Source organism: Heteronotia binoei, chromosome 5 (assembly GCF_032191835.1).
Source record: "Heteronotia binoei isolate CCM8104 ecotype False Entrance Well chromosome 5, APGP_CSIRO_Hbin_v1, whole genome shotgun sequence".
Classification (NCBI taxonomy): Eukaryota; Metazoa; Chordata; class Lepidosauria; order Squamata; family Gekkonidae; genus Heteronotia; species Heteronotia binoei.
Window position 1 is genome coordinate 15,341,163 of NC_083227.1, and position 142,593 is coordinate 15,483,755.

Here is a 142,593-nt window from a genome sequence, read left to right on the forward strand (position 1 = left end):
CAGGAAGTTCCCAGGCAGGCTTTGGGGGTACTGCCCAGCAATGCCCTGGGGCCAAAGGTAATGTTTTTCCTGGAAAGGAAGCAGAGGTTTTGGAATGCCGAGGAAGAAACGTCTTTTTGAATGCAGCTTCATATAGAGAAGACCTCCTTGCACGGCTGTCCCTAGCGGCAGCCATTTTCTGTCAGACCTTGCTGGCGTCCAGGTAAAATGGACCAACGAGGGAGCAATCTTGCCACTTTGTAAGCTTTAAACGTACCGTGGTCTGAACTCTCTGCTCATGACCTGAGTTCGATTCCAGTGGAAGCTGGATTCAGGTAGCCGGCCCCAAGGTTGACTCAGCCTTCCATCCTTCTGAGGTTGGTAAAATGAGTACCCAGCTTGCTGGGGAGAAAGTGTAAAAGACTGGGGAAGGCAATGGCAAACCACCCCGTAAAAAGTCTGCTGTGAAAACTTGAAAGCAACGTCACCCCAGAGTCGGAAACGACTGGTGCTTTCCTTTCCTAGTCCTTTTAACAGCTAGCTAGGGCATGTGTAGGGACCAGGGAAAGAAGGATGCTGTGAGGTTCAGCCAGGTACCAATCAAACAAATTCGTGCTTATCAAACGTAGGTGGGGTTTATTAGAATTGATACAGCAGCTAGACCTTTGGCCTAGAGCCAGCTTGTTAGGGATGAAACTAACGGTTACAGGCTGTGATAAAATAGATTGTGTGGGCAATTGTGTCTCCTCCACCCTTTCCCATTTGTTTACACATGTTGTATATCACCAAGAGATGCCACATTCCTTTCCTTTTGCACCTTCAAGGACAAGCTTGTGGGGGAGAACCTTTTCCCAGGCTGAAGATGCCTTTCTTCTTGGTAACTAGGTAAGCCATATGGTTACAGACAGCACCAGACATAACTACAAAGCAAAAAAATTGTTTTCTGTGGCCCCAGAAGGTAGGACCAGAACCAACAGGTTGAAATTAAATTAAAAGAGTTTCTGGCTCAAAATTAGGAAGAATTTCCTGACCATTAGAGTGGTTCTTCAGTGGAACAGGCTTCCTCAGGAGATGGTGGGCTCTCTTTCCTTGGAGGTTTTTAAACAGAGGCTAGATGGCCATCTGACAGCAATGATCCTGTGAATTTAGGGGGAGGTGTTTGTGAGTTTGTGCAGGCGGTTGGACTAGATGACCCTGGAGATCCCTTCCAAGTCTGTGATTCTAAAAGAGCATCCTCCCATATTTTATATCACTTGGATGTGTATGGCTGAAACTTCGGGAAACGAAAAATGAAATGTATAACCAAAAAACTAAACAAACAAGGCAGGATCCCATCCTGACAGTTTCTCTCAGATCCCCTGTTTCTCAGCCTAATCTTCCTCACAGGGTTGATGTTTTCAGGATAAAATGGGGAAGGGGAAGTTGATGACGTAAGGTGCTTTGGATTCCCATTGGTGAAGAATAAGAAGACGACTGTAGATTTATACCTCACCCTTCTCTCTGAATCAGAGTCTCAGAGCGGCTTACATTATCTTCTTTCCCCGCAACAGACACCCTGTGAGGTGGGTGGGGCTGAGAGAGCTGTCCCAGAAGCTGCCCTTTCAAGGACAACTCCTGCAAGAGCTATGGCTGACCCATGACCATTCCAGCAGCTGCAAGGGGAGGAGTGGGAAATTAAAGAGAGTAAGTTTGGTGTAGTTGTTAAGTGTGCTGACTCTTATCTGGGAGAACCGGATTTGATTCCCCAATATCCCAGGGCGGGATATAAATTTAATATCATCATCATCAAACCTGGTTCTCCCAGATGTCCACACACTTAACCGCTACACCAAACTGTGACAAAATTTATTTTATTGTTATTTATTTCATTCGATTTATATCCCGCCCTACCCCACCGAAGCGGGGGGGATAAATATCGAAATATGGGGGGCGGGGGATAAATATCGAATGGCAAATTTTTTAAACATGGAAATTGCACCTTTATTGATGTCCCTGAGAAAATTTTTCTTTCTATTACAGGGTTTAATTTAGAAAAAAAATCCACATGTCTCTTGTCCAGTATAATGACTTGAAAGAAGAAGAAGAAGAATTGCAGATTTATACCCCGCCCTTCTCCCTGAATCAGAGACTCAGAGCGGCTTGCAACCTCCTATATCTTCTCCCCCCACAACAGACACCCTGTGAGGTGGGTGGGGCTGGAGAGGGCTCTCACAGCAGCTGCCCTTTCAAGGACAACCTCTGCCAGAGCTATGGCTGACCCAAGGCCATTCCAGCTGCTGCAAGTGGAGGAATGGGGAATCAAACCCGGTTCTCCCAGATAAGAGTCCACACACTTAACCACTACACCAAACTGGCTCTCTAGAAAAGTAAAACTGAGTCAGGGGGAGTCATACACTGTTTGATGATAACGACAGTGGCGACAATGATTTCAGCTTGATGAATCGCCACATCCTGGCCAAAGTTGGGCTCTAGGCGATGTACAATCGTTTAATAATCATTAAAACCAATTACAAAAAATAAGTTACAAATCCGATGACGTCTGTTATGAATTGCTCTCCGATTCTTCTTTTCTAGACACTGCATTGGGGCAGGGAGCCCCTTTGCTGGGAGGAAGGAAAGGGATGCCCGCCTGGCAGCCATCGCTGTCCTCAAACAAAAGCCTGGCGGAACACCTCTGCCTTGTAGGCCTTGCAAAACTGTAAAAGATCCCACAGGGCCCCGGTGTCTTCTACCTTCAGGGCATAATGCTTCCAGGGACACAGTGGAGAAGGTGGTCCTGTAGATACGTCGGTCCCAGACCACTCGACGCCTTAAAAGTCATAACCAAAACCTTGAATCTGACCTTGAAAGGATGAGCGTGTATTAGTAACCTGTGGAAACATGAAGAACAAACACATGACCTCAAATGCAGACAGAAAGCAATTTTTAACAGTATTACTTGAGGGCAGGACAGAGCCCGGATTCCTAGAACAGAGGCTGAATTTGGATACACACACCCCACTTTGCCTTCAAGTGCTTGATGTGTCCTCAGAAATAAATTCTCGGCTAGCTCTTACGAATAAGCTTTCCTCCCTTGGAGTCCACATCCAAGTCTTATGATTCTATGAATTCACAAATACCACACCCCCAGTGATTCCTGCCCCCCAAACCCTCCCAAGATCCCTGGTCAAATTGCCTTGGAGAAAATTGCTTCCTGATACCAAAGTGCCAATTGGCACTTTCCTGAGCATGTAAGAAATGGCTGCAAGAACTAAGTACCGATGCGACCCTTCCTGCCCTCATGGTCTGCCTCGCTGCTTTGGGGCTGGATCCTGAACATCCCTCCTTCCTTGGGGCTGGGGGAATTAAAGATTTTGCAGCCCTATAGAAAGAAGAAAGAGGGAACTCCTTGCCTGGGAGAGGGGGGGGGAAGTGGCTGGCAGGAAAAACGGAGGAGAAGAAGAAGGAGAAGAATGAGTATGAGCTTAACCTTTAAGGTGCTTTTTTGTTGTTCAGTCACACAGTCAAGTCCAACTCTTTGCGACCCCATGGACAAAGTCACACCAGGCCCTCCTGTCTTCCACCATTCTCCTAAGCCTGCTCAAATTCATGTTAGTTACATCAGTAACGCTGTCCAGCCATCTCATCTTTTGCCATCCCCTTCTTCTTTTGCCTTCTGTCATTCCCAGCATCAGGATCTTCTCCAGGGAGTGCTGCCTTCTCATTTGGTGGCCAAAGTATTTGAGCTTCAGCATCTGACTTTCCAGGGAACAGTCAGGATTGATTTCCCTTAGGACTGACTGACTGGATCATCTTGCAGTCCAAGGGACTCTCAAGTTTCTTCTCCAGCATCACAGCTCAAAAGCATCTATTCTTCTGCGCTCAGCCTTCCTTATGGTCCAGCTCTCACAGCCATACAATACTACTGGGAATACCAGCCCTTTGACTATACGGACTTTTGTTGGCAGGGTGACATCTCTACTTTTTATTATACTGCCCAGGTTCGCCATAGCTGTCCTCCCAAGCAGCAACCATCTTTCAATTTCATGGCTACAGTCACCATCTGTAGTGATCTTGGATCCCAGAAATGTGAAGTCTGTCACTGCTTCCATGTCTTCCCCTTCTATTTGCCATGGTGTGTGTCAGACATTGGAGAACATCAATGTGCTTTTATACTGAAATCATTTAGTGACTTGTTTCTTGACATGACTAACCCCATTTTGAATTCCTAATACTAACTATGAAACAGAAGACTTTGCATTTCAAACGATCTCAGAAATGTTACTAACTCATGCTGTGAACTCCTCTGCATAACACTAACAAAGCAATAGGCCTTTGAAGATAGCAAGTCTCAAGGAGAGCCAGCAGGGCTCCTAAGAGAAAAAGCGAACCGCAAGCGATAAGGGCGGGGGGGGGGAAGTGTTACTTCCGACACTAGAGTGTGAGAATGTAGGATTGTTTATGAATGCTTTGATGTGAGGCCTTAAAACCCATGTATGTATCAATACCTGCTATCAGTTCCAATGACTGCCTGTCCAGAACTTTGAGATATCAAATAAACGCTACTACTTTGCAACAAGCGTTTCCTTTAAAGCTCCAACGTCTGACAGTGTGATGGGGCCGGATGCCATGATCTTAGTTTTTTTGATGTTGAGTTTCAAGCCTACTTTGGTGCTCTCCTCTTTTACCTTCAACAAGAGGTTCTTTAGGTCCTCCTCACTTTCTGCCATTAGAGTGGTGTCATCTGCATATCTTTGGTTTAGATAAAAATATGGAGCAGAGGTCCATCAGTGGCTATTAGCCACAGTGTGTGTGTGTGTGTGTGTATATAAATATATATATATAAATTTTGTTGCCACTGTGTGTTGGACTGTATGGGCCATTGGCCTGATCTAACATGGCTTCTCTTATGTTCTTATGATGTTTTTCTCGGCAATCTTAATTCCGGCTTGTGCTTCATCCAGACCAGCATTCCGCATGATGTGCTCTGCATACTGGATTCTTATTCTGTTCTGCTGTTATAAACAGACTAACACAGCTACCCATCTTCATCCGTCTCCATGGAGGGATGTAGAAACAGTGTGGTCCCCCAAGGAACGGTATTAGGGCTGGTCCTATTTAATTTGTTCATCAGTGATCTTGAACGAGGAGTGAGTAGTGTGGTGACCAAATTTGCAAAAATTGCTCAGGAAGGTGTGAAGAGCTCCAGAAGGATCTCCACAAACAGGGTGACTGGGCGACAATGTGGCTAACAAAGTTCAGTGTTAATAAGTGCAAGGTGATGCTCATTGAGACAAAAAAAAAAATCCCAGCTTCAAGAGTGATTGAGAATAAAACAGCCAATGTTCTAATACCCCTGTACAGATCTATGGTGCAGCTTTATTTGGAATACTTGTGTGCAGTTTTGTTCACTTCATTTTTTCAAAAAAGACACTGCAGACCTGGAAAAAATCCATGAAAGTGCAACCAAGATGAGGAGGGGGTTGGAACACCTTCCCTACGAGGAAAATCTGAAAAATAAAGGCCTGGATGGGAGACCTCCTTGGAATACCAGATCCCAAATGCAGGAACAGCCTTTATTCAACCACCTCTCTGCATATCCTTCATGCCTTCCAGATGCACAGGTGTGTGCACACATACATTTTAAAAAGACCAAAAATCTGGAACTTTTCTGGTTAGAATAGACACACTTAAGAGGGGTTTATAATAAACACAATAATAGAGGTTTACAAATTTATGCATGGGGTGGAGAGAGATGACAAACTTTCCTTCCACAATATTAGAAACTCAAGGGTAATCGATGAAATTGATGGGCACTGGATTCAGATCACACTAAAGGAAACACTCCTTTAGAAAGAGAGCGAATAAAATGTGGCTTTTGTTGCCAGAGAGTGTGGTGATAGGCACAGGCAGCATTAAAAGGGGATTAGAAAGATTCATGGAGGATAGGTCTCTCAGTGGTGTCAGAAGGGAACCTCCACATTCAGGTGCAGTCAGTCTCTGAACCACAGTGCCAGGAAGGAGGCAACATTAGAGGAAGGCTTCAGCCTCTCTGCACTGATGGTGGCCCTCCAGAGGCAGGGCCAGATCTAGGGGGGGCAGAGGGGGGTGCTTGCCCCTGGTGCTGTCAGAGGGGGGGCCCAAATTGGGTATGGAGTCCATTGTATTCTATGGGACCATAAGACAGAATGGCCCATAATAGGCTTCCCAACCCTCCCGCCCTGGCGGGGGACCTCAGGATTTCCAGCCTCTTCCCCCGCTCCCCCAAAAAACGGAAGTGGGGGAGGGGGGAAACGGCGCCAAGGAGCATGGCAAGCCGCCCCATCCCGGAGCGGGCGACGCTGCCACGCTGCTGCCGCCCCCTCCCCGCCCACCGCAGCTGCTCCTCCGAGATGGGCCCAGGCTGAGCCCATCTCGGAAGAGCAGCCACGGCGAGCGGAGAAGAGGCGGCAGCTGCGCAGCGGCATTGCCCGCCCCGCCTCCGAGGCAAAACCAGAGAAGGGGAGGGCGGAGGCAGGCCAGGAGCATGGCGAGCCGCGAATCCGGGCCCTTCTAGGACCCGGACTCGCGGCTCACCACGCCCCCGGCCCGCCTCCACCCCCCCCTCCGATTCCACCACAGCTGCTCCTCCGAGATGGGCCCAGCCTGAGCCCATCTCAGAGGAGCAGCCACGGCGAGCGGAGAAGAGGCGGCAGCTGTGCAGTGGTGTCGCCCGCTCCGAGGCAGGGTGGCTCGCCACGCTCCCCGGCGCCGTTTCCCCCCCTAGCTCCACCCCAGTGTCTCCTGGCTCCACCCCCAAAGTCCCCAGATATTTCTGGAGTTGGACTTGGCAACCCTAGCCCATAAGGGGGCGCCATTTTTTAATTCCCCCCCCCCCCTTCAGAAAACATGTAGATCCGGTCCTGTCCAGAGGAACTGGTCGGCTGCTATGTGGGACAGGATGGTGGACTAGATGGACCACTGGTCAGATCCAGCAGGGCTCTTTTTATGTTCTTAAATCTCTAGGAACATCCCAAGTCAGAGATGGCTCCCCTACTGATAGGGAAGAATCATAACAATCTGAAGGAAGTGATAGTGAGTGATCTAGCTGGCATTTTGTTCTGAGAAACAGGGAACACGTTTGTAATGTACCGGGTTCGGACACGTTTAGCGTACATTATTGGCGAGTACATCACAAAGAGAACATGGCAGGGCCGGGTCCCCAATTATATACGGTCCCCCGGAACAACCTGTCAGGTCCAATCCTGACCAGTTAAACTTCTCACTACAGATCTTCATAGGCGGGTTGCGTCTGTGACCTGCAGAACATAGTGTAAGGGCTGTGATGTAATTACAGGGACTTAAATGCAAGACACAACAATGTTATAGACAGTGTTCCCTCTACGTTTGAGTTCGTGTGAGCTAGCTCACAATTTTTTAGCCTCCGCCTCACACATTTTTTGTCTCAGCTCAGGAAAAATGAACCTAAAGCAAATTAATATATGCAGCAGCTCACAAACTTAATGCCAGTGACTCACATCTTTCATGCCAGCAGCTCACAAAGTAGGATTTTTGCTCACATGACTCCACGGCTTAGAGGGAACGTTGCTTATAGGAACACAGAGATTTCCAATGCAGTTCTTTCCAAAGCACTTTCCTGGGAGTAAGCCGCATTGAATAGGCTGAGGAGGGTTCGGATCAGACCTACTTCGGATTGCTTGGTATGAGTTTGCCTGCTATGAGTTTGCCTTAATCTTCTTCCCAAGCGTGGCATTTGCAGAGACGGCAGAAACAGCCTGGGAATGCAACCCTGTGCGGAGTTACTCCAGAGCAATCACACCGAGCTGCATCGGGCACCTCTGACAACAGTCTGGCTGAAGTCCAGTCCAATTAGTCTGGATCTGAGCACTGTTCCTCGCGTGAAGGGCAAGAAGCTCTTTCCCTTTATTTGCAGCGCTGAAGGAGTTAAACAACAGAGCTGTCTGCTGGAGAGGCCGAGCAAGGGAGATGCTCATTTCCGGAGGGGGGTGTGTGTGTGCGGGAGGCTTTGCCATTGAATCGCCGGAGAGAATAGGGAGGGCTTCAGGTGTGCAACTTTTGGCAAAGGCCTTGTAGCCGGATCCTGGGAAGGTTTACTCACAAGTAAGTCATTGGGATAAGCTGTCTGTGTTTTTTTTTTTTTTTTTTGTGGGGAGTTGGTATTAAATAATTTAAAAACATAAGGATCTGGTTCTAAGAAAACCCATCCCTAGAGAAAAAAGGTGTAGCCAGTAACCGCAGGGTGGTCTCTCATCTGCTCTTGTAAGGCAGAGGGACTGAGGTCATTAGCAGGTCACTTCCAGGACTTCTGGTTTAGCTCATCCCTCCCTCTGTGTCACATAAGAACATAAGAAAACACAGAGTGTTGGACTGGATGGGCTACTGGCCTGATCCAACATGGCTTCTCTTATGTTCTTATGTGACACAGAGTGTTGGACTGGATGGGCCACTGGCCTGATCCAACATGGCTTCTCTTATGTTCTTATGTGACACAGAGTGTTGGACTGGATGGGCCACTGGCCTGATCCAACATGGCTTCTCTTATGTTCTTCTGTGACACAGAGTGTTGGACTGGATGGGCCACTGGCCTGATCCAACATGGCTTCTCTTATGTTCTTATGTGACACAGAGTGTTGGACTGGATGGGCCACTGGCCTGATCCAACATGGCTTCTCTTATGTTCTTATGTGACACAGAGTGTTGGACTGGATGGGCCACTGGCCTGATCCAACATGGCTTCTCTTATGTTCTTATGTGACACAGAGTGTTGGACTGGATGGGCCACTGGCCTGATCCAACATGGCTTCTCTTATGTTCTTATGTGACACAGAGTGTTGGACTGGATGGGCCATTGGCCTGATCCAACATGGCTTCTCTTATGTTCTTATGTGACACAGAGTGTTGAACTGGATGGGCCATTGGCCTGATCCAACAGGGCTTCTCTTATGTTCTTATGTGACACAGAGATCTGGTTCTAAGAAAACCCATCCCTAGAGAAAAAAGGTGTAGCCAGTAACCGCAGGGTGGTCTCTCATCTGCTCTTGTAAGGCAGAGGGACTGAGGTCATTAGCAGGTCACTTCCAGGACTTCTGGTTTAGCTCATCCCTCCCTCTGTGTCACATAAGAACATAAGAAAACACAGAGTGTTGGACTGGATGGGCTACTGGCCTGATCCAACATGGCTTCTCTTATGTTCTTATGTGACACAGAGTGTTGGACTGGATGGGCCACTGGCCTGATCCAACATGGCTTCTCTTATGTTCTTATGTGACACAGAGTGTTGGACTGGATGGGCCACTGGCCTGATCCAACAGGGCTTCTCTTATGTTCTTCTGTGACACAGAGTGTTGGACTGGATGGGCCACTGGCCTGATCCAACATGGCTTCTCTTATGTTCTTATGTGACACAGAGTGTTGGACTGGATGGGCCACTGGCCTGATCCAACATGGCTTCTCTTATGTTCTTATGTGACACAGAGTGTTGGACTGGATGGGCCACTGGCCTGATCCAACATGGCTTCTCTTATGTTCTTATGTGACACAGAGTGTTGGACTGGATGGGCCATTGGCCTGATCCAACATGGCTTCTCTTATGTTCTTATGTGACACAGAGTGTTGAACTGGATGGGCCATTGGCCTGATCCAACAGGGCTTCTCTTATGTTCTTATGTGACACAGAGATCTGGTTCTAAGAAAACCCATCCCTAGAGAAAAAAGGTGTAGCCAGTAACCGCAGGGTGGTCTCTCATCTGCTCTTGTAAGGCAGAGGGACTGAGGTCATTAGCAGGTCACTTCCAGGACTTCTGGTTTAGCTCATCCCTCCCTCTGTGTCACATAAGAACATAAGAAAACACAGAGTGTTGGACTGGATGGGCTACTGGCCTGATCCAACATGGCTTCTCTTATGTTCTTATGTGACACAGAGTGTTGGACTGGATGGGCCACTGGCCTGATCCAACATGGCTTCTCTTATGTTCTTATGTGACACAGAGTGTTGGACTGGATGGGCCACTGGCCTGATCCAACATGGCTTCTCTTATGTTCTTATGTGACACAGAGTGTTGGACTGGATGGGCCACTGGCCTGATCCAACATGGCTTCTCTTATGTTCTTATGTGACACAGAGTGTTGGACTGGATGGGCCACTGGCCTGATCCAACATGGCTTCTCTTATGTTCTTATGTGACACAGAGTGTTGGACTGGATGGGCCACTGGCCTGATCCAACATGGCTTCTCTTATGTTCTTATGTGACACAGAGTGTTGGACTGGATGGGCCATTGGCCTGATCCAACATGGCTTCTCTTATGTTCTTATGTGGCACAGAGTGTTGAACTGGATGGGCCATTGGCCTGATCCAACAGGGCTTCTCTTATGTTCTTATGTGACACAGAGATCTGGTTCTAAGAAAACCCATCCCTAGAGAAAAAAAGGTGTAGCCAGTAACCGCAGGGTGGTCTCTCATCTGCTCTTGTAAGGCAGAGGGACTGAGGTCATTAGCAGGTCACTTCCAGGACTTCTGGTTTAGCTCATCCCTCCCTCTGTGTCACATAAGAACATAAGAAAACACAGAGTGTTGGACTGGATGGGCTACTGGCCTGATCCAACATGGCTTCTCTTATGTTCTTATGTGACACAGAGTGTTGGACTGGATGGGCCACTGGCCTGATCCAACATGGCTTCTCTTATGTTCTTATGTGACACAGAGTGTTGGACTGGATGGGCCACTGGCCTGATCCAACATGGCTTCTCTTATGTTCTTATGTGACACAGAGTGTTGGACTGGATGGGCCACTGGCCTGATCCAACATGGCTTCTCTTATGTTCTTATGTGACACAGAGTGTTGGACTGGATGGGCCACTGGCCTGATCCAACATGGCTTCTCTTATGTTCTTATGTGACACAGAGTGTTGGACTGGATGGGCCATTGGCCTGATCCAACATGGCTTCTCTTATGTTCTTATGTGACACAGAGTGTTGAACTGGATGGGCCATTGGCCTGATCCAACAGGGCTTCTCTTATGTTCTTATGTGACACAGAGTGTTGGACTGGATGGGCCACTGGCCTGATCCAACAGGGCTTCTCTTATGTTCTTATGTGACACAGAGTGTTGGACTGGATGGGCTACTGGCCTGATCCAACATGGCTTCTCTTATGTTCTTATGTGACACAGAGTGTTGGACTGGATGGGCCACTGGCCTGATCCAACATGGCTTCTCTTATGTTCTTATGTGACACAGAGTGTTGGGCTGGATGGGCCACTGGCCTGATCCAACATGGCTTCTCTTATGTTCTTATGTGACTCAGAGTGTTGGGCTGGATGGGCCATTGCCCTTATCCAACATGGCTTCTCTTATGCTCTTATGTGACTCAGAGTGTTGGGCTGGATGGGCCATTGGCCTGATCCAACATGGCTTCTCTTATGTTCTTATGTGACACAGAGTGTTGGGCTGGATGGGCCACTGGCCTGATCCAACATGGCTTCTCTTATGTTCTTATGTGACACAGAGTGTTGGACTGGATGGGCCATTGGCCTGATCCAACATGGCTTCTCTTATGTTCTTATGTGACACAGAGTGTTGGACTGGATGGGCTACTGGCCTGATCCAACATGGCTTCTCTTATGTTCTTATGTGACACAGAGTGTTGGACTGGATGGGCCATTGGGGCAGGTTTACTCACAGGTAAGTCATAGGGATAAGCTTTTCAATCCTAGATGAGAGAAATGCTGCTATCTGTCTGTCTGTCTCTCCCTATATATATATATATATATATATATATATATATATATATATATATATATATATATATATATATATATATATATATATATATATATATATATATATATATAGGGAGAGACAGAAGTAACCAATTGGGAGCAATCATAGAAGCTCATTGGCTGCCCCATCTTCCATGCATTTTTGGTGGGTGCTTCCTTCCAATGGGCTGTTCTCATGGTGGTTCACAGCCTCCCCCTGCTGCTGTTCACCCAGGCAGCCCCTCTGCCCTGACCTGGGAAGGCTTCACGCCCCTCTGCCTTTTCCCCTCTGCTAGCTGTTTGGACAGAGTTATGGCTTCATACGTCCACCCTCTGGTGGAGACACCTGCCATGGTTAAGCCATTACTAGTCGCTTTGTCTCACACTCCAGTTCAACCTGGAGTGACCCCCAAAATCTGAGGCCAAGCAAGTTGCACAAGCAATGTTTATATTCCAAACAGGCATCTCTAAAAGTATAACCTAAACATGCAGTATAGCCTAAACCAGGGGTGGCCAATGGTAGCTCTCCAGATGTTTTTTGCCTACAACTCCCATCAACCCCAGCCATTGGCCATGCTGGCTGGGGTGATGGGAGTTGTAGGCAAAAAACATCTGGAGAGCTACTGTTGGCCACTCCTGGCCTAAGCAACAGCAGGCCTGATTTTGGGCAGGAGCTTACAGGAGCAGAGCTCTGGAACTGCTACATTTGATTGTGGTCTTTCTAATATTTTCCTCCCTGCAAAAAAGTGGGAAAATAACCAAAACATATAAAGCAGGCAGTTGTAAGCTGCCCTGAGCCCAATTGTGGGATATAAATCTAAAACATTAAATAAGAAATAAAAAATGGAAATTTTTATCATGCCACTGTGGCCACTGTAGGAGAAAGTAAAAAGTATGATGGGAGTAAGTTTCTGTTAGGACAATTGTAGTGCAAGAAGCATTTCAAGGTAGATGCTGAGCTGATATAATTTAGTCCACCTTGAACATATGAACATATGAAGCTGCCTTATACTGAATCAGACCCTTGGTCCATCAAAGTCAGTATTATCTTCTCAGACTGGCAGTGGCCCTCCAGGGTCTCAAGCTGAGGTTTTTCACACCTATTTGCCTGGACCCTTTTTTGGAGATGCCAGGGATTGAACCTGAGACCTTCTGCTTCCCAAGCAGATGCTCTACCACTGAGCCACCGTCCTCACCTTCCAGTGACCTCAGGGATGTGTGGCATATGCAAATAAGTTGTGATAATGAGCTCCGGCATTTCCTTTTCCACCAAATGACCCTGAACAACATTAATCCTGACCCGCAAACTACAACAAGGACAGTTCTTCTGATCCTTGGGGCAACTCTTTGGTGCCTCTTGACTAGGGTCAGTGATGTAGCATCATTATCTTTTCGTATCTTTCTTCCTCTTTGATATCTTTTCCTCTCCCTCCTTATAGTCGCACAAGTAAGGGTATCTTTCCATTGCTGGAGATGACCCAAAAGAAGGGGAAGGAGATGGAAGAACAGGGCCCAGAAGAACCTGGAATTGGCAAGAGACCAAGCAGAGGTCCTCATCCCATCCCAGCAGGGAGTGGTGCTGAATTCTGGGGGAAAACTGCTCCAGAGATCACGGCTCAGAGCACTATGACAGCAGAAGGACGCAGCCACTGCTTCCAACAGTTCCATTACCATCAGGCTAATGGGCCCCGAGAGGTCTGCAGCCGGCTCCATGAACTTTGCAACCTCTGGCTGGAGCCGGAGAAGCACACCAAGAAGCAGATCCTGGACCTGGTGATCCTGGAGCAGTTCCTGACGATTCTGCCCCAGGGAATGCAGCGCTGGGTCAGAGGATGCGAGCCGGAGACCAGTTCCCAGGCGGTGGCCCTGGCTGAAGGTTTCCTCCTGAGTCAGGCAGAGGAGAAGAGGCAGGCAGAGCAGGTGAAGCAATTTCCTTTGCTCATTTCAAGCAACAACTAGAGCTGGCGCATCCATTAGGTAACATTTGGCAGTTGCCTCAGGAGCTGACTCTCGGGGGGAGGGCGCTTTTTTCTGCATGCTGAGGGGCCGGGAGAGTTCCTCTGACCCCTCGGCACACAGAAACAATGTGGTGCTTTCTGTCCTGGGCACTCTGAAACGCTGCGTTGTTTCTGCATTGTTTCTACACTCTCCTGGTCCCTCAGTGCCCAGAAACAACATACACTGTGTGTGATGTCATCATGTGCATGAGCGCACATTTTGCGCGCACGCTATAATTTTTACGGGGGCGGGAAGGGGTTGGGTGCACCTCAGGGTTCTGCCTCAGACAGCAGAACCCGACGTGCCGGCCCTTGCAACAACCTTACTCTAAGGCTTCCCTGCCAGGTATTTCCACCTCTCGAGAGTTCTCAAGGCGGGGAAGAAAAGTTAACCCTAATTCTTGCCCCTGTAGTTGAAGCATTGGTCTTGTCAGCCACCAGCGAGCCTGCAGCAGACGTGGACTATTGCACCCTTCTTAAATCTCGTTCGCGAAGCCAAGCCGAGAGAGAGAGAGAGAGAGTTGAAGCAGCTGTGGTGGTCGATGCAGGGAGGAAGAGTCTGGGAGGGGGTCAGGATCCGTCTGCTGGGCCTGTTCCACGCCTTGTTTTACGCCTCTTCCATGCCTTGCTGCTCTTTCAGATGTGGGGGCCATCCATGAAGATGGAAGGGACGTTCCCTGAGGCAGAAGGGGCTCCATCCGAGGAAGGGCAGAGGGCTCTGGCCCAGGAGGGTGCCCAAGATGCCCTCTCATGTGGTAAGGCTGTTTTGTGTCTTGATGGGATTGAGGAACACCATGAAGATCTTGGATAGATAAGGGAAATGGTTGTGTAACCAACATAGATTTAATTTGTGTTACTCAGTACCATAGGATGTACTGATAAATTCACTTTAATTGGGGCTTAAACTGATTCCTGGAAGGCAATTGCATTTGGTGTGATGGTTAAGAGCACAGATCTGGGAGAACCAGGTTTGACTCCCCACTCCATGCAGTTGCTGGCAACCTTGGATCAGTGTAATAGAGCAGGGGTGGCCAATGGTAGCTCTCCAGATGTTTTTTGCCTACAACTCCCATCAGCCCCAGCCAGCATGACCAATGGCTGGGACTGATGAGAGTTGTAGGCAAAAAACATCTGGAGAGCTACAGTTGGCCACCCCTGTAATAGAGGGTCTAGCTACCTACATCACAACTCATATAAACATATAACATTTAATATAAAGTATACACAAAAATGAATTTTAAAACATATTGTCTGACTATCAGACTGCATAGATTTGCAAAGCATATACAACTTCACATATACATTTGATCCAATCATCACAATAACCATACATGTTTTGACTCCTATGGGCCTTCCTAGGTGGTCAATATATAAGATGTACAAAGACACACATCCAGGAATAAAAATGATAGAAAGCCATGTGGTGCTTCTAGAATTATCAAATAAAGAGAAAAAAGGGGGGGGGGGACGACAACATTATTTTATGCATGATTTTTAAAAATTTAATTTTAATTATTTTTATTTTTTTATTTTTTTTACTTTATAATTATTGTGTTACCTTATATGATGTGTGGTTACTTAAAATTATATAAAGTAAGCCACAGCTGGATAGTTCTGAAAACGTCATACATGGTGGTCAGTAATTTTTGTGGTACATGTATGTTTCCTTCTCCTACTAGTACCCAAAATATTCCCTTTCCCTTTGCTGGTCTTATGGGGACTGTTATTCCTGTGTCATTCTTAAAAAGGTTTATACTTTCTTTGCTCAGAAAGATAAAAGTACGTACGTATGTACTTGACAACACAAACATGCTAGAAGGAAACTTTTTTTTTAAAAAAAGAAAATCTGTGTGTAATATTTATTCATATTTTGAGGCTCTCAAATCTCTGACATTTATTCTATGTGGCTCTTATGTTGAGCAGTTTAGTGCATAGTGTCAAGTGTAGTGCAAAGTGTCATATTGCTTATATAGGCTGGGGGATGATGCAGTTAGGATGAATGATGCAATCAGTGTGTGTGCGGGCGGGAGGGGACGATATATTGTGAATGTGCCACTCAAGAGTTGCAGGAGAAATAGAGGAAAGGGAAAAAGTGCCAGTGTGATAATGATTATCAATGCAACCCCACAAAAAATACGCAAAGAGCAACAGAATATCAAACACATTCAGTCCACTTCCTCATTCAGGGCGTGTACATGTAACATGTTTAGAGTGTGAATCCAATAGGTCTCTCTCACTCTCAGACATTGCAAAAGTTGTAGGAGCTTGGATCTTTTCCATCACCCAGATGGAAAAGATGTTTCTAAAAATCATTGCAGATTTTCTTGAGTGTACCTAGTGGAAGGTTTAACAGCGCTGGAAACTGGTGTGTGTGAAGCAGGATTCAAGCAAGTAAATGAAATCCGAAGGCTCATCTAACGGTCTTCCTTTGTCTCCTTTGCAGTCAGTGCACAGATGTTCTCAAGCCATTGTCTTTCCACAGATGTGGAAGCAGCTGCTGCACCTCTGGTCCAGGTAGGGGAGATGAGAGGGAGGACGGCCTGGGTCTCCCCTTCCTTCTCAGTGGGGCTTTTGTTCTAGCACTTGCTGTTAAGGTACCTGGATAGGAGAGGCTCTGAACCCTACTCCCTTTACACATGCCAAGCTCTCCATCCTGCATATATTTGGAATTAGCCTTTCCATTGTGCATTCTCTGCCTGGTGTAACCTCTGATGAGGAAACCTGCTTTCTCTTTCAGTGTCCCTTTTCCTTCGAGGAGGTGGCCGTGCATTTCACAGAGGCCGAGTGGACCCTGCTGGATCAGGTCCAAAGAGCCCTCTACAGGGAGGTGATGCTGGAGAACTATTGGAGTGTGGCCTCTCTGGGTAAGGATCTTTCATAGGTGCCGAGGTGCAAATTGCTGCCATTGAGGTGGTGCATAGATCAAAATATTGAACACAAATCATTATCAGGACTGCTCCACTACTTGTCCGCTACTGGGGGTCTTGAGGAGTTGGGTGGCAGTGATAACAATGTTCTTCATAACTGGGTAGACTGGCCCAAAACATGAATGTCAGATGTATTATAAAAAATATTATAAAATACAGGTGCTGTGGTGACAGATTGAATAGCTGAGGGTGGAGAAGCTTGCTCCTTCCTTCCTTCCTTCCTTCCTTCCTTCCTTCCTTCCTTCCTTCCTTCCTTCCTTCCTTCCTTCCTTCCTTCCTTCCTTCCTTCCTTCCTTCCTTCCTTCTTTCCTTCCTTCCCTCCCTCCCTCCCTCCCTCCCTCCTTCCTTCCTTCCTTCCTTCCTTCCCTCCTTCCCTCCTTCCCTCCTTCTTTCCTTCTTTCCTCTCTCCCTCCCTCCCATCCCTCCCTCCCTCCCTCCCTCCCTCCCATCCATCCATCCATCCATCCATCCTGCTGCTCTCAACCATCTGATGTTCATGTCTTGTGGCTCTCAAACATTTGACATTCATTCGATGTGGCTCTTACATTAAGCAATTTTGGCCTCCCTGGTCTCTTGCCATCTGGTATCAGGTGGTCTTCAAAATCCAATCATGGAGCTTGCTTGATGAACCCTCTAGATGATGAGGACTTCATTCTTGCCTCCCTACTCCCATCTTGTTAGAAAACTGAACCCAGGTTCCCATGATGGCCCAATTGCCCCATTCTTGAATCTGACCTTAAAAGAGAGAAGTATTCAAGCAGGCCTCATTATGGACAATTGCAAGGCCTAGTATTCCAATTAACCCCTGGGAGGAAATCAGGGTGCTTTTCCTCACAAAAGGGTATTTCCTTCTCAAATGAGCTGGCTGCGAGTGGGCATCCTTCACAGTTATGTCAAAGAAATGGGCAAGGGATAGGAATGCAGAGGTTCTGTTTTTCTTCTTGCCAACTCTTGGTTCGGTAGAATTATAAAGCCCGCTGGGTTAGGAGCAGTGTTCCCTATAAGCTGAGTTAGCATGAGTTAGCTCACACGTTTTTAGTCTCCAGCTCACACATTTTTAGCCTCCAGCTCACACATTTTTGTCATAGCTCAGGAAGGATGACCCCAGAGCACAAATATGTATGCAGCAGCTCACAACTTTAATGCCAGTAGCACACAAAGCAGAATTTTTGCTCACAAGACTCTGCAGCTTAGAGGGAACATTGGTTAGGAGGGAAGGATGCCTTCTGGGACCTGAAATCTGGAGGCTCAGAAGTTCCTTCTGGGCCTAAGCTCAGTGGTGAGTCTTCAGGGGCTGTGGTGTCCTTCTGTACTGGATATTCTGGGGAAAGATGTCTGTGTGTGTGGAGTGTGTTAGTTAAGATCAGCCAAGCTTGAAGAGGCCAAAGGGCCATCAGTCCTTTCCTACTGCATTCCCAGAGATGCCTTGGGACCTTCCCTGCCCTTCCAGAATGTAATGGGATTTTCTTTTTTATTCCAGCAGGGGATGATCAGAGGAATGAGGAGGTTGAGGAACTGCATCATCTATCCCCAGATGAAGTCAAGAATGAAGACGGGATAGGAAACTTAAGGGATGAAGGCACACCTAAGGGGCAGAAAGGCAGCCACACGGTCAAGAAGAGAGAGAACCCCATTCCTTGCCAAGGTGGGGATGTTTGTGAAGTAACTCACATGGTGGAAGAAACATACAACTGCTTGGAGTGTGGAATGAGCTTCTCAGATAAAACCCAATATAATATCCATCTGCAAAGGCACAGTGGAATGGAGAGCCATCAATTTTTGGAGGATAAAAAGAGCTTCCTTTGTAGGGCAGAGCTCCTTGTACAGCAAGAGACAGATGCAGGAGAGAAACATTACAGGTGCTCAGACCACGGTGAGAGTTTCTCACAGAAATTAGACCTTATTAAACCCCAAAAAATGTGTTCAGGAGACAAGCCATTTTTCTGTTCAGAGACTGGAATGGCGTTCTCTGATGGAAACAGGCGTAATGTGCATTTTCCAAAGCACAGTATAATGAAGACACGTAAATGTTTTTACTGTGGAAAGTGCTTTAAATACAGATCAGAGCTTCTTGTGCACCAAAGAATACACACAGGAGAGAAACCTTTTGAATGCTCAGAGTGTGGAAAAAGATTCAGGAGGAGCTGTTATCTGCAACAACATCTAAGAACCCACACAGGGGAGAAACCTTTCGAATGTTCAGATTGTGGGGTAAAATTCAGGTGGAGCAGCAATTTGCAGCGGCATGTAACAACCCACATGGGGGAAAAGCCTTTTGAATGCTCAGAGTGTGGGAAGAGATTCCTTCAAAACAGCGACCTTCAACGGCACCTAAGAACCCACACAAAGGAGAACCCTTTTGAATGCTCGGTGTGTGGGAAGAAATTCAGTCAGAGTTGCAACCTTCAAAAACATCAAAGAATCCACACAGGGGAGAAGCCTTTTGAATGCTCAGAATGTGGAAAGAGATTCACTGAGAGTGGCAGTCTTCTAAAGCATCAAAGAGCTCACAGTGGGGAGAAACCCTTCGAGTGTTCAGAGTGTGGAAAGAGGTTCGTTGATAGAGGGTCTCTTCATCGGCATCAAAGAAGCCACACTGGGGAGAAACCCTTTGAGTGTTCAGAGTGTGGAAAGAGGTTCGTTGATAGAAGCTCTCTTCAACGGCATCAAAGAATTCACACAGGGGAAAAACCTTTTGAATGCTCAGAATGTGGAAAGAGATTCACTAAGAGTGATAGTCTTCTACTGCATCAAAGAACTCACACAGGGGAGAAACCTTTTGAGCGCTCAGGGTGTGGAAAGAGAATCAATCGGAGTGGCACTCTTCAACAACATCAATAAAGCCATACAGTGGAGAAACCTTTGGACACTCAAGAGTATGGAAAGACTGAATTCAGCTGGAGCATCACTCTTCAACAGCATCTAAGGACTCACACTAAGGAAAAATCATTCGAATGCTCAAGAGTGTGAAAAGAGATCCCTGCATCAGAGCTGTGATCTTCAAAAACGTCTATAAACTCACACAGGGAGAATCCTTCCGAGTTCTCAGAGTATACAAAGGGATTCTGTCAGCCTGGCCACCTTCAACGACATCAGAGAACCCACACCAGGAGAAATCATGGAACTGCTTAAACTTGCGAAAAGAGCTTTTCTCCTATTTCACACCTAAAAGACGACCACAGAAAGAGTTGAAACCAAAATGGCTCAGTTTCCACTTTGTGGGCAAAGTTGGGAAGGGAGAACAGCAACCCAGCTGCATTCCAAGTGAGCTGAGAGCTGCGTGCTTTGCCAAACAACTGGCCCTTTCCTTTCCTCTATCTACACTTCCTGCAGAGACTACTGATTTCAAAGTAGGTGGAAAGTGAACAGAAAGTTCCTAGGTGGGCTTTGGGGTACTTCCCAGCAATGCAGTGGGGTTAATGGTAATGCTTTTCCTGGAAAGGGAGCAGGGTTTTTAAATAGGACTGCCGAGGAAGAATGCAGCTTCGTATAGAGAAAGAGACCTCCCTGCGGGCCTGTCCTCAGCGGCAGCCATTTTCTGTCAGACTGTGCATGCGTCCAGGTAAAATAGACCAACAAGGGAGCAGTCTTGCCATTTTGTAAGAAGAAGAAGAAGATATTGGATTTATATCCCGCCCTCCACTCCGAGGAGTCTCAGAACGGCTCACAATCTCCTTTACCTTCCTCCCCCACAACAGGCACCCTGTGAGGTGGGTGGGGCTGAGAGAGCTCTCACAGCAGCTGCCCTTTTCAAGGACAACCTCTGCCAGAGCTATGGCTGACTCAAGGCCATTCTAGCAGGTGCAAGTGGAGGAGTGGGGAATCAAACCCGGTTCTCCCAGATAAGAGTCTGTGCACTTAACCACTACACCAAACTGGATCTCCAAATTGGCTTTCAATGCTTGCTCTAGTCCTTGTAATATCTAGCTAGGGCATGCGTAGGGACCAGGGAAAGAAGGATGTGTTTCTAACTGAATTTCCTTTACTCTTCTGTTTGCCGTTCTGATGCTTTGCTAAATGTATGCTTGTCAATATTTCCTTTTGAATAAATATTTTAACCTTTTGGTGCAAGTAATGGTTCTCTGTACCACATCATTTGCCCAACCCCTTTGGATACATTATTTTGCAAGAGGGACTCCCAGAGAGGAGGGAAACAGTCAGTGTGGACATGGTCATTTCTCCAGGAGAGCCCCAAACAGCCTTTGGTCCCAAAGGCAACCAGGTGCTTGGCCTCAGAACAAGGAGGGGAAACTGTGAAGTGCTCTTCCTCTCATGGGAACCCCTAAAATGAGCAAGCGGTAGCAGTGAGCACCTTAGTGTGAGGAAGAGGAATAGCTCCCTTGAGGCCTGTTCCATCACAGATAGAAATAGTTGGACTGAGGAAAGATCTCCAATAGATCTGACGGGGAAGGAAGAAAGGAGGTGTTCTGAGGGTGGATTAAAGACCAACCCATATCTCCTTAATCAGCACAGGGGAGGAACCTCATAAATACCGTGTAGCAAGAGTTTGAGGCAGAGACCCAGCCTTCTTTCTCAGATAATCCACACAAAGGTGAACCTTTCCCACAGCTTGTTCTGATGAGGCTCTTCTTTAATGCCCAGCTCAGAAATGCTCCAAAAATACTTATGCAAAGGAGGGCCTTTTTAGTTTTTGCCCTTCTTCAGTGTATCTACCAAGGAAGTTCTTTCTGACCTCTGCAAAACTGGCAGAAACATATCTATTTTCCAAATGCTGTCAAGAAAAACTCTAAGCAGAAAATCAAAGATTTCAGGTTTTCACGGCTGGCATCATTAGGGTTTGTAGAATCTTTCGGGCTCAAGTGCCGTGTTCTACTGGAGAAAGTTTTTCTTCCAGACGTTTCGTTCTCAGCTGCAGAGAACATCCTCAGTGGCGTTACAGCCGGAGCAGGCGCTCTGACCTTCTTGGCTGCTGTGCAAACCCTAATAAGCAGAAAATATGTGGACAAGTAAAGTGCAGGAGAGCCCTATGGCGCAGAGTGGTAAAGCTGCAGTACTGCAACTTGAACTCTTCTCATGATCTGAGTTTGATCCTGGCGGAAGCTGGTTTCAGGTAGCCGGCTCAGGTTGACTCAGCCTTCCATCCTTCTGAGGTCGGTAAAAGGAGTACCCAGCTTGCTGGGGGGAAAGCATAGATGACTGGGGAAGGCAATGGCAAACCACCCCGTAAAAAAGTCTGCCGTGAAAATGTTGTGAAAGCAACGTCACCCCAGAGTCGGAAATGACTGGTGCTTGCACAGGGGACTACCTTTACCTTTTTAAAGTGCAGGAAAACCCCAGGTTCCATGATAAGCCAGCCTCTAATAACAATACAAAATACCAAAGTAAAGCAACTACAAAATATATATTCCAGACACAATAATACCAATCATACACTAAACACAATCCTTAAGAAAAAGGACAGCAATTGATGGGGCGAAAACCCAATGGCAAAAATCTCAAAGTTGCTTAGAAGGACTCAGTCCAATATATTCCAACCCCAAACTGTAGAATAAAAGTCCTCCAAGAGCGCAAAAAGGCACTAGGAATGTAGAATGAAAATCTTCCAGGAGTGCAGCTGAACACTAGTATATTTGAAGTGCAGCAGTACACATTGTATCCTTAGTGCAACTGGTAAATACCATCCCCGTTTCACTGACCCTTCTTCCAGTTTAATTTTAAGACTTCAGAACATGGCAAGAAAGTTTGAGGGCACCTAACACTCTTTGGTGCAATAAAAGATATCTACAGCCTCTCCACTACAGATATAAACATAGTATGAACAGTCTAAACCCTCAATTTACAAATATCTTTATTTGCCAAGGATTTCTGGAGAGGTATTTCTGAGCCCTGCTTCCAAGTCCAGCCTCCTGCAATCTTTTCTGGATCTCGCCACTATGAAACTCTAAGAGTTCTGGCAATAGGGTTGCCAAGTGCAATTCAAGAAATGTCTGGGGACTTTGGGGGTGGAGCCAGGAGACATTGGGGGTGGAGCCAGGAACAAGGGTGTGACAAGCATAAGTGAACTCCAAGGGAGTTCTGGCCATCACATTTAAAGGGACAGCACACCTTTTTAAATGTCTTCCTTCCATAGGAAATAATGAAGGATAGGGGCACCTTCTTTTGGGGCTCATAGAATTGGACCCCCTGGTCCAATCATTTTTAAACTTGGGGGGGTACTTTTGGGAGAGGCACTAGATACCATACTGAAAATTTGGTGCCTCTGTCTCAAAAAACAGCTCCCCCAGAGCCCCCGAAAGAGACCCACTAATGTGTGGGGTGCCTCAGGGGGTGGTTCTCTCCCCAACACTATTTAACATCTACATGCGCCCCCTCGCCCAGATTGTCTGAAGCTATGGGCTGGGATGCCACCAATATGTGGATGACACCCAGTTCTACCTCCTGATGGGCAGCCAGGCTGACTGTGTCCCAGAAAATCTGGATTGGGCATTACAAGCCGCTGTGAAATGGCTCAGACAAAGTCGACTGAAATTGAATCCAGCAAAGATGGAGGTTCTGTACCTAAGCCGAGGCGGCCTGGGAAGAGAGGTCCCTTTACTGACCTTCGATGGGGCGCCTTTAGCGCCAGCTTCGAGGGTCAAGAGTTTACGAGTTCTCCTGGAGCCTTCATTAACTATGGAGGCCCAGGTGGCAGCCACTGCCAGATCTGCATTCTTAGGCAGATAAGACAGTTGGCTCCATACCTGGAACACAGCGACTTGGCTACAGTAATTCATGCAACGGTCACCTCGAGAATAGGCTACTGTAACGCCCTCTACCTGGGGCTGCCCTTGACTCGGAGCCCGAAGCTGCAACCGGTGCAGAATGCTGCAACCAGGTTGGTATTGGAGCTGCCTTTACGGGTCCACATCCAACCTGCACTGAAGCCACTGCACTGGTTGCCTGTAGTGTTCCGAGCCTGGTTCAGAGTGCTGGTTATGACCTTTAAAGCCCTATATGACTTGGGACCTGTCTACCTTCGGGACTGCCTTTCCCCACACAAGCCCCAGAGAGCACTATGGTCAAGTTCGTTAAATCTGTTAAAGATCACCGGACTAAAGGAAGCCCGTTTGACCAGGGCCCTGCGGGACTTGTCACAATTCCGCAGGGCCTGTAAGACATATCTGTTCGGGCAGGCTTTTCATAACTAAATGGAGGTGCTTTAACATCTATGGGGGTGTGTGTACTATCTACCCCACAGTATCATTACAAATTAATCCAAAACAGACAGAACGCCATCTGAACTGTATTCAAACTGTATTAATATTTTAATGTTTTATTGTTATAATGTGAAGCTATCATCGAATTGTGACTGTTGTTAGCCGCCCTGAGCCCGTTTGGGGAGGGCAGGATACAAGTGCAACAAATAAATAAATAAATATTGTATAAATAAATAACAATTCACTTTCCAATCATAGTGCATCCTGTGCGCACAACACAACTACTGTCAGTGCCCATTTTTAAAATATATATGTTTTGTAAATTCATTTAACATATTGAATACCAACGACAATGCTATAGATTCCTAGAAAACAAGATAAATCAAACTCTTAGAATCATAGAATGTTTTGTAAATTCATTTAACATATTGAATACCAACGACAATGCTATAGATTCCTAGAAAACAAGATAAATTAGAATCATAGAATCATAGCGTTGGAAGGGACCTCCAGGGTCATCTAGTCCAACCCCCTCCACAATGTAGGAAACTCACAAATATCTCCCCCCTAAATTCATAGGATCTTCATTGCTGTCAGGTGGCCATCTAACCTCTGTTTAAAAACCTCCAAGGAAGGAGAGCCCACCACCTCCCAAGGAGGAAGCCTGTTCCACTGAGGAACCGCTCTAACGGTCAGGAAGTTCTTCCTAATGTTAAGCTGGAAACTCTTTTGATTTAATTTCAACTCATTGGTTCTGGTCTTGATTAAGCCCCTTGGGCTCTAAAGACTGAAATCGATATGAGTCTGGCTTCTTGTTGTAGTAAAAAATCATTGAATAATATTCATTGTACTGTTCATAGTTGAATAGCTGTTGAATAGAAGTATCTGCCATTTTGGACTAAAAAAAACCTTTGGTCTAATTCCCTTTTAAGTTTGTTCTCAACCTCCAGAATCTCATATTTGAGTCTTTACATATTCCTTGGAAACCTGGAACTGTAATGGAACTTGGTGGTTTGGTTTATGTTATTCTGGCTATTGTATTTATTGGCAACAGTGTGTGTGTTACAATATTTTGATTTTTTCTCTCAATTTCACAGCAGAGCTACTGAGCCAAGCTTCTCTTCCTTCTCTTGGCTGAGGCTCCTCCCCCTCCTGGCCCCCTGGGGAGGGAGGGAAAGAGCCAGAACTTTCTTTGCCCAGTTCCCTGGATCCCATGGGAGAAATACAAAGAAAGCACCGTTAAGACCAATGAATGCTAATGTTTTAATTATATCGTAAGGTTTGTTTTTTGTTTTTTTTTTAAATTGTGTTTGTCTGTGTCCTTTATAAAGTTTAAATCTCTGCTACCTAATCTTAAATAGGTACACACGTGACCTGTCCTGACAAGGTCTCATGTCAGATCTGGCCCTCATAACAAATGAGTTTGACACCCTTGTACTAGAGCAGGGGCGTCAAACATGCAGCCAGGGGTCCGAATCAGACCCCTGGAGGGCTCCTGTCAGGCCCCCAAACTAGCTGTCATCTTCAAAACCTCTATTTTCTCCGTTGGCTGAGGCTCCTCCCTTGGGGAGAAAAAGGGGGAAGGGAAAGCTTGCTTTGCCAGGCTCTCTCAATCGCACAGCAGAGCCACTGAGCCAAGCCTCTCTTTCTTCTACTGGCTGAGGCTCCTCCCCTTCCTGGTCCCTTGGGGAAGGAAGGAAAGAGCCAGAACTTCTTTTGCCCAGTTCCCTGGATCCTATGGAAGAAATACAAGGAAAGCACCTTTAAGACCAATGAGTGCTAATGTTTTAAGCATGTTTTATTTTAAGGGGTTTTTAAAAGAAAAATCTTTAATTGTGTTTGTGTCCTTTATAAAGTTTATACCTGTTCTACCTAATCTTAAATAGGTACACACATGGCCCGGCCTGACATGGCTTGGCCCGACAAGGTCTCATTTATGTCAGATCTGGGCCTCATAACACATGAGTTTGACGCCCCGGCTCTGGAGACCGGACTGCAACCAGAAAGATGTACCTCTCACCTCTCACCTGGCGGTGGCAGCAACGAGTCAGCCCCAGACATGTCGGGGGAGGCTGGAGTCAATCTGAAGTACAGTAGTAGACTCCTCTGCGAGGCCTAGCAGCTTAAAATCTGCAACAGTTAAGTCAAATGCAACACTTATGTGACTGTAAATCCAGTGACTTGGACACTGTTTGTCACTTCTTTATGGATTGCAGAAAGTGTAATTTGGCTTATGACACAGACATATTACATAAGAACATAAGAGAAGCCATGTTGGATCAGACCAATGGCCCCTCCAGTCCAACACTCTGTGTCACATAAGAACATAAGAGAAGCCATGTTGGATCAGGCCAGTGGCCCATCCAGTCCAACACTCTGTGTCACAGAAGAACATAAGAGAAGCCCTGTTGGATCAGACCAATGGCCCCTCCAGTCCAACACTGTGTCACACAGTGGCCAAAAAAGCCTCCAAGTGCCATCAGGAGGTTCACAAGTGGGGCTAGAAGCCCTCCCACTTTGCCCCACCCACCCGCGCAAGCACCAAGAATACAGAGCACCACTGCCCCAGACAGTTCCAACAATACGCTGTGGCTAATAGCCACTGATGGACCTCTGCTCCATATGTTTATCCACTCCCCTCTTGAAGCTGGCTATGCTTGTAGCCGCCGCCACCTCCTGTTGCAGTGAATTCCACATGTTAATCACCCTTTGGGTGAAGAAGTGCTTCCTTTTATCCATTCTAATCTGACTGCTCAGTGATTTCATTGAATGCCCAGGAGTTCTTGTATTGTGAGAAAGGGAGAAAAGGACTTCTTTCTCTACTTTGTCCATCCCATGCATCATCCTGTGAACCTCTCTCATGTAGCAAGACTATTAGCAGATATTGATCCAAACATGACGCGGCCAGTTGCAAGATTTTTGTCTATGACACTTTGTGGTATCATTTCCGACTGTAAAAGTCTATCTGCATCTTTTCCATATCGCATCGTTATGTTTGGATATTGTCTGTATACTAATATAATTCTTTTGTATGCTTCTGACCTGTTGGTCTTCGAGCAGGAATAAAACACTGACTAAATCAATGGCATGTCCCAGTGGTATGAAGGTGGGAGCTGCAGGGCCTGTTTTCAAACATTTCCGAATTCTGTTTAAAAAAAAAAATCCTGATAACGTTAGTATTGACAGTCAACGAGTGATGTTAAGGCATACCAATATTTCAATGAGTGATTTTTTTTTGTAAAAATAAAGCCTTAGTATGGTAGGGATATGGTCAGAATGGCCTTAGTATGGTCAGAATGGCACCTCTCGGGAGGGCACAGGCAAGGAAAAGGGTCCCAATACGTACAAAACCTGAAAAAATGTGCATTTTCTTCCCCATATCACAGTCAAATTGTTGGGGGGGGGGGATATGGAAGGTGTACAGTTTGGGAATGAGGTCAGCTGGATGCTCTGAAAACCCATCTTTGTGGAAGGAGCCTAAAAGCAGCTAGATTCAAGTCCATAGCATTTTACTGACCAACAAGAAAAATTCTGGAATTAAAATCTAGCTGTTCTATTGAAGGCCAACACAGCTGCCCTCTGACACAGCCAATCCCCACATTCTCCGCGGCTGGTTTGTGAAAAGTAGTCCTGCAGTGCCCTCCGCTTTTGCCCTGACAACTTTTTACATTTGCCACTACTCCAAAATGAAATAGACCAAGATGGGTAGCTGTGTTAGTCTGTCTGTAGCAGAAGAAAAGAAGAATGAAAAGAAGCTCTTGGAGCCTGAAGTAGCTAGGTAGAAAAAAGGTTTTGAAAAGTGTGGGATTTAATCAGAACAAGAAAGAAGCAGCAATTCCTACTGTATTTGGACTGTTTGCCCAGATATGTTCCCGACATAAAAGCCATGGGGTAGAATCATAGAGTTGGAAGGGACCTCCAGGGTCATCTAGTCCAACCCCCTGCACAATGAAGGAAACTCACAAACGCTTCCCCCTAAATTCACAGGATCTTCATTGCTGTCAGATGGCCATCCAGCCTCTGTTTAAAAACCTCCAAGGAAGGAGAGCCCACCACCTCCCAAGGAGGAAGCCTGTTCCACTGAGGAATCGCTCTAACGGTCAGGAAGTTCTTCCTAACGTTGAGCCGGAAACTCTTTTGATTTAATTTCAACCCATTGGTTCTGGTCCTACCTTCTGGAGCCACAGAAAACAATTCCACACCATCCTCTAGATGACAGCCCTTCAAGTACTTGAAGATGGTGATCGTATCACCTCTCAGCCGCCTCCTCTCCAGGCTAAACATCCCCAGCTCCTTCAACCTTTCCTCATAGGACTTGGTCTCCAGACCCCTCACCATCTTCATCACCCTCCTCTGGACCTGTTCCAGCTTGTCTATATCCTTCTTAAAATGTGGTGCCCAAAACTGAACACAATACTCCAGGTGAGATCTTACCAGAGCAGAGTAAAGCGATACCATCACATCACGTGATCTGGACACTATCTGGACACTGGGTAATCGTAGCTGTTGGCTGGGAATCAAGCCCAATGGTATGGTCATGATTCTGTTCTGAAAGGTATGTCAACTGAGTGCTGAGAGGGTCAGATTCCTATAGAAAGAAGTCTTACAAGCTGTCTATCAATTGAGGGTCACCACCAGCACCCTGCTTCTGAGAAGTGATCCAGGGGGAATACAGCAAGCAGGTAGATTCTCGCCCTTTTGGCAGGCTTAAGTCCACAAAAGCAGGCTCAGTTTCAACCTGACATTGTACAGGCGGCATCTCCTGCAACAAAACTGTACCTTGTGCATAAGAACCTAAGAACCAGTCTGTTCATTTTTAAAAGTGCTAGTACTGATATGATGTTGCGCTGCGCCCCTCTCATGACTTGGCAGACTCACCACCACCACAAAAAAAGGGCTGGTACTCAGCAGCCATGAGTATCGTCACAGATTCAGAGAAAAGCCCTACCTAAAACTGTCTGCATGTATAAGCAATGATGTAAGGCAGGGGTGTCGAACTCATTTGTTATGAGGGCCGGATCTGGCATAAATGAGACCTTGTTGGGCCTGGCCATGCCGGGCTGGGCCATATGTGTACCTATTTAAGCAAAGATAGAAGCTTTCTAAAGAACGCAAACACAAATATATATATTTTTAAAAACTTAAAACATGCTTAAAATGTTAGCACTCCTTGTTCTTAAAGGTGTTTTCTTTGTATTTCTGCCATGGGATCCAGGGAACTGGGCAAAGGAAGCACTGGTCTCTCCTTCCTTCCCCAGGGGACCAGGATGAGGAGGAGCCTCAGCCAATAGAAGGCTTGGCTCAGTAGCTCTGCTTTGCGATTGAAAGAGCCTGGCAAAGCAAGCTCTTCCTCCCCCCCTTCCTCCTCAAGGGAGGAGCCTCAGCCAATGGAGAAAATAGAGGATTTGCTCTGTAGCTCCTGTGCTATTGAGGAAGCCTTGCAAAACTAGCTATTACACAGAAGGAAGCAAGAGAGAGGGAGAAGGAAGCAGATGGCAGCCATTTGGTTGGGGGCCTGATAGGAGCCCTCCAGGGGCCTGACTTGGCCCCGGGGTCAGATGTTTGACACCCCTGGGGTGCCCTTAGGAGCAGAATTCTAGCAGGGGCTCCTTTGCATATTAGGCCACACCCTACTGATGCAGCCAATCCTCCAAGAGCTGCAGAGAATGTAACTAAATGACCTAAATTCAATGCAGCTGCTGTAGCAGCAGACTGGAGAGTAGGAAATGTGACCCCAGTTTTTATAAAGAGATCCAGAGGGAAACCAGGGAATTACAGTCAAGAAAGCTCAACATCTGTCTCAGGCAAATCAAAGATAGAATTGTTAGGCACATAGAGGAGCTTTGGCTTCTACAAAGGGAAGTTCTGCCTCACCAACCATTAGGAGTTTTTTTGAGAAAGTCAACAAACACATAGGCGGCAGTGATTGGGCTGCAAAGACCAATTCAAGAAATATCTGAGGACTTGGGGGATAGAGCCAGGAGACTTTGGGGGTGAAGCCAGGAAACATTGGAGGCGCAGCCAGGAGCAAAGTTGTGACATCACATTGAAAGGGACCATGCTCTGTTTAAATGCCTTTCCTTCACTGGAAATAATGAAGGACAGGGGCACCTTCTTTTGTGGTTCATAGAATTGGACCCCCTAGTCCAATCTTTCTGAAACTTGGAGGGTGGTTTGAGGAGAGGCACCAGATGCTAAGCCGAAAATTTGGTGCCTCTTCTTCAGAGCTCCATACACCTGCCGATCAATTCTCCATTATACCCTATGGGAATTGGTCTCAATAGGGAATAATGGAGTTGCCAGCAGATATTTCCCCCCCCTGCTTTCTGATGACCCTGAAGTGGGGGGAGGGCTTTCAAACCAGGGGATCACCTGTCCCCATCTGGGTATCATGGTAAAAATGGACAAGGGAAACAAAGCATAAAGCTGCCGTGATATTCAACCTCCAAAAAATTAAACCAAGAGTCCAAAATTATACAAAAGTACCAAATATAATTGTTTTACAGTCAGTGAAGGCAATCATGTTCAATCCCTCCAAGGAACGACATTTCATCAGGAATCCAATTCCTTCTTCTCAAGCAAATGAATGCCAGATACAAGAAAATTGATGGTATAATATTAACCAGTCAGCAATCCATAAGGCAGCAGGATTGTACTATTATTCCTGTTTCGCATTGTTAGCTTCTTCAAGCTTCTCACAATTAATATTTATATACTGGGTAAGAATGCCATGAATTTCAAACACAGAGTAACACTCCAACAGTGACGTTAACAATGCGAAACAACAAGAAGCTAACAACGCGAAACAGGAATAATTGTACAATCCTGTTTCCTTATGGATTGGTGACTGCATAATATTATACCATCAGTTTTCTTGTATCTGGCATTCATTTGCTTGAGAAGAAGGAATTCGATTCCTGATGAAATGTCGTTCCTTGGAGGGATTGAAAGTGATTGCCTTCACTGACTTTAAAACAATTATATTTGGTACTTTTGTATAATTTTGGACTCTTGGTTTAATTTTTTGGAGGTTGAATAATATGGCAGCTTTATGCTTTGTTTCCCCTGCCCATCCGGGGATCGGCAACCCTAGACGGTGACCGGGTAGACATTATAAACTTGGGACTTTCAAAAGGCTTTGAACAAGACACCTCGCCCAAGACTCCTGAGTGAATTTAGCAGTCATGGGATAACAGAACAGGTTCTCCTATGGGTTAAAAACTGGTTAAATGACAGGAAGCAAAGTTTTGGAATAAATGGACAGTCTTCACAATGGAAGGGAGAGTAAGAGTCCAGTAGTACCTTAGAGACTAATAAGATTCATTGTAGGCAATGAGTTTAGCCTTTAAGGTGTTACTGGATTCTTATTCTGTTCAACTACGACAGACAGACTAACACAGCTGCCCATTTTCATCTGTCTCCATGGAGGGAAGTAGAAACAGTGGGGTCCCCCAAGGAACGGTATTAGGGCTGGTCCTATTTAATCTATCCATCAGTGATCTTGAACGAGGAGTGAGTAGTGTGGTGACCAAATTTGCAGGAAGGTGTGATGAGCTCCAGAAGGATCTCCACAAACAGGGCGACAATGTGACTAACAAAGTTCAGTGTTAGTAAGTGCAAGGTGGTGCTCATTGAGACAAAAAAAAAATCCCAGCTTCAAGAGAGTGATTCAGAACAAAACAGTCGCCGCTCTAATGCCTTTGTATAGATCTACGGTGCAGCTTCATTTGCAATTCTTGTGTGCAGCTTTTGATCACTTTATTTTTCAAGAAAGACACCGCAGACCTGTAAAAAGCCCAAAAAAAGGGCAACCAAAAAGAAGGATGGGGTTGGAGCACCTTCCTGATGAGGAAAATCTGAAAAATCTGGGACTTTGGATGGGAGACCTCCTTGGAATCCCAGAGCCCATAGGCAGGAACAGCCTTTATTCAGTCACCTCTCTGAATATCCTCCATGCCTCCAGTAGGGGTCAGTCATCAGAGGTCACCCTGACTTCCAGATGCTCATGTGTGCGCACAAATACGTTTTAAAAAGACCAAAAATCTGGGACTTTTCTGGTTAGAAAACACACGCTTAAGCGGAGTTGATAAGAGAGACAATAATAGAGGTTTATATAATCATTGCTGGGGTGGAGTGAGATGACAGAACTTTTCCTTCCACAATATTAGAACTCAATGGTAATCAATGAAGCTGATGGGCACTAGGTTCAGGTCACACTAAAGGAAATACTCCTTTAGAAAGAGAGTGATTAAAATGTGGAATTTGCTGCCACAGGCTGTAGTGATGGCCACAGGCACAGACATGAAAAGGGGCTTAGAAAGATTAATGGAGGATAGGTTTCTCTGTGGTGTCTGAAGGGAACCTCCACATTCAGACGCAATCAGTCTCTGAACCACAGTGCCAGGAGGCAACATCTGAGGTAGGCTTCAGCCTCTCTGCCCTGTTGTTGGGCCCTCCATAGGAACTGGTTGGCTGCTCTGTGAGACAGGAGGCTGGACTAGATGGACCACTGGTCTTATCCAGCAGGGCTTTTCTTGTGTTCTTATGATAGGGTTGTCAATCCCCAGGTGGGGGCAGGGGATCCCCCGGTTTGGAGGCCCTCCCCCCGCTTCAGGGTCGTCAGAAAGCGGGGGGAGGGGAGGGGAATGTCTGCTGGGAACTCTGTTATTCCCTAGGGAGATTTATTCCCATAGAAAATCATGGAGAATTGATCTGCGGGTATCTGGGGCTCTGGGGGGGGGCTGTTTTTTGAGGTAGAGGTACCAAATGTTCAGTACAGCATCTAGTGCCTCTCCCCAAAATACCCCCCAAGTTTCAAAATGATTGGACCAGGGGGTCTATTTCTATGAGCCCCAAAAGAAGGTGCCCCTATCCTTCATTACTTCCTATGGGAGGAAGGAATTGAAAAGGTGTCCCTTTCAATGTGATGGCCAGAACTCCCTTTGGAGTTCAATGATGCTTGTCACAGCCTTGATCTTGGCTCCGCCCCTAATGTCTCCTGGCTCCACCCCCAAAGTCTCTAGGCTCCACCCCCAAAGTCCCCAGATATTTCTTAAATTGGACTTGGCAACCCTATCTTATGAAGGCCTCAGCCTCTCTGCCCTGTTGATGGCTGTCCAGAGGAACTGGTTGGCCCCTGTGTGAGATAGGATGCTGGACTGGATGGACCACTGGTCTAATTCAGCAGGGCTCTTCTTATGAAGGCCTCAGCCTCCATGCTCTGTTGTTGGGCCCTCCATAGGAACTGGTTGGCTGCTCTGTGAGACAGGAGGCTGGACTAGATGGACCACTGGTCAGATCCAGCAAGGCTCTTCTGATATTCTTAAATATCTCTAGGAATATCCCAAGTCAGAGATGGCTGCCCAATTGATAGAGAAGAATCACAATAGGCTGAAGGAAGTGATAGGGAGTGATCTAGCTGGCATTTAGGTTTGAGAAACAAGGAACATGTTATAGGCAGTGTTCCCTCTAAGCTGAGTTTGTGTGAGCTAGCTCACAATTTTTAGCCTCCACCTCACACATTTTTGTCTCAGCTCAGGAAAAATGGACCTACAGCAAATTAATTTATGCGGCAGCTCACAACTTGTATGGTAGTAACTCACACCTTTAATGCCAGGAGCTCACAAAGTAGAATTTTTGCTCACGAGACTCCACAGCTTAGAGGGAACCTTGGTTATAGGAACACAGATTTCCAATGCAGTTCTAGAACCACCTTCCTGGAAGTAAGCCGCATTCAATAGGCTGAGGAGGGTTTGGACCAGACCCACTTCAGATTGCTTCGTATGAGTTTGCCTGCTATGAGTTTGCCTTAACCTTCTTCCCAACCTTGGCATTTTCAGAGACGGCAGAAACAGCCTGGGATTCCCCAGGAGTTACTCCAGAGCAATCCCACCGAGCTGCATCCTCTCTGGGGACAGTCTGGCTGAAGTCCAGTCCAGTTTGTCTGAATCTGAGCACTGATTCAGAGAGGAGGGCGGGGTATAAATCTGCAGTCTTCTTCTTCTTGACAAGAAGCTCTTTTCCTTTGCAGCACTTAAGGGGTTAAATCACAGAGCTGGCTGCTAGAGAAGCAGAGGAAGGAAGGAGGGGAGGAAAACAGGAGAGGCTCATTTCCTGGTGTATGTGTGTGGGAGAGGAGACTTTGCCACTGAATCGGGAGGGCTTCATGTGTGCAAGATTAAAAGGTAAAGGTAGTCCCCTGTGCAAGCACCAGTCGTTTCCGACTCTGGGGGTGACGTTGATTTCACAACGTTTTCACGGCAGACTTTTTATGGGGTGGTTTGCCATTGCCTTCCCCAGTCATCTACACTTTCCCCCCAGCAAGCTGGGTGCTCCTTTTACCGACCTCGGAAGGATGGAAGGCTGAGTCAACCTGGAGCTGGCTACTTGAACCCAGCTTCCGCCAGGGTTGTGAGCAGAGCTTTGACTGCAGTACTGCAGCTTTGCAACTCTGTGCCACGGGGCTCTTTCTGTGCAACATTAGGCAAAGGCTTTGCTGCTGGATCCTGGGAAGGTTTACTCAAAAGTAAGTCATGGGGGGGGATAAGCTTTTCAATCCTGGAAGAGAGAGACATGCTGCTGTCTGTGTATTTCTGGTGGGGAGTTGGCAAGAGAGCCAGTTTGGTGTAGTGGTTAAGCGTGCAGACTCTTATTTGGGAGAACCAGGTTTGATTCCCCACTCCTCCACTTATAGCTGCTGGAATGGCCTTAGGGTTGCCAAGTCCAATTTAAGAAATATCTGGGGACTTTGGGGGAGGAGCCAGGAGACCTCAGGGTGGAGCCAAGATCAAGGCTGTGACAAGCATAATTGAACTCCAAAGGGAGTTCTGGCCATCACATTTAAGGGGACGGCACACCTTTTCCATGCCTTTCTTCCATAGGAAATAATAAAGGATAGGGGCACCTTCTTTTGGGGCTCATAGAATTGGACCCCCTGGTCCAACCTTTTTGAAATTTGGGGGATATTTTGGGGAGAGGCACTAGATGCTGTACTGAAAATTTGGTGCCTCTACCTCAAAAAACAGCTCCCCCAGAGCCCCAGATACCCGCAATCAATTTTCCATGATTTTCTATGGGAATAAATCTCCATAGGGAATAACAGAGTTCCCAACAGACATTTCCCTCCCCTCCCCCCGCTTTCTGACGATCCTGAAGCGGGGGGAGGGCCTCCAAACCAGGGGATCCCCTGTCCCCACCTGGGGATTGGCAACCCTAAATGGCCTTGGGTCAGCCATAGCTCTGGCAGAGGTTGTCCTTGAAAGGGCAGCTTCTGGGAGAGCTCTCTCAGTCCCACCTACTTCATAAGGTGTCTGTTGTGGTTGGAGGGGAAGGTAAAGGAGATTGTAAGCCGCTCTGAGACTGATTCAGAGAGAAAGGTGGGGTATAAATCTGCAGTCTTCTTCTTCTATTAAATAATTTTAAAACATAAGGATCTGTTTCTAAGAAAGCCCTTCCCTAGAGAAAAAAGGTGGAGCCAGTTACCTCCGGGTGGTCTCTCACTTGCCCTTCCAAGACAAAGGGATTGAGAGATTATTAGCGGATCACATCCAGGGTCACTTCTGGGATAGCTGATCTACCCTATTATGTCTCTGTCTCTCTATATATACACCCCAGGAGTAACCAAATGGGAGCAATCATAGAAGCTGATTGGCCACCTAACCTTTCATTTATTTTTGGTTGATGCTTCCTCCCAGTGGGCTGTTCTCATAGTGGTTCACAGCCTCCTCCTGTTCCTGTTCACCCAGCCAGCCCCTCTGCCCTGACACCCCTCTGCCTTTTCCCCTCCGCTGGCTGTTTGGGCAGAGTTCTGGTCTCATGTGTCCACCCTCTGGTGGAGACACCTGCCATGGTTAAGCCATTACTAGTCACTGTGTCTCACACTCCAGTTCACCCTGGGACAGACCGATCCCCAGAAATCAGTGCCCAAGCTCATAACTTGCACAACAGATTTTTATTTTCCTGAAGGGCCAAACGGGCATATCTAAAAAAAAGCTTGGTATGCAGAGTATAGCCTAAACAACATCAGGCCTCATTTTGGGCAGGAGCTCACAGGAGCAGAGCTCTGGAACCACTAAATTTGATGGTGGTCTTTCTTTCTTTAAACTCCTCCCTCCCCCAATACTTGCTTCTGGCCTCCATTGTTCAAAACCCCTGTGAGAGTTTGGGTGAAGATTTGCCAAACTTTCTAATATCCCCTCCTCACAAAAAAAAAAGTGGGAAAATAACCAAACTGTATAAAGCAGACTGTTGTAAGCTGCCCTGAGCCCCCTTGCAAGATAGGGCGGGATAGAAATCCAAAAAAATTGAAATAAAAATAAAAATGGAAATCTTTCTCATGCCACTGTGGCACATGGAAGAAAGTAAAAAAGTATGATGGGAGTAAGGTTTTATGAGGACGGTTCTAGTTCAAGAAGCATTTCAAGGTAGATGCTGAGTTGATATAATTTTGTACACCTTCCAGTGACGTCAGGGATAGGTGGCATATGCAAATAAGTTGTGTTAATGAGCTCCGGCACCTCTTTTTCTATGAAATGACCCCTGAACATATATATTTTTTTATTTTGCGAATTTAGAGTCCACCCTTTCCCAAGATGGGCTCAGGGAGGATTACAACACAATGACATTAATCCTGACCCGCAAACTACAACAAGGACAATTCTTCTGATCCACTGGAGCATCTCTTGGGTGCCTCTTGACCAGGGTCAGTGAAGTAGCAGCATCATCTTTTTGTATCTTTCTTTCTTTTTGATATCTTTCCCTCTCCCTCTTTATAGTTGCACAAGTAAGAGTATCTTTCCAGTTCTGGAGGTGACCCAAAAGAAAGGAAAAGAGATGGAAGGACATGTCCCAGAAGAACCTGGAAATGACAAGAGACCAAGCAGAGGTCCCCATCCCACCCAAGCAGGAAGCGGTGCTGAATTCTGGGGGAAAGTTGTGCCAGAAATCATGGCTCAGGACACTATGACAGCAGAATTACGCAGCCACTGCTTCCGACAGTTCTGTTACCATCAGGCTGATGGGCCCCGAGAGCTTTGCAGCCGGCTCCATGGACTTTGCAACCACTGGCTGGAGCCAGAGAGGCGCACCAAGAAGCAGATCCTGGACCTGGTGATCCTGGAGCAGTTCCTGACTCTCCTGCCCCAGGAAATGCAGAGCTGGGTCAGAGGATGTGGGCCGGAGACCAGTTCCCAAGCGGTGGCCCTGGCTGAAGGTTTCCTCCTGAGTCAGGCAGAGGAGAAGAGGCAGGCAGAACAGGTGAGGCAATTTCCTCTGCTTGTTTCAAGCAACAACCTTACCCGGAGTCTTCCCTGCCAGATATTTCCACCTCTCAAGAGTTCACTAGGCTGGGAAGAAAACACAACCCTAATTCTTGCCCCTGTGGTCGAAGCAGCTCTGCTGGTCGATGCAGGGAGAAGACTCTGGGAGGGGGGCAGGATCCATCTGCTGTGCCTGTTCCATGCCTTCTCTTACTCTTGCTGCTCTTTCAGGTGTGGGGGCCATCCATGAAGATGGAAGGGACGTTCCCTGAGGCAGAAGGAACTCCATCCGAGGAAGGGCAGAGGGCTCTGGCCCAGGAGGGTGCCCAAGATGCCCTCTCATGTGGTAAGGCTGTTTTGTGGCTTGATGGGATTGAGGCACACCATGAAGATCTTGGGTAGATAAGGGGAATAGTTGTGTAACCAGCTTAGATTTAATTTGCGGGACTCAGTACCATAGGATGTACTGATAAATTCACTTTAACGGGGCTTAAACGGATTCCTGGAATAAAACTGCATTTGGCGTCATGGTTAAGAGCACAGACTCTAATCTGGGAATTCTGGGTTTTACTCCCCACTCCTCTGCATGTGCAGTTGCTGGTGTGACCTTGGATGAGTGTAATAGAGGGTCTAGCTAACTATATCACAATTCATAAAAACGTGTAACATTTAATGTAAAGGATACACAAAAATGAATTTTAAAACATATTGTCTGACTGTCAGACTGCATAAATTTGCAAGCCATGTGCAATTTCACATATACATTTGATGGACTTCCAATCACCACAACAACCGTATGCGTTTCAGGCCCTATGGGCTTTCCTCAGCGGTCAGTATATAAAATGTACAAAGACACACATCCAGGAATAAAAATGATAGAAAGCAGGTGGTGCTTGTAGAATTATCAAATAAAGAGAAAAAAGGGAGAAAAAACAAAATTATTTTATGTATTCATTTTTGAATTTCATTGTTAATTATTTTTTATTTTTTTACCTTGAAATTATTGTAAGTTGTTGCTTTACTTTATATGATGTGTGGTTACTTAAAATTATATAAAGTAAGCCATAGCTAGATAGTCCTGAAAACTTCACACACGCATCAGAATATTCACCTTCATGGTTCTCTAAAAAAATAAAGAAAACACATTTTAAAACACATATACAGTATGGCTTGTGTGCCATTAGTAAGCAACTTTTGATGGTGTTACCTCATATCCTGTGATATTAGATACTCTGCACCAGGTTTGTTGGCTAATAGTATATGCATGTATGTATATGTATTGGGAACTCAGTCAGCCTGTGAGTGTGAAGTGGGGAAGGAGGGGGAAATAGACAAGTTTACAAGCTCTTCTCTGTCAAGGCAAAGAGAGATGTATAATGATGCAAACTGAGGTCTGTGATTTATGTGGTACATGTATATTCCCTTTTCCCACTAGTGCCGAAAAATATTCCCTAACCTTTCCCTGTGCTGGTCTTTTGGGGACTGTTATTCCTGTGTCATTCTTAAAAATCTTAACACTTTCTTTCCACAGAAAGATAAAAGTACATACGTATGCACTTGACAACACAAGCATGGTAGAAGGAAACTTTTTTAAAAAGGAAAAGCTACGTGTAATATTTGTTCATGTCTTGAAGCTCTCAAATCTCTGACATTTATTCTATGTGGCTCTTACATTGAGCAGTTTAGTACAGTGCAAAGTGTCATATTGCTTATATAGGCTGGGGGAAGAAGAAGAAGAAGAAGAAGATATTGGATTTATATCCCGTCCTCCACTTCGAAGAGTCTCAGAGCGGCTCACAATCTCCTTTATCTTCCTCCCCCACAACAGACACCCTGTGAGGTGGGTGGGGCTGGAGAGGGCTCTCACAGCAGCTGCCCTTTCAAGGACAACCTCTGCCAGAGCTATGGCTGACCCAAGGCCATGCTAGCAGGTGCAAGTGGAGGAGTGGGGAATCAAACCCGGTTCTCCCAGATAAGAGTCCGTGCACTTAACCACTACACCAAACTGGCTCTCCATGATGATGCAGTTAGGATGATGCAGTTAGGATGAATGATGCAATCATCGTGTGTGCGGGCGGGTGGGGACCATACATTGTGAACGTGCCACTCAAGAGTTGCAGGAGAAATAGAGGAAAGGGAAAAAGTGCCAGTGTGATAATGATTATCAATGCAACCCCACAAAAAATACGCAAAGAGCAACATAATATCAAACACATTCAGTCCACTTCCTCATTCAGGGCATGTAGATGTAACATGTTTAGAGTGTGAATCCAATAGGTCTCTCTCACTCTCAGACATTGCAAAAGTTGTAGGAGCTTGGATCTTTTCCATCACCCAGAAGCACAGTTGTTTATCCAAGGCTAACTCCCCAAGGCTCAGGTTTATCTAATTCCCCAAGGCTCATGAGGACCTGGTACTTCTCTTCTGCCTCACCCACAATGTTTCTAAAAATCATTGCAGATTTTCTTGAGTGTACCTTGCGAGAGGTTTAACAGTGCTGGAAACTGGTGTGTGTGAAGCAGGATTCAGGTCAGTAAATTAAATGCAAAGGCTCATCTAATGATCTTCCTTTTTCCTTTGTCTCCCTTGCAGTCAGTCCACAGGTGCTCTCAAGCTGTCGTCTTTGGATAGATGTGGAAGCAGCTGCTGCACCTCTGGTCCAGGTAGGGGAGATGAGAGGGAGAGTGGCCTGGGGTCCCCCCTTCCTTTTCAGTGGGGCTTTTGTTCCAGCACTTGTTTTTAAGGTACCTGGACAGGAGAGGCTTTGAACCCCACTCCCTTTACACCTGTCAAGCTCTCCATCCTGCATATATCTGAAATTAGCCTTTCCATTGTGCATTCTCTGCCTGGCGTAATCTCTGACGAGGAAACCTGCTTTCTCTTTCAGTGTCCCTTTTCCTTCGAGGAGGTGGCCGTGTATTTCACAGAGGCCGAGTGGACCCTGCTGGATCAGGTCCAAAGAGCTCTCTACAGGGAGGTGATGCTGGAGAACTATTGGAGCGTGGCCTCTCTGGGTAAGGATCTTTCATAGGTGCCAGAGGTGCAAATTGCTGCCATTGGGGTGGTGCATAGGTCGAAGTATCGAACACAAATCATTATCAGGCAGGCCCTACTACTTGTCCTCTACTGGGGGTCTCGAGGAGTGCTAACAATGTTCTTTGCAGCTGGGTAGACTGGCCTAAGACATGAATGTCAGATGTATTGTAAAAATAATTATAAAATATAGGTGCTGTGGTGACAGATTGAATAGCCGAGGGTGGAGAAGCTTGCTCCTTCCTTCCTTCCGCTCTCATATATCTGATGTTTATTCTATGTGGCTCTTATGTTAAGAAAGCTTGGCCTTTTCTGGTCTCATGCCATCTGGTATCAGGTGGTCTTCCAAATCTAATCATGGAGCTTGCTTGATGAAACCTCTAGAAGATGATAGCTTCACTCTTACCTCCCTCCTCCCATCTTGTTTAAAACAACACAGGTTCCCATGATAGCCCAATTGCCCCATTCTTGAATGTGGCCATAAAAGAGATAAAATAAACACCCAACCTCACGCCGTGTGGAAATCACATAGCAACTTATTACTGATTGTAACAATGATTGTAACAATTCTCTCCTCTGTGCGCCCAACAACTTGTGATTTGGACCCGTGCCCCTCTTGGCTAATTAAATCTTGCCTGAGGGAGCTCAGATGTCTTTTACGGGACATCATAAACAGATCCCTCCTGGAGGGGCGTTTCCCAACGCCCTTAAAAGAGGCCTTGGTCCGTCCCCTCTTGAAAAAAAGTACAGCAGACCTGGCTGAATTGGCAAACTACCGACCAGTCTCGAATTTACCGTTTTTAGATAAAACTATAGAGAGGGAAGTGGCGTTGCAGTTGCAGGGTTTTCTGGATGACGCTTCCATCCTAGACCCTTGCCAGTCCGGCTTTCGCCCAGGCCATGGGACGGAGACGGTGCTGGTTGCCTTGGCAGATGACCTCCAGCGGCATCTGGATCGAGGCGGTGTGGCGGTGCTGATGCTGCTAGACCTGTCGGCCATGTTTGACACAGTCGACCATCGGCTACTGACCCACCGCCTTGCCGATGTTGGGGTTAGGGGGTTGGCCTTACAATGGCTCTCCTCCTTCCTCGAGGATCGGGGACAAAGGGTGGCAATTGGGGGTGAGCTCTCCCAGAGAGGCACACTACATTGTGGGGTGCCTCAGAGAGCAGTTCTCTCACCGATGCTATTTAATATCTATATGCGCCCCCTTGCCCAGATCGCCAGGAGGTATGGGCTCGGGTGTCACCAGTATGCTGATGACACCCAGCTTTATCTGCTAATGGATGGCCGGCCCGGCTGCGTCCCAGAGAACCTGGACCTGGCACTGCAGGCTGTGGCAACTTGGTTAAGGCTGTGTGGGCTGAAACTGAATCCAGCGAAGACAGAGGTCCTTTGCTTGGGTCTGGGCACTCTGGGGGGGGGGGGGAAATATCTCTCCCGGTTTTTGATGGGGCGCCATTGAAAGCGGCGTGCTGAGTCAGGAGCCTGGGAGTTCTTCTGGAGCCTTCATTATCAATGGAGGCCCAGATAGCAGCCACCGCCAAGTCAGCCTTTTTTCATCTGAGGCGGGCAAGGTGGTTGGCTCCCTTCCTAGAGCGTCAGGACCTGGCAACAGTGATCCATGCAACGGTCACCTCGAGATTGGATTACTGTAATGCCCTCTACATGGGGCTGCCTCTGTGCCAAACCCGGAAGCTGCAGCTGGTGCAGAACGCAGCTGCCAGACTGTTGTTGGGGCTCCCAAAATGGGAGCACATACAGCCGGGGCTGTGTGAACTGCACTGGCTGCCAGTTATATACCGGATTCGTTACAAAGTGCTGGTTATCACCTTTAAAGCCCTATATGGCCGAGGACCTGCCTACCTTAGGGACCGTCTCTCCGCGTATGAACCCCAGAGAGCACTGAGGTCAGCAGGGAAGAACCTGCTGACTATTCCCGGGCCAAAAGAGGTAAAGCTACAGAGTACCCGCACTCGGGCCTTCTCTGCTGTGGCTCCATGCCTATGGAACCAGCTTCCGGAGGATATGCAGGCCCTGCAAGACTTTGAACAGTTCCTCAGGGCCTGCAAGACCATCCTTTTCTGAATGGCCTTCACCGACCAAGAGAAAGACTGCTGAGCAAGCTTACCATCTGTATAATAGCACCAACATATTAGTTAATTGTATTGCTTTTAGAATTTTAATAGAGTTTTAATTAAATTGTTGAATTGTATTCTACTGTTAAATATTATACAATGTAAATTATTGACTTGTGTTGTTAGCCGCCCTGAGCCTGCCTCGGCGGGGAGGGCGGGATACAAATAAAAATTGATTGATTGATTGACAATATCTATATCCTGTAAAAAGTCAAAATAGTACAAGATAGTACAAAATATACAAACTACGGGAGAGCATACATAAGGTTCTCCATCCACAATGCACTCTTACGCCTACTGATTCTTCTGTGACCAATGTCCAAATCTATTAATAATAATGAAGTCCGACGACCATGAGAACCGATCCAAAAATCGTTTAGAGCCTCCAAGCCCTTCTTCCAGGGACTGTCTTCTCCAATATTTACGGGAAAAGGTGGAATATAAGCCTATTAAATAAATAAAATATAACATGCAGTAGATAAGCAGTGCCAAAAGCCGACATTTGTATTTCAGTATGTCTCATTCATTCAGTCTTTCTTTCACAATGTTTCCTTATCATTACGGAACGTTTCTGCAAATTCCATTCGTGTCTGCTGCTCTAATGTTAAGAAAGTTTGGCCTCCCCGGTCTCTTGCCATCTGGTATTAGGTGGTCTTCGAGATCCAATCTCAAAGTTCTCTTGATGGACCCTCTAGAAGATGAACCCTTGCTCTTGCCTCCCTCCTCCCATCTTGTTAGAAAACTGAATGCAGGTTCCCATGATGGCCCAATTGCCCCATTCTTGAATCTGGCCTTAAAAGAGATACGTATTCAGGCAGGCCCTATTATGGACACTTGCAAGGCCTAATATTCCCATTAACCCCTGGGAAGAAATCAGGGTGCTTTGCCTAACAAGGGTGTATTTCCTTCTCAAATGAGCTGGCTATGAGTGGGTATCCTTAAGTTATATGCCAAAGAAATGGGCAAGGGATAGGAATGCAGAGGTTCTGCTTTTCTTCTTGCCAACTCTTGGTTCGGTAGAATTATAAAGCTCCCTGGGTTAGGAGCAGTGTTCCCTATAAGCTGATTTAGCGTGAGCTAGTACACGGATTTTTAACCTCCAGCTCACACATTTTTGTCTTAGCTCAGGAAGGATGACCCCAGAGCACACTAATTTATGCAGCTCACACCTTTAATGCCAGTAGCTCACAAAGCAGAATTTTTGCTCACAAGACTCTGCAGCTTAGAGGGAACATTGATTAGGAGGGAAGGATGCCTTCTGGCACCTGAAATCTGGAGGCTCAGATTCTGGTCCTAAGCTCAGTGGTGGGTCTTCAGGGGCTGTAGTGTACTTCTGTACTGGATATTCTGGGGAAAGGTATGTGTGTGGGAGGTAGGTTTTTTTGATAAGATCAGCCAAGCTTGAAGAGGCCAAAGGGGCCATCAGTCCTTTCCTACTGCATTCGCAGAGATGCCTTGAGACCTTCCTTGCCCTCCCAGGATGTAATGGGGTTTCCTTTTTTATTCCAGCAGGGGATGATCAAAGGAATGAGGAGGTTGAGGAACTGCATCATCTATCGCCCGATGAAGTCAAGAATGAAGATGGGAGAGGAAACTTTAGGGATGAAGGTACACCTAAGGGGCAGAAAGGCAGCCGCACGGTCAAGAAGAGAGAGAAACCCATTCCTTGCCAAGGGGGGGATGTTTATGAAGTAATTCACATGGTGGAAGAAACATACAAGTGTGTGGAGTGTGGAATGAGCTTCTCAGATAAAACCCAATATAATCTCCATTTGCAAATGCACGGTGGAATGGAGAGCCATCAATTTTTGGAGGATAAAAAGAGCTTCCTTTGTAGGGCAGAGCTCCTTGTAGATCAAGAGACCGATGCAGGAGAGAGATATTTTAGGTTCTCAGGCCAGGGTGAAGGTTACTCACAGAATTTAGACCTTATTAAACACCAAAAGATTTGTTCAGAGGACAAGCCATTTATCTGTTCAGAGACTGGAATGGCATTCTCTGATGGAAACAGGCGTAATGTGCATTTCCCAAAGCACAGTATAATGAAGATATGTAAATGCTTTTATTGTGGAAAGTACTTTAAATACAGGACAGAGCTTCTTGCGCACCAAAGAATACATATAGGGGAAAAACCTTTTGAATGCTCAGAGTGTGGAACAAGGTTCAGGCGGAGGAGCCATCTGCAGCGGCATCTCAGAGCCCACACAGGGGAAAAACCTTTTGAATGCTCCGAGTGTGGAAAGAGATTCCTTCGAAATAGTGACCTTCAACGGCACCTAAGAACGCACACAGGGGAGAATCCTTTCGAATGCTTAGTGTGTGGGAAGAAATACAGTCAGAGTTGCAACCTTCAAGCACATCTGTCAACACACACTGGAAAGAAACTATTTGAATGTCCAGAGTGTGGAAAGAGATTCAAATGGAGTAGCCGTTTTCAAGAGCATCAAAGAATACACAGTGGGGAGAAACCTTTTGAGTGCTTAGAGTGTGGGAAAAGATTCAGTCAGAATGGCCATCTTCTTGGGCACCAAAGAATGCACACAGGGGATAAACCTTTTGAATGTTCAGAGTGCGGGCTAAGATTCAGTTGGAGTAGCCGTCTGCAGCAGCATCTAAGAACCCACACAGGGGAAAAACCTTTTGAATGCTCAGAGTGTGGAAAGAGATTCCTTCGAAATAGTGACCTTCAACGGCACCTAAGGACCCACACAAAGGAGAACCCTTTTGAATGCTCCGTGTGTGGGAAGAGATTCAAGTCGAGTAGCAGTCTTCAACGGCATCAAAGAATACACAAGGGGGAAAAGCCTTATGTGTGCTCAGAGTGTGGGAAAAGATTCAGTCAGACTGGCAATCTTCTTGTGCATCAAAGAATACACACAGGGGAGAAACCTTTTGAATGCTTAGAGTGTGGAACAAGATTCAGGCGGAGGAGCAATCTGCAGCATCATCTAAGAACCCATACAGGGGAAAAACCTTTCGAATGCTTGGAGTGTGGAAAGAGATTCATTCGAAATAGTGACCTTCAGTGGCACCTAAGAACCCACACAGAGAACCCTTTTGAATGCTCAGTGTGTGGGAAGAAATACAGTCAGAGTTGCGACCTTCAAAAGCATCTATCAACACACACTGTAGAGAAACTATTTGAATGTCCAGAGTGTGGAAAGAGATTCAAGTGGGGTAGCGAACTTCAACGGCATCAAAGAATACACATGGGGGAGAAACCTTTTGAGTGCTCAGAGTGTGGAAAAAGGTTCAGTCAGAATGGCAATCTTCTTGTGCATCAAAGAACCCACACAGGGGAGAAACCTTTTGAATGCTCAGAGTGTGGGATAAGATTCAGGCGGAGTACCCACCTGCAGCGTCATCTAAGAACCCACACAGGGGACAAGCTTTTGAACACTCAGAGTATGGAAAGCCATTCAGATGGAGTGATGTTCTTCAACAGCATCTAAGAATTCACACCAACAAAAAAATCTTTGGAATGCTCAGAGTGTGAAAAAGGGATTCATTCATCAAAGCTGTGATCTTCAAAAATGACTATGAACTCACCCTTGGAGAATCCTTCTGAATGCTCAGAGTATACGAAGGGATTCTGTCAGCCTGGCCACCTTCAACAACATCAATGAACCCGCACAAGGGGAAGCCATGTGACTGCTTAACTTGTGAAAAGGGCATCTCTTATTTCACACCTAAAAGACAACCACAGACTATAGAAACCGTGTAAACTCTTGTAAAGTCTTTGCATCTGCCCAGAATCTTACCGTAACCTGAAAGAACTGATAATGCAGAGAAATGTCTCCCCCCCCCCCCGCCCCATGAGTGCTGGAACTCTGGTTTCCCAAATGGCTCCGTTTTCTCTTTATAGCCAAAGGAGGGAAGGGAGAACTGTGACTCAGTTGCATTCCAGGTGTGCTGAGAGCTGCCTGCTTTGCCACACATCTGGCCCTTCCCTTTCCTTAGAGGTAGGAAGTGAACAGGAAGTTCCCAGGCAGGCTTTGGGGTACTTCCCAGCAATGCACTGGCCAAATGTAATATTTTTCCTGTTTAAATAGGACTGCTGAGGAAGAAACATGGTGTTTTTAAATGCAGCTTCATATAGAGAAGGAGACCTTCGTGCAAAGGTGTCCCCAGTGGCAGCCATTTTCTGTCAGACCGTGTAGGATGGACCAACCTTGTTCCAGGTAAGATGGACCAACAAGGAAACAATTTTGCCACTCTGTATGCTTTAAAAGCCTGCTCTAGTCCTTGTAACATCTAGCTAGGGCATGAGTAGGAACCGTGGAAAGAAGGGTGCGTTTCTAACCAAATTTCCTTTGTTCTTCTGTTTGCTGGTCTGGTGCTTTGCTAAACGTATGCTTGTAAACATTTCCTTTTGAATAAATATTTTAACCTTCTGATGCAAGTAGTGATACTCTGTACCACAAAGTTTGCCCAATGCCTTTGGATACATTATTTTGGAAGAGGGACTCCCTCATTATTTTGCAAGAAGGAAGCGGTCAGTGTGGATATGGCCATCTCTCCAAGGGCGCTCCAAACAGCATTTGGTCCCAATGGCAACGAGGCACTTTCTCATGGAATATCTTGAGGCCTGCTTTGGCGGGGAGGGCGGGATATAAATCAAATTTTAAAAGTGTGCAGGAAAATAAACATAATGTCTCTAATGCAACTAAATTTAACTGTTCTGGTCTGTTAGACTCCAGGCCTCGGCCTGCTCACTCTCTCCCTCAGGGTCTTCCTCCTAACAACAGCCTCTCAGGAGGAAAGAAGAGCATCTGTCTCCTGAGCGCTTTTAAGCCATTCTCCTCAGCCTACTTGGACGCTGATCGGCTAAAACCAGTACCAAGCATTCTGGGAATTGTAGGTTGTCTCTTCCTACTGTGACACAGGCCTCACAGGCTCCCAAGGCCCACTAGGCCTCTGTCTCGCACACCACTGCCCAGATCATGACAATAGCTCTTTCGGATATCTGCAAAACTGGCAGAAACATATCTATTTTCCAAATGCTGTCAAGAAAAAGTCAAGGATAGCAGATATATGCAGCCTCTCCGCTACAGGTGCAAACGTAGTGTGAGCAGCCTGCATCCTCAATTTACAAATATTTTTTATTTGCCAAGGAGTTCAGGAGAGGTACTTCTAGCCCTACTCCCTCCCCAAGTCCAGTCTCTGAGGGAAATGATTTTGATGTTTGAGCTGAAGTGAAACCCAATGCGTAAGGGTTAACTTTAGCCAACAGAGAAGCAGGAGTGAAACTTAGGGATGCTACATATTACAGTGAAGTCTCTGTGCCAGACAGAGTTTATACGCCTCAAGGCCATCTTGGCAGCGAGAAATAAAAGTGGGACCACTGAGCATGCTTAATAGCTTTATGCATATTTAGTTTCATGCCCAGCATAGGTAATTGCTTCATTTGCATGGACATGGAATACATGTTGAAGGTGGGGGTTCATTTTAAGGAATCGATATGTAAATTGTGTGTGTAAGGCGTACCGGAAAGTTGTAAATCTTGCTGTCTCATCCAATGAGATGGCAGGGGAGGGACCTATCGGTCGGGATCAGGATAAATTGCATGGGATTTTTTTTAATAAGCTGAGCTTGCCTTAGGAGTACAGCTCCTGCTGATACCAGTAAAAACTTTGGAATGGATCTGCCTGACTGACTTCGTTTTTCTTTTGGAGGTTCAAGGGGGAACCTGTTTATCACAGTTTCCTGCAATCTTTTCTGGATCTCACCTCTATGAAACTCATACAGTTTCAGGGAGGGGAAGTTAGATCCCTTCCTCGTCCAACCCCTCAACCCTCAGGATACATGAACCAGAAATGACCAGACTAGGCCCTGAGTCACTTCTTTTGGCCTTTTTTTGGAAAGCCTTTGAAGAAGACGACGACATTGGATTTATATTCCGCCCTCCACTCAAGAGTCTCAGAGCGGCTCACAATCTCCTTTATCTCTCTCCCCCACAACAGACACACTGTGAGGTGGGTGGGGCTGAGAAAGCTCTCACAGCAGCTGCCCTTTCAAGGACAACCTCTGCCAGAGCTATGGCTGACCCAAGGCCATTCCAGCAGGTGCAAGTGGAGGAGTGGGGAATCAAACCCGGTTCTCCCAGAGAAGAGTCCGCGCACTTAACCACTACACCAAACTGAGGAAATACGTGCTCCAAAATGTGACCATCCGGAATTGACCAAAGGTTCTTTTCTGGCAAGGAGGCCTGAAACGGCAGGAGGGTCAAAATGGCTGCCTGGTATCACAAGATACTCTTTTTTGAAAGCAGTGTGGGTGTGACTGAGGGAGTGGGGCTAGTGGATTTCATTGCAGGCTCCTCATCTTAGGGGTGACCTTCAGGGCCGACCCTACCACTAGGCAAACTAGGCATTTGCCTAGAGCGCCATCCTTCCGTGGGCGCTGAATTGGGCACCACCCCCCATAACTCGGTGAGGCAGCTGCCCAGGGGTGCAAAAGCAGGGAGAGTATCCCCCCCCTCCATTCTCTCATGCAGGCCCATAGAATAGAATGGTGGGATTGGGCCGCCCCTGCTATATCCATGTGTTCTATATTGCATAGTTCTAATTCTATATCCATGTTTTCCATATTGCATATTTATGTTTTGAATTGTCTGTATACTAATATAATCCTTTTCTATGCCTTCTGACCTGTCGGAGCATTAATAAAAGACTGATGAACTAAGTCAATTGTAAGTCTCAGGGGTACGAAATGAAGAGCTGCAGGGCCTGTTTTCAAACATTTCCAAAAACTGTTCAAAAATCTATCCTGATAATGTCAATATTGACAGTCAACTATTGCTATTAAGTCATGCCAGTATTCCAATGAGTGAGGTGGGTGGGGCTGGGAGAGCTCTCATAACAGCTGCCTTTTCAAGGACAACTCCTGCGAGAGCTATAGCTGACCCAAGGCCATTCCAGCAGCTGCAAGTAGAGGAGTGGAGAATCAAACCCGTTTATCCCAGATAAGAGTCTGCACTCTTAACCACTACACCAAACTGGCTCTCGGGGCGGGGTGTGTGTGTAAGAATGGCAGCTCTAGGGAGGGCACAAGCAAGAAAAAGAACCCCATATGTGTGAGGCTTGCAAAAGTATGCCTTTTCTTCCCCACATCAGAGTTATATGTGGGGGGAGGGGGAGACACGGAAGGTGCACAGTTTGAGAACGAGGTCAGGTGGATGCTCTAGAAACCCAACTTTGTGGAAGAAGCCGAAAAGCAGCTAGATTCAAGTCCATAGCCCCTTACTGACCAACAAGAAATCTGAACTAAAATCCAGCTTTTCTTTTGGAAGGTCAACACCACTACCCCCTGAAACAGCCAATTCACACTTTTCTGCAGCTAGTGTGAGAAAAGTAATCCTGCATTGCCCTCCAGTGGCAAACAATAGGTTTGTCCTGACAACTTTTTAAATTTTACAATTTTACCTTTGCCTCTACTCAAGAATGAAATAGACCAAGGTGGGTAGCTGCCTCAGCCTGTCTGTAGAAAGAGAAAACATGTTTAAGAATGAAAAGAAGCTCTTTCAGTCTGAAATAGCTTGGTTAGAAAAAGCTTTTGAAAAGTGTAAGATTTGATCAGAACAACAAAGAAAAACCTACTGTGTTTTTATTGCTTGCTCAGATATGTTCCCAACATAAAGGCCATGAGGTAATAACAGTTGGCTGGGAATCAAGCCCGGTGGTACAGACATGGTTCTGTTCTGAACGATATGCCAACTGAGGGCTGGGAGGGTCAGATTCCTATAGCAAGAAGTCTTACAAGCTGTCTATCAATTGAGTGTCACCACCAAGCACCCTGCTTCCAAGAAGCGAACACAGGGAATATAGCAAGCAGGTAGATTCTCACACTTTTGCCAGGCCTCTAAGTCCACAAAAGAGGGTTCAGTTTCACCCTGACACTGTACAGCTGGAATCTGCTGCAATAAAACTGTACAAAATTATACCTCATGCATCAGGCTTACAAGATAATGCATGGGATAGAGAAGGTAGAGAAAGAAGTACTTTTCTCATTTTTTCACAGTACGAGAACTCCCCTCTTGAAGCTGGCTATGTTTGTAGCCGCCACCACCTCCTGAGGCAGCGAATTCCACATGTTAATCACCCTTTGGGTGAAGAAGGACTTCCTTTCATCCGTTTTAACCTGACTGCTCAGCAATTTCATGGAATGCCCACGAATTCTTGTATTGTGAAAAAGCGATAAAAGTCCTTCTTTCTCTACTTTCTCCATCCCATGCATAATCTTGTAAACCTCTATCATGTCACCCCTCAGTCGACGTTCCTCCAAGCTAAAGAGCCCCAAGCGTTTTAACCTTTCTTCATAGGGAAAGAGAGTTTGCCTTAATTTTCGTCTTCCCAACCGTGGCATTTTCTGAAACGCCAGAACAGTCTGGGATTCCCCAGGAGTTACTCCAGAGCAATGCCACTGAGCTGCATCCTCTCTGGGGACAGTCTGGCTGAAGTCCAGTCCGGTTAGTCCGGATCTGAGCACTGTTCCTCGCGAAAATGACAAGAAGCTCTTTTCCTTTGTCTGCAGCACTGAAGGGGTTAAACCACAGAGCTGTCTGCTAGAGAGGCCGAGGAAGGAAGGAGAGGCAAACAGGGGAGGCTCAGTTTCCGGGGGGGGGGGGCAGGGAGGAGGGCTTTGCCATTGAGTCTCCGGAGAGAACAGATCAGGGCGTCCCGCATGCAACAGCAGGCAAAGGCTTTGCAGCCCGATCCTGGGAAGGTTTACTCACAAGCAGACCTTCAATTCAGCAGGAGCTCACAGGAGCACAGCTCCTGAACCTTTCTGACAGCCCCCCCCCCTCCTCCCTACCTACCTACCTTGTCCATTGAATAGGAAGTGCAGCTGCATAACAATCCCTGGATGAGCTCCACCACCTATTTTTCTACAAAACGACTCCTGCTCACAAGTAAGTCCTGGCCCAATGTTCCCATTTCACAAGCCTGGTTGCAAAGTACCTTTTGGCTGCCATAACAATCAGGGAGCAAAAAGACTAGCTCCCCTTCTTGATGTTTGACTGGTTTTTATAGCTGAAACTCCATGTAATTTTTTTATGCTGTACTTTTTATTTCTATGCCAATAAAGTGATTTGGATTTGGAAGTAAGTCATGGGGAGGGGGGTGGGGATAAGCTTTTCAGTCCTGGAACAGAGAAATGCTGCTGTCCTGTGTGCTTTTGGTGGGGAGTTGGCATTAAATAATTTTAAAACAACGATCTGTTTCTAAGAAAAGCCATCCCTAGAGCAAAAAGGTGGAGTCAATTACTTCCAGGCCTCACATCTGCCCTTCCAGTTTGGGGTTGTGGTTAAGTATGTGGACTCTTATCTGGGAGAACCAGGTTTGATTCCCCACTCCTCCACATACACCTGCTGGAATGGCCTTTGGTCAGCCATAGCTCTTGCAGAAGTTGTCCTTGAAAGGGCAGCTGCTGTAAGAGCTCTTTCAGCCCCACCTACCTCACAGGGTGTCTGTTGTGTTGTGTGTGGGGGGTGGGTTAAGGAGATTGTGAGTGCTCTGAGACTCTCACTGTGATCACACATACTGAATAATGCACTTTCAATCCACTTTTAATGCATCTTCCAACTGGATTTTGCTAGCTTGTACAGTAAAATCCAGTTGAGAACTGGATTGAAAGTGCACTATTTAGTGCAGGGGTGTCAAACATGAGGCCCAGGGGCCAAATCAGGCCCTTGGAGGGCTCCTATCAGGCCCCTGGGCAACTGGCTGTCATCTACTCCCTTCTCCCTCTCTCTTGCTTCCTTCTGCATAACAGCTTGCTTTGCAAGGCTTGCTCAATCACACAGGAGCTACAGAGCAAAATGTCTATTTTCTCCATTGGCTGAGGCTCCTCCCTTGGGGAGGAAGTGGGGAGGGAGAGCTTGCTTTGCCAGGCTCTGTCAAGTGTACTGAAAAGCTACTAAGAAAAGCCTCTCTTCATTCTATTGGCTGAGGCTCCTCCTCCTGACCCCCTGGAGAAGGAAGGAAAGAGCCAGAGCTTCCTTTGCCCAGTTCCCTGGATGCCATGGGAGAGATACAAAGAAAGCACCTTTAAGACCCATGAGTGCTAATGTTTTAAGCATGTTTTATTTTAAGTTTTTTAAAAAAAAAACTTTGTGTTTGTCTGTGTCCTTTAAAAGCTTATATCTCAGCTACCTAATCTTAAATAGGTGCACACATGGCCCGGCCCAACATGGCTCGGCCCAACAAGGTCTCATTTATATCAGATCTGGCCCTCATAACACATGAGTTCAACACCTCATTTAGTGTGTGTGATCACAACCTCTGAGATTCAGGGTATAGGGTTAGGGTTACTCACAAGCAGACTTCCAATTCAGCAGGAGTGGGGTATAAATCCAACTCTTCCTCTTCCTCGGCAAAGGGACTGAGAGATCATTAGCAGATCATATCCAGGACTTCTGGGATAGCTCATCTACCCTGTTGTCTGTCCCAGGAGTGACTAACTGGGAGCAATCATAGAAGCTGTTTGGCTGCCCCATCTGCCATGCATTTTTGGCTGGTGCTTCTTCCCCATGGGCTGTTCTCATGGTGGTTCACAGGCTCCCCCTGCTCCTGTTCTCCCAGCCAACCCCTCTGCCGTGACATGGAAAGGCTTGAAGCCCCTCTGCTTGGCTTTTTGGAAAGAAATGTTGCCTAATATGTTCATCCTATTGTGAAGACACCAGCCATGGTTAACCTGTTGCTAGTCACTTTGTCTCACACTCCTGTTTACGCTGGCACCCTGGGACAGGTTGATCACCGAAAATCAGAGGCCAAGCTCATGACTTGTACAACTGGTTTTTATTTTCCTGAAGGACCAAACGGGTATATCTAAAACAGCTTTATAGGTAGTGTAGCCTAAACAACATCAGGCCTCATTTTGGGCAGGAGCTCACAGGAGCAGAGCTCTGGAACCGCTACATTTTATTGTACTCTTTCTTTCTTAATCAAGAGCTCCGTGGTGCAGAGTGTTTAAGCTGCAGTACTGCAGTCCTAAGCTCCGCTCACGACCTGAGTTCGATCCCCGGCGGAAGCTGGGTTTTCAGGTATCCGGCTCGAGGTTGACTCAGCCTTCCATCCTTCCGAGGTTGGTAAAATGAGTAGCCAGCTTGCTGGGGGGGGGGGGAGTGTAGATGACTGGGGAAGGTAATGGCAAACCACCCTGTAAAAAGTCTGCCGTGAAAACGTTGTGAGAGCAACATATATGAACATATGAAGCTGCCTTCTACTGAATCAGACCATTGGTCCATCAAAGTCAGTATTGTCTTCTCAGACTGGCAGCAGCTCTCCAGGGTATCGAGCTAAGGTTTTTCACGCCTATTTGCCTGGACCCTTTTTTGGGGATGCCAGGGATTGAACCTGGGACCTTCTGCTTCCCAAGCAGATGCTCTACCACTGAGCCACCGTCCCTCCCCAAATGTCACCCCAGAGTCGGAAACGACTGGTGCTTGCACAGGGGACCTTTCCTTTCCTTTTCCTTCTTTCTTAATCCCCCCCCCCCCCAAAAAAAAAAAAATTGCTTCTGGGCTCCATTATTCAAGCCCTCTGTGGGAATTTTGCTGTACTCTAAGGTTTGACAAACTTTCTAACATTTTCACCCCACAAAAAAATAACCGAAATATGTAATGCAGACAGATGGAAATCTTCCTCATGTCACTGGGGCCATATAGGAGAAAGTAATTCTAAAAGTATGACGGGAGTAAGGTTTTCTAAAGACAATTCTAATTCAAGAAGCAAGGTAGCTGCTGAGCTGATGTAATTTAGAACAACTTCCGGTGATGTCAGGGGTGAGTGGCATATGCAAATGAGTTGTGCTAATGAGCTCCAGAACCTTTTTCTTCAAAATGACCCCTGAACAACATTAATCCTGACATGCAAACTACAGCCAGGACAGTTCTTCTGATCCTCTGGGACAACCCTTCGGTGTCTCTTGACCAGGGTCAATGATGAAGCAGCATTCTCTTTTTATATCTTTCTTCCTTTCTGATATCTTTTCCTCTCCCTCCTTCTAGTCACACAAGTAAGGGTATCTTTCCAGCACTGGACGTGACCCAAAAGAAGGGGAAGGAGATGGAAGAACTGGGCCCAGAAGGACCCAAGCAAGGAATCAAGCAGAGGTCCCCATCTCATCCAAGCAGGGAGTGGTGCTGAATTCTGGGAAGAAGCTGTGCCACAGGTCATGGATCAGGACACTATGACCGCTGAGGTACACAGCAATTGCTTCCGGCAGTTCCGTTACCATCAGGCTGATGGGCCTCGAATGGTTTGCAGCCGGCTCCATGACCTTTGCAACCTCTGGCTGGAGCCGGAGAAGCACACCAAGAAGCAGATCCTGGACCTGGTGATCCTGGAGCAGTTCCTGACCATCCTGCCCCAGGAAATGCAGTGCTGGGTCAGAGGATGTGAGCCTGAGACCAGTTCCCAGGCAGTGGCCCTGGCCGAAGGTTTCCTGCTGAGTCAGGCAGAGGAGAAGATGCAGGCAGAACAGGTGAGGCGATTTCCTTTGCTCATTTCAAGCAGCAACCTTATTCTAAGTCTTCCCTGCCAGATATTTCCACCTCCCGAGAGTTCACAAGGCTGGGCAGAAAACATAACCCTAATTCTTGCCTTTGTGGTTGAAGCAGCTCTGCTGGTTGATGGAGGGATGAAGAGTCTGGGAGGGGTAAGGACAGCACAATTGTAGTGACCAAATAGCTAAGAAGGTATTGAAACAAAATCATACAAATACGTTCAGTGGAAGACTAAATAGCAGTGACAATTCCTCAAAGGCTTCACAGTTCCATCCAAGGAGTCCCGATGAACAGGAGGTCGACTGGATTATTCCGGCTTCGAATCCCCTTCTAGCATAGGGGGGCTCCAGCCGCATATCTCAGCCGAAGGCAAAAGCTCAGAGAAAAATATCGAAGTGTTTCTGATGCATCAATAAGCTGCAAAAAGCTGCAAAACCCACAGGGTTCTTTTTCAGTGCTTCCAAAGGCTGCACATAGAATTCCCAATGGACAAATGGGACAGAAAGCCTCCAGTAAGATTTCAAAATGGCACTAAACTCCAAAAGGTTCAAGGAGTTTAGTGCCATTTTGAAAACTTACTGGAGATTTTATAATAATAATAATAATAATATTTTATTAATATCCCGCCCTCCCCGCCGCAGCAGGCTCAGGGCGGCTCACAACGTATAATAGATACATGATTACAATATAAAACATTATATCAATACAATATATAATTCATAATAGTTGCTATTTTAAAACCATTGTAATTAAAACCATCAAAGTTAAAAACTAACGTTTACAGGCGCTACGTTCTAGATGTTCTCCTCTTGTAATTTATGATGGCCGTATGTAGTAGGCTAAAATCCACATTAAGAGAAGGCCAGTTGGAAAAGGGTAGTCTTGCAGGCCCTGGAGAATTTCTGTCCCATTTGTCCATTGGGAATTCTATGTGCACTTTTTGGACGCACTGAAAAAGAACCTTGTGAGTTTTGCAACTTTCTGCAACTTATTTTTTTTTCTGAGCTTTTGCCTTTGATTGAGATGTGTGGTTGGAGCACCCTATACTAGAAGAAAATTCGAAGCGGGAAAAATCCAGTCGACCTCCTGTTCATTGGGACTCCTTTGATGGAACTGCCAAATGTTTGGGGAATTGTTATTGCTATTTAGTCTTCTGTTGAACATATGTGTATGATTTTGGTTCAATACATTCTTAGTTATTTGGTCACTGTAACTTCAGCTGTGCTGTCTTTATCCTACAAGTGACCTCTCGCCCTTTACCAATTTCTCTTGAGAGTCTGCTGGGCCTATTCCATGCCTTCTCTTACCCCTCTCCCTTGCTGCTCTTCCAGATGTGGGGGCCATCCATGAAGACGGAAGGGACGTTCCCTGAGGCAGAAGGGGCTCCATCCGAGGAAGAGCAGAGGGCTCTGGCCCAGGAGGGTGCCCAAGATGCCCTCTCATGCGGTAAGGCTGTTTTGTGGCTTGATGGGGTTGGGGCACACCATGAAGATATTAGGTAGATAAGGGAAATAGTTGTGTAACCAACTTAGAGTTAATTTGTGGGACTCAGTACCATAGGATGTAGTAATAGCCATTCCCCTTAATGGGGCTTAAACTGATTCTTGGAAGGCAATTGCATTTGGTGTGGTTAAGGGCACAGACTCTAATCTTTAGGGGGAAGTGTTTGTGAGTTTCCTGCATTGTGCAGGCGGTTGGACTAGATGACCCTAGAGGTCTCTTCCAACTCTATGATTCTGTTCTATGATTCTATCATCTAGGAGAACTCAGTTTGATTCCCCACTCATTCACATGCAGCTGCTGGTATGACCATGGGTCAATCGCAAATTCTCTCAGAGCTGTTCTCAAAAGAGAAGTTCTTAAAAGAGCCCCACAATCGCAGAGAGTGTCTGTTGTGAGGAGGGGAAAGGATGTTTTAAGCTGCTCTAAGTGAAGACTAGGGTATAAGTCTAATAATTTCCTCCTCATCCTCTTCCGCCTCCTCTTGAATTAAAATAATTTTAACAGGCCCTTACCTTCTTTTGAAACTTCAATAAGTCACAGTCGCAGAACCTTTATTGGCGTAACAACAACAGTATCAAATCAAGGAAGCAGGAGAAAGAGTGGCTAATTAAACATTCTAAACAGGCTTCTGCTCTTATAAGCACAGTAAAGGAAGTCTGCCACCACTTCAATGGTTTCAGCCTTATTTGAGGCTAGTAAACTCACTATCTTGCTTTCATCAGATTTACCCTCCAGGGACTGCAATATAGGATCCAGATAAGATGCACGTGAATCACAGTAGAATCTACAGGATAAGAGTACATGGTCCGTTCCTTCCGTTTCCTTCGGCCCACAGGGACAGAGCCTATCAAAGAATGGTATTTTTTTAAACCTCCCATATAACGTGGCAGAAGGAAGCACATTAAAACGGGCCAACATAAATGCCCTTTGAATATGGGGGTAACTTTAATAAGAATGCCTCCAAATCTAAGGGCTTGATTTATTCGATTTATAAACTATTGGCTTTGAATTTAAGTAAGGCCTCTTAAGGAGCCCCGTGGCGCAGGGTGGTAAAGCTGCAGTCTGAGCTCTCTGCTCACGACCTGAGTTCAATCCTGGTGGAAGCTGGGTTCAGGTAGCTGGTTCAAGGTTGACTCAGCCTTCCATCCTTCCGAGGTCGGTCAAATGAGTCCCCAGCTTGCTGGGGGGAAAGTGTAGATGACTGGGGAAGGCAATGGCAAACCACTCCGTTAAAAAAAGTCTGAGGTGAAAATATCATGATGCGACATCACCCCAGAGTCGGAAATGACTGGTGTTTACCTTTACTTTTTAAAGGCCTCTTTATCAATTTAAGTGGGATTCCTTACTCCCTCGAGCTTTTAATGAGACAGAATGGAGACAGATCTGGGCCTCGCCAGCAAATACCTCCCCAATAGCCAATAATGGAGTGCAGTTTTTAAAGTTTTTGTTGCATCGGCACATCTCGCCACATAAACTACATTTAATATCAAAGACCTGTGATCGTTATTGATGGGAGAAATGTTGCAACATAGGCAAAGTGTATCACCGATGCTCCAAATGCCCAATTTGGGAAACAAGTTCACTCCCGAATCTGTAACATAATGCCTTTTAATCATTGGACAGGTTTTGGGAAAGGTAAGAAATTTATTGCTCCAGGCTCCTCGAAGAGCAGAGGGGTGGGAATAGTATTTAATTCTAAAATAGATTTTGTTGCAGATAAGGTAATGAGAGATAAGGATGGAAGGTTTATTTTTGTACAGGGTCATTTGGAGGGTGAGCCGGTGGCTTTAGCTTCTTTGTACCTCCCTAATGTGCATCAGTTGAATGTATTGTATAGATTTTTGCAGAAGTTTGAAAAAATTTCACCCTATACTTTTTTTTTTTTTTTCCCCCGGTTAACAACAGGTTTATTAGAAAAAAATTTGTACAATCATAACTTAAAAAAGTGCAAAGTCTGTACATAGATAGGTAAAATTAACCGGTCAAATACAACGAGAGAAAAATAACCAATAAAAACCGTCAACCTATACATTAATAAGAAGGGAAAAAGGAGGAATATATCGAGGTTGGTAGAGCAAAATGCAGTGTTATATAAAAAAAAAAAAAAAAAATTTATAACCACAGAAAATCCCTATAAAGTCTACTTTTGTCGCGGGAGTTGATATAGAATGGGTCTGAGTCAATTTTTTCAAGGATAGGGAACCATGTCGCTATATATTTAGAGTAAGCTTGATAAGAGTCAATAGTGTCAAGTGAAGCCTGAATCTTGTCCATAGCGACATGATCCCAAACCTTTAAGAGCCAACTATCAAGGGATAGGCTGTTTGTATTTTTCCAAGACTGTGCTACCGTTGTTTTAGCGGCCGTTAGGAGTTTAGCCAATAAGGATCTTTTGGAGGATGACAATTTGGAGCCCGGCCAATGATTGAGAAATATAATCTTAGGGTCTTCAGGAATTGGAGTGCCCAGTAGAGTTGAGAGATGGGAGCAAATTGAGGACCAGAAAGGCCTTACTTTAGGGCATTCCCACCAGCAGTGTATATAGGAGGCTTTAAAGCCGCAGTCTCTCCAACAATCTGGGGAGGATAAGGGGATCATGTGGGAGAGCTGAATGGGGGTGAGGTACCAACGGGCTATTAGTTTGAAGTTTTGTTGTGATATGTTTATGATGTTTGATTGTAGAATTTCACTTTCCCATATAGCCTCCCACTGGTCCGGAGAAAGCGTTTCTCCGCAGTCATTGTGCCATGAATTCGTGTAAGAGGGAAGTGAAGATTCTAGTTTAGACAGGAGAATGCGATATATACGTGAAATGAGACCTTTTGATTTCTCAGAATCCCGTAGGTGGAGTATCAGGTGTTCGAAGTCAGTTGTAGGGCGGGAAAGTGACAGTTTCAGTTTAGAGTCTTGAAGTAGATGTCTAATCTGAAAGTATTGGTACCAGGGAGCTGGGTTTAGGAGTTGTTGGTCAAGCTTGTCTTTGGGCAAAATTTGTTTGGAAGGGGTGAGAAGGTTAAAAAGGAAAACCTTCGAGGAGTCACGCCAGACTTTAAAGGAAGAGGGGAGTTGGGCCGGAGGGAACCATTTCTGCCCCACAAATGAAGAAATAATGGAGGAGCCAGGAGCAAGATAAAGGCGTTCTGAGTCCCAAACCGAAAGGAGTGCTTTGATAAATGGGTTCACAAACTGCCAAGGAGGACGGTCAGGTTTTTGGAGCCATAAAAGCTCGTAGTATTTAAGGGGGGTAAAATGGGCCTCTTCCAGGAGAGACCAGGAAGGGGGGGGGGAGTGTTGGTATAGGATCTTGGTCATTTGGGAGAGGATGGCCGCTTTGTAATACCGAGTGATGTCAGGGACCGCCAGGCCACCCTTGGTCCTAGAGCGGCAGATCGTTGTTAATTTGATTCTGGGTTTTTTGTACTTCCAGATGAAGGCAGACAGAGTTTGTTGCCATGTGTTTAACAGTTTTGAGGGTAACTCGATAGGAAGGGCTCTAAATAAATATAATAAACGTGGGAAAATAAAGGATTTAATGGTATGAATTCTTTCTAGCCAGGACAGTTGTAGTTTATCCCATTGCTTCAGATTATTGGAGATATCTGAGAAAGTCGAGGTATAGTTGGCAAGTAATAGTTTAGAAAGATTTAAAGGAATTTTTAGCCCTAAATAGGACCAGTTATCTTTAACCCAGTGAAAGGGGTATAGAGTAGAAATTGTGTTCTTTAAGTTAAGAGGGACGTTGATTGGGTAAAGAATGGATTTGGAATGGTTTACCCTAAGACCAGAAAGTGCCCCAAACTTGTCTAGAATGGTAGAAATGGCACTCAAGGATTGCAGGGGATTAGATATGTACAAAACTATGTCATCAGCAAATAGACTAATTTTAAATGATACACCTTGAACTGAGATACCAGGGATCTCGGGAGAGAGACGGATCAAATTGGCAAGAGGTTCGATGGTCAAAGCGAAAAGAATTGGAGAGAGGGGGCAGCCCTGGCGTGTCCCTCTTTCGAGTAGGAACTCGGGAGATTGATGTCCATTAATTTGGAGAAAGGCGGATGGTTCAAGGTAAAGAGAACTGATAACCTTTTTGAATTTCGGGCCAAATCCCATATAGTGGAGGACCTTGTGAAGGAATAACGGTTCCACGCTGTCGAAGGCTTTTTCGATGTCTAATGCCAAGAAGCAGGATTCAAACTTCTGAAAGGAACAGTATTGGATCAGGTTAATGGTTTGCCTTGTGTTATCCGTGATATCTCGACTAGGGATGAATCCCGATTGGTCTGTGTGAATGTAATTACCAATAATTTTATTCAGTCTGGCTGTTAAGATGGATGTAAATAATTTGTAATCGTTATTAAGTAGGGAGATGGGACGATAGGACTTGGTGTTTAAAGGGTCCTTATCTTTCTTAGGTAGGAGAATTATTTTTGCTTGGGACCAAGAGGGGGGCATGAGGCCAGTATCAAGCACTAAGTTACAAATTGAGGTGAAGTGAGGGATTAAAAAGGAACCAAATTTCTTATAAAATTCTGAAGGCAGACCATCTCTACCAGGTGTTTTATTAAGTTTGGAAGCTTTAATGGCATCAATCACCTCTGTTGAAGTGATGGGTGACTCCAAAAAGTTTATGTGGTCCTGAGATAGATGGTTAAGAATGGGGTGATCTTGTAAGAGGCGGTCTATTGAAGGAGAAGAGGGGTTAGTTGAAGTATAAAGTTTTTGGTAGTAGTTGTGAAAAACCTCTATGATTTTCTTGTTAGAGGAATGCCTTATGCCTTTGGAGTCTGAGATAAAGTTTATGTGTCGCTCCCCTAGTTCCTTTCTAAGTTTCCAAGATAAAAGTTTCAAGGAACGAGGGTGGTTGTGCCAGTATTTCTGTTTTAAAAAAAGAAGGTTTTTCCTGATGGTGGTAGTCTCAAGTAATTCAAGTTTTTTCCTCTCGAGTAAAAGTTTATGATAGATTTTTTTAGAGCAGGTCTGTTTGTGTTTCTGTTCTAGTAACTTAATGTTTTCCATTATGTTTTGACTGAGTTCTAATTTCCTCTTTTTATAGGCCGAATTCAAGGAGATGCATTTACCGCGTAGAACTGCCTTCATTGCATCCCAAACGATGTTGGGGGGGACACCACAATTTGAATTCTTATCAAAATAAAAGTTAATCTCTCTTTCGATCTGCGTGCAGAATTCCTTATTTAAAAGAAGTGATCTGTTCAGCGACCAGTTATAACTGGGTCTGTCTTGGGGAGCAGTGTTTAGGGTGCATTCTAACCAGGCGTGGTCAGAGAGGGTTCGAAGACCAATATTAGCGTGGGAAATTTGATTCATAAGGGAGGGGGAAATAAGAAAGTAGTCTATTCTTGTGAATACATTGTGGACCGCAGAGAAGTATGTGTAATCTTTGACACCTGGATTACGGATCCTCCAAATGTCGTGTAGATTATAGTTTTGAAAGATAGATTGGAGAGGTGTGGGGGGGGCTGTTGAAGGGGTGCGAGTTTTAAAGGATCTATCCCAAATAGGATCGATTATCTGGTTGAAATCGCCTCCTATAATCACTTCCCCCTCTTGGAAGAGAGCAAGCTTATGTAAGGTAGATTTTATAAAGGTAGTTTGTGCCACATTAGGGGCGTAGATAGAGGCCAAAGTAAATAATGAGTCATTCAGCATGCCTTTAACGAAGATATACCTTCCTTGGGGGTCTAGCTCTTGGGCCTGAGGAACAAATCTTACTCTCTTGGACAAGATGATAGCCACTCCACGAGACTTGGAGGAACCAGGAGCTACAAATTGTGTTTGAAACCATTTCGAGTGGAAAATAATAAAGTTTGGTTTTTTGATATGCGTTTCCTGTAAAAAAAGGAGGTCAGGTTGCAGTTTTGTTAGTGCGGAGGAGAGTCTTTTAGCCTTAATAACATTGTTAAGGCCTCTACAATTAAGAGAAATCAAGTTCAAATCTGACATAGTAAAAATTGGTCGAAGAGTGTAAAACTACCAGACATAACCATTTTCAAAGGGCCTGGCCTCCAAGGAGTAAATTCGTTCCAAAATAAGTGTAGGAAATTTGAGTTATTAATATACCACCAACATTGCAATACAGTAACATACCCCTGCAAAAGAGTAAAATTAATAACCATAAGAATGGAACCAGTTGGGATTAAAGTGGAATTAAGTAAGGGTGTGCGAAGGTTTGAGTCCACTGCTAATATAAACGTGAAAAGAAAGGTTAAAACATAAAGAAGGACTTCATATAACAGGCCGGATATCATACTAAACACCTGAGACAGTAGTGAAAAGTATGAACAACTCTGCTTCCTACGAAGAAACCATTCTGTGCATAGGACGCTAATACAAACAAAGAAAGTTGACCAAAAGTAGTCAGGATTTGCAAGGTAAACATTCAGATTCATGAACAATGCCACCCAAAGGCTTTCCCTTCTGAACAAATAAACCATAAACCATACATAAAACACAAAACTATTTAACCTATTCATTGACTCTGGAAGAGAGCAATGAATGATTTGTCTGAGTTACTGAAACACTAACTAGGGTAGGAGGGCTGGAAGGAGGGAGCTCTTGGCTGCCTTAACTGAGTAAAATTAACGTTAGGAGAAATCCTCCTCCCCCCCCCGCTTCCTTCAGAATCATGAGAATAAAACCAGGGCATGGTTTTTACTGTAGACAAAGCATGTGTGTATAAACACGCAAGTAGGCTAAGTTATTACTTGAAGCAAGTTCAACGGTGTCTTCTTGATCTAGAAAAGGGAGGCTTGCTAGGTGTCTGGAGATCTCTGGTCGAGTTTGGGTCGGTGACTGGGGGCAGGTCAATGTGAAGTTGGTGGAGGAGGTCACATCCAGTAGCAAAATCAGAGGCGGAGAAGCGGAGACCCTGGTAGACCACAACGATTTGTGTAGGTGAGGACCAGCGAAAACGGATCTTGTGTGAAGTGAGCTGGTTGAGGATGGGTTTCATGTCCTTCCTGTGCTGTAGGGTCTCAGGGGACAGATCAGCCAGTACGAGGATTTTTTTCTCTCCAAAGAGTAGACCTTCATCGGATCTAGCTTTCTGGAAGATGGTGGCCCGGGTCCTGGAGTCTGGGATCGTGAGTAGAATGTCCCGTGGGAAGTCTTTGGAGTTAGGTCGAAGAATGCCAAGACGATAAGCGGAGTCTATAAGGGGGGCTGCCCCATCATGGAGGTGGAGAGCGGAGACAAGCCAGGTCGCAATGAAAGTTTTGAGCTCCTGATTTTCTTCTGCCTGCTCAGGCAGGCCGCGAAGTTTCAGGTTTGCCACCCTAAGTTTATTGTCCAGGTATAGAATTTTCTCGTGTGCCCACTGGTCAGAGTGTTGAAGGCTCTCTACTGCTTCTTGAGCCTTAGTTGCTAATTCAAAGGCTGCATCTGCTGTTTGAGTGACAGCTGTTAAAGTTTCATTGATTTTTTTGAGCTCGGAATAGATGGGTGCTGTGGCTTTGGAAATCGTTTCGCCTATGGTTTCCTTAAGCTGAGCCATCGCAGCATGAAAAGACTGAGAGGTGAGTAGAGCGCCATCTGCGGCATCAGTAGAAGCTCCGGACGCCATTTTCTCAGGCGGGTGAGAGGGCCCAGGCAGGGACGCGGGGGCTTCAGGAGTCGCAGGGGGGAAAGTTAATACTTGCTGCGTTGATTTGGGGGTCCTTTTTGCTGCTCTGTGGCCTCCGACGTTCTTTTTGCCCATGCCCGAGCGTAGGCAAAGTGTTTAGAAGGAGCGGGGGGGGCGTGAATAGGCAGGCTGTAGAGCGCGACTCTTTCAAGCGTCCGCCATTTGCCGCGTCGCCCCGCCCTCCCCCCACCCTATACTAAAATAATAGGGGGGGATTTTAATATTGATTTGCAGGGGAAAGGCAATGTTAAAAAAAGAAAGGCAGAGAAATTTAAAAGAGTGTGCGGGAAATTTGGTCTGCTAGAATTATGGATGGAAATGTTTCCTAATGATGATGTGTATTCTTTTTACTCTGCCGTGCATGGAACTTATTCAAGATTGGATGGAATCCTAGTCTCTCAAGAAATGAGGAATTGGGTTAAAGATATGGAGATTGGGATGATTAAGATTACTGATCATGCCCCTGTTTCAGCCTTTTTGCAAATAGGTCATTGTAATAGATCTTATAATTGGAAGTTTAATCCATGGTTAGTGGCAGATGAAGAAAGTAAGTGTAATATTAAAAATGCAATGGAAAGATATTTTGAGGAGAATAGGAAATCAGATACTTCATTAACAATAATATGGGAAGCAATGAAAGCCACCATTAGAGGTGTGTGTATACAGAATTTGGTGAGATTGAAGAAAGGTAAAGATAGGAAAATTAAAGAAGTAGAAGAAGAAGTTAGAGTGTTGGAGGAGAAATTTAGGAAATCTAAGAAGGAGGAGGATAAAGAACAAGTAGTTAGGAAAAGGGAAGAGTTGAATGTATTGGATATTAATAGGACTACGTTAAAATTATGGTATAACAGACAGAAGTATTATGAGTTTGAAGGGAAAGGAGGAAGAATTTTAGCAAATAAAATTAAGAATTTTCAGGTTAGGAAAAATATTAAGGCAATCAGGAACGATATAGGGTTTTTGGAAACTGAACCTAAAATGATACTGGAGAATTTTATAGAATTTTATAATAAATTGTACGCAAACAAAGGGATTAAAAAGGAAGATATAGAAAAATTCTGTGAGGGGTTGGAATGTTTAGAATTAAGTGAAGATAGTAGGAAAGAATTAGATAAGGATATAACGGAAGAAGAAGTTAAGGTGGCTATAGATTCTATGAATATGCAATCTGCACCTGGACTGGATGGTTTTAATGCGGTATTTTATAAGCATTTTAAGGATATATTGGTGCCTCATGTGACTGAATTGTTTCAAGGAATTTTGGATGGATCTCCTACACCGCCTACATGGTTGGAGTCGAGATTGGTGTTAATTCCGAAACCAGGGAAAGATCAGACTTTAAGGGATTCTTATAGGCCAATTTCAATTACCAATATGGATTATCGAATATTTGCAAAGGTTATGGCAATGAGACTTAAAAAATGTATAGCACAATTGATAGGGAAAGAGCAATTTGGGTTTATGCCTCAAAAGTATTTAGTAGAGGCAGTTAGGAAGGTGATGGGTATGGTTTATTTAGCTAAAAATAAGGATTTGCCGCTTACGCTTTTGGTGTTGGATATTTATAAGGCCTTTGATTCTGTGGATTGGACATACATGAAGATCATATTTCAAAAGTATAGGATTGGGGAGAAATTTCAAAATGTATTGAGGCAATATATTCTAAATCTAAGGCGTTGATAGGAGTTGGTGGATCAGTAGAAGGATATGTTCAGGTAATGAGTGGTACGAAGCAGGGATGCCCTTTATCCCCTATGTTATTTATTTTAGCATTGGAACCGTTAGTGAATAAATTAAAAAAGGACAAAAAGAATTATACGCTTTGAAGTTCCAGGGAAAGGGAAAATAGATGGGAATCTCTTAACAATGTATGCAGATGACATGATGGTGACAATTAAGGATGTGGAGCCCGCAGTGGCACCTTTAAAAAAGATACTACAGGAATTTGAGGAAGTGTCAGGGTTAAAAGTGAATTTTTCAAAATCTTCGATGATGTGTGTTAATGTAAAACCAGGGTTACAATTAGCAGCTTCAAAAATTTTGGGTATTCCCATAGCAAATAAAATGGTGAAATATTTAGGGGTTAATATTCCTAGGAATATTAAAAAAATATTTGAGTATAATTATAAAGGAATCTGGAGTGGAATTCAAGTTAAAATGAGAGACTGGAGGAAGAGGAAAGAGTCAATTAGTACAAGGAATGCTATGGTTAAAATGTTTCTAGTTCCTAGGTTGACTTATTTATTTTATGTATTGCCTTGGCATATACCAGAATACGTACTGAAGAGATGGCAAGGAGATATAGATAGATTTGTTTTTGCATCAAAGAAACCAAGGACAGCTAATAGGTATAGATATTATGGTATTAAAGATGGGGGATGGGGGATTCCCAATATAATTTACTATTATGATGCATATCAATTAAGGCACTTAATGATTTGGTTGGAGGGAGAATTAGGAGAAGAGCTGAACGGGATAGAAAAGGAAAATTTAGAGGTAGTAGGAGGAAAGGAAAGTTTATTTGAGAGAACGAAAAGGAGGAAGAAGATAGGTGATAAATTATCAACCTTTATGGGGCCCAGTAGGGTATGGGGGAAGTGGAAAAAAGAACTCGCTCCGGAGATATCATCTATTACTAAAATGTGGTATTATGATAAATTTGCTCCATTAAGGGGATTGCTGTCAAAGGAAGTAGGAGATAAACTGAAGAGGATTACGATTCGAGAATTGAAAGAGGTTTGGGGTACTGATGGGGTGAAGAAAGAGGAGTATAATATTTTGAATAATATTAATTGGTTGTTAAAAAGTCAAATCTCCTCATTGCTGAAGGAGGAAGAACTTAAAAATATTGGTAAAAGAATTAATACTCCCTTTGAAAACTTGGTGAAAGAGTATAGCGAAGATAAGTCAAAAATAGTTTCAAAATTGTATAAGATTTTATTAGGTACAGGGAAATCCCCGAGAGAATTTTTGAAGGAACATTGGGAAACAGATATTGGAGATAAAATTTTAAATGAAGATTGGGAGAGGATGTTTAGATTACCTCCCTTTGTTACAACATCTAGGTTAGTGCAGGAGCAGGGATTGAAGATGATACAGAAATGGTATTATACACCCATTAAGATGTATTATATCTCTAAATCAGGGAGTAAAAATTGTTGGAGGAAATGTGGAGAAATTGGAACTTTCAGTCACATGTGGTGGGATTGTCCCTTAGTGAAAAAATTCTGGTTGCAGGTTGGCATAGAGATGACAAAGATTATGGGATGGAAAATAAGTATATCTAAAGCAATGGCAATTATTAATTTGGATGGTGTGGGATTAAGATCAAAAGAGGATAGTAAATGGATTAATTTGATGTTAGTAGCAGCAAGACAAGTGATAGCAAGGAATTGGAAAGAAGCTGAGGAATTGACAATTAATCACTGGAGGGATAAAATGAATTATATAATTATTTTGGAGTATTTAACGATGAAGATACGAAGAATGAACGGATTAAAGGTTAGGGAACAGGAGGAGGGGTGGTTTAGGAAGATGGTGAGATATTTGGAAAAGTTTAAACAATTTAAGACGATTGGTTGGTTAATAAGAAAATGAATGGATAAGATGTTTAAATAGAGTGATGGAGTTGTATTTGGATGAAATGTTAATAGTTATAAATTTATGGAATATTATAATGTATCTGTGGCCTGGGACTCTCACAGAGGTGGATTGGTGTTGGAATATATAACAATAAAAAATTAAAAAAAAAATCATTGGACAGGTGTATGCATCCAGTGCACTTCCAAGGTACTGATCTCTAATGTATTAGCAGCTGCCAGGTTGATTATACCCAATGCCTGGAATCGACCATCTCCCCTTTCTTTAAATTTATGGTATACTAAGCTGTGGGAAGCAGCCCCGTGGCGCAGAGTGGTAAGCTGTTGTACTGCAGTCCAAGCTCTGCTCACGACCTGAGTTCGATCCTGGAGGAAGCTGGGTTCAGGTAGCCGGATCGAGGTTGACTCAGCCTTCCAAAGTTGGTAAAATGAGTCCCCAGCTTGCTGGGAGGAAAGTGTAGATGACTGAGGAAGGCACTGGCAAACCACCCCGGAAAAAGTCTGCCATGAAAACATCGTGATGCGACGTCACCCCAGAGTCAGAAATGACTGGTACTTGCATCTTTTTTAAGCTATGGGAAGAATTTTGAATGAGTAGAATAATGGACAATCCATTTTTTTTTTCTGGAGTTCCTGGTATAATGTCCCATGTAGATCTGGACCTATGGTCACCAGTTTTGACTCTCCTAGCCAATAAAGGAATACTTCCTATAGATGTCCAATATATTAGATGGTTGAGGTTCTAAGTAATGGGATCTCGTGTTCTTAGACTTGATTCGTAGATTGCATTGGGTGTGTATCATCTAGGGTTTTTCTGATACTCCCATGCTTTCTCCATAATCCAGCGAATGTTGGCAATTTGATCTCTAGCTCCTCTACCTCTCTGGAACCCCATCTTGAATTTCTGGTAGTTCCCGATAGACATACTTCTGAAGCCTAGCTTGTAGGATCTTTAAGATGACCTTGCTGGCATGTGAAATGAGTGCAATGGTGCGATAATTTGAACATTCCTTGGCATTGCCTTTCTTTGGGATTGGAATATAAACTGATCTTTTTCCAGTCCTGTGGCCACTGTTGCGTTTTCCAGATTCGCTGACATAATGCGTGCATCACTTTAACAGCATCGTAGGACTTTGAATAGCTCAACTGGGATACCGTCATGTCCGCTTGCTTCGTTGTTAGTAATGCTTTCTAAGACCCATTTGCCTTCACACTCCAGAATGTCTGACTCGAGGTCAGCAATTTCACCGCCATGGTTGTCAAGGACATTGAGATCCTTCTTATAGAATTCTTCTGTGTATTCTTGCCTCCTCTTCCTGATCTCTTCTGCTTCTGCTAGGTCCCTTCCGTTTTTGTCCTTTATCGTGGCCATCTTTAGGTTTAACAGCCCTGGAAATGGGTGTGTGTGAAGCAGGTTTCAAGTAAGTAAATTAAATGTGAAGGCTCATCTAACGGTCTTCCTTTGTCTCCCTTGCAGTCAATGCACAGATGTTCTCAAGCCATCGTCTTTGCACAGATGTGGAAGCAGCTGCTGCATCTCTGGTCCAGGTAGGGGAGATAAGCGAGAGGATGGTCTGGGTCCCCCCTTCCTTCTCAGTGGGGCTTTTCTTCCTGACCTTGCTGCTAAGGTGTCTGGACAGGAGAGATTGTGAACCCCACTCCCTTTACACCTGCCAAGCTCTCCATCCTGCATATACCTGGAATTATCCTTTCCAGTGTGCATTCTCTGCCTGGCATGATATCTGACGAGGGAATCTGCTTTCTCTTTCAGTGTCCCTTTTCCTTCGAGGAGGTGGCCGTGTATTTCACGGAGGCCGAGTGGGCCCTGCTGGATCAGGACCAAAGAGCTCTCTACAGGGAGGTGATGTTGGAGAACTATTGGAGCGTGGCCTCTCTGGGTAAGGATCTTTCATAAGTGTCAAAGGTGCAGATTGCTGCCATTGGGATGGTGCTTAGATCAAAATATTGAACACAGATCATTTTCAGGCAGGCCCCACTACTTGTCCGCTACTGGGGGTCTCGAGGAGTTGGGTGGCAGTGATAACAATGTTCTTCAAAGCTAGGTAGACTGGCCCAAGACATGAATTTCTGATGTATTATAAAAACTATTAAATACATCTGCTATGGTGACAGATTGAATAGATGAGGTGGAGAAGCTTCTTCCTTCCTTCCTTCCCTCCCTCCTTCCATTTTGCAGCTCTCAAACATCTGATGTTCATGTCTTGTGGCTCTCAAAAACATGACGTTTATTTTGTGTGGCTCTTACATTAAGCAAATTTGGCCTCCCCTAATCTCTTGCCATCTGGCATCAGGTGGTCTTCCAAATCCAATCATGGAGCTCACTTGATGAACATTCTAGAAGATGATGGCTTTGCTCTTGCCTGCCTCCTCCCATCCTATCCTATATATATATATAAGAACATAAGAGAAGCCATGTTGGCCCATCCAGTCCAACACTCTGTGTCACACAGTGGCCAAAAAATTTATATATATATATATATATATATATATATATATATATATATATATATATATATATATATATATATATACACACACACATACACACACACTGTGGCTAATAGCCACTGTTGGACCTCTGCTCCATATTTTTATCTAAACCCCTCTTGAAGGTGGCCATGCTTGTGGCTGCCACCACCTCCTGTGGCAGTGAATTCCACATGTTAATCACCCTTTGGGTGAAGAAGTACTTCCTTTTATCCGTTTTAACCTGTCTGCTCAGCAATTTCATCGAATGCCCACGAGTTCTTGTATTGTGAGAAAGGGAGAAAAGTACCTCTTTCTCTCTCTCTCTCTCTATATAAAAGCCCTTTTGTGTTGGCAAAATGGAGCACTCTGATTAGTTGGGACTGTACTGCATCAACCTTTGGCCCATCAAACCATCAATCAAGGCATGCTGCATTCCATTGGCTGAGGGTGGGAGGAGGAGGAGGGAAACAGCCACAGAAATCCTTCCCCCAATTGGCTGAGAGCTCCTGGGAAGTGTGTAAAAGGAAGAGAAGCAAGCAGAGCCCCTCTGCTTGTTTGGAGCTGCTCTGCTTTCCTTTTCCTGTTAGACAAGAAGCAGAAATACAGTGGTTAAGAAGTTAAAAATACAACAGTTAAGAAGTTGAAATATAGCAGATGGTTACATTCCTCAGTTCTGGTGAATAAATTCCTCCAGTGAGTAAATTGCCTCAGTGAGAGCACAAAAGTGTGTGCTTGCAAACTGTTTATTTGGCTGCTTTGTGTGAGAAAGAATGTGTATTTTCACTTTCATTTAGTGAAAGTGCAGTCAGCTGCTGGGGGTTGAGGAAATGAAGACTGTATTCAGGGGAATAGCATTGCTGTATTTTTATTTTTATTGGGGATGGGAAAGTTTCCTGGCTGCACCCCCAAAGTCCCCAGATATTTTCTGAGTTGGACCTGGCAACCCTACAGCCAAGCTTGGTTCTGTCAGTAAAAGGCTGGGGGGAGGAGGCTCTTTCCAGACCTTTGAGGGAGAACTCCTTGGGCCCAGTCCTGACTAGGGCTGCCAGTTCCAGGTGGGTGGAAAATTCCGCAGGGCCTGCAAGACCACTCTTTTTAAATTAGCTTTTATGAACAGCTGAAGTACAATTCTACAACGAAGAAAATCCGCCATTAGCACTAACTAGAATAGCGTCAGTGATAATGTTATAGTTTGTTTTAATTAATGTTCTACTGGTTTTTAAGGTTAAGTTAATGCTTAATTTAATGTTCTTAATGTAATGGTTTTAATTAATGCACCATTGGTTACTATGTTGTTTATTAATGTTTTATTTATTAATGTACCATTGGTCACTGTGTTGTTAGCCGCCCTGAGCCTGCTTCGGCGGGGGAGGGCGGGGTACAAATAAAATTTATTATTATTATTATTATTATTATTAATTCCTGGAGATTTTGTGGTGGAGTCTTCGGAAGCCAGAATTTGGGGAGGGGAAAGGTACAATGTCAACTCAGAGCAGCTCTGAGATAAGCTGAGACAGCCGAGTTGTGGTAGCTGTGGAACTGCTGTTTGGTTGGTTGAGTGGGCTGAAGGTGAAGGTGATTGAAAGTGATTGTTGCTGATTGCTGCTGATTGCTTAGGAGTGGCTGTGCTCCCCACCCTCTTCACATTTTAAGCTGCGCCTTGCCAAAGGCGGGAGCCGAAGGGCAAGAGCTAAAGGGCTCTTGGCCTGGGGGCTCTGTAAGGACCAGGAACCCAGATCCCTAATTTCCTTGTTCTCCCAATAAGGTAAGTTGACCAGAAGGGGAGCCACTTAAACAGGATTTAAAGAGGACTGTATAGAATGCCAGCAGGGGGGTGGGGGCTTTCCAGTGTTTTGCACTGAGTGTCACATGTATGACTATCTGCCCACAGGACAGAAGTCTTGGGTGTGTGCTCGATGCAAGGAGCTCCTGGTTCTCAGGGAACGAGTTTGTACCCTTGAGGCCGAGGTAACTGCCCTGGAGAAGCAGAGACGGTCAGTTAGGCACTCGGGGAAGACTCTCGGGGGCGTATTAGATGAGCCCCGCTCTTTGAGTGTAGCAGCCCCGTTGCTGCCGGGGAGCGTGAGGGTCAAGAGGGAACAGGGCACTGTGCTGAGGATAAGGGGAATGCGCCCTCAGAAGGGACCTCTTCTTCGGTTGGTGAGTGGGAATCCTTTCGCGCCAAGGAACCATCCTTGGGCAGGGAGAGAGGGGGGGTCTTGGTAGTTGGTGATTTGATCCTTAGGCAAGTAGACAGCTGGGTGGCAAAACTGTGTACTGACCATATGGTGACTTGCCTGCCTGGTGTGAAGGTAGCGGACATTACGCGTGTAGTAGATAGGCTGATAGACAGTGCTGGGGAGGAGCCAGTGGTTGTGGTGCATGTTGGCACCAACGATGTGGGGAAGTGCAGTCGTGAGGTCCTGGAGGAAAAATTTAGGCTGCTAGGCGGGAGACTTAAGGCCAGGACCTCCAAGGTAGCCTTCTCAGAAGTGCTACCTCTTCCACGTGCAGGGCAGGAGAGACAGGCACAAATTAGAAGTCTCAATGTGTGGATGAGACGATGGTGTAAGGAGGAAGGGTTTAAGTTTGTTAGGCACTGGGATGCTTTCTGGAACAAGCGGGAGCTGCACAAAAGAGACGGTCTCCACTTGTCCCCAGATGGAACCAGGCTGCTGGCGTTTAAAATCAAAAAGGTGGCAGAGCAGTTTTTAAACTAAATCTTGGGGGAAAGCGGACAGGAGATGAAATGTCACAGGAGCTACAGAGCAAACCCTTGATTTTCTCCATGGGTTAAGGCTCCTCCCCCTCCTGGTCCCCTGGGGAGGGAAGAAAAGAGCCAGAGCTTCCTTTGCCCAGTTCCATGGAGAAATACAAAGAAAGAACCTTTAAGACCAACAAGTGCTAATGTTTTAAAAACATGTTTTATATTAAGTTTTTTTTAAAAAATCTTTAGTTATGACTGTCTGTGACCTTTAGAAAGTTTATAGCTCTGCTACCTAATCTTAAATAGGTAGACACATAGCCCACCCCAACACGGCCCAGCCCGGCCCAACAAGGTCTCATTTACATCAGATCTGGCCCTCATAACAAATTAGTTTGACACCCCTGCTCTAAATCATTATAACCTGCTGAGGCCACCCCCCCATGACAGCCAGTGTGACATGGCTGTTGTGACTTCAGAGCAGGGTCTGCCAGACCCAGCTTCTGGCTGTGAAAGCTGACTGGGTGATTTTGGGCCAGTCACAGACTTTCAGCCTATCCTGCCTCAAAGGGTTGTTGTGCAGATCAAAAGGGGGAAGAAGAGAATAATATGAGTTGCTTTGGTCCCCACTGCAAAGAAATACTGCACTTTTTCTAGATAGAGGTTGTGGGGGTGGGAGTGGGGAGAGATGGAAAGCAATTACCCACATCTCTTTTGCTCCACCATCCCTTCTTTCTCAAGCAACCTGATTTAATAACCCTTCTTTAATAACCTACATGTACATTTTCCAAAGCACACTAGAGTGAAGACATGTAAATGCTTTTATTGTTGAAAGTGCTTTAAATACAGAACAGAGCTTCTCACCACAACGGGCCTTATTGCTAGTCTTGTTATAAAACTGGTTCCCATGGTGGGCCAATTGCCACATTCTTGAATCTGACCTTGAAAGAAATCAGGTTGCTTTGCCTCACAAAAGGGTAATTCCTTCTCAAACATGCTAGCTGCAAGTGTGTATCCTTCACAGTTATGTGAAAGGAATGGGCAAGGAATAGGAATGCAGAGGTTCTGTTTTTCTTTTTGCCATCTCTTGGTTCGGTAGAATTATAAAGCTTGCTGGGTTAGGAGGGAAGGATGCCTTCTGGGACCTGAAATCTGGAGGCTCAGAAGCTGAATATGGGTCAACTCAGTGGTGGGTCTGGAGGGGCTGTGGTGTCCTTCAGTACTGGATATTCCAGGGAAAGGTGTGAATTAAGATCAGCCAGGCTGGGTGAAGCCAAAGGGCCATCAGTCCTTTCCTACTACATTCCCAGAGATGCCTTGGGACCTTCTCTTCCCTTCAAAGATGTAATGGGATTTCCTTTTTTATTCCAGCAGAAGATGATCAGAGGAATGAGGAGATCAAGGAACGGCATCTTCTATCGCCAGATGAAGTCAGGAATGAATATGTGAGAGGAAGCTTCAGGAACCAAGGCACACCTAAGGAGCAGAAAGGCAGCCACATGGTTAAGAAGAGGAATGAACCAATTCCTTGCCGAGGGGGGGAGTTTCGTGAAGTAACTCACGTGGTGGAAGAAACATGCAAGTGCTTGGAATGTGGAATGAACTTCTCAGATAAAACCCAATATAATATCCATCTGCAAAGGTACAGTGGAAAGCAGAGCCATCAATTTTTGGAGGATAAAAAGAGCGTCCTTTGTAGAGCAGAGCTCCTTGTAGATCAAGAGACAGATGCAGAAGAGAAACATAATAGGTGCTCCAACCATGGTGAAAGTTTCTCACAGAAATTAGACCTTATTGAACACCGGAAGATTCATTCAGGGGACAAACCATTTTTCTGTTCAGAGACTGGAATGGCTTTCTCTGATGGAAATAGGCATGACGTGCATTTTCCAAAACACACTAGAGTGAAGACATATAAATGCTTTTATTGTGGAAAGTGCTTTAAATACAGAACAGAGCTTCTTATGCACCAAAGAATACACACAGGGGAGAAATCTTTTCAGTGCTCTGAGTGTGGAAAGAGCTTCAGTCGGAGTAGTGATCTTCAGCAGCATCAAAGATCCCACACAGAGGAGAAACGTTTTGAATGCTCAGAATGTGGAAAGAGATTCACTGAGAGTGGCAGCCTTCTAAAGCATCAAAGAATCCACATGGGGGAGAAACCTTTTGAGTGCTCAGAGGGTGGAAAGAGATTCCTTCAAAATAATGACCTTCAACAGCATCTAGGAACCCACACAAAGGAGAACCCTTTTGAATGCTCAGAGTCTGGGAACAAAAACAGTCAGAGTTGCAACCTTCAAAAGCATCTATCAACACACACTGGAGAGAAACTATTTGAATGTCCAGAGTGTGGAAAGAGATTCAAGTGGAGTAGTGAACTTCAACGGCATCAAAAAATACACACTGGGGAGAAACCTTTTGAGTGCTCAGAGTGTGGGAAAAGATTCAGTCACAATGGCAATCTCCTTGTGCACCAAAGAACCCACACAGGGGAGAAACCTTTTGAGTGCTCAGAGTGTGGAAAAAGATTCAGTCAGAATGGTAGTCTTCTTGTGCACCAAAGAACCCACACAGGGGAGAAACCTTTTGAGTGCTCAGAATGTGGTATAAGATTCAGGAGGAGGAACTATCTGCAGCAGCATCAAAGAACCCACACAGGAGAGAAACCTTTCAAGTGCTCAGAGTGTGGAAAGAGATTCCTTCGAAATGGTGACCTTCAAAGGCACCTAAGAACCCACATAAAGGGGAACCCTTTTGAATGCTCAGTGTGTGGGAAGAAACGCAATCAGAGTTGCAACCTTCAAATGCGTGTGTCAACACACACTGGAGAGAAACTGTTTGAATGTGAAGAGTGTGGAAAGAGATTCAAGTGGAGTAGCGGTCTTCAACAGCATCAAAGAATACACACAGGGGAGAAACCTTTTGAGTGCTTAGAGTGTGGGAAAAGATTCAGTCAGAATGGCAATCTTCTAAAGCATCAAAGAACCCACACAGTGGAGAAACCTTTTGAGTGTTCAGAGTGTGGAAAAAAATTCAGTTACAGTGATCATCTTCAGCAGCATGAAGGAACCCACAGGCAGGAGAGATCTTTTGAATGTTCAGAGTGTAGGAAGAGATTCAGTAGGAGTAGCGATCTTCAGCGGCATCAAAGAACCCACACAGGGGAGAAGCCTTTTGAATGCTCAGAATGTGGAAAGACATTCACTCAGAATGGCAGTCTTCTAATGCATCAAAGAACCCACACAGGGGAGAAACCTTTTGAATGCTCAGAATGTGGAAAGAGATTCACTCAGAATGGCAGTCTTCTAATGCATCAAAGAACCCACACAGGGGAGAAACCTTTTGAATGCTTGGAATGTGGAAAGTGATCCACTAAGACTGGCAATTGTTAGCCAAATTGCCCTCAAGTGAGGTAGGGGAGTTAGTTTGGTGGGCACAGATGATCAACTTAAGCAGGACCAAAAACCTATGTATACAGAAGTCAGTCTTCCCTGAACTTCCTTTTTAATAATGAGGAGATAGTTGGTAAACTAAAAGTATATTTTATTAAGGAAATGCTTTCTGCCTGCCCTGTGGGTGCTGGAACGCAGGTTTTCAAAATGGCTCAGTTTTTTCTTTGTGGGCAAAGGAGGGAAGGGAGAACAGCAATCCAGGTGTGCTGAGGGCTGCCCGCTTTGCCACACAACTGGCCCTTCCCTCTCCTCTTTCTCCGCTCCCTGCTGAGAGTACTGATTTCAGAGTAACTGCCTAGAGAGGTAGGAAGTGAACAGAAAGCTCCTAGGCAGGCTTTGGGGTACTTCCCAGCAATGCACTGGGGCAAAAGTAATGTTCTTCCTGGAAATAGAGCAAGGTTTTTAAATAAGACTCCAGCCCAGAAATGCTCTGAAAGTACTTGTGCAAAGAAGGGCCTTTTTAGTGGTTGCCCTACTTCAGTATATTTGCCAAGGTAGCTCTTTTGGACATCTGCAAAACTGGCAGAAACATCTGTTTTTGAAATGCTGTCCAAAAAAAAGCCAAGGATAGCAGATATCCACAGTCTCTGCTACTGGCGTAAGCGCAGTGTGAACCGCATACACCCTCAATTTACAAATATTTTTATTTGCCAAGGAGTTCTGGAGAGGCATTTCTGAACCTTATTCCCTCCCCTGTCCAGCCCCCTGCAATCTTTTCTGGGTCTCACCTATTTGAAGCCCAAAGAGTTCTGGCAGTGAGATTAATTTGGGTTGAAAGGAATAGATTATGTCCCCCACCAGCTCAACAATTCAGTAAGCTCAAAGGGGTCAGGCTCCCCAACTAAATCCAGTATTGTGGTAAAGGGCCATTTCCTTGGTGTTGGCAGTAAACATTGTGAGACATGAATTCCCCAGTCCCAGTTGTCTTCCCCATGCGGCACCAGATTGTCCCAGAGAGATTCAGGAAGGAGAAGTTAGAATCCCTCCTCCTCGTTCTCTAAACCCCCACCCCCAGGCTACATGAGCCACAAATGACATGGACTAAGCCCTTAGTCCCTTTTTGCCCTTCTGGAAAAGCCTTTGAGGAAATATGAGCTCCAAAATGTGACCAGCCTGCATCCTGAATTGACCAGTTCTTTTCTGGCAGGAGGGTCAGAATGGCTGCCTGGAATCTCAAGGGGGAGACCTGCCTCTCACTAGTGGTGATGTCCCCAGGTACTCTGTGTGTGGAGGTGGTGAGATTGGTGGGGCTGAGGGAGTGGGGCTAGTGGCTTTCACCACAAGTGCCTCATCTTAGGGACGAATCACAGGGTGAGAGTTTTCCCTAAAGAGCTCTGGATGGGAGGGGAGGCTAGATGCCAGTGCAGGGGTGTGTGTGTGTGTTGTGGGAGAGCAAATGCAAGTCCTATCATGTGGGAAGAAGTGGATCTTCCCCATCTGGGCCTTCAGTTCTGGAGGAATTGAGGTAATGCCTGGATCTTAAGAAGTGGGGTAGGCCAAGGTCACCTTTGCACCCAACTTCAACCGAGGCATAGCTTATTTATAACCTTTATGGTCCAATTCCTTCAACAGGGTACCAAGCCAGTGTGTGTGTGTGGGGGGGGGGGGGGGGGGAAGAAATCCCAGTTACTCTAAAGAGTTTGGGAATGGAAGCAGAAAGATACCCTGAACACAGAGCTGGGGGTTGTATATGGAAATCCAGTTCTTCCCCACTCAAGTCCTTCCCACTTCTCTTCTTAGTGGCTAAACTGTCTCTTCAACATCCCTTTGATTCATACGATTATCAGCTGATCATTCACCTCCAGGCCATGAACACCTTCAGCTGCCCATTACCACACATTAAGCCTCCATTCAAAGGACAGGAGATTTGGTGAGCTGGCAGCCCCACCAGCCCTGTGACTCCCACATAGTTTGGAAAGAAGAAAATGCCTCCAAAGCATTTAAGGTCAGTGCAGTGTACTGGGAGCTTCAAACGAAGAGCCTTTGTTGGAGAGGCTCCTTGCCGCTGCATTCAGATTGGCTGCTCTTGCTGAGCCGCCCATCACATAGTATCCATTTGACTGAAGCCCATTGTTTGAGAGGCTCCTTGCAGCTACTCTCAGATTGGCCTCCCTTGCTGAGCTAGCCCATCACGTAATATCCATTTGAAAGAAGCCCATTGTTTGAGAGGCTCCTTGCAGCTACTCTCAGATTGCCCTCCCTTGCTGAGCCAGCCAATTGTTTGAATGAAGTCCATGCAACTAATGAGGGTTCCGAGCCCCTGTTTTTCTGTTGGGTTTACTGCTGGAGGTGTGTTTTGGGTGGAGTTTCTGTGTATAAAGCTGTGGCTAGCCTCATGTGTTTTCAGTTGGGTTTTCGGTGAATAAAACAGCTATGCTGGAATCACTATAGTGTCTAACCAACTACTTTTCAGTCAGCATTTTCATTTATTGTCTTGTTGAGCTTTGGGGAGGGGGGGATTTCCCCTCCTACAGTTTCCCTCAGATCCCCTGCCTCTCAGCCTCACCTTCCTCACCGGGTTCTTGTTTTGAGGATAAAATGGGGAAGGGGAAGTCGGTGATGTAAGCTGCTTTGAATTCCCCATTGGGGACAAAATGGGAAGCCGGGCTCAGAGGAGAACGCACTCCACCCGGCCGCTCTCGCCTTGAAAGCAAGAGCAGCCAAGTGGGACACCGCCTTCACCTCTGAGCTCGGCTTCCCTTGCAAGGAGAAAGAGGTGGTGTGTGGCAGCAATGTGTGCATTGCTGCATGGAGGGCTGAGGTCCTTGCCAGGGGCAGCATCTCTCCCCTGCCCCAGGTTGTTGGTGGCTCTGCCCACTTCTGTCCTCCTGGAAGAAAAGCCCAGTTCCAACCAGAGCCAAAGCAAAGCCCATTTTGGGGTCGTTGAGAGTTTGTGTGCGACCACAGCATCTTGACTGGGGTTTCAACCCCTCCCCCCACCACCTATGAGCAGGCAGTCTTGGGAGACAGCTGAATTGAACCTCCAGCCTCTGGGAGGGGAGAGGGCCTGTAGGCTTCCTTCCTTCTTTTGCAAATATAGGTGCAGGGGTTGTTTTGTAGAAAAATAGGTGGCAGAGCTCATTAGCTTAACTCACTAGCATATGCAAACGCACACATACCTAGCCACAAGCAACCTGATGCAAGAAAGGAGAGCCCCAGGTGAGTGAGGCCTGCTTGGGCTGGCTAGGAATCCAGACAGGCAAGCAGGCCTTGCTTGTCTGGGGCTCCCCCCGCCCCTGCATCAAAAGGCCAGCAAGTCACCCACCACTCAAAATCACATAAGAAGTGGAGAAAGGGTGGCGTGGGCTTCTCCAGGGGTTAATGAGGGCTGCTGGGGGCGTGGCAAAGCCCCTGGTGACTGGCTGGCTGCCTGCTCTCCTAATCTAGGGATTGTTATGCAGCTGCACCTACTGTTCAATGGACAAGGTAGATGGGGTTGCCAATCTCAGGTTGGGAAATAAACGGAACACTATATAACCAACACACTTTGAATTAATGCTCACACACTTCTTATGCGTTACTCCTTATAATTCTTAACAGTCACCCTTAACAATATTTATGTGACTGTTGGCTGGAAACCAAGTCCAGTGGTATGGACATGGCCCAGGTTGAACAGCATGCCAACAGAGTGCTGAAGGGGTCAGATTCCCATAGAGAAGTCTTACAAGTGGTCTGTAAATCAAGCGTCACCACCAGCTCGCTGCTTCTGAGAAGGGATCCACAGGAAATACAGCAAGTGGATTCCAGCACTTTTGCCAGTCCACTAAGTCCACAGGAGAGGGGTACACCTTGATGTTGTACAGATGGTGTCTCCTGTAACAAAACTGTATCATGCATAAGGGGGACCCTTAAAACCAGTCCTCCCTCCTTCCCTCCCTCCCTTTCTTTCTTTCTTTCTTTCTTTCTTTCTTTCTTTCTTTCTTTCTTTCTTTCTTTCTTTCTTTCTTTCTTTCTTTCTTTCTTTCTTTCTTTCTTTCTTTCGCCAGAATGATATAGGAACACAGATTTCCAATGCAATCCTAAAACCACTTTCCTGGGAGTAAGTCACATTGAATAGCCTGAGGAGGGTTCAGATCCCATCTGCTTTGGATTGCTTAGTGTGAGTTTGCCTTAATTTTCTTTCCTCTTCCCAACCGTGGCATTTTCCTTTTTTAAAATCAATACACACTTTATTTTGAAAAACTAGAAAGTACAATAAAATTAAAGTAAACAAGACACTTCCGGAGTTGGAGCTCAATGAGCTGACCTGTTTCTCTTAGGAGAAACACACCGAGATCTTTGTTTTGGACATAAAAGGCACTCTAATGCCTGCTGTCTACTTTTTTCCAGCAAAGGAAACTGTCTAGGACATGCATAAATCACTCAAGGGGATTTACTTTGGCTGGCGAGAGATCCCAGGAGAGGTCTGTTTTCGGCTTTGAAGGTTCCCCGATGAGAGTCTGCATACCAGCGTCTACAAAGTATCTCTGGAGTAATTAAGTTGACATAAACTCATTAAGGTTCCAGCTTCCTACGGACTATAATAACATCAGAAGACCGAGTTGGACGGTGATGGGCTGAGCTGGGGCTGATGGGAGTTGTAGGCAAAAAACATCTGGAGAGCTACTGTTTGCCACCCCTTATATATACTGTGGCTAATAGCCACTGATGGACCTCTGCTTCATATTTTTATCCAATGCCCTCTTGAAGCTGGCTATGCATGTAGCTGCCACCACCTCCTGTGACAGTGAATTCCACAAGTTAATCACCCTTTGGGTGAAGTACTTCCTTTTATCCATTTTAACCAGACTGCTCAGCAATTTCATTGAATGCCCATGGGTTCTTGTATTGTGAGAAAGGGAGAAAAGGACTTATTTTTCTACTTTCTCCACCCCATGAATAATCTTGTAAACCTCTATCATGTCACCCCGCAGTCGACGTTTCTCCAAGCTAAAGAGCCCCAAGCGTTTTAACCTTTCTTCGTAGGGAAAGTGTTCCAAACCTTTAATCATTCTAGTTGCCCTTTTCTGGACTTTTTCCAATGCTATATCCTTTTTGAGGTGTGGTGACCAGAACTGTGCACAGTATTCCAAATGAGACCGCACCATCAATTTATACATGGGCATTATAATACTGGCTGATTTGTTTTCAGTTCCCTTCCTAATCATTCCCAGCATGGCATTGGCCTTTTTTATTGCAATCGCACACTGTCTTGACATTTTCAGTGAGATCTACCAGGAACCCAAGATCTCTCTCTTGGTCAGTCTCTGCCAGTTCACAACCCATCAACTTGTATTTGTAGCTGGGATTCTTGACCCCAAAGTGCATTACTTTGCACTTGGCCACATTGAACCTCATCTGCCACGTTGACGCCCACTCACCCAGCCTCAACAGATCCCTTTGGAGTGCCTCACAATCTTCTCTGGTTCTCACCACCCTGAACAATTTAGTGTCATCTGCAAACTGGAAACCGTGGCACTGAGACGGCTGAACAGCCTGGGATTCCCCAGGAGTAGAGCCCTGGGCGGAGTTCTCCAGAGCAATCCCACCGAGCTGCATAGGGCACCTCTGACGACAGTCTGGCTGAGGTCCCGTCCAGTTAGTCTGGGTCTGAGCACTTCCTCGCGAGAAGGGCAAGAAGCTCTTTTCCTTTGTCTGCAGCACTGAAGGGGTTAAACCACAGAGCTGGCTGGTAGAGAGGCCGAGCAAGGGAGGAGGCGAGGCAAACAGGAAAGGCTCATTTCCGGGGGAGGGGGGCGGAGGGGAAAGGTTTTGCCATTGCATCCCCGGAGAGAATAGGGTGGGCTTCAGGGGTGCAACAGCAGGCAAAGGCTTTACAGCCGAATCCTGGGAAGGTTTACTCACAAGTAAGTCATTGGGATAATCTTTTCAATCCTGGGAGGGAGAAATGCTGCCGTCTGTGTGTTTTTGTTGGGGAGTTGGGATTAAATAATTTTAAAACATAAGGATCTGCTTCTAAGAAAACCCATCGCTAGAGAAAAAAGGTAGAGCCAGTTACCCTCGGGTGGTCGCTCACCTGCCCTTCCAAGGCAAAGGGGTTGAGAGGGCATTAGCAGATCACATCCAGGACTTCTGGGATAGCTCATCTAACCTATTATCTGTCTATCTGTCCCAGGAGTGACCAATTGGGAGCAATCCTAGAAGCTCATTGGCAGCCCCCTCTGCCATGCAGTTTTGGTTGGTGCTTCCGCTTCATGGGCTGTTCTTATAGAAAAAGTCATGGAATCCTAGAGTTGAAAGGGATCGCCAGGATCTTCTAGTCCAACCCCCTCCTGCACAATGCAGGAAACTCACAAACCTCCCCCTAAATTCACAGGATCTGCATCCCTGGCAGAATGGCCACCTCCCGAGGAAGCCTGTTCCACTGAGGAATCGCTCTAACACTCAGGAAGCTCTTCCTAATGTTGAGCCAGAAATTCATTTCATATAACCATAGAGTTGGAAGGGGCCTCCAGGGTCATCTAGTCCAATCCCCTGCACAATGCAGGAAACTCACAAACACCTCACCCTAAATTCATAGGATCTTCATCGCTGTCAGATGGCCATCTAGCCTCTGTTTAAAAACCTCCAAGGAAGGAGAGCCCACCACCTCCCGAGTTAGCCTGTTCCACTGAGGAATCGCTCTAACGGTCAGGTCCCCACCCGCTCCTGTTCATCCAGGCCAGGAGTGGCCAAACTCGCTTAATGTAAGAGCCACATAGAATAAATGTCATCTGTTTGAGAGCCACAAGACATGAATGTTAGATGTTTTGAGAGCCACAGGACAGGACAGGAAGGAAGGAAGGAAAATAGATGAGGAGGGAGGTAGAAAGTAAACAACTTTAACTTTAAATGCAATATCCAAGCCGCCAGCTGGCTTGGCATGGAGAAGTGATTTCAAGAGAGAAAGTCCAGCAGGGTGGAGGGGGCGTTGAGAGCCACACAATATGTGTGAAAGAGCCATATATGGCTCCCGAGCCATAGTTTGGCCACCCCGATCCACAGTCCCTTTGCCCAGACCTGGAAAGGCCTGTTGCCCCTCTGCCTTTACCTTCTGCTGGCTGTTATATGCCCAGCCTACGGAGGAGACACCTGCCATGGTTAAGCCATGACTAGTCATTAGGGTTTGTAGAATCTTTCGGGATCAAGTGCCGTGTTCTACTGGAGAAAGTTTTCCTTCCAGACGTTTCGTTCTCAAACATGGCACTTGATCCCGAAAGATTCTACAAACCCTAATGATGTTACCAGCCGTGAAAACCTGAATTCTTTGATAACATGACTAGTCACTTTGTCTCACGCTTCAGTTCACGCTGGGACAGACTGATCCTCAGAAATCAGAGGCCAAGCTCATAACTTGTACAGCAGATTTTTATTTTCCTGAAGGACCAAATGGGCATATCTAAAAAAAAGCTTGATATATAGTGTAGCCTAAACAACACCAGTCCTCATTTTGGGCAGGTGCTCACAGGAGCAGAGCTTGGGAACCGCTATATTTGATTGTGCTCTGTTTTCCTTAAACCCTACTCCCCCCCCAAAACCCCCAAAACTTGCTTCTGGACTCCATTGTTCAAACCCTCGGTGTGAATTTTGCTGAACTCTAAGATTTGCCAAACTTTCTAATATCCCCCCCCCCCCAAACACACAAAGTGGGAAAATAAGCTTCAAGAGGGGATTGGATAAACATGGAGCAGAGGTCCATCAGTGGCTATTAGCCACAGTGTATTTATTGTTGGAACGCTCTGTCTGGGGCAAGTGATGCTCTGTATTCTTGGTGTTTTTTTTGGGGGGGGGGCACAGAGGGAGTGCTTCTACTGTCCTGGCCCCACTGATGTGTCACAGAGTGTTGGACTGAATGGGCCATTGGCCTGATCCAACAGGGCTTCTCTTATGTTCTTCTGTGACACAGAGTGTTGGACTGGATGGGCCATTGGCCTGATCCAACAGGGCTTCTCTTATGTTCTTTTGTGACACAGAGTGTTGGACTGGATGGGCCATTGGCCTGATCCAACAGGGCTTCTCTTATGTTCTCCTGTGACACAGAGTGTTGGACCGGATGGGCCATTGGCCTGATCCAACAGGGCTTCTCTTATGTTCTCCTGTGACACAGAGTGTTGGACTGGATGGGCCATTGGCCTGATCCAACAGGGCTTCTCTTATGTTCTCCTGTGACACAGAGTGTTGGCCCGGATGGGCCATTGGCCTGATCCAACAGGGCTTCTCTTATGTGCTTATGTGACACAGAGTGTTGGACTGGATGGGCCATTGGCCTGATCCAACATGACTTTTCTTATGTTCTTAACCAAAACATAAAGCAGGCCACTTGCGGGATAGGGCAGGATATACGGAAATATTAACAGTTTGACTGACATCTAAGCTTCAACGAAGGAGAGTCTGTAATCAGTTCAGTAAATGAAGTTCTTGTGAATCTGATCAGTTCTTTCACTCTGGTTTTAGTCAAGGCAATTCCATGCTCTTGGCATATTTAAAAAATTTTTTTTAAAAAAATCACAGCCTAAGCCAGCATTTAAAACAGGAAAATCATACAAAATTAAAACTGAGTGACCATAAAATCATACATAGGGCAAGATATAAATCTAAAAAATTAAATAATTAAAAATAAAAATGGAAATCTTTCTCATGCCACTGTGGCCACATAAGAGAAAGTAAAAAGTATGATGGGAGTAAATTTCTACAAGGACAATTCTAATTCAAGAAGCATTTCAAGGTAGAAGCTGAGCTGTATTTAGTACACCTTCCGGATGTGTGGCATATGCAGATAAGTTGTGCGAATGAGCTCTGGCACTTCTTTTTCCACGAAATGACCCCTGAACAACATTAATCCTGACCTGCAAACTACAATAAGGACAATTCTTCTGATCCACTGAGGCAACCCTTTGGTGTCTCTTGACCAGGGTCAGTGATGTAGCATCGTTCTCTTTTTGTATCTTCCTTTTTGATATCTTTTCCTCTCTCTCCTTATAGTTGCATAAGTAAGGGTATCTTTCCAGCGCTGGAGGTGACCCGAAAGAAGGGGAAGGAGATGGAAGAGCAGGGTCCAGAAGAACCTGGAACTGGCAAGAGATCAAGCAGAGGTCCCCATCCCATCCCAGCAGGGGGTGGTGCTGAATTTTGGGGAAAAGCTGTGCCAGAAATCATAACTCAGGACACTATGACAGCAAAAGTATTTAGCCGCTGCTTCCGGCAATTCCGTTACCATCAGGCTGATGGGCCGCGAGAGGTTTGCAACCAGCTCCATGGACTTTGCAGCCTTTGGCTGGAGCCAGAGAAGCACACCAAGAAGCAGATCCTGGACCTGGTGATCTTGGAGCAGTTCCTGACCATCCTGCCCCAGGAAATGCAGTGCTGGATCAGAGAATGCGAGCCGGAGACTAGTTCCCAAGCGGTGGCCCTGGCCGAAGGTTTCCTCCTGAGTCAGGCAGAGGAGAAGAGGCAGGCAGAACAGGTGGGGGAATTTCCTTTGCTCATTTCAAGCAACAGCCTTACCCTAAGGCTTCCCTACCAGATATTTCCACCTCTTGAGAGTTCACTAAGCTGGGAAGAAACCTTAATCCTAGTTCTTGCCCCAGTGGTTGAAGCAGCTCTGTTGGTCGACGCAGGGAGGAAGAGTCTGGGAGGGGGGCAGGATCCATCTGCTGGGCCAGTTCCACGCCTTCTCTTACCCTTATAGCTCTTTCAGGTGTGGGGGCCATCTATGAAGTTGGAAGCGACGTTCTCTGAGGCAGAAGGGGCTCCATCCGAGGAAGGGCAGAGGGCTCTGGCCCAGGAGGGTGCCCAAGATGCCCTCTCATGTGGTAAGGCTGTTTTGTGTCTTGATGGAATTGGGGGACATCATGAAGAACTTGGGTAGATAAGGGAAACGGTTGTGTAACCAACTTAGATTTAATCTGTGAGCCTCGATACCATAAGGTGTACTGATAGCCATTCATTTTAATTGGGATTAAAACTGATTCCTGGAAGGCAATTGCGTTTGGTATTGTGGTTGAAAGCACAGACTCTAATCTGGGAGAACCAGGTGTGATTCCCCACTCATTCAAGTGCAACTGCTAGTGTGACCTTGGGTCAGTCACAGATTCTTTCAGAGTTGTTTTTTTCAAGAGCGGTTCTCAAAAGAGCTCTCTGAGCCCCACCTACCTCACAGGCTGTATGTTGTGAGGAGGGGAAGGGAAAAGAGGTTGTAAACTGCTCTGAGATGCCAAATGAAGGGCAGGGTATAAATCCAATAATCTTGTTCCTCCTCCTCCTCTTGAATTAAAATATTCCTATCTTATCTTCTTTCTGTTAGAGGAGGGGTGTCAAACATACGGTTTGGGGGCTGTATCAGGTCCCCAGAAGGCTCCGATCGGGCCCTCAAGCAACTGTCATCTTTCTTCTCCTTCTCTCTTGTTTCCTTCTGCATCACAGCTTGCTTTGCAAGGCTTGCTGAATCACACAGGAGCTACAGAGTGAAGCCTCTCGTCCTTCTGTTGGCTGAGGCTCCTCCCCCTCCTGGTCCCCTGGGGAAGGAAGGAAAGAGCCAGAGCTTCCTTTGCCCAGTTCCCTGAATCCCATGGGAGAAATACAAAGAAAGATTCTATAAGACCAATGAGTTCTAATGCTTTAAGCATGTTTTATTTTAAGGTGTTTTTTAAAAAATCTTTGTGTTTGTTCGTGTCCTTTATAAAGTTTATATCTCTGCTACCTAATCTTAAATAGGTACACATATGGACCAGACTGACATGGAACAGACTGACAAGTTTTCATTTATGCCAGATCCGGCCCACATAACAAATGGGGTTTACATCCCAGTGTTAGAGGGACTCCAGGCAGCTCAAAAATGGGGAGGTAAGCAGATCTTGGGGCAGCTATTAGCCATGGTGAAAATGGAACCTACCTGTGTGTGTATGGGGGGGTGTACCGGCATTGTGCACGGGGTTGGACCTGATGACCCTGGAGGTCCCTTCCAACTCTATGGTTCTATGTTTCTATGTTCTGAGGCAACATACCTCTGCAAAGTTGCTGCAAAGGGCCAATAATCCAACTTCTGTGCCCCTGCCTGGAGGCTTCCCAAGGGCATCATCTAGTGCAGGGATGGCCAAACTCGTTTAACATAAGAGCCACATAGAATAAACATCAGAGGTTTGAGAGCCACAAGACATGAACGTCTTTCTTAGAACTCTTAATACTTTCTTTGCACAATAAAGAAAAAAATATGTATGCATTTGACAGCACAACCATGCTAGAAGGAGACTTTTTTAAAAAACAAAAGCTGGGAATAACAGTCCTCATAAGACCAGCACAGGGAAAGGTTAAGGAATTAATTTTTGGCACCAGTGGGAGAAGAAAACATACAGCTACCATACAAATCAGTGACTGCCATATGCATTATTATGCATCTCTCTTTGCCTTGACACCAAGGTCAGTAAATACAGCTCCAACAAGAGCTATGAAACTAAGAGGGAACTCTCCACTGGCCTCTTTATTATTTATTTTATTTTTTAGTAGGCTTATATTCTGCCCTTTCCCATAAGAGGCTCTTTAATTCTGTCTCTCCTTCCAGTGGCTTCCTCAGCTCTTGCACACTCTTTCCCTGCTCTAAGTCCCCGGGTGATCTCTGAGGAGGAGAAGAGCTTGAAAACCTGTCTATTTCCCTGTTCTTCCCCGCATCACACAAGGCAAAAATATTCACCTACCTATGGGTTAGCATTCAGAGGCTGACTGAAGTCCTGATGCTAAGCACACTTACTTGAGAGTACGCCTGGATTAAGTTCCTCCTTGACCTTCTGGGAGCCACACAATATGTGTGAAAGAGCGCATGTGGCTCCTGAGCCACAGTTTGGCCACCCCTGATCTAGTGGGTCACTGAGGGGAAAGAGTCTGCTGGACTGGGGATGCCAGGCCGTGGCTTGTGACCCCTGCAGGCTTTGGGGGTGGATCGTCGTTTGGACTTGATGTCACGTTGATGCCACATCCAGATGAAATAAGAATCCAAATCAAAATGAATCCCAATCTGAGGGCCCAATTGTCAAGTGTCTTGCCATGATTTTACCGTCCTCATCATTTGCTCATTAATGCCGCTTTGTTCCCTGCTGCTTGGGCCTGCTTATCTGAGTAACTAGCTACTAAGGTTTTCCTGCGGGCCGGAGCCTCAAGGCCAGACACTGATTACAAGACACCTGCAAGAAACTGAACTTTAGGGTGAAGGGATGCTGAAATGCCCGCGCTTTATTCCCGCTTAGCCTTCCCGCTTTTTTTTAATCTCTAACTGTTATGCCATGCTACATAAGGAGGGTCCTGGGGTGACGGGTCAGTCTTTGCAAAACTCATTTTGCCTCCATGTCTGTCAGTGAGCAATAAACTGCCATTATTCAAAGTGGACTGTTTGATTTCCTGAACTACTGGGGTCTTGACACCAATACTTAGATAAATATAGAATTTAAGTATACAACAATTGTACAAAGGCACATGTGTTTATTAAAAGGTAAAGGTAGTCCCCTGTGCAAGCACCAGTTGTTTTCGACCCTGGGGTGAGGTTGCTTTCACAATGTTTTCACGGCAGACTTTTTATGGGGTGGTTTGCCATTGCCTTCCCCAGTCTTCTACACTTCCCCTCCAGCAAACTGGGTACTCATTTTACCAACCTCGGAAGGATGGAAAGCTGAGTCAACCTGGAGCCGGCTACCTGAACCAGCTTCCGTTGGGATTGAACTCAGGTCGTGAGCAGAGGGCTCCGACTGCAGTACCACAGCTTTACAACTCTGCGCCATTATTGAAAAACAATTACAGGACCTAATGTGCCCTCAAGATTTTAATCATAGAGTACTCACAAACAAAGACCTTATGCGACCCTGACCAAAAACATTTTAGCCTTATGGCTTTCTTCAGTGGCCCAGCATAATAATTACACAATGGCTACAGACGTTGCAAAAATATTAAAATCATTAATCAGTATAGGACTAAGTAGGAATTGTGCTAAAGAAAAAAGAAGGGAGAGGGGGGGAATTCATTATTAAATTTAGTATCATTTTTTATACTATTTGAATTATTATGTAGAAACATGTTCAAAAATACCTCTTTGAGATAACTTACTTGTAATCCATATCCGTTACTTTAGGCAGAAATATGTTTCGGAGGCCTCGTTTGAAATCACCTTCTGTCCAAGTCAGGTGTACGTATCCTGAATGGTAGGCCAATTGTGCACCTACAAATATTCAAGGGTATCCTGGTAGCTGCATTTCCATAGAGAATATGGAAATATGGAAGGGACAGTGGCTCAGTGGTAGAGCATCTGCTTGGGAAGCAAAAGGTCCCAGGTTCAATCCCCGGCATCTCCAACTAAAAAGGGCCCAGGCAGTAGGTGATGGAGATGGAGGGACGGTGGCTCAGTGGTAGAGCATCTGCTTGGGAAGCAGAAGGTCCCAGGTTCAATCCCCAGCATCTCCAACTAAAAAGAGCCCAGGCAGTAGGTGATGGAGATGGAGGGACGGTGGCTCAGTGATAGAGCATCTGCTTGGGAAGCAGAAGGTCCCAGGTTCAATCCCTGGCATCTCCAAAAAGGGTCCAGGCAAATAGGTGTGAAAAACCTCAGCTTGAGACCCTGGAGAGCCGCTGCCAGTCTGAGAAGACAATACTGACTTTGATGGACCCAAGAGGGTCTGATTCAGTATAAGGCAGCTTCATATGTTCAATATTTTAAAATTGAGCTCAAAACACATAGAATTTAGTTGTATTAAATGAGTGCCAAACTGATAAGAATTACCTTCTGGTCCAAGGAGATCAATTCAAAGTCCAGTACGGAACCAGTGTGGTGTAGTGATGTATAGCGCAGGGGTGGCCAAACTGGGGCTCGGGAGCCACATGCGGCTCTTTCCAACATATACTGTGGCTCCCGGAAGGTCAAGGAGGAACTTAATGCAGGCTTATTCTCAAGTAAGCATACATAGCATCTGGACCTCAGCCAGCATCTGGACCTCAGCCAGCCTCTGAACGCTGACCCATAGGTAGGTGAATATTTTTGACTTGTGCTATGCGGGGAAGACCAGGGAAATAGGCAGGTTTTCAAGCACTTCACCCCCATTTCAGAGATCACCTGGGAACCTAGAGCAGGGAAAGAGAGCGCAAGAGCTGAGGGAGCCACTGGAAGGAGAGAGAGAATTAAAGGGAATGGGAAAGGGCGGAATATAAGCCTACTAAAAATACAATAAATAACAAATAAAAGAGGCAGGTGTAGAGTTCCCTCTTAGTTTCGTAGCTCTTGTAGGAGCTGTATTTACTAGCCTTGGAGTCAAGGCAAAGAGCGATGCATAATAATGCAAACGGCAGTCAGTGATTTGTATGTTTTCTTCTCCCACTGGTGCAAAAAATAATTCCTTAACCTTTCCCTATGCTGTTCTTATGAGGACTATTTCCATTTTTGTTATTAAAAAGTCTCCTTCTAGCAGGGTTGGGCTGTCAAGTGCATACATTTTTTTTCTTTTTGTGCAAAGAAAGTATTAAGAGTTTTAAGAAAGGTGTGTAATATTTGTTCATATCTTGTGGCTCTCAAATCTCTGGTGTTTATTCTATATGGCTCTTACGTTAAACAAGTTTAGCCATTCCACAAAGTATATTGCTTATATACCAGGCTGGGGAATGATGGAATTAGAGTGTGTGTGAATGTGCCATACAACAGTTGCAGGAGAAACAGGGGGAAGGGGAAGCGCCAGTGTGTTAATGAATATCAATGCTACCCCACAAAAGGTACACAAAGGGCAATGTAATATCAGACACATAACTAGTCCACTTCCTTACTCAGAACATGTGGATTGCAAAAAAAAAAAAAAAAATCTTGGATCTTTTCCATCACCCAGAAGCACAGCTGTTTACCTGTATGTCTCAAGGTCTTGAAATGCTAAACCAAAGGAGTGTTTTTCTGAACTTCAGAGTTCACAGGGCACATTTCAAGTCTCACAGCAGCCTGAAACACGTCAGCAGCATTTATAACTCCCCAAGGCTCGTGAGGATCTGGTGCTTCTCTTTTGCCTCACCCACAATGTTTTTAAAAATAATTACAGATTTTCTAGAAATGCTTTGGGTTGAAATAGAGGGCCCAAAAGGAAATTTAACTATGGGAGTTTGTTATCACCCACCAAATCAAAAGATAGAGGACGATTATAATATGATGGAAGGATTAAAGGTAGCGGCTAAACGTAAAAACTGTGTTGTTATACGTGATTTTAACTACCCGCAGATTGATTGGGTCAATATGTGTTCTGGTCAAGAGAAAGAGATTGAGTTTCTTGATGCTCTCAGTGACTCTGCTATGGAGCAGATGGTCTCAGAACCTACCAGGGCTGGGGCAATCCTGGATTTGGTCCTAAGTAATGCCCAAGACTTGGTGAGAGATGTAAAAGTGATCGCACCACTTGGGAGCAGTAACCATAACGTTATTGATTTCACCATTTGAATAAATAGAGAGTTGCCCCAAAAGACCGGCACAACCACGTTTAACTTTAAAATGTGTAAATTCTCTGAGATGAAGAGGCATGTGAAGAGGAAACTGAAAGGAAAGGTAAATACAGTCAAAACCCTTGGGGAAGCTTGGAGGCTATTTAAAACTACAATCCTAGAAGCGCAGATAAAATATATACCACAAGTTAGGAAAGGCACAAACAGGTATAAGAAAAGGCCTGCATGGTTAACAAACAAAGTAATGGAAGATATAAAAGGTAAGAAGGACTCCTTTAAGCGGTGGAAAGCTAGTCCAAGTGAGATTAATAAAAGGGAACACAGGCTGTGGCAAATCAAATGCAAGACTGTGATCAGGCAGGCAAAAAGGGACTATAAGGAGCATATTGCAAAAAACATAAAGACCAACAATAAAAATTTCTTCAAATATATTAGAAGCAGGAAACCAGCCAGGGAGGCAGTGGGGGCCCTTGGATGACCAAGGGGTCAAAGGATTAATGAAGGATAGGGAAATGGCTGAGAAGCTGAATGCATTTTTTGCCTCCATCTTCACTGTGGAAGATGAGAAGTGTTTGCCGCTCCAGAACAACTAATTTTGGAAGGGGTATTGAAAGACCTGAGTCAGATTGAGGTGACAAGAGAGGAGGTCCCACAACTGATAGACGAATTAAAAACTAATAAGTCACCAGGTCCGGATGGCATACATCCAAGAGTTCTGAAAGAACTCAAAGTTGAACTTGTGGATCTCCTGACAAAAATATGTAATTTTTCATTGAAATCTGCCTCCGTTCCTGAGGACTGGAAGGTAGCAAATGTCACCCCCATCTTTAAAAAGGGTTCCAAAGGAGATCTGGGAAATTACAGGCCAGTCAGTCTGACTTCAATACCGGGAAAGTTGGTAGAAACCATTATCAAGGACAGAATGAGTAGGCACATTGATTAACACGGGTTATTGAGGAAGACTCAGCATAGGTTCTGTAAGGGAAGATGTTGCCTCACTAACCTGTTGCATTTCTTTGAGGGGGTGAACAAACATGTAGACAAAGGAGACCCAATAGATGTTGTTTACCTTGACTTACAGAAAGGTTTTGATAAAGTTCCACATCAAAGGCTCCTTAGAAAGCTCAAGAGTCATGGAGTAAAAGGACAGGTCCTCTTGTGGATCAAAAACTGGCTAATTAATTGCAATTAAAAAAGCTAATGCCATACTGGGAATTATTAGGAAGGGAATTGAAAACAAATCAGCCAGTATCATAATGCCCTGTATAAATCGATGGTGCAGTCTCATTTGGAGTACTGTCTGCAATTTTGGTCACCGCACCTCAAAAAGGATATTATAGCATTAGAAAAAGTCCAGAAAAGGGCAGCTAGAATGATTAAAGGGTTGGAACACTTTCCCTATGAAGAAAGGTTAAAATGCTTGGGGCTCTTTAGCTTGGAGAAACGTCGACTGCGGGGTGACATGATAGAAGTTTACAAGATAATGCATGGGATAGAGAAAGTAGAGAAAGAAATACTTTTCTTCCTTTCTCACAATACAAGAACTCGTGGGCATTTGATGAAATTACTGAGCAGTCAGGTTAAAACGGATAAAAGGAAGTACTTCTTCACCCAAAGGGTGATTAACATGTGGAATTCACTGGCACAGGAGGTGGTAGTGGCTACAAGCATAGACAGCTTCAAGACGGGGTTAGATAAAAATATGGAGCAGAGGTGCATCAGTGGCTATTAGCCACTGTGTATGTGTGTGTGTGTATATATAAAAAAAAATTTTGGCCACTGTATGACACAGAGTGTTGGACTGGATGGGCCTTTGGCCTGATCCAACATGGCTTCTCTTATGGTGTTATGTTCTTGAGCAGGGGTGTCAAACATCTGGCCTGGGGGCCGAATCAGGCCCTCGGAGCGCTCCTATCAAGCCCCCGAGCAACTGGCTGTCATCTGCTTCCTTCTCTCTCTTGCTTCCTTCTGCATCACAGCTTGCTTTGCAAGGCTTTCTCAGTTGCAGAGCATCTACAGAGCAAAGCCTCTATTTTCTCCGTTGGCTGAGGCCCCTCCCTTGCGGAGGAAGGGGAGGAGGCAGAGCTTGCTTTGCCAGGCTCTCTCAGTTGCACAGCAGAGCTACTGAGCCAAGCTTTTCTTCCTTCTACTGGCTGAGTCTCCTTCTCCTTCTGGCCTGCTGGGGAGGGAAAGAAAGAGCCAGAGTTTCCTTTGTCCAGTTCCCTGGACCCCGTGGGAGAAATACAAAGAAAGCACCTTTAAGACCAACATGTCTTTAATTGTGTTTGTCTGTGTCCTTTATAAAGTTTATATCTCTGCTACCTAATCTTAAACAGGAACACACACGGGCCTGACATGGCCCAGCCCAACAAGGTCTCATTTATGTCAGATCCAGCCCTCATAACAAATGAGTTCAACACCCCTGTACCTAGCGCGAGGTTTAACAACCCTGGAAATGGGTGTGTGTGTGTGTGTGAATCAGGATTCAAGCAAGTAAATGAAATGCAAAGGCTCATCTAACAGTCTTCCTTCCTCCTTTGTCTCCTTTGCAGTCAGTGCACAGATGCTCTCAAGCCGTCGTCTTTGCACAGATATGGAAGCAGCTGCTGCACCTCTGGTCCAGGTAGGGGAGATAAGCGAGAGGATGGTCTGGGTCCCCCCTTCCTTCTCAGTGGGGCTTTTGTTCCTGCACTTGCTGCTAAGGTGCTTGGACAAGAGAGGCTCTGAACCCCACTCCCTTTACACCTGCCAAGCTCTCCATCCTGCATATACCTGGAATTATCCTTTCCAGTGTGCATTCTCTGCCTTGCATGATCTCTGATGAGGGAACCTGCTTTCTCTTTCAGTGTCCATTTTCCTTCGATGAGGTGGCCGTGTATTTCACGGAAGCAGAGTGGGCCTTGTTGGATCAGGTCCAAAGAGCTCTCTACAGGGAGGTGATGCTGGAGAACTATGGGAGCGTGGCCTCTCTGGGTAAGGATCTTTCATAGGTGCCAGAGGTGATGCTTAGATCAAAATATTGAACACAAATCATTTTCAGGCCTGCCCCATTAACTGTCCTCTATTGGAGGGGGTCTGGAGGAGTTGCGTGGCAGTGATAACAATGTTCTTCATAGCTGGGTAGACTGACCCAAGACATGAATGTCAGATGTATTATAAAAAATTATTATAAAATACAGGTGCTGTGGTGACAGATTCTTCCTTCCTTCCTTCCTTCCTTCCTTCCTTCCTTCCTTCCTTCCTTCCTTCCTTCCTTCCTTCCTTCCTTCCTTCCTTCCTTCCTTCCGAGAGAGCCAGTTTGGTGTAGTGGTTAAGTGTGCGGACTCTTATCTGGGAGAACCCGGTTTGATTCCCCATTCCTCCACTTGCAGCTGCTGGAACGGCCTTGGGTGAGCCATAGTTATCGCAGGAGTTGTCCTTGTAAGGGCAGCTGCTGTGAGAGCCCTCTCAGCCCCACCTACCTCACAGGGTGTGTGTTGTGGAGGCAGCAGATATAGGAGATTATAAACCGTTCTGAGTCTCTGATTCAGAAAGAAGGGCGGAGTATAAATCTGCAGCCTCTCTCCCTCCCTCCCTCCCTCCCTCCCTCCCTCCCTCCCTCCCTCCTTTCCCTTCCCTTCCCTTCCCTTCCTTCCATCCATCTTGCAGCTCTCAAACATCTGATGTTCATGTCTTGTGGCTCTCAAACATCTGATATTCATTCTGTGTGGCTCTTATACTAAGTAAGTTTGGCCTCCCCTGGTCTCTTGCCATCTGCTATCAGGTGGTCTTCGAAATCTAATCATGGAGCTTGCTTAATGGACCCCCTAGGAGATGATGACTTTGCTCTTGCTTCCCTTCTCCCATCTTGTTATAAAACTGAACACAAGTTTCCATGATGGCCCAATTGCAGGCCCAGCACGTGGGCGTCGGTGAAGTAGGTGGCTGCCTGGGGTGCCACTTCGCCACAGGGCGGGGGCAGGCACCCTCTCCCCATCCCCACTGACCCGAACGTCCCTTGCCTTGTCCTCTCTCGATTCAGAGGAAGCTGAAAAGAGGCAAGAGAGAAGTACGTAGCCTCTTGCCGGCTCTCTTTGAAGTAGGAGAGAGCCGGGCTGAGTGCTAGCGCGAAGCATGCGCAGCTGGATGATGTCATGACTATAATATTGTAGTGAGATCTGGTTTCAAACAATTTTATTAGTAACATATGGTAATAAATTTCAATTTCTTACTTCATTAATAATTCCTTTCTTTTTTAATCTATCCCATATATTACTTTCTACCCATCCCTCCCCCCGTTACTTGACCCCCGCCCGTGTTATATACTTAAAATCTTAATATTAAAGGTACCCTTAATTAATAAGAACCAAAATTAATATCCTCCTCCCTCTTGTACTTAGTCATTATCAAAAATTGTCCATTTTATTTTATTTTCCACTCTTTTTTCTACGTATCTTCTGAACTTTTTCCACTCCATCTTAAATACTTCTAAATCATAGTCTCTTAAGGTCCTTGTTAACTTGTCCATTTCACTCCATGTCATATTGTAGTGAGATCTGCAATGACATCACCAGAAGTAAGAAACCTTAAAATGTTAATGTGGAATTAAAGGGCCAAACATTAAAAACAAACTGTAAAATAAATCATAAACCAACATACATGTATTTATTGTAGAAAGCTAAAACCATTTAAGGGCCCATCATAAGCCTCTATCCCAGGGGTGGCCAGCAGTAGCTCTCCAGATGTTTTTTGTCTACAACTCCCATCAGCCCCAGCCAGCATGGACAATGGCTGGGGCTGATGGGAGTTGTAGGCAAAAAACATCTGGAGAGCTACCGTTGGCCACCCCTGCTCTATCCTATGTACAATCATAAAACCACAATGGGAACCCACTCAACTTGATCTGACGCGTTTCGACCTAGACTGGTCTTCTTCAGAGGTCAGAAAGGTAAGTACACATATTGGCTCATACTACAGAATAGAATAAAACAGTAGAACGATGCTGGACCACAAGGAAATTTAATGAAGTGACAAAGGCTTAAAGATATTCTTGAGGCCTCTTATTCTACAGTCTTAAGTCTGAAGCAAGGGCATACATATTGCATCCAGTGTCTTATTGTATGCCGCATGGTCCAAAATTGATCAAGATAGGTGGAAGGTCAGAGCCTATGTGCCAAGAGTTAAGGGTGTGACATCACTTATGGTGATGTCATTGGGCTGCACGTGAGAAGAGACCAGGAGGGGACAGGGGCACAGGGCTTGTATTCAAGCAGGCCCCATTATGAAAAACCAGCAAAGCCTAATATTCCCATTAAGCCCTGGGAGGAAATCAGGGTGCTTTGCCTCACAAAAGGGTATTTCCTTCCCTAATGAGCTGGTTGTGAGTGGGTATCCTTCACAGTTATGTCTAAGGAATGGGCAAGGAATAGGCATGCAGGAGTTCTGCTTTTCTTCTTGCCAACTCTTGCTTCATTAGAATTATAAAGCCTGCTGGGTTAGGAGGGAAGGACGCCTTCTCGGACCTGAAATCTGGAGTCTCAGAATCATAGAGTTGGAAGGGACATCCAGGGTCATTTAGTTCAACTCCCTGCACGATGCAGGAAACACATAAATACCACCCCCTAAATTCACAGGATCCTCATTGCTATCAGATGGCCATCTAGCTTTTCAAGGAGCCATCTGCCCACCAAATCCCGAGGAAGCCTGTTCCACTGAGGAATCGCTCTAACGGTCAGGAAGCTCTTCCCAATGTTGAGCCGGAAAGTCTTTTGATTTAATTTCAACCCATTGGTTCTGGTCCTACCTTCTGGGGCCACAGAAAACAATTCCACACCATCCTCTCTATGACAGCCCTTCAAGTACTTGGAAATGGTGATCCTATCACAGCTGCCTCCTCTCCAGACTAAACATCCCCAGCTCCTTCAACCTTTCTTCATAGGACTTGGTCTCCAGACCCCTCACCATCTTCGTCACCCTCCTTCTTGTCCTGAACTCAGTGGTAGGTCTTCAGTGGCTGTGGTGTCCTTCAGTACTGGATATGGGAAAGGTGTAGGGGGGGGGGGGGGTTTAGTTAAGATCAGCCAAGCTTGAAATGGCGAAAGGGCCATCTGTCCTTTTCTGCTGCATTCCCAGAGATGCCTTGGGACCTTCTCTGCTGGATGTAATGGGATTTCTTTTTTTTATTCCAGCAGGGGATGATCAGAGGATTGAGGAGGTTGAGGAACTGCATCATCTATCACCCGATGAAATCAAGAATGAAGATGTGAGAGGAAGCTTCAGGAACCAAGGCACACCTAAGGAGCAGAAAGGCAGCCACATGGTCGAGAAGAGGAATGAACCAATTCGTTGCCAAAGGGAGGAGTTTCGTGAAGTAATTCACATGGTGGAAGAAACGTACATGTGCTTGGAGTGTGGAATGAACTTCTCAGATAAAACCCAATATAATCTCCATTTGCAAATGCACAGTGGAAAGGAGATCCCTCAATTTTTGGAGGATAAAAAGAGCTTCCTTTGTAGAGCAGAGCTCTTTGTATATGAAGAGACAGATGCAGGAGAGAAATATGATAGATGCTCAGACCACGGTGAGAGTTTCTCACAGAAGTTAGACCTTATTAAACACCAAAAGATTTGTTCAGGAGACAAACCAGTTTTCTGCTCAGAGCCTGGAATGGTGTTCCCTGATGGAAAAAAGTGTAATGTGCATTTTTCAAAGCACAGTATAATGAAGATGTGTAAATGCTTTTGTTGTGGAAAATACTTTAAATACAGAGCAGAGCTTCTTGAGCACCAAAAAATACACACAGGGGAGAAACCTTTTGAATGCTCAGAGTGTGGAACAAGATTCAGGCGGAGGAGCCATCTGCAGCGGCATCTCAGAATCCACACAGGGGAAAAACCTTTTGAATGCTCAGAGTGTGGAAAGAGATTCCTTCGAAATAGTGACCTTCAACAGCACCTAAGAACCCACACAAAGGAGAGCCCTTTTGAATGCTCAGTGTGTGGAAAGAAATACAATCAGAGTTGCAACCTTCAAACACATCTATCAACACACACTGGAAAGAAACTATTTGAATGTCCGGAGTGTGGAAAGAGATTCAAATGGAGTAGCGAACTTCAGCGGCATCAAAGAATACACAGCGGGGAGAAACCTTTTGAGTGCTCAGAGTGTGGGAAAAGATTCAGTCAGAATGCCTCTCTTCTTGTGCACCAAAGAACGCACAGTGGGGAGAAACCTTTTGAATGCTCAGAGTGTGGGATGAGATTCAGTCGGAGTAGCTGTCTGCAGCAGCATCTAAGAACCCACACAGGGGAAAAACCTTTTGAATGCTCAGAGTGTGGAAGGAGATTCCTTCGAAAGAGTGACCTTCAACAGCACCTGAGAACCCACACAAAGGAAAGCCCTTTTGAATGCTTCGTGTGTGGGAAGAGATTCAGGTCAAGTAGCACTCTTCAACAGCATCAAAGAATACACAGGGGAGAGAAACCTTATGTTTGCTCAGAGTGTGGGAAAAGATTCAGTCAGAATGGCAATCTTCTTGTGCATCAAAGAATACACACAGGGGAGAAACCTTTTGAATGCTTACAGTGTGGAACAAGGTTCAGGCAGAGGAGCTATCTGCAGCATCATCTAATAACCCACACAGGGGAAAAACCTTTTGAATGCTCAGAGTGCAGAAAAAGATTCATTCGAAAGAGTGACCTTCAACGGCACCTAAGAACCCACACAGAGAACCCTTTTGAATGCTCATTATGTGGGAAGAAATATAGTCAGAGTTGCGACCTTGAAAAGCATCTATCAACACACACTGTAGAGAAACTATTTGAATGTCCAGAGTGTGGAAAGAGATTCAAGTGGAGTAGCGGTCTTCAACTGCATCAAAGAATACACAAGGGGGAGAAACCTTTTGAGTGCTCAGAGTGTGGAAAAAGGTTCAGTCAGAATGGCAATCTCCTTGTGCATCAGAGAATCCACACAGGGGAGAAACCTTTTGAATGCCCAGAGTGTGGGATAAGATTCAGGCGGAGGAGCAATCTGAAGCAGCATCTAAGAACCCACACAGGGGACAAGCTTTTGAACACTCAGAGTATGGAAAGACATTCAGCTGGAGTGTTGCTGTTCGACAGCTTCTAAGAATTCACACCAATAAAATCTCTTGAATGCTCAGAGTGTGAAAAGGGATTCATTCATCAAAGCTGTGATCTTCGAAAACATCTATGAACTCACACAGGGAGAATCCTGAATGCTCAGAGTATACAAAGGGATTCTGTCAGCCTGGCCACCTTCAACAACATCAGACAACTCACACAAGGAGAAACCATGTAACTGCTTAACTTTTGAAAAGAGCTTTTGTCTTATTTCTCACTTAAAAGACAACCACAGACCATAGAGAGGGTTGAAACCATGTAAACATTTGTAAAGTCCTTGCATCTGCCCAGAATCCTTACCCTAACCTGGAGGAACTGATAGTGCAGAGAAATGGCTGCCACTGGGGACACCTCTGCACGGAGGTCTCCTGTATATGAAGCTGCATTCAAAAACACCATGTTTCTTCCTCAGCAGTCCTATTTATACACCCCGCTCCCTTCCCAAGAAAAATATTACCTTTGACTCAGTACAGCCTGGGAACTTTCTGTTCACTTCCTACCTCCCTAGGAAGTTACCTTGAAATCGGTAGTCTCTGAAGGGAGTGGAGGAAAAGGGAAGGGCCGGTTGTGTGGCAAAGAAGGCAGCTCTCAGCACACCTGGAATGCAACTGGGTCACAGTTCTCCCTTCCCTCTTTTGCCCACAAAGAGGAAACTGAACCATTTTGGAAACCAGAGTTCCAGCACTCATGGAGCGGGGGGAGACATTTCCTGCCAGATCATGTAGGTGTAGTACTTTTCTCCCTTTCTCGCAATACAAGAACTCATGGGCATTCAATGAAATTGCTAGAGCAGTCAGGTTAAAACGGATAAAAGGAAGTCCTTCTTCACCCAAAGGGTGATTAACATGTGGAATTTACTGCCACAGGAGGTGGTGGAGGCTACAAGCATAGCCAGCTTCAAGAGGGGATTGGATAAAAATATGGAGCAGAGGTCCATCAGTGGCTATTAGCCACAGTATGTATGTATGTATGTATGTATACACGCCGGTGTGTGACAGTGTTCGACTGGATGGGCCATTGGCCTGATCCAACATGGCTTCTCTTATGTTCTTATTTAAACAGGAAAATCAGTTAAGGGCAAGTGAACAGATAAGGTGCTTTAAAACTATATAGTAATGTGTGAGAAGGAAAATAAACATAATGTCCCTAACACAACTAAATTTAACTGTTCTAGTCTGTTAGGCACCAGGCCTCGTCCTTCTCGCTCTCTCCCTCAGAGTGAGGGTTTTCCTCCTATCAGCAGCCATCCCGCCTGCTTGGCCTCTCAGGAGGAAAGAACAGCATTTGTCTCCAGAGAGCGCTTTTAAACAATTTCCCACAGAGCCTACTTGGACGCCCATTGGCTGAAACTAGCACCAAGCATTCTGGGGATTGTAGGCTGTCTCTTCCTACTGTGACACAGGCCACACAGGCTCCCTAAGCCCACTAGACTTCTGTCTCACACCACAGCATACATGACAGTCTCTCTCTCGGCTTGGCTTCGCGAACGAAGATTTAAGAAGGGTGCAATAGTCCAGGTCTGCTGCAGGCTCGCTGGTGGCTGACAAGACCAATGCGGGACAGGCAGGTCCGGCCACAGTGGCTGCAGGGAAAAGTCTGATTTAGGGTTGGTGCTGTAGCAGTGCGATTCTTCCTCAATCTCCTTTTGTCCTCAGCTCTTTCGGATATCTGCAAAACTGGCAGAAACATCTATTTTCCAAATGCTGTCAAGAAAAAGTCAAGAATAGCAGATACCTGCAGCCTCTCCACTAAAGGTGTAAATATAGTGTGAGCAGCCTGCATCCTCAATTTACAAATATTTTTATTTGCCCAGGAGTTCAGGAGAGTTATTTCTAGCCCTAAGAGTCCTGTGGCGCAGAGTGGTAAAGCTGCAGTACTGCAGCCCTAAGCTCTGCTCACGACCCAAGTTCTATCCCCGGCAGAAGCTGGGTTCAGGTAGTCGGCTCGAGGTTGACTCCGCCTTCCATCCTTCCGAGGTGGGTCAAAAGAGTCCCCAGTTTGCTGGGGGGAAAGTGTGGATGACTGGGGAAGTCAGTGGCAAACCACCCCGTAAAAAGTCTGCCATGAAAACATTGTGAAAGCAACATCACCCCAGAGTCGGAAACGACTGGTGCTTGTCCAGGGGACTACCTTTACCTTTATTTCTAGCCCTCCTCCCTCCCAAGTCCAGTCTCCTGCAATCTTTTCTGGGTCTCACTTCTATGAAACTCAAAGAGTTCTGGCAATGAGATTAATTTGGGTTGAAAGGAACAGATTGTGCCCCCTCCCAGCCCCCCAGCTCAGTAAATCAGTAAGTTCAAAGGGATCCAGCTCCCCACTAAATCCAGCATTGTGGGAAAGGGCCGGTATCCTCGGGGTTGGCAGTAAACATTGTGAGACATGAATTCCCCAATCCCAATTGATTTCCTTACCTCTCCCCACATTGTTCCAGAGAGATTCAGGAAGAAGTTCGATCCCCTCCTCCTTCCCTGAACCCACACCCCCCAGGTTACATGGGCCAGAAATTACCTAGACTAAGCCCTGAGTTCTTTCTTTTTGCCTTTTTGGGGGAATATGTGCTCCTAAATGTGAACAACCTGCATCCTGAATTGACCTTTCTGGCAAGGAGGCCTGAAATGGCACTGTAGGGTTGCCAGTCCCCAGGTGGGGTAGGAAAAATAGGTAAAAACCTCTGCGAAGACCAGCCTTCTATCAAGTATAAAATGTTAATTTACTTACAAGTAGATATCATTAAATCGTACATAACGGAATCAAATTTTTAACGCAAAGAAAAGAACATCGATGACCCCACCCACAGTCATTTAAGATGCAAGTCTATGTCCGTAATTTCTTAACAGCAAGGTGCGGGTCACAATTCCAACGATGCAGTTCTCCCCAGAGACCAATACTCCTGTGTCCAATTGCACAAATAGGCACAAAGTGATACGCGATGCGGTAGTACTTTAGCCAACGTTTCACTGTTTGCTTCTACGAGCTGTACATAAAGCGAAAACTTAACTATACAAAATAGATTGAACTTAGCACCATAGGACAAGTTTCAGAGCCTAAAACACATACCTTTTACAAAACATTTCACCAATTCAACGCTGCTGCTTCAGATAGCTTCCCTTCAGTAAGCTCTCTGGTACATTCACTTATACATATGAACTGTAGATAACCATCTGAGGAAACCGGACCTTATTTTTGTGAAACAGAGGAAGGCTTTAGTGGTGGATGTTACCATTAGGTTTGAGTATAAGTGTGGGGGATTGAGGGAGGCTGCTGCCGAGAAAGTTAAATATTACCAGGAGCTGGAGAATCAGGTGAAGGAAACAACTGGAGCCGAGACCGTTGAGTTTTTTGGCTTCCCCGTGGGGAGCAGAGGCAAATGGTTGGTTGATAACAACAGACTGCTGCGTGAGTTAGGGGTTAAGGCCTCTAGAAGGGCATGGATAAGTCCGCTCTTCTCCAGACATGTCCTTTTGTCATCAGTGGATATGATCCATACCTTTTTGAATTCGGACTGGATTTTGCAGGGGGGATAATTTAAGGGCAATGTGTGGTGTTTGGTGGTGGTTGGCGTAGCTCGTTTAGTTGTATGTTTCACTATGCACTTGTCTTGTCTTTATGCACTTCCCTCACAAGGGATCTCGTAATGATTACTGCCGAATTCGCATATAATAATGGTGCGATACATCACGGCCATGCGCTTAACACTATGGACGACGATGGTCTTTAAATGGTGGACGGGACACCACGCACTGACCAAGCGTAGAATCCCGAAATCAGGGCTTTTGCCCTCTACTTCAAATAGCCAAATGCCTTGTCATCTAAGAGAAATTAGAAAAGACCTTTGATTTTAGTGGGTTGGAGCAGTTTATGCCATTTGCTAAGGCGGATAATAACATCTTTTGTGAGCTAATAGAGGAAGATGAAGTGTGGACTCAGTTAGTGAGGATGAAAGTTGGGACAGCAGCTGGGCCTGACGGTATTAAGGTGGTCGATCTCAAGAGAAGGGACCCTGGAGGTAGAATGTTGGCGGGCTTGTTTAATGTGTGGCTAGTTACGGGTTATATTCCAGAGGCAGTTAAGGAGTGTCACTCCATACTGCTGCCCAAGGTGGAGGAGGAGGAAAAACTGATAGAACTAGGCAATTGGCGTCCCATTACAATTGGTTCGGTTGTGGCGAGATTATTCTCCAAGATCATGGTGAATAGGTTCCAGGTAGCATGTAAGCTTAACCCTCGGCAGAAGGGTTTTGTGGAGGTCCCGGGTTGTGCAGAAAATCTTGAGGTTCTGAAAATGATAACTAGAATGGCCGAGACAGAACGAAGGAAGGTTGGAGTCGTTTTGGTGGATATTGCCAAGGCATTTGATTCTGTCTCTCATGAACATATTTTGGGGGTTTTGAGGAGTAGAGGTGTAGACGAGCATGTCATTAGCCTTATAAGTAGTGGTTTGGAGGGGGCCACTACCCGGTTTAAGGTAGGTAGGAGGATGACAGGTTCCATCCGTTTTAGATCAGGGGTGAAACAGGGAGATCCTTTGTCCCCTCTGCTTTTCAATCTCGCAATTGATCCCTTGATCACAGAATTGGAGAAGATGGAAGGGGGTTTTCGTGTCAACAACAGTCAGGTGGCAGCTATGGCCTTTGCTGATGACCTGGCTTTGGTTAATTGTGATTGGGAATCAATGGAGAAGCTGTTGAAGGTGGTCAAAGCGTTCTCCGGCGTGAAGGTGCAGGCTAGGAAGTTGTCCGGCGTGAAGGTGCAGGCTAGGAAGTGTCATGGCTTTTTCATTTCTCCAGCGGGTCAGTCTTATGCAGTAAATAATTGTCCAGCATGGTCCATTGCAAACGAACAATTGCACATGATTGAACCGGGTACTGAAGAAAATATTTGGGGGTGTATCTTGACCCCTGGCGGGGGTTTGCTAAGTTCCAGTCGCTGGATATGGTAGAGTCATGGTTGAAGAAGTTCGGCAGGGCCCCACTAAAGCCCACACAGAAATTGGAGCTACTGAAAACCTACCTGGTACCCAGGCTGCTCTATCTGGCGGACCATCTGGACGCGTCATCGGCTGCTCTTGGCCCCATTGATGATATGATCCGGGCGTTTGTTAAAAGGTGGATGCATCTACCAAGATGCACAACGAACAGTCTTATTTACTCTCGGATGAGAGATGGGGGGTTAAGTGTTTGCTGTTTGGAGAAATTGGTTCCTTCAATTCAAATTAGGAGGTTGTGGAAGATTGGTCATTCAGAGGATTCGAACGTCAAGGAGATATGCAGGGAAGGAGGTCTACAACAGAGATTTGAGAGGTTGTGGTGTAAGTTAGGTGGGGCAGCCCAGGAGATTCCCAATGTGTTTGAGTCATCGGATAGGAAAGGAAGATAGCTGAGTGAACTGTTTCCCGAACTTCTGGACTATCGTTCGTATGAGTTTGAGAGATGGACATCGCTTGCATGTCAGGGTAGTGGAGTGCGGTTGTTTAGAAATGATAAGATCAGTAATGCCTGGATAGGTAAGGCAGTGGGTTTTTCAGAGCGACACTACATCACCGCCCTTAAATTAAGAGCTAATGTGCTCCCAACTAGAGAATTTCTCGGTCGGGGTGTCTCAGAGGCGGAGAAAGGATGTAGGCACTGCCTAGCTAAATATGAATCCTTGCCGCACATTGTGGGCCAATGTCCGAGTTTACAACGGATGAGGATATTGCGCCATAATAAGATCTGCTCATTGTTGGCGGCTGAGGGGGAGGAGAAAGGGTGGAAGATTTTTCACGAGCAAAATTTTAGGACTGTAGATAACCATCTGAGGAAACCGGACCTTATTTTTGTGAAACAGAGGAAGGCTTTAGTGGTGGATGTTACCATTAGGTTTGAGTATAAGTGTGGGGGATTGAGGGAGGCCGCTGCTGAGAAAGTTAAATATTACCAGGAGCTGGAGAATCAGGTGAAGGAAACAACTGGAGCCGAGACCGTTGAGTTTTTTGGAAAACAATTCCCCGTGGGGGCCAGAGGCAAATGGTTGGTTGATAACAACAGACTGTTGCGTGAGTTAGGGGTTAAGGCCTCTAGAAGGGCATGGTTAAGTCCGCTCTTCTCCAGACATGTCCTTTTGTCATCAGTGGATATGATCCATACCTTTTTGAATTCGGACTGGATTTTGCAGGGGGGATAATTTAAGGGCAATGTGTGGTGTTTGGTGGTGGTTGGCGTAGCTCGTTTAGTTGTATGTCTCACTGTGTACTTGTCTTGTCTTTATGCACTTCCCTCACAAGGGATCTCGTAATGATTACTGCCGAATTCGCACATAATAACGGTGCGATACATCACGGCCATGCGCTTAACACTATGGACGACGATGGTCTTTAAATGGTGGACGGGACACCACGCACTGACCAAGCGTAGAATCCCGAAATCAGGGCTTTTGCCCTCTACTTCAAATAGCCAAATGCCTCATCATCTAATTAGTGACGCGCATGAATGGATGAACGAGATTCCCACTGTCCCTACCTACTATCTAGCGAAACCACAGCCAAGGGAACGGGCTTGGCGGAATCAGCGGGGAAAGAAGACCCTGTTGAGCTTGACTCTAGTCTGGCACTGTGAAGAGACATGAGAGGTGTAGAATAAGTGGGAGGCCCGCCCGGGCCGCCGGTGAAATACCACTACTCTGATCGTTTTTTCACTTACCTGGTGAGGCGTTACGGTTTGACAGGTGTACCGCCCCAGTCAAACTCCCCACCTGACACGGTTCCAGGCATTCAGCCTTCATTCAAGGGACAGGGAATTTGGTGAGCTGGGAGCCCCACTGGCCCTGTGACTCCCAGGTAGTTGGAAGAGAAGAAAATGGCCCCGAAAACTCAGCATTTTCGTTTATTGTCCTGTTGATCATAGAATCATAGACTTGGAAGGGACCTCTAGGGTCATCTAGTCCAACCCCCTGCACAATGCAGGAAACTTCACAGGATCTTCATTGCTGTCAGATGGCCATCTAGCCTCTACTTAAAAACCTCCAAGGAAGGAGAGCCCACCACCTCCCGAGAAAGCCGGTTCCACTGAGGAATTGCTCTAACGGTCAGGAAGTTCTTCCTAATGTTGAGACGGAAACTCTTTTGATTTAATTTCAGCCCATTGGTTCTGGTCCTACCTTCCGGGGCCACAGAAAACAATTCCACACCATCCTCTATATGGTAGCCCTTCAAGTACTTGAAGATGGTGATCATATCACTTCTCAGCCGCCTCCTCTCCAGGCTAAACATCCCCAGTTCCTTCAACCTTTCCTCGTAGGACCTGGTCTCCAGACCCCTCACCATCTTCGTCACCCTCATCTGGACCCGTTCCAGCTTGTCTTTGGGAAGGGGAGATTTTCCCTCCTACAGTTTCCTCAGAACCCTACATCTCAGCTTTACCTTCTTCACAAGGTTGTTGTTTTGAGGATAAAATGAGGAAGGGGAGGACAAAATAGGGGCTATAAACATCTGAAGTCATGTTTTTTTAAAAATGGAAACTGCAACTTTATTGATGTCTCTGAGACAATTTTACTTTCTGTTGCAGGGTTTAATTTAGAAAAACGTCCGCATGTCTCTCTTCCCATATAAGGACTTGGAAAAAATGTGAATGTTTATGTTTAATTTGATCTATACCCTGCCCTCCCCGCCGAAGCAAAAATGTAAAACCGAGTCAGGGGAGGGGTGGTTATACATTGTTGGATTATATTCTTTTAAAAAAGATGAGCATGTTATTAGTCACCTTCAGGGTTGTCCTGCCTCTAGGCAAACTAGGTGTTTGCCTAGGGCACCAGCCTCCTGGGGGTGTCGAATTGGGCACCCCCCACATCACTCGGTGAGGCTCAGGTGTGCAAAAAGCAGGGAGAGTATCCCCCCCGCCCCCGTTCTACCCTCTAGGCCCATAGGATAGAATGGAGGGATCGGACCGCCTCTGCTATATCCATGTTTTCCATATTGCATAGTTCTAATTCTATATCCATGTTTTCCGTATTGCATAGTTATGTTTTTATACTGTCTGTATAGTTATGTTTTGATATTGTCTGTATAAATTCTTTTGTGTGCTCATGGCCTGTTGGTCTTCAAGCATTAATAAAAGACTGATGAACTAAGGCAATTGTGAGTTCCGTTGGTACAAAAAGAGGAGCTACAGGGCCTGTTTTCAAATATTTCCAAAATCTGCTTAAAAATCTATCCTGATTATGTCAGTATTGAATCATGGAATCCTAGAGTTGGAAGGAACCTCCAGGGTCATCTAGTCCAGCCCCCTGCACAATGCAGGAAACTCACCAGTACCTCCCCCTAAATTCACAGGCTCTCCATCGCTGTCAGATGGCCATCTAGCCTCTGTTTAAAAACCTCTAAGGAAGGAGAACCCACCACCTCCCGAGGAAGCCTGTTCCACTGAGAAACTGCTCTAACGGTCAGGAAGTTCTTCCTAATGCTGAGCCAGAAACTCTTTATTAAATTTTAACCCATTGGTTCTGGTCCTACTTACTGGGGCCACAGAGAACAATTCCACACCATCCTCTATAGGACAGCCCTTCAAGTACATGAAGATGGTGATCGTATCACCTCTCAGCCGCCTCCTCTCCAGGCTAAACATCCCCAGCTCCTTCAAACTTTCTTCATAAGACCTGGTCTCCAGACCCCTCACCATCTTCATCGCCCTCCTCTGGACCCGTTCCAGCTTGTCTAGATCCTTCTTAAAATGTAGTGCCCCAAACTGAACACAAGACTCCAGGTCAGATCTATGGTGCAGCTTCATTTGGAATACTTGTGTGCAGTTTTGTTCACTTCATTTTAAAAAAATGACATTGCAGACCTGGAAAAAGTCCAAAAAAGGGGAAACAAGATGAGGAGGGGATTGGAACTCCATCCCTATGAGGAAAATCTGAAAAATCTGGGAGTTTGGATGGGAGACCTCCTTGGAATACCAGAGCCCGTAGGCAGGTGCAGCCTTTATTCAGCCACCTCTCTGAATGAGGACTGAGTAGTGTGTTGACCAAATCTGCCTCCATGCCTCCAGTAGAGGTCAGAAACACAAAAGGCGAAAAACACTCACCGTTCCAAAGACTATAACAAGGACAACATATTAAATAGTACGAAGTATTATGACAATACATTTTAAGCATGTAATTCTTTGCAGACTTGACCAAATAGCAAACAGTCCAATGTCCAGACGTCAGCAACCAACTTCTTGACCAGCAAATGCCAGAGAGCCAGTTTGGTGTAGTGGTTAAGTGTGCGGACTCTTATCTAGGAGAACCGGGTTTGATTCCCCACTCCTCCACTTGCACCTGCTAGCATGGCCTTGGGTCAGCCATAGCTATTGCAGGGGTTGTCCTTGAAAGGGTAGCTGTTGTGAGAGCCCTCTCAGCCCCACCCACCTCACAGGCTGTCTGTTGTGGGGGAGAAGATATGGGAGATTGTAAGCCACTCTGAGTCTCTGATTCAGGGAGAAGGGTGGGGTATAAATCTGCAATTCTTCTTCTTCTTCCACAACTCGAAGTTTCTGTATCTTTTGAAAATACAGCCCGAAAACACGCATGCCTGAGGAAGCCATCAGGGAAACAGCATGGTTTTTGCTAGCTGCACCGTCACGGGAATATTGTGTGCGGGGATTATTCCAAGAATTGTAACAAAAGTCCACTTCAGCAACTATAAAGGAACAGGAGTTCCCAGAAATATACGAGTTGAAATCTACAAGTTGGTGACTTCTGGGCATTGGACTGTTTGCTATTTGGTCGAGTCTGCAAGGAATTACGTGTATTGTCATAATTTTGTTGTTGTTGTTGTTGTTCAGTCGCACAGTCGAGTCCAACTCTTTGCAACCCCATGGACCAAGTCACGCCAAGCCCTCCTATCTTCCACCATCCTCCGAAGTCTGCTCATATTTGTGTTAGTTACATCAGTAACGCTGTCCAGCCATCTCATCTTTTGCCATCCCCTTCTTCTTTTGCCTTCTGTTTTTCCCAGCATCAGGATCTTCTCCAGTGAGTGCTCCCTTCTCATTGGGTGGCCAAAGTATCTGAGCTTCAGCTTCAGCATCTGACCTTCCAAGGAACAGTCAGGGTTGATTTCCCTTAGGACTGACTGATTGGCAGAGACTGACCAAGAGAGAGATCTTTGGGTCGTGGGAGATAACTCACTGAAAATGTCAAGACAGTGTGCGATTGCAATAAAAAAGGCCAACGCCATGCTGGGAATTATTAGGAAGGGAACTGAAAACAAATCAGCCAGTATCATAATGCCCCTGTATAAATCGATAGTGCGGTCTCATTTGGAATACTGTGTACAATTCTGGTCACCGCACCTCAAAAAGGCTATTATAGCATTGGAAAAAGTCCAGAAAAGGGCAACTAGAATTACTAAAGGGTTGGAACACTTTCCCTATGAAGAAAGGTTGAAACGCTTGGGACTCTTTAGCTTGGAGAAACGTTGACTGCGGGGTGACATGATAGAGGTTTACAAGATTATGCATGGGATGGAGAAAGTAGAGAAAGAAGTACTTTTCTCCCTTTCTCACAATACAAGAACTCGTGGGCATTCGATGAAATTGCTGAGCAGTCGGGTTAAAACAGATAAAAGGAAGTCCTTCTTCACCCAAAGGGTGATTAACATGTGGAATTCACTGCCACAGGAGGTGGTGGCGGCCACAAGTATGGCCACCTTCAAGAGGGGTTTAGATAAAAATATGGAGCAGAGGTCCATCAGTGGCTATTAGCCACAGTGTGTGTGTATATATATATATATATATATGTGTGTGTGTGTGTGTGTGATTTTTTTGGCCTCTGTGTGACACAGAGTGTTGGACTGAATGGGCCATTGGCCTGATCCAACATGGCTTCTCTTATGTTCTTATGTTGGACTGGATGGGCCATTGGCCTGATCCAACAGGGCTTCTCTTATGTTCTTAATGATCTTCTTGCAGTCCAGGGGACTCTCAAGATTCTTCTCCAGCATCACAGCTCAAAAGCATCTATTCTTCTGCGCTCAGCCTTATCATAATACTTCATACTGTTTAATACAGAGGTCGTTTTGTAGAAAAAGAGGTGGCGGAGCTCATCCAGGGTTGTTATGCAGCTGCACCTACTATTCAATGGACAAGGTGGGGACGAGGAGGGGAACCCTCAGAAAGGTTCAGGAACTGCGCTCCTGTGAGCTCCTGCTGAATCTGGGGCCTGATTTAATATATTGTCCTTGTTATAGCCTTTGGAACAGTGAGCATTTTTTGCCTTTTGTGTTTCTGATCACACAGTTGCCACTTTGAATTGATTCCAGTAGGAGTCAGTCATCAGAGGTCACCCTGACTTCCAGATGCACCTGCGTGCCCACACATACATTTTAAAAAGACCAAAAATCTGGGACTTTTCCGTTTAGAAAAGAGACAATTAAGAGGGGGGGGGGGGAGACATAAGAGAGGTTTACAGAATTATGTATGGGGTGGAGAGAGATGACAAACTTTTCCTTCCACAATATTAGAACTCAAGGGTAATCAATGAACCTGATGGGCACCAGGTTCAGGTCAAACTAAAGGAAATACCCCTTTAGAAAGGAAGTGATCAAAATGTGGAATTTGGTGCCAGACGATGCAGTGATGGCTACAAGCATAGGCAGGAAAATTAGATAGATTCATGGAAGATAGAACCTCCACATTCAGACGCAGTCAGTCTCTGAACCACAGTGCCAGGGGGCAACATCATAGGAAGGCTTCAGCCTCTATGCCCTGTTGTTGGCCCTCCAGAGGAACTGGTTGGCTGCTCTGTGAGACAGGAAGCTGGACTAGGTGGACCACTGGTCAGATCCAGCAGGGCTCTTCTGATGTTCTTAAATTTCCAGGAACTTCCCAAGTCAGAGATGGCTGCCCTATTTACATGGAAGAATCACAGCAGTCTGAAGGAAGTGACAGGGAGTGATCTAGCTGGCATTTTGCGTTGAGAAACAGGGAACACGATATAGGAACACAGATTTCCAATGCAATCCTAAAACCACTTTCTTGGGAATAAGCCGCATTGAATAGGCTGAGGAGGATTCGGATGAGACCTGCTTCCGATTGCTTAGTTTTCTTTCTTCTTCCCAACCGTGGCATTTTCTGAGATGGCTGAACAGCCTGGGATTCCCGGGATGCAACCATGTGTGGACCTACTCCAGAGCAATCCCGCTGAGTTGCATAGGGCACTTCTGACGACAGCCTGGTTGAAGTCCGGGCCAGCTTGTCTGAGCACTGTTCCTCGCGAGAAGGGCAAGAAGCTCTTTTCCTAGGTCTGCACTCTGCAGCACCGAAGGGGTTAAACCACAGAGCTGGATGCTAGAGAGGCCGAGCAAGGAAGGAGGAGAGGAAAACAGGGGAGGCTTTGCCATTGAATCTCCGGAGAGAACAGGGAGGGCTTTATGCATGCAACAGAAGGCAAAGACCTTACAGCCGGATCCTGGGAAGGTTTACTCACAAGTAAGTCATGGAGAGGCATCAGCTTTTCAATCCTGGAAGAGAGAAATGCTGCTGTCCTGTGTATTTCTGGTGGGGAGTTAGTAAAGGATATTATAGCATTGGAAAAAGTCCAGAAAAGGGCAACTAGAATTATTAAAGGTTCGGAACACTTTCCCTATGAAGAAAGGTTAAAACGCTTGGGGCTCTTTAGCTTGGAGAAACGTCGACTGCGGGGTGACATGATAGAGGTTTACAAGATTATGCATGGGATGGAGAAAGCAGAGAAAGAAGTACTTTTCTCCCTTTCTCACAATACAAGAACTCGTGGGCATTCAATGAAATTGCTGAGCAGTCTGGTTAGAACGGATAAAAGGAGGTACTTCTTCACCCAAAGGGTGATTAACATGTGGAATTCACTGCCACAGGAGGTGGCGGCTACAAGCATAGCCAGCTTCAAGAGGGGGTTAGATAAAAATATGGAGCAGAGGCCCATCAGTGGCTATTAGCCACAGTGTGTGTATGTATGTGTATATATATAAAAAACTTTTGGCCACTGATTCGGCTGTATACGGAATCGCATACAGCCGATTCCAATTGGGGCCCATTATGCAGGAGCCGAGTATAGCTCCCCGTATACATCCGTATAAATATTCGGAAGTATACGGAAGTCAATGCAAAAGGAGGAAAGGGGCTTCTGCAGCTGCAGGGGAGCTGTTTGCCTCCTTTTGCGCCTCTCCCATAGCCTCCCTTGGATGGGGGGAGGGGGAAGAGGAGCCCCAGCAGCCAATCCAAAGCATGCATTTGCAAAACGCATTGCAAATGCATGCTTTGAAGGGCTTTTGTGTAGCTGATCCTCCAGCCATCAGCAACAATGTTGCTCTTTTGTCTGTGTGTCAGCAAGATTGCTCTGTGCTCACCCTTGGCTTCAGGCAGCCGCTGTTGTTCAGCCTTACCAGACTTGCTTGGAGTATGAGAAGCCGTCTAAAAGGTAAGACAGTCTTGGGGTTCTTGTTTTTATTTTAGTTGGTAAAAGGACTTTTTAAGACTCAGTCCCTTTACTTCTCCAGATTTGGGTGGTGGGTACTTGCTTATTTGGGGTTAGGGGGTTCTGCTGGGGTGGGTTTTTTTTTTTTGCCAATTTGCCCATATCTTACTTTAGTGAGAGGACTTTTAAAAGTGCAGTGTCCTTTTACTTTTCCTGATTTGGGTGGCTTGGATTTTTGGGGGTTAGGGTGAAGGTTTTTTTTGAGGGGGGGAGGGGTTGGCAAAGTTCCTGTATTGTTAAAAGTTAAGTTTTTTACTTTTTTAAAAGGATTCTGTGTTTGATTTGTTGCTGCTGTGTTGTGCTGCTGTTCCTTTTCTCTTCTGGTTCTTGGGGGGGTGCTCTTTGGCCTAATTTTCATTGTTTAAAAGGCCACTTTTTTAACAGTTGAGTTTCTTGGCCTTCTCCTGTTGTCCCTTTTCCTGGTTCTGTTTTTTTTTTGGGGGGGGGGAGCTGGCACCTGGGTGAGATACCCAGAACCCGCAGGCTTGTTGTGCTTGGCCAGCTCTCCCTGTGTTGTTTGGGGCAGGGCTGGAGAGCTGGCATCTGTAGATTGTGTGTTCTGTGGCAGGGAAGCTGGCACCTGGGTGAGAGACCCAGAACCAGCAGGCTTGTTGTGCTTGGCCAGCTCTCCCTGTGTTGTTTGGGGCAGGGCTGGAGAGCTGGCATCTGTAGAATGTGTGTTCTGTGGCAGGGAAGCTGGCACCTGGGTGAGAGACCCAGAACCAGCAGGCTTGTTGTGGTTGGCCAGCTCTCCCCGTGTTGTTTGGGGCAGGGCTGGAGAGCTGGCATCTGTAGCTTGTGTGTTCTGTGGCAGGGAAGCTGGCACCTGGGTGAGAGACCCAGAACCAGCAGGCTTGTTGTGGTTGGCCAGCTCTCCCCGTGTTGTTTGGGGCAGGGCTGGAGAGCTGGCATCTGTAGCTTGTGTGTTCTGTGGCAGGGAAGCTGGCACCTGGGTGAGAGACCCAGAACCAGCAGGCTTGTTGTGCTTGGCCAGCTCTCCCCGTGTTGTTTGGGGCAGGGCTGGAGAGCTGGCATCTGGGTTTGCTGCAGCCAGGTCTGCAGAGCAGACCTTGAGCAGATTGTGTTTTGTATGGTAGTGATGTTGGCAACTGGGTTTATATTGGTTCCAGGCCTGCAGGGTTCATAGAGTAGATAGAGGGATGTAGTGCATTTGAGTCCTATAGAGATTATTTGGTGTGAGGTTTGGCTTTGGGTGCCCCAAGAATTGGACCCCCTGGTCCAATTTTTTTTTTTTTTGGCCTTGTGGGTTTTGTGTGGGACAGTGCCCTGAAGCTGCTCAGCAGTTTGGGGGGGCTCTCCTTAAAACCTCCTGCTCCCCAGAGCCACTTTTCCCACGACAATTACAGTGAGAACATAAGAACATAAGAGAAGCCATGTTGGATCAGGCCAATGGCCTATCAAGTCCAACACTCTGTGTCACACAATGGCAAAAATTTTTATATACACACATACACTGTGGCTAATAGCCACTGATGGACCTGTGCTCCATATTTTTATCTAAACCCTTCTTGAAGGTGGCTATACTTGTGACCGCCACCACCTCCTGTGGCAGTGAATTCCACATGTTAATCACCCTTTGGGTGAAGAAGTACTTCCTTTTATCCGTTTTAACCTGTCTGCTCAGCAATTTCATCGAATGCCCACGAGTTCTTGTATTGTGAGAAAGGGAGAAAAGTACTTCTTTCTCTACTTTCTCCATCCCATGCATTATCTTGTAAACCTCTATCATGTCACCCCGCAGTCGACGTTTCTCCAAGCTAAAGAGTCCCAAGCGTTTCAACCTTTCTTCATAGGGAAAGTGCTCCAGCCCTTTAATCATTCTAGTTGCCCTTCTCTGGACTTTCTCCAATGCTATAATATCCTTTTTGAGGTGCGGCGACCAGAACTGCACACAGTACTCCAAATGAGACCGCACCATCGATTTATACAGGGGCATTATGATACTGGCTGATTTGTTTTCAATTCCCTTCCTAATAATTCCCAGCATGGCGTTGGCGTGAGGAAGTGGCTCTAATTGGTTTTTTCTCACCATTGGGAGCAGTGTTCCTTTTGGGGTGCCAAAGATGGGTGCAGTCTTTTTGGGCCAGGGGGGTTTCATGCTGGGGAGTCCCCTGAAGCTGCCTTCAGTTTTGGGGCCTCTCCCTCAAACTCCCCTCTGGTTTTCAATGCATAGTTTTCTCCACAGCAATTATAGTGCAGGAAGTGGCTAATTGGGCTTTCCCCAGCATTGTTGGCAATGGGCCTTTTGGGAAGCCCAAAGACAGGGACCCCCTAGCCCAATCTTTTTGGGACTTTGGGGGTTTGTAGGGGAGAGTCCCCTGCGGGTTCTCTACAGTTTTAGGGGTTCTCCCTCAAACCCCCTGCCCCCCAGTAGCCTCTAATTATGCCGTATGTTGCCATTGATTTCAATGGCCCATAGAGTATAATGGTGGAATAGGGGCACCCTCTTTGGGTGCCCCTGGAATGGGACCCCCTGTCCCAATCCTTTTGGGACTTGGGAGGTTTGTAGGGGAGAGTCCCCTGCAGTTCCCCTGCAAATTTGGGGGTTCTCCCTCAAACCCCCTCCCCTCCAGGCAGCTTCAAATATACCCTATTTGCCATTGATTTCAGTGGCCCATAGGGTATAATGGGGCCGTATATTCGGAAATAGCCGCGCATCTACCGCATATGCGGCTATTCCGAGTACGGAATTCAGAAATATACGGGATTCCGAATTTTTTCCCCCCATATACGTCCGAATCCGTGTACTTCCGATTTTTTTTTGCACATCCCTATACAAGAACTCGTGGCATTTGATGAAATTGCTGAGCAGTCAGGTTAAAACGGATAAAAGGAAGTCCTTCACCCAAAGGGTGATTAACATGTGGAATTCACTGCCGCAGGAGGTGGTGGCGGTTACAAGCATTGGATTGGATAAAAATATGGAGCAGAGGTCCATCAGTGGCTATTAGCCACAGTGTGTGTGTGTGTGTGTGTGCGTACTGGCCACTGTGTGACACAGTGTTGGACTGGATGGGCCATTGGCCTGATCCGACATGGCTTCTCTTATGTTCTTAGGTGAAACAGAGTGTTGGACTGAATGGGCCATTGGCCTGATCCAACAGGGCTTTTCTTATGTTCTTATGTGACACAGAGTGTTGGGACTGGATGGGCCATAGGCCTGATCCAACATGGCTTTTCTTATATGACACAAGAGTGTTGTGACTGGATGGGCCATTGGCCTGATCCAACATGGCTTCTCTTATGTTCTTCTGTGACACAGAGAGTTGGGACTGGATGGGCCACTGGCCTGATCCACCATGGCTTCTCTTATGTGACACAGACTGTTGGAGTGGATGAACCATTGGCCTGATCCAACAGGGCTTCTCTTATGTTCTTATGTGACACAGAGTGTTGGGACTGGATGGGCCATTAGCCTGATCCAACATGGCTTCTCTTATGTTCTTCTGTGACACAGAGTGTTGGACTGGATGGACCATTGGCCTGATCCAGCAGGGCTTCTCTTATGTTCTTATGTGACACAGAGTGTTGGACCGGATGGGCCATTAGCTTGATCCAACATGGCTTCTCTTATGTTCTTCTGTGACACAGAGTGTTGGGACTGGATGGGCCATTGGCCTGATCCAACATGGCTTCTCTTATGTGACACAGACTGTTGGAGTGGATGGGCCATTGGCCTGATCCAACATGGCTTCTCTTATGTTCTTCTGTGACACAGAGTGTTGGACTGGATGGGCCATTGGCCTGATCCAACAGGGCTTTTCATGTTCTTATGTGACACAGAGTGTTGGACTGGATGGACCATTGGCCTGATCCAACAGGGCTTCTCTTATGTTCTTATGTGACACAGAGTGTTTGGACTGGATGGGCCATTGGCCTGATCCAACATGGCTTCTCTTATGTTCTTATTAAATAATTTTAAAACATAATGATCTGATTCTAAGAAAACCCATCCCTACAGGAAAAAGATGGAGACTGTTACCTCTGGGTGGTCTCTCATCTGCCCTTCCAAGGCAAAGGAACTGAGATGTCATTAGCAGGTCACATCCAGGAGTTCTGGGATAGCTCATCTACCCTGTTATCTATTTGTCTATCCTAGGAGTGACCAATTGGGAGCAATCATAGCAACTGATTGGCTGCCCCATCTGCCAGGCATTTTTGGTTGGTGCTTCCTCCCCATGGACTGTTCTCATGGTGGCTCACAGCCTCCCCCTGACTTGGAAAGGCTTGAAGCCCCTCTGCCTTTTCCACTATGCTGGCTGTTTGGACATAGTTATTGCCCAATACGTCCACCCTATGGTGGAAATATAGGGTTTCCAGGTACATTTCAAGAAATATCTGGGGACTTGGGGAATGGAGCCAGGAGCCAAGGGTGTGACAGTTCTGGCCATCACATTTTAAGAGACCGCACTCCTTTTCAATGTCTTCCCTCCACTGGAAATAATGAAGGATAAGAGCACCTTCTTTTGGGGCTCATAGAACTGAACCCCCTGGTCCAATCCCTTTGAAACGTGGAGGATATTTTTGGGAGAGGCACTGGATGCTATGCTGAAAATTTGGTGCCTCTATCTCAAAAAACCACCCCCCCGAGCTCCAGATACCCTCGAATCAATTCTCCATTATACCCTATGAGAATCGATCTTCATAGGGAATAATGGAGTGCCCAGCAGACATTTCCCTCCCCCTCCCCACTTTTTGATGTCCCTGAAGCGGGGGGAGGGCCTCCAAACCGTGGGATCCCCTGCCCCCATCTGGGGATTGTTGCAACCCAAAAAGAGTAATGTGAAACGAAGCACAGGTATACAGCCAAAGGCATCCACGCCAAAAGAAACCTCAATAATTTATATAGTGAAAAATTACTTGTAGTCAAAACACATATATAAAGAGCATCAATAAGGTGCAAGTAGAGACCACTCCCATATACAGTTCAAATACTCATAGCCGATAGTTCATTCTTTCAATTTCAAAATCCAGGATGAAAGCAGCAAGGCAAAAGTACGCAACAAGGGATGCACTATATGCCCTGTTTCACATAAGGCTTCTACGAGATTCAAATAACACTTAACAATTCTTAATGGAGACCAACGCTCCAACCATTCTGCAGACAAGAAACGGCATACTGTTTCTTGTCTGCAGAATGGTTGGAGCGTTGGTAGAATGGTTTGAAGCTCGTAGAAGCCTTATGTGAAACAGGGCATATAGCGCATCCCTGTTGCATACTTTTGCCTTGCTGCTTTCATCCTTTCCATTGGCTAAAAGAGGACTCTGTTCTGCTCTATGGCTCATTATACCTCTTCCCGGATTTTGAAACTGAAAGAATGAACTATCGGCTATGAGTATTTGAATTGTATATGGGAGTGGTCTCTACTTGCACCTTATTGATGCTCTTTATATATGTGTATTGACTACAAGTAATTTTTCATTATATAAATTATTGAGGTTTCTTTTGACATGGATGCCTTTGGCTGTATACCTGCCCATCTGGGGATTGGCAGCCCTATGGAGATACCTGCCATGGTTAAGCCATTACTACTCACTTTGCCTCACACTCCAGTTTACCCTGGTACTGTAGCAAGGAAATAACGAGGCTCACACTTACTGATTGAAAACGAGGTATTTTACTATTTGGCACCAATAGCAAGGTTCAATTGAGCATCAAGGCTCTCAAAAATAATGAACCCCTCACACTTCTCAGACCATCCGCTTTAAGCAAAAGCAAGCCTGCAGGCTGGGCCCTTACAAGTTATCTGATTCACTTCCCCCCTCCCCTTTCTCCCTGGTAGTTTTCCAGTGTGTTTGCTTATCTATTCAGCAAGGAGTTTCCTTATAGAAACGTGTCTGCCATCAATACACGTCTGTGACTCACACCCATTTGGGCTGCCTGGTTTTAACAGTTTAGCAGAAGCTCCTCTGAGGGGCCTCTTAACAGTCACTCTAAATGTTGCATCAGACATTCTCTTTTGAAGGCACAAAACCATATTTTCACTTATTATTATTATAGGGGTGTTCATAATTATTCAGGGATCTCCCCTTCAGTACCCTGGGAGAGTCTGATCCCCAGAAATCAGAGGCCCAGCTCATAAGTTGCACAACCAATGTTTATTTTCCTGAAGGACCAAACAGGCATATCAAAAACATCTTTGATATCTAGTATAGCCTAAACAACATCAAGCCTCATTTTGGGCAAGAGCTCACAGGAGCAGAGCTCTGGAACTGCTGGATTTGATTGTGGTCTTTCTCCCACCCACCCCTTCCCCCGTTGCTTCAGGGCTTCATATTTGAAACTGCCTGTGAGAATTTTGCTGAACTCTGAGATTTGATAAACTTTCGAATAATCCCTAGAATATAACCAAAACATATAAAGCAGACAGATGGAAATCTTCCTCATACTGCTGTGGCCACAAAGGAGAAAGTGATTTAAAAAGTATGAGGAGAGTCATGTTTTATTAGGGCAATTCTAATTCAAGACGCATTTTAAGGTAGAGGCTGAGCTGATATAATTTAGTCCACTTCCAATGGCTGTGTACTATATGCAAATGAGTTGCGCTAATGATGAGCTCCGGCATCTCTTTTTCTATGAAATGACCCCTGAACAACATTAATCCTGACCCGCTAACTACAACAAGGACAGTTCTTCTGATCCACTGGGGCAATCCTTTGGTGTCCCTTCACCAGGATCAGTGATGTAGCATCATTCTCTTTTCATATCTTTCTTCCTTTTTGAAATCTTTTCCTCTCCCTCCTTATAGTCACACAGGTTAGAGTATCTTTCCAGTGATGGAGGTGACCCCAAAGAAGGGGAAGGAGATGGAAGAGCAGGGCCCAGAAGAACCTGGAACTGGCAAGAGATCAAGCAGAGGTCCCCATCACATCCCAGCAGGGGGTGGTGCTGAATTCTGGGAAAAAGCCGCTCCAGAGATCATGGCTCAGGACTCTATGACAGCGGAAGTACGTAGCCGCTGTTTCCAACAGTTCCGTTACCATCAGGCTGAAGGGCCCCGAGAGGTTTGCAGCCAGCTCCATGGACTTTGCAACCTCTGGCTGGAGCCGGAGAGGCGCACCAAGAAGCAGATCCTGGACCTGGTGATCCTGGAGCAGTTCCTGACGATTCTGCCCCAAGAAATGCAGTGCTGGGTCAGAGAATGCGAGCCGGAGACCAGTTCCCAGGCGGTGGCCCTGGCCGAAGGTTTCCTGCTGAGTCAGGCAGAGGAGAAGAGGCAGGTGGGGGAATTTCCTTTGCTCATTTCAAGGCTTTCAGGGCTTCATTTCCTAAGGCTTCCCTGCCAGATATTTCCACCTCTCCCACTAGGGTGGGAAGAAAAGTTAACCCTAATTGCCCCTGTGGTTGAAGCAGCTCTGCTGGTCGATGCAGGGAGGAAGAGTCTGGGAGGGGGTCAGGATCCATCTGCTGGGCCTGTTCCACGCCTTCTTTTACGCCTCTTCCATGCCTTGCTGCTCTTTCAGGTGTGGGGGCCATCCATGAAGATGGAAGGGACGTTCCCTGAGGCAGAAGGAGCTCCATCCGAGGAAGGGCAGAGGGCTGTGGCCCAGGAGGGTGCCCAAGATGCCATCTCATGTGGTAAGGCTGTTTTGCGGCTTGATGGGATTGGGGCACATCGTGAAGAACTTTGGTAGATAAGGGAAACGGTTGTGTAACCAACTTAGATTGAGTTTGTGGGACTTGATGCCACAGGATGTACTGATAGCCTTTCACTTTAATGGGGATTAAGCTCATTCCTGGAAAGCAATTGCAGTTGGTATAGTGGTTAAGAGCACAGACTCTTAATCTGAGAGAACCAGGTTTGATGCCCCACTCATTCACATGCCACTGACCTTGCGTTAGTCACAAATTCTCTCAGAGCTGTTTTCTCAGGAGAATTTCTCAAGAGCCCCACAATCTCAGAGGGTGTCTGTTGTGAGAAGGAGAAAGAGACTGTAAACCACTCTTGAGTCTTCAAGTGAATAGGCCATGGTGAATATGGAACCTACATGTGTGTGTGGAGGGGGGGAATACTGGCATTGTGCAGGTGGTTGAACCTGATGACTCTGGAGATCCCTTCCAGCTCTATGATTCTATGTGTGTGGGTGGGAGGTACTGGCATTGTGCAGGTAGTTGGACCAGATAACCCTGGAGGTCCCTTCCAACTCTGATTCTATGCGTGTGGGTGGGAGGTACTGGCATTGTGCAGGTGGTTGGACCAGATGACCCTGGAGGTCCTTTCCAGCTCTATGATTCTATGTTCTGAGGCAATATACCTCTGTAAAGTTCACCCTTTGGGTGAAGAAGGACTTCTTTTTATCCGTTCTAACTCGACTGCTCAGCAATTTCATTGAATGCCCACGAGTTCTTGTATTGTGAGAAAGGGAGAAATAAGAATCTAGGTTAAATGGATTCAAATCTAAGGGCCCAATATTTAGATAAATATAGGATATAAGTATACGTCAATGATACAAAAATGCATGTATTTGAAAATGATGACAGGAGCTAATGTGGCCTCAGATTAAACCCGTGGAGTACTCTCAAACACAGACCCTGGCCAAAAGCATTTTTAGTCTTAAAGCCTTCTTCAGTGGCCAAGCATAATGATTACATAATGGCTCCAGATGCTGCAAAAATGTTACAATAATTAATCAATTTAGGACCAAGTAGGAATTGTGATAAGAGCCCCGTGGCGCAGAGTGGTAAAGCTGCAGTACTGCAGCCGGAGCCCTCTGCTCACAACCTGAGTTCGATCCCAGCAGAAGCTGGTTCAGGTAGCCAACTCCAGGTTGACACAGCCTTCCATCCTTCCGAGGTTGGTAAAATGAGTCCCCAGCTTGCTGGGGGGAAAGTGTAGATGACTGGGGAAGGCAATGGCAAACCACCCTGTAAAAAGTCTGCCGTGAAAACGTTGTGAAAGCAACATCACCTCAGAGTCTAAAACGACTGGAGCTTGCACAGAGGACTATCTTTACTTTAGGAACTGTGCTAAAGAAAAAAAGAAGGGAGAAGGGGGAAATTAATTATTAAATTTAGTATCATTTTTATATTATTTGAAGTGTTATGTAGAACCGTTCAAAAATACCTATTTGAGATAACTTACTTGTAATCAATATCCATTACTTTAGGCAGAGATGTGTTTAGGTGGCCTCATTTGAAATCGCCTTCTGCCCAAGTTAGGTACACGTATCCTGAATGGTAGGCTAAGTGTGCACCTAAAAATATTCAAAAGTGTCCTGGTATCTAAATTTCCATAGAGAAAATTAGTGCCAGATTGATAAGAATTACCTTCCTAATCAGGTCCAAAGAAATCAGTTCAAAGTCCAGTACAGAAACAATATGGTGTAGTGATGTATAGTGTAGGGGTGTCCAAACTGTGGCTTGGGAGCCAAAATGGCTCTTTCACACATATTGTGTAGCTCCTGGATGGTCAAGGAGGAACTTATACTGGCTTACTCTCAAGTAAGCATGATTAGCATCGGGACCTCTGTCGGCTGACCCATAGGTAGGCAAATATTTCCACTGTGTGTAAAGTGGGGAAGGACGGGGAAAGCTCTTCTCCTCCACCTCAGAGGTTCCTCGGAGACCTAGAGTGGGGAAAGAGCGTGCAAGAGCTGAGGGAGCCACCGGAAATAGGGACAGAATTAAAGGGGGCGATGCAGAGTTCCCCCTTAGTTTCATAACTCTTATAGGAGCTGTATTTACTAACCTTGGTGTTAAGACAAAAGAGATGCATAATGATGCTAATGGTGGTCAGTGATTTACAAGGGAGGTGTGTTTTCTTCTCCCACTGGTGCAAAAAAAAAAAAAAATCCCTAACCTTTCCCTAAGCTGGTTTTATAGGAACTGTTATTCCCAGCTTTTGTTTTTTTTTTAAAGTCTCCTAACATGGTTGTGTTGACAAGTGTCTACATATATATTTTATCTTCTTGTGCAATGGATGTGTTAAGAGTTTTGAGAAAGATATGTGTGTAATATTTGTTCATGTCTTGCGGCTCTCAAACTTCTGACATTTATTCTATGTGGCTCTTACACTGAGCATGTTTGGCCAACCGTGGTATAGCGCAAAATTCAAGTGTCATATTGCTTATATAGGCTGGGGATGATGCAGTAAGGATGGATGATGCAATCAGAGTGTGTGTGTGTGGGGGGAAACCATACAGTGTGAATGTGCCACTCAACAGTTGCAGGAGAAATAGAGGGAAGGGAAAAAGTACCAGTGTGATAATGATAATGCTACTCCACCAAAAGTACACAAAGAACAATGTAATATCGGACACATAACTTAGTCCACTTCCGCATTCAGGCCTTGTGGATGTAAGGTTTTCAGAGTGTGAATCCAATAGGCCTCTCTTGCTCTCAGCCATTGCAAAAGTTGAAAACTAGGGGCTTGGATCTTTTCCATCACCCAGAAGCGCAGTTGTTTATATGTCTCATGACGTCACCCCAGAGTCGGAAAGTACTGGTGCTTGCACAGGGGAACTCCTTTGCCTTATAGGAGTCCCGTGGCGCAGAGTGGGAAAACTGCAGTGCTGCAGTCCAAGCTCTCTGCTCACAACCTGAGTTCGATCCTGGCGGAAGCTGGTTTCAGGTAGCTGGCTCCAGGTTGACTCAGCCTCCATCCTTCCGAGCTTGCTGGGAGGAAAGTGTAGATGACTGAGGAAGGCAATGGCAAGCCACCCCATAAAAAGTCTGCAGTGAAAACATCGTGATGCAATGTCACTCCAGAGTCGGAAATGACTGGTGCTTGCACAGGGGACTACCTTTACCTTTTTTTTCTTTTTCTTTTTCTTTTAAAGCTCATGAGGACCTGTTGCTTCTCTTCTGCCTCACACACAATTTTTCTAAAAATCACTGCATTTTTTTTTTTAGTGTAACAATATCTACAGGGTAGTAAATAGCAATCCAAAGCATTGTTACTGGAGACTGCTTAATTCCTTATCCAAATCAGGGGACTATTCTTACATTTTGTAAGATGTCTTGATCACCATGACTCACTGTTAGTTCCTCTTTCTAGGACTTAACTATCAGACTTTTCATAGCGATCAGTAAATAGAATTAAAATGATGTGCTTGTTTCCTTTGATGAACATTCTCCTCTTCCTGACAGTCGTACATACTAAAGGCTGAGTATGACCTAGCTTTTAAAAGTAAGAGCCTTCATTTTGGTGTTTGGTATAGTAGTTAAGTGCACAGACTCTTATCTGGGAGAACTGGGTTTGATTCCCCACTCCTCCACTTGCAGCTGCTGGAATGGCCTTGGGTCAGCCATAGCTATTGCAGGAGTTGTCCTTGAAATGGCAGCTTCTGTGAGAGCTTTGTCAGACCCACCCACCTCACAGGGTGTCTGTTGTGGGGGAAGAAGATAAAGGAGATTGTAGGCCACTCTGAGACTCTGTCCTTGAAAGGGCAGCTGCTGGGAGAGCCCTCTCCAGCCCCACCCACCTCACAGGGTGTCTGTTGTGGAGGAGGAAGGGAAAGGAGATTGTAGGCCGCTCTGAGCCTCTGTCCTCGAAGGGGCAGCTGCTGTGAGAGCCCTCTGCAGCCCCACCCACCTCACAGGGTGTCTGTTGTGGGGGGAGAAGATATAGGAGATTGTAAGCCGCTCTGAGTCTCTGATTTAGAGAGAAGGGCGGGGTATAAATCTGCAGTCTTCTTCATTTTTCATTTCACACCTATTTGAACATATGAAGCTGCCTTATACTGAATCAGATCTTTGGTCCATCAAAGTCAGTATTGTCTTCTCAGACTGGCAGCGGCTCTCCAGGGTCTCAAGCTGAGGTTTTTCACACCTATTTGCTTGGACCCTTTTTTGGAGATGCCAGGGATTGAACCTGGGACCTTCTGCTTCCCAAGCAGATGCTCTACCACTGAGCCACCGTCCCTCCCCTATTTATTTGAACGGGAGGGAAGCACATGAAATCAGTGAAACTCCTATGCAGCAACCAAATGCACACTTACTTGGAAGAAAGCCCATTGTACTGATCCACCTAAAGTAAAGCATTCCGCATTTCCAGTCTATCTGTATTTATCTAGATATCAGTCCCCATTAGTAGTAGTTTTTTTTAGTGTTAACAACCCTGGAAATGGGTGTGCGTGAAGCAGGATTCAAGCAAATAAATGAAATGTGAAGGCTCACCTAAAGGTCTTCCTTCCTTCCTTCTTTGTCTCCCTTGCAGTCAGTCCTCAGGTACTCTCAAGCCATCATCTTTGCACAGATGTGGAAGCAGCTGCTGCACCTCTGGTCCAGGTAGGGGAGATGAGAGGGAGGGTGGCCTGGGTCCCCCCTTCCTTCTCAGTGGGGCTTTTGTTCCTGAACTTGCTACTAAGGAACCTGGATAAGACATACCCTGAACCCCACTCTCTTTGCAGCTGGCAAGCACTTCATCCTGCATATATTGGGAATTATCCTTTCCAGTCTGCATTCTCTGCCTGGCATGATCTCTGATGAGAAAACCTGCTTTCTCTTTCAGTGTCCCTTTTCCTTCGAGGAGGTGGCCGTGTATTTCACAGAGGCCGAGTGGGCCCTGCTGGATCAGGTCCAAAGAGCTCTCTACAGGGAGGTGATGCTGGAGAACTATGGGAGCATGGCCTCTCTGGGTAAGGATCTCTCATAGGTGTCAAAGTGCAAATTGCTGCCATTGGGATGGTGCAGAGATCAAAATATTGAATGCAAGTAAATCATTTTCAGGTGTGCCCCACCACTTATCCCCTGTTGGAGCTCTGGAGGAATTGAGTGGCAGTGATAGCAGTGTTCTTCATAGCTGGGTAAACAGGCCCAAGACATGAATGTCAGATGTATTATAAAAATTATGATACAATATAGGTGCTGTGGTGACAGATTGAATAGCCAAAAGTGGAGAACCTTCCTTCCTTCCTTCCTTCCTTCCTTCCTTCCTTCCTTCCTTCCTTCCTTCCTTCCTTCCTTCCTTCCTTCCTTCCTTCCTTCCTTCCTTCCTTCCTTCCTTCCTTCCTTCCTTCCTTCCTTCCTTCCTTCCTTCCTTCCTTCCTTCCTTCCTTCCTTCCTTCCTTCCTTCCTTCCTTCCCTCCCTCCCTCCCTCCCTCCCTCCCTCCCTCCCTCCCTCCCTCCCTCCCTCCTATGCTGCAGCTCTCAAACATCTGATGTTCATGTCTTGCAGCTCTCAAATGCCTGACGTTTATTCTATGTGGCTCTTACATTAAGCAAGTTTGGCCTCCCCTTGGTCTCTTGCCATCTGGTTTCAGGTGGTCTTCCAAAACGGATCATGGAGCTCGCTTGATTAACCCTCTAGAAGATGGTTACTTCACTCTTCCCTACTCTCGTCTTGGTGGCCAACAGGGGTGGCCAACGGTGGCTCTCCAGATGTTTTTTGCCTAGAATTCCCATCAGCCCCAGCATCGCCAATGGCTGGGGCTGATGTGAGTTGTAGGCAAAAAACATCTGGAGAGCTACTGCTGGCCACCCCTGCTCTAGAAGATGATTACTTCACTTTTCCCTCTTCTCATCTTGTTACAAAACTGAACGCAGGTTCCCACGATGGCCCAATCACCACATTCCTGAATCAGGCCTTGAAAAAGATAAGGATAGTGTTTTTAAGGAGGCCCAATTATGGACGCTTGTGAGGCCTAATATTCACATTAGCCCCTGGGAGGAAATCAGGGTTCTTTACCTCACAAGAGGGTATTTCCTTCTCTAATAAGCTGGCTGCGAGTGGGTATCCTTTACAGTTATGTCAAAGGAATAGGCATGCAGAGGTTCTGCTTTTCTTCTTGCCAACTCTTGGTTTGGTAGAATTTTAAAGCCCACTGAGTTAGGAAGGAAGGATGCCTTCTGGGACATGAAATCTGGAAGTTGAAAAGTTCCATGTAGGCCTAAGCTCAGCAGTGGGTCTGGAGGAACTGTGGTGTCCTTCAGTACTGGATATTCTGGGGGACACTGGGGGATCAACCAAGCAGGAAGAGTCCAAAGAACCATGAGTCCTTTCCTACTGCATTCCCAAAGATGCTTTGAGACCTTCCCTGCCTTCCCAGGATGTAATGGGGTTTCTCTTTTTATTCCAGCAGGGGATGATCAGATGAATCAGGAAGATGAAGTCAAGAATGAAGACATGAGAGGAAACTTCAGCAATCAAGGCCGACCTAAAGGGCAAAAAGGCAGCCACATGATCAAGAAGAGGAATAAACCCATTCTTTGCCAAGGGGGGAATTTTCATGATGTAATTCACAAGGTGGAAGAAACATACAAATGCTTGGAATGTGGAATGAACTTTTCAGATAAAACCCAATATGATGTCCATTTACAGATGCACTGTGGAAAGGAGAGCCGTCAATTTTTGGAGGATAAAAAGAGCTTCCTTTGTAGGGCAGATCTCCTTGTACATCAACAGACAGATGCAGGGGAGAAACAGAGGTACTCAGATCATGGTGAGAGTTTCTCATGTAAATTAGACCTTATTAAACACCCACAGATTTGTTCGGGAGAGATGCCATTTTTCTGCTCAGAGACTGGAAGAGTGTTCTCTGATGGAAAAAAGTGTAATATGTGTTTTCCAAGGCACAGTACAATGGAGATGTGTAAATGCTTTTGTTGTGGGAAGTACTTTAAATACAGATCAGAGCTTCTTGTGCACCAAAGAATACACATAGGGGAGAAAGCTTTTGAATGCTCAGAGTGCGGGATAAGATTCAGGCAGAGGAGCAATCTGCAGCAGCATCTAGGAACCCACACAGGAGAAAAACCTTTCGAATGCTCTGAATGTGGAAAGAGCTTCAATTGGAGTAGTGATCTTCAGCGGCATCAGAGAATCCACACAGGTGAGAAACCTTTTGAGTGCTCAGAGTGTGGAAAGAGATTCAGTGAGAGTGGCAGTCTTCTAAAGCATCAGAGAATCCACACAGGGGAGAATCCTTTTGAATGCTCAGAATGTGGGATAAGATTCAGGCGGAGAAGCAATCTGCAGCGACATCTAAGAACCCACACGGGGGAAAAACCTTTTGAATGCTCAGAGTGTGGAAAGAGATTCATTCGAAATAGTGACCTTCAACGGCACTTAAGAACCCACACAAAGGAGAACCCTTTTGAATGCTCAGTGTGTGGGAAGAAATACAGTCAGAGTTGCAACCTTCAAAAGCATCTGTCAAAACACATTGGAGAGAAACTATTTGAATGCGAAGAGTGTGGAAAGGGATTCAAGTGGAGTAGCAGTCTTCAACGGCATCAAAGAATACACACGGGGGAGAAACCTTTTGAGTGCTCAGAGTGTGGGAAAAGATTCAGTCAGACTGGCAATCTTCTAAAGCATCAAAGAACTCACACAGGGGAGAAACCTTTTGAATGCTCAGAGTGTGGAAAGAGATTCAGACAAAGGAGCGATCTTCAACTGCATCAAAGATGCCATACAGGGGAGAAACCTTTTGAATGCTCAGAATGTGGAAAGAGATTCACTACACGTGGCAATCTTCTAAAGCATCAAAGAACTCATTTAGGGGAGAAATCTTTTGAATGCTCAGAGTGTGGAAAGAGATTCAGACAAATGAGCAATCTTCAACTGCATCAAAGATGCCATGCAGGGGAGAAACCTTTTGAATGCTTAGAATGTGGAAAGAGATTCACTACACGTGGCAATCTTCTACAGCATCAAAGAACCCACACAAGAGAAACCTTTTGAGCGCTCGGAGTGTGGAAAGAGATTAATTCAGAGTGGCATTCTTCAACAACATCTAAAAACCTACACCAAGGAAAAATCTTCTGAATCCGCAGAAATGTGAAAAGAGATTCATTCATCAAAGCTGTGATCTTCAAAAACATCTATGAATTCACACGGGGAGAATCCTTTTGAATGTGCAGAGTATACGAAGGGATTCTGTCAGCCTGGCCACCTTCAGCAACATCAGTGAACCCACACAAGGAGAAACCATGTCATTGCGTAACTTGTGGAAAGAGCTTTTCTCTTATTTCACACCTAAAAGACAACCACAGACCATAGAAAGGGTTGAAACCATGTAAACACTTCTAACGTCCTTGCATCTGCCCAGATTCCTAACCTAACCTGGAGGAACTTATAATACAGAGAAATGTCTCCCCCCCCTCCCCATGAGTGCTGGAATTCTGTTTCCAAAATGACTCATTTTTCTCTTTGTGGGCAAAGGAGGTAAGGGAGAACTGTGACACAGCTGCATTCCAGGTGTGCTGGGAGCTGCCTGCATTGCCACACAACTGGCCCTTCCCTCTTCTCTTTCTCTGCTCCCTGCAGAGACTACCAATTTCAAAGTAACTGTCTAGAGAGGTAGGAAGTGAATAGAAAGTTCCCAGGCAGGCTCTGGGGTACTTTGCATTGGGGCTGAAGGTAATCTTTTTTCCTAATCAGCAAAGGAGAGGAACCTCATAAATACCATGTAGCAAGACTTTGAAGCAGAGACCCAGCCTTCCTGTTTTCCAGATAATCCTCAAAAAGGTGAACTTTTCCTATAGTTGGTTCTTCTGATGAGGCTCTTCTGTGAATGCCCAGGTGTTGGCAGCTCAGAAATGCTCCAAAAGTACTTATGCAGAGGAGGGCCTTCTTAGTGGTAGTGGAGTGGTAAAGCAGAACTCTCTGCTCACAACCTGAGTTTGATTCCAGTGAAAGATGGTTCAGGTAGCTGGCCCAAGGTTGACTCAGCCTTCCATCCTTCCGAGGTCGGTCAAATGAGTTCCCAGCTTGCTGGGGGGAAAGTGTAAAAGACTGGGGAAGGCAATGGCAAACCACCCCGTAAAAAGTCTGCTGTGAAAACATCGTGAAAGCAACGTCACCCCAGAGTCGGAAACGACTGGTGCTTGCACAGGGGACCTTTCCTACTTCAGTATACCTGCCAGGGTAGCTCTCTTTGACATCTGTAAAACTGGCAGAAACATCTGTTTTCCAAATGCTGTCAAGAAAAAGCCAAGGGTAGCAAATAGCCACAATCTCTCTGCTACTGGCATAAACAAAGTGTGAACTGCTTGCGTCCTCAATTTACAAATATTTTTATTTGCCAAGGAGTTCTGGAGAGGCATTTCTGAACCTTATTCCCTCCCCCACGCAGCCTCCTGAGATCTTTTCTGGGTCTCAACTCTTTGAAGCCCAAGGAGTTCTGGCAGTGAGATCAGTTTGAGTTGAAAGGAACAGACTGTGTCCCCCACCAGCTCAACAACTCGGTAAGTTCAAAGGAGTCAGGCTCCACAACTAGATCCAGTATTGTGGTAAAGGGCCATTTCCTCAGTGTTGGCAGTAAACATTGTGAGACATGAATTCCCCAGTCCCAGTTGTCTTCCCCATGTGGTACTAGATTGTCCCAGAGAGATTCAGGAAGGAGAAGTTAGAACCCCTCCTTCTCGTTCTCTGAACCCCCACCCCCAGGCTACATGAGCCACAAATGACATGGACTAAGCCCTTAGTCCCTTTTTGCCCTTCTGGAAAAGCCTTTGAGGAAATATGAACTCCAAAATGTGACCAACCTGCATCCTGAATTGACCAATTGTTCTTTTCTGGCAAGGAAGCCTGAAATGGCAGGAGGGTCAAAATGGCTGCCTGGAATCTCAAGTGGGGGACCTGCCTCTCACTAGTGGTGATGTCCACTCAGGTACTCTGTGTGTGGAGGTGGTGAGATTGGTGGGGCTGAGGGAGTGGGGCTAGTGGCTTTCACCGCAGGCGCCTCATCTTAGGGACAAAGCACAGAGTGAGGGTTTTCCCTGAAGAACTCTGGATGGGAGGGGAGGCCAGATGCCAGTGTGGGGTGTGTGTTGTGGGAGAGCAAATGCAAGTGGTATGTGGTGAAGAAGTGGGTCTTCCCCTATCTGGGCCTTCAGTTCTGGAGGAAATGAGATATTGCCTGGATCTTAAGAAGTGGGGGAGGCCAAGGTCACCTTTGCACCCAACTTAGGGTTGCCAAGTCTAAGTCAGAAAATGCCTGGGGACTTTGGGAGTGGAGCCAGGAGACTTTCCCATTCCCTAAAATAAATCAATAAAAATACAGCAGTGCAGTTGCCGGAATACAGTCTTCATTTCCTCAGCCCCCAACAGCTGGCTGCACTTCCGCTCTCTCATACTCTCTCTCTCTCTCTCTCACACACACACACACACAAAGCAGCCAAAATAAACACTGTTTGGAAGTACACACTTTGCAGTCTCACTGGGACAATTTACTTACCTTGGGAGTTGTTGAATGCTGTATACTCAACCAAGTTCTTCAGACTAACACAGGGAAACCAGAGGTTCTGCTTTACACTTTACACTCTTTTTTTACAGTGCAAATGACTTCTGAAGGGATCGTAAAACAAATGGAAGTACCAGGATGCTTCCCTTCCCTTTCTCACAGCCATGTATTTCTGCAGGCTTGCTCTGCCCCCTATTCAGCCTGGCTCCAGAGATTTAAAGGCACATACATCTTTCAAAAAGCAAGCTGTTCCAAAGCATCTTCTAAGTCTTCCTAGGTGGAAAGGCACATGGTGGCTGTTGAGGCAGGGCTTCCCCCACAGGCCAGCTGGGGGCAGGAAGGAACCTGCAAAACCAGGGAATCCCCCTCTGAGACCTGGGGATTGGTAAACCTAACTCAGCTTCAGTTGAGGCATAGTTTATAAACTTCATAGTCCAGTCCCTCTCAGTAGGGCACCAAATCGATGTCGGTGGGTGGGAATTGTTACTCTAAAAAGTTTGGGAATGGAAGGAGGAGGATACCCTGAGCTGCAGGAATGTATATGGCAAGCTACGGTTCTCCACTCAAGTCCTCCTCACTTCTCTTCTTAGTGGTTAAACTGTCCAACATCCCTTTTATTTGTACAATTATCAGCTGACAATTCATTTCCAGGCCAGGAAAACCTTCAGCTGCCCGTTTCCACGCATTAAGCCTCCACTTGTCAAGCAATGTTTATCTTACCATAACTGTCTATGTTTATCAGAATATAACTGCCATGCTGTAACTATTACTAACCCTGAAACAAAGCTGAGGCACATCAAAGTAGAAAGTTAGCCGGCGCCTCCTCCCTGCGCCTCTTTCACTTTTACTACCAAATGCAGGAATTCGTTCTTTGAAGATAAAGCCTCCAGGGACATTTTCCCAGGCCAGGCCTGGACCCAGGAAGTATAACCGCAGGGAGATAAAGTACTGTGTGAATTTTCACACGTGAATACAGGACTGTTTAGTAATTGTAGCTTTGTTGGTAGAACCTTTGATGTGCCATCTTTAAGTATGCATTCTGCTATTACTTTGTATCAGTTCCAGTTCTTGGCTCAATAGAAGCGCATGGATTATCAATAAACCTATACTTTGTTTCAACTCAAGGACTGGTTACTTTGAGATCTGCTTGCTTGACACCACTCAAGGGACAGGAGATTTTACTCTTGAGCTGGCAACCCCACCAGCCCTGTGACTCCCACATAGTTTGGGGAGAAGAAAATGCCTCCTAAGCATTTAAGGTCAATGTAGTGTACTGGGAGCTTCAGATGAAGACTCTTGGTTGGAGAGGCTCCTTACAGCTGCATTCCGATTGGCCGCCTTTGCTGAGCCAGCCAATCAGGTAATATCCATTTGAATGAAGCCCATTGTTTGAGAGGCTCCTTGAAACTACACTCAGAGTGGCTGCCGTTGCTGAGCCAGCTAATTAGGTAATATCCATTTGAATGAAATGCCATGCAAATGCTGGTTCCGAGCGCCTATTTTTCTGTTGGGTTGTTTGCTGCAGGAGGTGTGTTTTGGGTGGAGTTTCTGGGTATATACCTGTGGCTAGCTACATGTGTTTTCAGTTGGGTCTTCAGTGAATAAAATAGCTATGCTTGGAATCACTATAGCATCTAACCCGCTATTTTTCAGTCAGCATTTTCATTTATTGTCTTGTTGATCTTTGAGGAGGGGGGATTTCCTCTCCTACAGCTTTCCTCAGATCTGCCTCTCAGCCTCACAGGGTTGTTTTGAGGATAAAATGGGGAAGGAGAGGTCGATGAGCTCAAGCTGAAGAAGTGGACTCCTCTGTGAGGTCTAGCAGCTCACAGACGGGTCAGTGGGTTATGTAACATCATAATATATGGTATATAAAGTGCTGATTAGATCCCCGTGGCGCAGAGTGGTAAAGCTGCAGTACTGCAGTCTGAACTCTGCTCACGACCTGAGTTCAATCCTGGCGGAAGCTGGTTTCAGGTAGCCAGCTCAGGTTGACTCAGCCTTCCATTCTTCTGAGGTCAGTAAAATGAGTACCCAGCTTGCTGGGGAGAAATTGTAGATGACTGGGGAAGGCAATGGCAAATCACTCTGTAAAAAGTCTGCCGTGAAAACGCTGTGAAAGCAACGTCACTCCAGAGTCGGAAACGACTGGTAATTGCACAGGGGACTACCTTTACCTGTCAACTGACAGAATATCGGGGAGGGGGGACTTGCCACTATAGTTTATTTTATATCCCCCCCTCCCCGCCAAAGCAGGCTCTGGGTGGCTCACAACATAATAGAATCACAATGAAAACAGATTAAACATTAAAATAAAAAAAATAAAAGTTAAACTATTTGGTGCTAATTCCATATGATTTAGGATGGCATTCAATGTTCTTGGGCTTCCATTTGGGTCTAACATCGTGGCGGCGGTCATCATTCAGTTAAAAATTAACTGGAATAACATTGCCTTCCCCAGTCATCTGCACTTTCCCCCCAGCAAGCTGGGGACTCCTTTGACCGACCTCAAAAGGATGGAAGACTGAGTCAACCTCGAGCCGGCTACCTGAACCAGCTTCTGCTGGGATTGAACTCAGGTCGTGAGCAGAGGGCTCCGACTGCAGTACTGCAGCTTTACCACTCTGCGCCATGGGGCTTTACCAGTTGACAGGAGGGACCTGGAAATTCTACCCCCAAATGCATTTTCTTTAGCCCCTCCTCCGCTTCTTACTTCCAGCATCTCTCACCAGACAACTAGGGTTGCCAGCTGCTGGCTGGGAAGTACCTAAAGATTTGGGGGATGGAGTCTAGGGATGGAGGGGTTAGGGGAAGAGAATCTCAGCAGAGTATAATGCCATGGAGCCCGCCCTGCAAAGTGGCTGTTTTCTGCAGAACTGATCTCTGACACGTGGAGATCAGTTCTCATTCTGGGAGGTCTACAAGCCACACTTAGAAGTTGGCGGTCCCCTCTGAGCCACACCTTAAACCAGGGGTGGGGAACCTTCTTTCTGCCATATGGATATCTATAACATCATTCGCGGGCCATAAAAAATTGTCAACTTAGTAAAAAGCAGTGCTCTGCCGAGGGAGATTGATTCAGGCCAGCAAAATTAATGCAAATAATTGTTTTTCTATTTGAAATCATGTGGGGAGAGCCTAATCTGGCACACAAACCCACCCAGCTCACCCCCCCTAGGCAAATGCCTAGGTCCAGGGCTTTTTTGTAGAAAAAGCCCAGCAGGAACTCAGTACGATATTAGACCACATCCCCTAATATTAGCATATTAGGTCACACACTCATAAGTGTATTAGGCCACACCATCTGGGATAATCAAGTGTAAACTGAACTGTTGACAGTAACTTTTCCAGGCCCTGCAGCAATTCTGGCCAGCCACCCAGGCCCCAGGGAGGCTGCCGCACAGTACATCTGGGCCCTGTGATCCCTGCCTGGCCTTGGGGAGGCTGCTGCCCAGCACAGCTGGGCCCCACGATCCTTGCTGGCCAGCTAGGCCCCAGGGAGGCTGCCACATGGCTTCGTTCGGCCCAGTAATCCCCGAGAGCCACACCAGGTGACCTCAAGGGCCATTTACGACCCTCGGGACAGAGGTTCCCCACCCCTGCCTTAAACCATCAGAACCCTTTCCTTCTCTGCATTGGGGGGGGGGGGGGCTCTTCTACAAGTCCCGCCTCCAAGCTCCATCCAAGAACACACTGCTGTTCCAGATGCAGCCGCCCTCTTGCTAAGAACAGCAGGCTTCCCCCTCCTAGATATGTGTGGGGAGGAGAGGTCTTTCTCTCCCACTCCTCTTCCCTGGTTTTACTGCCAACTGCTTTTCTCCTTCCAAGGCAGAGTTCCCTTTTTTACACATTCTTAACCTTTTTTGTGCCGTGGACTCTTGGCAGTCTTGACTCCTTCTCGGACAAATGTTTTTAAATGCATCAAATAAAATACATAGAAATTACAAAGAAAAACAATTACTGTGAAATACAGTTATCAAAAATAAATTTTATATACTGATGTGCTTCTTTATTAGCACATAGGAAAAGCCCCGTGGCGCAGTGTTAAAGCTGCAGTCCTAAGCTCTGCTCACAACCTGAGTTCGATCCCCGGCGGAAGCTGAGTTTTCAGGTAGCTGGCTCGAGGTTGTCTCAGCCTTCTATCCTTCCGAGGTTGGTCAAATGAGGATCCACCTTGCTCGGGGGAAAGTATAGATGACTGGGGAAGGCAATGGCAAACCACCCTGTAAAAAGTCTGCCGTGAAAACGTTGTGAGAGCAACGTCACCCCAGAGACGGAAACGACTGGTGCTTGCACAGGGGACCTTTCCTTTTCCTTATTAGCACATGAAATAACAATTGGAACTTGAGTGTACTTGCCTGGGGGTAGCCCCTGCGCCTAACAGTGCTACAAAAGGCTGAAGAATCTGTAAGCTACTAATAAACGATTTTTAAACAATCTGAGGAGTGTTTTTTTCACTAGAAAAGGGCAATCATAAATAACTTATAAAAGGAGTACCTCTTCACCCCTAGGGTGATTACCACATGGCACTGCCACAGGAGGTGGTGGTGGCTACAAGCATAGCCAGCTTCAAGAGGGGATTGGATAAGCATATGGAGCAGAGGTCCATCGGTGGCTCTTAGCCACAGCTTATTGTTGGAACTCTGGGGCACTGATGCTCTGTATTCTTAGTGCTGGGGGGGGGGGGGGGCGGAATCAGTGGGAGGGCTTCTAGTGTCCTGACCTCCTGATGGCACTTGGGGTTTTTTTGGCCACTGTGTGACACAGAGTGTTGGACTGAATGGGCCATTGGCCTGATCCAACATGGCTTCTCTTATGTTAACATTCCACCCACAATTACATACAGTCCACTCAAAGTCCACACATTATATAAATCATTTCAAAGTCCCTTTCCAACTGTATTGCTAGAAAGTCTTTTAAGAATGACACTAAATTGTTCAGGGTGGTGAGAACCAGAGAGGATTGTGAGGCACTCCAAAGGGATCTGTTGAGGCTGGGTGAGGGGGCATCAACGTGGCAAATGAGGTTCGATGTGGCCAAGTGCAAAGTAATGCACATTGGGGCCAAGAATCCCAGCTACAAATACAAGTTGATGGGGTGTGAACTGGCAGAGACTGACCAAGAGAGAGATCTTGTGGTAGATAACTCACTGAAAATGTCAAGACAGTGTGCGATTGCAATAAAAAAGGCCAACGCCATGCTGGGAATTATTAGGAGGGGAATTGAAAACAAATCAGCCAGTATCATAATGCTCCTGTATAAATCGATGGTGCGGTCTCATTTGGAATACTGTGTGCAATTCTGGTCACAGCACCTCAAAAAGAATATTATAGCATTGGAAAAAGTCCAGAAAAGGGCAACTAGAATGATTAAAAGGTTGGAACACTTTCCCTATGAAGAAAGGTTAAAACGCTTGAGGTTCTTTAGCTTGGAGAAATGTCGACTGTGGGGTGACATGATAGAGGTTTACAAGACAATGCATGGATGGAGAAAGTAGAGAAAGAAGTACTTTTCTCCCTTTCACACAATACAAGAACTCGTGGGCATTTGATGAAATTGCTGAGCAGTCAGGTTAAAATGGATAAAAGGAAGTACTTCTTCACCCAAAGGGTGATTAATGTGCGGAATTCACTGCCATAGGAGGTGGTGGCGGCTACAAGCATTGACAGCTTCAAGAGGGGGTTAGATAAAAATATGGAGCAGAGGTCCATCAGTGGCTATTAACCAAAGTGTGTGTGTGTGTATTGGCCTGATCCAACATGGCTTCTCTTATGTTATGTTAAGGAGTATATCACACAGTTAAAGTGTTAAGCCTCTAAATGACAGGTGTTACCACAGCTGAACAAATTCATTCCAACCAGACTTCGTAGAATACTACACTTGAGAATAAACAAGGATCCAAGAGCCCAATGAATAAGCAATGTGAGTCATTTCAAAGTTGAAGTACAGTAGTAGCACTGAGACCAACAATGTTTTATTCAGAATGTAAGCTTTCATGTGCATGCACACTTCATCAGACAATGAAATGGGGTACAGTGAGCAATGCTACACATAGCTGGTGGGCAGTGGCTAAGCATGCAAAGTAGTACAAAGTTAGAATCCAATGGCAAAATAGTGACATTAACAGATTGAAAGAACAAGAAGTTTGGTCTGGACAGCATTTGCATGGGAATACAACAAAGGCCGTAAACATGTCAGAATTGGAGAATGATGGTGAAAGTGTCCCAAGGCAATAAATGCAGAGTCTTAATTGCTCTATTGCTCCTCAAGCCCGGTTTAAACTGAGAACGTATTTTTTCTCAGAGGTGTTCCTGTCCACCTAATTTACTTGTAGCGTACAGTAGAAACATCATTCCAGTTTGCCAATACAAAAAAGAATACATAAGAATATAGTGGAAGATGAATTTTGCATATGTAATGAGATAAACAACCAATATTCCTTATTTAAGTTTGTCAGTACAAAAGACATTATTTTGATATGCTGTTGTAAAAGAGAAATATATTGGGAATATATTGTGAGTGTATAGCTCTACTTGGTTAGAATGGGTTTAGCATATGCCGTGAGATAAGAAACCAGTTCAATCCTGGGGAGATGTTTGTTCCAAGTTTCATAGTAACTTGCAATTCAGCAATTTCCCTCTCTGTTCCTGAAGTTCTTTTGCAGTACTTCATGCTACTTTGAGGTTACCCACTGAATGTCCTGGAAGTTCTCTTTCTAAGAGCTTGTGATCCTTATATTAGTTAATGTCTCTTAGGAACAAAGTTATAAAATGGAATGTTCAACAATCAACAGTGAAATGCACACACTTATCCTTAGGCTCCACCACGGTGTTTTTTTCCTGGGAGAATGCTGGGATGGAGCTCCAGAACCTCTTCGTGGAAACAAAATTCTAAAAAAAAAAAAAAGTTCATGAGAGGCACCTGTGTGCTTCTCCTTCATTTCCCTCGAGAGCTCCGGCACCTCTTTCTCCACAAACCTGGGCTCCACATTGATTATAATTTTGTTCCTATGAATTCAAACGGGACTTTGAAATGCTTACTATAATATTGGACTTTGAATGGACTGTATGTTATTATGGTTGGATTGTTACTTATGATTGCACTATTTTTTGGGGGGGGGGGGGAAACACTTTTCTGATTGTTTATTAGTGGTTTTTCTGCGTTATTTTTGGATTCTCTAGTGTTGACTATATAATGCAGTCCTGCAGTCAGAACTCTGCTCACAACCGGAGTTCGATCCCAGCAGAAGCTGGTTTCAGATAGCCGGCTCAGGTTGACTCAGCCTTCCGTCCTTCCAAGGTCAGTAAAATGAGTACCCAGCTTGGCGGGGGGGTGGAGTGTAGATGACTGGGGAAGGCAATGGCAAACAACCCCGTAATGCCATGAAAACGTTGTGAAAGCAACGTCATCCCAGAGTCAGATACGAACTGCCTGTACTTTTTTATATAATGTAGTTCCTTGTATCTTTTGCTACAAAAGGCTATGTAGTTTTATTGAGAGTTTAGAATTCTCCTTTGAACTGTCCAGTTCTGCAAAACTTGAACAGAGAATGAAAACAACACACTTCCTTCTGTTTATTGACTGACAAACCATTGCAGATAGAGAATACCAGAAATCAATGTAGATGTCTGGGTCACTAATGCAAGAACACCCAACTTCACTGTGTTGTGGCTGAACAATGAGGAGGCAATGAGTTGCTCAGTAGTCAGCCAGTGGTGTTGCATGAGTGTCTGTAGAGAGGAAGACTGCTATTGTGTGCGATCTAGTGGCAGGTCTAATAACTACCTTAATTTCAGAGTAGCGAAGAGCATACACAATATTTCGAGATATCTGCAATATCTGCAATATTTTGAGATATCTGCAATAATAAATTTTCTGCAATATGAAAAATATCTGTAGAAGATGATATTGGATTTATATCCCGCCCTCCACTCCAAAGAGTTTCAGAGTGGCTCACAATCTCCTTTACCTTCCTCCCCCACAACAGACACCCTGTGAGGTGGGTGGGGCTTAGAGGGCTCTCATAGCAGCTGCCCTTTCAAGGACAGAGGCTCAGAACAGCCTACAATCTCCTTTCCCTTCCTCCCCCACAACAGACACTCTGTGAAGTGGGTGGGGCTGGAGAGGGCTCTCACAGCAGCTGCCCTTTCAAGGACAACCTCTGCCAGAGCTATGGCTGACCCAAGGCCATGCTAGCAGGTGCAAGTGGAGGAGTGGGGAATCAAACCAGGTTCTCCCAGATAAGAGTCCACACACTTAACCACTACACCAAACTGGCTCTCTGGGTAAGTTCTCTGGGTGACAAAGGTAAAGGTACTGCTAAGACTACTGTGATTTGTTGCCTAGATTCATGATAGAAGGAAATGCTGAATTTCAGCTAGAGGTTAGTGGAAATAAGGATGCAATCCCTCCCCCCCCATTCAAGTGCATGGACCCCCTGAAACCTATCCACAAACATCTGCTATCCTTCACTTGTCCATTTCATCACAGGATTTGGAAAATAGGTATGTTTTTTCCCCCAGGCTTGCAGATGTCAGGAGGAGCTAGCTTGGCAGATAGACCGAAGGGGGGCAACCACTAAAAAGGTCTTTCTTTGCATAACTACTTTCAGAGCATTTCTGAGCTTCCAACACATGGGCATTTAAAGAACAGACTCACCAGAACACACTATGGGAAGGTTCCCCCCTGTATGAAAACAGGAAAGTTGGATCTCTGCCTCAAACTCTTACTGCACAGTATTTATGAGGTTCCCCCCTTATGTGGATTCTTCAACGGTTAAGGAGATATGAGCTCTTTTCTTCCACCCTCAGAACACATCCTGACTTTCTTCCCTGTGAAATCTAGCTGAGCTCCATCTTCAGTTTGACTATTTCTATCATTTTTTCCAGGTTAGGGCAAGGATTCTGGGCAGAAACAAGCACTTTACAAGAGTTCACAGGCTTTCAACTCTTTCTGTGGTCTGTGGTTGCCTTTCATGTGTGAAGTAAGAGAAAAGCTCTTTTTACAAGCTAAGCTGTTATATTGTTTTTCCTTGTGTGGGATTTTTGATGCTGTTGAAGACTTCCAATATAATACAAAAACAACAGGTGCAGATGTACTATATATGACGTGGAATAAAATTAACACCAGAAATATACTCACATTCACACTAACGTGTGTAAAAACATATATTACCGACAAAGGCAGTGTAACATTTTAGCAATCCATATAAATAAGTACTTATTGCTCCCGGAGTAGCAGCTGGTCTATTAACACAATTATGGTAAGAGTTCGGGGGTAAAGAAGCCCATCCAATAAAGTCTGTGTGGCTGAAACTGCCTCAATAAATTTATCTTGTACCCTTTTGTCTTGCATGCCACTATCAAGGAATCCAAAGTTCCAAAAGACTTTCAGCCCCACAATCTTTATTGGATGGACGTCTATATCCTCGGACTCTTACCGTAATTGCGTTGAAGATTTTCAGGCTTTCTGAATCTCTTCCCACGCTCTGAGTCTTCAGAAGTATTCTACCCTGTGTGAGTTCATAGACGCTGTTGAAGATCACAGTTCTGAATGGATTACTTTTCACACCTGTGCATTCAAAAGACTTTTTTCTTGGCGTGGGTTCTTAGATGCTGTTGAAAAGTGACGCTCAAGTTAAGGGTATTTCCAAACTTGGAGCATTCAAAAGTTTTTCCTCTGTGTGTGCTCTTAGATGCAGTTGAAGGTTGTCATTTCGACGGAATCCCTTTCCACACTCTGAGCACTCGAAAGGTTTTTCCCCTGTGTGAGTTCTGAAATGCTCATGAAGATGGCCACTCCTACTGAACCTCTTTCCACATTCTGAGCACACAAAGGGTTTCTCTCCTGTGTGGGTCCTTTGATGTTGTTGAAGATTACCAAGCTGACTGAATTTTTTTCTACACTCGGAGCATTCAAACGGTTTCTCATTTGTGTGGGTTCTTAGGTGCCGCTGAAAACTGCTGCTGTAACAAAATCGTTTCCCACACTCTGAGCATTCAAAAGATTTTTCCCCTGTGTGGGTTCCTTGATGTTGTTGAAGATTGCCAGCCTCACTGAATCTCTTTCCACATTCTGAGCATTCAAAAGGTTTCTCCCCTGTGTGGATTCTTAGATGCTGTTGAAGGCTACATCGAAGATTGAATCTCTTTCCACACTCCGAACATTCAAAATGTTTCTCATCTCTGTGGGTTCCTTGATGACGCTGAAGATTGCCACTCTGACTAAATCTCTTTCCACAGTCAGAGCATTCAAAACGTTTCTCACCTCTGTGGATTCTTTGATGTTGTTGAAGACTGCCAGTCACACTGAATCTCTTCCCACACTCTGAGCACTCAAAAGGTTTCTCCCCTGTATGGATTCTTAAGTGCTTTTGAAGACTACATCTGTGACTGAACCTCCTTCCACACTCTGAGCATTCAAATGGTTTCTCTCCTGTATGTGTTCTTTGATGTAGTTGAAGATGGCCCCTCAACCTGAATCTCTTTCCACACTCAAAGCATTCAAAGGGTTTCTCCCCTGTGTGGATTCTTTGATGTTGTTGAAGATTGCCAAGCTGACTGAATGTCTTTCCACACTCTGAACATGCACAGGGTTTGTCTTTTGAGTGAGTTCTTCGATGCCGATGAAAACTGCTACTGTAACAGAATCGCTTTCCACACTCTGAGCATTCAAAAGGTGTCTCCCCTGTGTGGATTTTTAGGTGCTTTTGAAGACTACATCTGTGATTGAATCTCTTTCCACACTCTGTGCATTCAAAAAGTTTCTCCCCTGTATTGATTCCACTCTCTGAACAGGGAAGTGGTATCTCTCCTGAATTAATCCTTTGGTGTTTAATGAGGTCTGATTTTTGTGAGACTCTCTCACCATAGTCTGTGCTACTATACTGTTTCTCTCCTGTGTGTGTTCTTAAATGTCTAATTACCTCGGCTTTACAAAGGAAGCTTTTTCCACACTCCAAGCATTGGTGGATCTTCTTTTCATTGTGATTTCGCAAGTGGATGTTATACTGGGTCTGATCTGTGAAGTTCATTCCACACTCCATGCACTTGAGCGTTTCCTCCACCTTGTGAATTACCTCACAGAAATCCCCCTCTTGGCAAGGAATGGGTTGGTCCCTCTTCTCCACTATATGGCTACCTCTCTGCCTCTTGAATCTTCCTTGATTCCTGAAGTTTCGTCTTAGGTCTTCATTCTTTACTTCATTTGGTAATAGATGATGCAGTTCCTCATCCTCTTCTTTCCTCTGATCATCTTCTGTTGGAATAAAGAGAGAAATCCCATTA

At 45.7% G+C, this 142,593-nt stretch overlaps 6 protein-coding genes across 8 annotated transcripts in view; 5 read left to right on the forward strand and 1 right to left on the reverse strand.

Moving 5' to 3' along the window:
* The first annotated feature begins 16,189 nt into the window (after positions 1-16,189).
* On the forward strand, positions 16,190-33,779 carry LOC132571742 (zinc finger protein 664-like). Its single transcript, XM_060238536.1, has 4 exons — positions 16,190-16,249; positions 16,473-16,599; positions 18,143-19,229; positions 33,659-33,779. Exons 1-4 carry the CDS (start codon positions 16,190-16,192, stop codon positions 33,777-33,779), a joined length of 1,395 nt encoding a protein of 464 aa, XP_060094519.1.
* Positions 33,780-33,918: 139 nt separating this feature from the next.
* On the forward strand, positions 33,919-46,644 carry LOC132571052 (zinc finger protein 420-like). The gene is made up of 6 exons (XM_060237687.1): positions 33,919-34,003; positions 36,593-37,073; positions 37,307-37,421; positions 39,668-39,738; positions 39,963-40,089; positions 43,757-46,644. Exons 2-6 carry the CDS (start codon positions 36,651-36,653, stop codon positions 45,697-45,699), a joined length of 2,679 nt encoding a protein of 892 aa, XP_060093670.1. The 5' UTR covers positions 33,919-34,003; positions 36,593-36,650; the 3' UTR covers positions 45,700-46,644.
* Positions 46,645-50,882: 4,238 nt separating this feature from the next.
* Positions 50,883-76,241, forward strand: LOC132571057 (zinc finger protein 420-like). The gene is made up of 6 exons (XM_060237694.1): positions 50,883-51,158; positions 54,258-54,733; positions 56,087-56,201; positions 68,977-69,047; positions 69,271-69,397; positions 74,065-76,241. The coding sequence occupies exons 2-6, from the start codon at positions 54,425-54,427 to the stop codon at positions 76,059-76,061; spliced, it is 2,619 nt and encodes an 872-aa protein (XP_060093677.1). The 5' UTR covers positions 50,883-51,158; positions 54,258-54,424; the 3' UTR covers positions 76,062-76,241.
* A 21,397-nt stretch (positions 76,242-97,638) lies between these two features.
* LOC132571743 (zinc finger protein 260-like) lies at positions 97,639-99,678 on the forward strand. The gene has a single exon (XM_060238537.1). It carries the CDS (start codon positions 97,639-97,641, stop codon positions 99,676-99,678), a length of 2,040 nt encoding a protein of 679 aa, XP_060094520.1.
* Positions 99,679-127,884: 28,206 nt separating this feature from the next.
* LOC132571132 (zinc finger protein 79-like) lies at positions 127,885-128,721 on the forward strand (the record flags this gene model as incomplete). The annotated part of the gene is made up of 1 exon (XM_060237813.1): positions 127,885-128,721. A coding segment is annotated over one exon (837 nt), but the record flags the coding sequence as incomplete, so codon positions are not given.
* Positions 128,722-140,462: 11,741 nt separating this feature from the next.
* Positions 140,463-142,593, reverse strand: part of LOC132571089 (gastrula zinc finger protein XlCGF57.1-like) — a 13,526-nt gene continuing 11,395 nt past the window's right edge. For 2 of the 3 annotated variants that reach the window (XM_060237761.1, XM_060237762.1), the window contains exon 5: positions 140,463-142,564. In XM_060237761.1, coding sequence (XP_060093744.1) covers positions 140,940-142,564 — 1,625 coding nt within the window. In that variant the 3' untranslated portion in view covers positions 140,463-140,939. The remainder of the gene's footprint in view (positions 142,565-142,593) is intronic. The other variant, XM_060237763.1, reaches the window with a different exon arrangement.

Coding starts and splice junctions, on each gene's coding strand:
- LOC132571742 (XM_060238536.1), top strand. CDS start 16,190: ATGTTCTCAAGCCATTGTCTTTCCACAGATGTGGAAGCAGCTGCTGCA. Junction 16,250..16,472: donor CTGCTGCACCTCTGGTCCAG/GTAGGGGAGATG, acceptor TTTCTCTTTCAG/TGTCCCTTTTCCTTCGAGGA. Junction 19,230..33,658: donor AAGAGGTTCGTTGATAGAGG/GTCTCTTCATCG, acceptor TGGCATTTTCAG/AGACGGCAGAAACAGCCTGG.
- LOC132571052 (XM_060237687.1), top strand. CDS start 36,651: ATGGAAGGACATGTCCCAGAAGAACCTGGAAATGACAAGAGACCAAGC. Junction 39,739..39,962: donor CTGCTGCACCTCTGGTCCAG/GTAGGGGAGATG, acceptor TTTCTCTTTCAG/TGTCCCTTTTCCTTCGAGGA. Junction 40,090..43,756: donor TTGGAGCGTGGCCTCTCTGG/GTAAGGATCTTT, acceptor TTTTTATTCCAG/CAGGGGATGATCAAAGGAAT.
- LOC132571057 (XM_060237694.1), top strand. CDS start 54,425: ATGGATCAGGACACTATGACCGCTGAGGTACACAGCAATTGCTTCCGG. Junction 54,734..56,086: donor AGAAGATGCAGGCAGAACAG/GTGAGGCGATTT, acceptor CTGCTCTTCCAG/ATGTGGGGGCCATCCATGAA. Junction 56,202..68,976: donor CCAAGATGCCCTCTCATGCG/GTAAGGCTGTTT, acceptor TCTCCCTTGCAG/TCAATGCACAGATGTTCTCA.
- LOC132571743 (XM_060238537.1), top strand. CDS start 97,639: ATGGCGAAAGGGCCATCTGTCCTTTTCTGCTGCATTCCCAGAGATGCC.